Source organism: Triplophysa rosa, linkage group LG11, assembly GCF_024868665.1.
Source record: "Triplophysa rosa linkage group LG11, Trosa_1v2, whole genome shotgun sequence".
Classification (NCBI taxonomy): domain Eukaryota; kingdom Metazoa; phylum Chordata; class Actinopteri; order Cypriniformes; family Nemacheilidae; genus Triplophysa; species Triplophysa rosa.
Window position 1 is genome coordinate 2,075,624 of NC_079900.1, and position 139,448 is coordinate 2,215,071.

Genomic DNA, 139,448 nt, shown 5'->3' on the forward strand with positions numbered 1-139,448 from the left:
AAAAGACATTACAGTAAAGATATGAAAATACAGTAGACAATATTATTACTGTAAAAGTAATTACAGTAAATATATGAAAATACAGTAGACCGTATTATTACTGTGAAAAGACATTACAGTAAACACTGTAAACGGTTTACTGTAAACACTTTTACAGTAACTTACTGGCACCCAGCTGCCAGTAAGTTACTGTAAAAATTACAGTAACCTTTTTACAGTGTATTTTTAGTACGTATGTCCTCTGGGACCGAACCCATGTCTTTGCAATGATCGATCAACTGAGCTACAGGATCTACAGCCAAATAAGATGATGGTTTTATCCACAGCAATATACAAAGACAGAAGCAAGCAATATAAAAGAGCAAATGATTCTTGTACCACAAATCTGAATCTTATCAGATGTTCGGCTTGTGGAGTTCAGGGAAAACAGGTAAATCTGGCTAGTTCAACTTTAACGACCGTTAACATTTGTTACATTTTACTGACTGGGCGATAACATCACAGCAAACTAAAAAAAGAAAAATAATTCTCAATTCTGCTGGACACTGCTCACACCTTTAAACACGGACAAACAGGAAAACTGGTCGACAGACATGACTTTCATTGACACGCCATAGACATCACCATCATCATCGCTCTCTCTTTCTGCACAGTGGGCGAGTTACGATTAATCAGCATCTCGGATCTGAAACTTTCCGCCTGCCATAAACACGTCTGATATTTTGGATACAAGTTCATCACACGATAAAAAAAATACATACCTCATCATTTCTTCATTTTTTTGTCTTCGTTCTCTTCCGTGAAGCACAAAGGGAAAATCGTCGCTGTCCTTCCGAAACCTCGGACGGCCAAATTCGCAGTTTTTCAGGAAATAGAAAAAACTGAAATGACTAAACACTGTGTTGTCAAAGTTGACGAGCACTTTTTATTGGTTTGATATTTGCAAAACCCAGCGACCGACTTAAATGGCGACTAATTCAAATGATTTATGGCGAAACAATTAAATCTCAAAACATGGAGATATGAGGTTTCAAAACGACAGCAGCAGATACATTTGATATTATTATTGATTCTATATGTACAGACATACATTATATATATACATGATCTATATGTTCAATATAGAAGTGAAATTCTCATGATTCTCATTGGTGTTGCCAGTGACACATAATGATGTTTAGCTATATAAAGGAGTATTAAAGGGTTCATGTGACCCGCGCCTTCATATTCCAGCTCTTCAGTGGCCATCAAACAGCTTTTGTAACTCAAATATAAGGCGCTATTCACCGTTTCACCCCCGAGCTCTCAAATCTCATTTGCTTTTGTGCGTAGTTCAAAAAAGGCAACGCTGATTTATGACAAACCTTATCGGTTCTTCAATGTCACATGACAAAGAAATCACATGGTGCGTCATATGGAGACATTAATGGACATTTTGTGTGGTATTACATTTGGCGTATGGGTTCAGACTTTGAACTGAGATCATCATTTTGACACGGACACAAACATGTGGGAAATGTCTTCATCTGTAATCCGACATCAGAGCAAATTTCATCCCGGTGTTTCTTTATCTCTCTGAAACGTCCACAGCGCCTCCAGCAGGGGTCCACGGACCCTCTAACCCACGCAGAGTCTCAGTCTTAAAGGGACAGTTCACCCAAAATAAACAAAGCGTCGGTGGAACACGAAAGGAGATATTTTGAGAAATGTCTCAGTGGTTTTGAGTTCAGACAATGGAAGTCAATGGGGTTCAGTGTTGTTTATCAACATTCTTCAAAATATCTTTTGTGTTTTGCAGAAAAAAGCCCTTCAGTTCTGACATGAAAGCGAATAAATGATGAACTATCCCTTTAAGACTCAACACACCAGTATGACCTCACAAACCCCCTGCATCCAGTAGTAACCAGCGATTTAAAAACAGGTCGAGGTTAGCTCAAGCTTACCCGAACCAAACTTACCTCTCTTTTATAATGTGATTTCTGCCGGCTGGTTTAGTCAGCCTGGACCCTGACCGACCCTCAGACGCCCCGGATTCCACAGAATTACACGCAGAAAACAAAAGAGATTGTTGTTCGGCTCGGCCGTTTCAAAATAAGGATCACGAGGGATCAATCGGGCACAAACTGAACCCTGAAACCGCCACAGAACATCAGAGCGGATCTCAGAGATTCTGTTTGATATGATATTATCATAGATGGATGAAAAAAAGGGGTCTTGCATTTGTTTACCATACAAACTTTAACAAAAAAAGGCATTATCACAGTAGAGTTTTGGTGCTTGACAGATCTATGCACAGTAAATGGAGTGACCCAGAACACTTGTTAGCCGAGAGATAATAGGATTGTAGCTGATCCCGCTGACCTCCAGTGAGGGGTCAGAATCAGGGTTACGGTCTGGCAAAGGATCTAGATTAGTCTCGGCTCTTAAAGCACCAGAGAGCGGGGGAAATAGAAATGTTTCACCATAAATGTGTTTTTATTTGTTTTTTAATGGCCCATGCCGATAGAAGAAAGCAATGGTTAATGTAAAACAAATGTAATTCTTCTTCATTGGAGACATAACACCAAAGCAGACTTCAACACACAAATAGGTATACTCCACTTATGTTATTACATTATCGCGGACAGTTCAATATGACGGATACTGATTTAGAATACATGAATATTCAGATTATTATTACTACTTGCCACAGTTTTTATATCTTCATGTCTCAGAACAAAGACAGTCCTAAAGGCAGCCGAACCCGAAAGCTTTATCACGCGAGCGTAAAGATCGATCTAAGATTAACATCTTATAGACATTATTTATTTATATATTGTTTAATGTTTGCTGAAAAGCTTGTAACTTGGTGTTCAAGGGGGTAGATCACTTCGAAATTTGCCCCCAATCACTTTCCATAGTAATTTTTTTTCCTACTATGGAAAGTCAATGGGGTCAAGTTTTGAAGTGAACTCTGCCTTTAATGCAGTTTCTATTGTGATTGAAGAACTAGTTTTTTTCTGGTATGAAATATTCACGTGAGTAGAGGTGTGACAACTACCACCACGCATCTCATCACCTCGTCCAGTGTGGATGCACCCTCCGAACGGCTGTTAGAAGCGGTGGACCTCAAGGTCTTGCTATATTTAGAGGACTCGCATTTGAAAAGGTGCGAGTGACACAGATGCTAATGTCTGCCACGCACCATCTCAGGTTTCCTCTCATCAGCATCGCTCAGTCTCCATGGCAACGCCTCCCACGTCTGTGTGCCGTTGAAATGTGTTCATCAGAACCTTAATTTACCTCCAACTGGGCCGCTCTCTCCTTTGTTGCTTCGCCTCTAATCTTCAGATGTCTTCCGTGTTTTCCCGCTGTCTGACTGATGATGTGCTGTTGTGTGTCTGTTACCGTAAAGAATAAAAAGCAATTAGGAGTTTCTCACAGCATCCTGCATATACAACTCCAAACATTAGACCTGCTGCAATGTTTGCGGAGTCATTTTTTTGCAGAGACATAATCAACTGGTGTCATATCGACCAACACACAATACTACTAAAATACTAATAAAAACAATCTTTTTTTCAAAAAATATTTCTAGGAAATGTGCTCTACGCCTCCCTCATTTTCATGTTGCATACAGAAATGTAAAAGGAAAATAAAAGTGAGAATATTTCAATATGGATATACACATATATATGGTGAAAATAAATCTAAAAATAAACGAACATATTCGAAACTTAAAAAAAATAAAAGAATAAAAACTATTTAAAATGGACACACAACTAGGGTAGGGAATCGAAAATCAATTCCAATTGAAACCAAAGGAATAGGAATCGGACACTTGAGATTAAAATCTGAATTCCTCTCATCAAATCCTGTGTATATTTTCAGAAAAGTACAGACGTTGTGTGATCTGCTGATATCTCAATAAAAGCCCTATGAAAATTAACAATATTTTTACTATAGTAAGCATAGTATTTGCATTAAAAAGCACAGAAACCACAAATTAACTATAGTTCCATTATAGTTACTACAGTTTAAACATGATGTAGTTCAGCTTTGGTTATACAAATTGTAATAAATCAGAAAAACATGGTTCTGTGTGTGCAGTATATATACACAAAACGGTGCTCATAAATATATACATTTTGCAAACATGTCAATAAGCGGGCTAAATGACCATACAGGTTGATATCTAAATGTTTCACTTCAACTGTGGAATGGATAAGAATCGAAATCGATCGAATTCAAACGATTCCCAACCCTACACACAATATGATCAGTAAAGGAAAAAGGTAATAGAAGAATACATTCAAAATGATACAAAAAATAAAATAAATTTGTCTTTTCCTGTTACTTCATTTGCTTTTTATGGTTTGATTATTCCAGGTTTGGTCCTTCCAGCAGGTGATTTTTATTGGATGTATGACGTTCACAGGTGTCCCGCCAAGTTACCACTGACATGACAACATAACGTCTCCAAATACGATTGTATTGTTTTATTTCAAACCTAGCAGCCTCATTTTTGTAAAACGTGCTTGAAAAAAAGTGTCACAGGGTTAAATATTTGATTGGCTTATGCAATAAATAATTAGACATTGGTAACACTTGAAAATGAAAGGTTTCATTTGTAAACATAAGTTAACTACAGTTCAACATTCATCAGTTAGCCAATGACTTCTTCATGTACACACTTACAAAGATCAATAAACAGTGCACTATATTGTTTACGTTAGCTTAATAATTTACTAATGTTTCCAATTACAACCTTACTGTAAAATGTTACCCTGAATTGTTCAAATACGCTTTAGGACATCATTTCACAACGTGACCCGTCAACCCTCTCACCCCCCGGCACAAGACCTCACAGCGGTTGGACAGCGTCTACATGCCGTGTTTCATGTTCAGACTTCAGTCTCATAGAAGTCACAGGAGAGCCGAGGGCCCTTCAGAAAGAGCCGGGGGATCCCGATCATCTTCTACGATCACACAGCTCATTCAGTGTATAATGAGAGGTTAAAGGTCACGCTATTATTGGCACGCAAAATCTGGAACACAACGGCGTCACATTCCTGACATTAAAGCAGGTGTGTGATGGCCTGTGGGACAACGACGTCAAATGTACCTCTTTCCTACACGAAACCATTTCAGAAGTTGCTTACACAACACCGCCACCTAAAGGATCTGCGAGGAACTACAGCACATGAAAAACGTAAAACAATCACGTTTTACAAATTGAGGAGATGAATCAGATTACACAAAATGCCAAAGCGGCCTGTGATCTTAAAACCATGCTTTTGGAGCATGTGTTTGTATGGGACTATAACCAGATTATTGGAAAATTAGGACATTTTAACTGCTCAAAACTCAATTCTGATTCAAACTTTAAGTGAACTCGATGATAAATCTGTGTTTTTAAACAGTAGCGTGCATCTGAGGTCTAAATGTAAAGCACACATGAGTTGAAATGAAAGCGTCAAGGAAAAGACGAGACAGCCGAGGATGTAAGGTTTAAATTAATTTATAAAAAAACAAAAAAGCATTTACCCACTGAAGCAGAACAAACATCAATCTTGTTTTTATGCTTTTGTTTGAAACACATGGAATCTGTCAACAGACGCGCAGGTCTGAACAGAGTCGGCCTCCACCACAACAACAGCCTCCAAACAAAAGTAAACGAAACCGAGACGAAACGAAACAAATAACAGTTGAATCAAGTGCAGCTCTGGTCTGGTTCAAAGCAGGTTCTCTCTTCGTTTTCTTTTTTTTTTCTCTTTTGGTTGACATGTTTAATCGACGGCTCAGGTACTGTTCATCATGCTCAGCTACACACGAAAACGACACGTCATCTCTTTTATCCGTGAGAGTATGAAAATATGTGCGCGTAAAAAAGACCGACTCGAAAACGAAAAACAAAGGAAATACTCCATTGACACTTGGTTTTCATCTTACAAAAGAAGAAGAGAGACAACGTTTCTGCCTGTATGTCACTTATATATTTATATAGAATTATTGGTATTGTTACTTTTTAAAACGTCTCTATACTGCAAACACGTCCAGATCCTAATGCTTCACGCATGAACGAGGAAATACTGCATATAGATCCACTACGGCGGCTGCAGGAGTTGGTGGCGGTGAGGGGGTCGATGTCGATGGTCTAGCTGCCGAAAGTTTGCGAATATTCGAAAAGAGTTTTGATTTTGTTCCCTTTGGCCGAGACAGGTCTCCACACACAGCCCTAACACGCACTACTACAAAAACACGGCACACACTCACGCCGGGGTGCCAAAGACCTGTTCCTGGTGCGTCGTTGCATAAAACCGCTCCAGTCCGAGATATCTTCCTGGCCGCAGTGTGGAATGTTGGATTTGAGCCCGTGTTCCTCCGCCGGCGCGAGGAAATCCATCTGGTGTAAACAACACGCGGGCCACGAAGCTCCTGGAAACGTCCGAGCTACAATATTCTGGGTGTGGAATTGGCGCAGGGGTGGATCGCTCCTGGAGGGAATCACACATCACAACTCCTCCAGGACCACGCGTGCTTTGCTAATAAAACAAACTTCATGACCCAGAATCCGAGCCAATCGGATGCTTCCGCGAGCTGACGTCTGCAGGGTGTGATAAAACAGCCGATGTTACGACCGGATGGCAGTTGCTCTGTCGTTTTGTTGGATCTGGCTCTCGAGTAACAAAACGGAAAAGCGGGCAGCTGCACGAAGGAGGTCTGCGTGTAAAAGATGATATTCCAGACAGAGTTTTGAAGTGGTTTTGCGATGCGATAGCTTTGAAGGGGTGATGACGGTCGTCCGATGTAAAAGCTTCGGGTTTGGCACTGCGAGCCGCGCGGAATAAAAAGTGTAAGGGCAGAAACACAATAAAAAGTGAGAAACACGTGGCAGGTGGAGACGGCGGCGTTGTTGAACGATGAACTAATCGTGGCCGGAGCGCTGGTGGGCGGAGTCCGTCTCCGCTGCGTTTCCCTTCGGGTCGGAGATCGCTTTCTGTTCTTCCTCCATTTTCAATCGTTTGCTCTCGGGCGGTTCGCTCGCCTTTTCCCCGTTCTGACGCTTGGTTGGCAGGGAGGCGGACGCGGAGGCGTGAGCGGCCAACAGGTGTAATGGACTTGACACTACTGAGAGAGAAAGATGAGAGAGTTACGACGACACGCGTGACATTTAAAACAGTTCAAGTAACCGGGCGTGTGCAGGAATACCTGAGCTGGCCTGACTCTGTATCGCCGTGGCGATGGGCATCACATGAGTGCCGTTTTGGGTGATGGTTTTGATTGGCAGTTGGTGCTGGCCCAGTGGGGCTTGCTGCAATATGGTAACCGTCTGGAGGGGCGTGGCCACGGAGCTGGTCTGAATGATTCTATTGGCCGAGCCGATGGAGGCTCGAGTGATGGTGGGAAGTGGCTCTACCTTCACTAAAAGAGAAAGAAAACGCATCGATTTAAAAAAAATCTAAATGCTTTATACAGAGTGACATTTATAGGAAAATAAGCCATGACAATAAATTTCAATTTTGTAGAAATTAATTTAAAAAATGAAATTAGAACACCCTTATAATTAGATTATATTTAGCACATAAAATGCTTTGTAATTGACTCAGGTTACTAAAAACTCGCTGTTTGATGTCAGAATTTAGTTTACACAAATCTGCGTCCATCTTGAAAAATCTCTGGGTTCATGTGGCGTGCGTGGGACTCAAACCAACAACCTTTCAGTTCCCAGCTCATATCTTTACCCACTAAGCCCCTCCAACCCCGAGTTGCTAGCGTGACCGCTCACCTTTAACCTCCTCTGGTTTTCCGTTCTCTTGCGGCTCTGTTTTGATGGCCGGCTGCAGGTTGCCGCTGATGGTGCTGACCGTCATAGTTGGGATCTGATGTACCACGTGCACCGTCTGCATCAGCGTCTGCGCAGACGTGGCGGATGTGACCGGCGTGGCCAGGGCGTACGTGACGGGTTTCATGGTCTGAGTTAACGGGCGCTGGACGGCGATCAGAACCGGTTGACTGCTGATGGAAGAAGCTGAGACAGAAAAAACAGAGTCAAATACAAAAAAAACACAAATATGCAAATTTAAACGATTGATTGTTGTGTTGTTTGTGTGTACCAGCAGAGTTGGGAGTGAAATGGGCCTCTTGAATCACAGCTAGTTTTGGTTGGATGGCAGCAACAGAGGCCAGGGCGGGCTCCGGCTCTATAGGAACAGGTGAGCCTTCCCGTGATAGGCTGTCGGGGGTCTGAACACCACTGGAGTGGGCGGAGAGGACCCCAGAGTGATTGGGTGATGCAGGAGCGCTCCTGTTGTTAAAAATCAACAAATTATAACCTGAATATAAAATATGACCACAAATGGACTGATATGCATTGCCGTGACTTTGGAAAGGTCAGTGTTAGGATCTCACCTGGATGAGAGGGGTCCCAGCGGGGTCCTGAAGCAGGGCACTCCCCGCGGCCTGCGTTTCCGGAACGCCTGCTCCACCAGTTTGCTCTCGGACGAGGGGTCTATCCTCCAGAATGAACCCTTGCCTGGCTCTTCTTGAGAGCGGGCGACTTTGATGAAGTACCGGTTCAGGGACAGGTTATGACGGATCGAATTCTGAAACAAAACAAATGGACCAGAACACATGGACAGTCAGTCACACAATCCTTCGGTCTTACTGCTGATAACAGCCTCGTGATGAAAATAACCTTCAGCTTAAACCCGAAACATCCCAGACCATGGTGTCGACTGAAAATCAAACGTAGGACGTAAGAGTACAAAAAAAAGTTTCATTTTTAATTACAAATCATTTGGGCACATTTTTATAGTTTTTGAACAAAACAAGTATTAAAAAGGCAGAAAAAAGGTCGTTTATTTACATGCACCAATATAAATAACAACCCAAACTCTCCACAAACATCATTTTAAATTGATATCGATTTGCAGATATGGACAACGAAAATGCAAAACGAATCTTAACATCGGCTTTCTTGCGTCTGAGAAAATATGTCATGTCGCTTATGTTTAAAGGGACAGATCGCCCAAAAACAAAAATTCTGTCATCGTTTACTCGAGTTCTTTCAAATCAGTATAAACATCTTTGTTGTGACGAACACGGAGAAAGATATTTGGAAGAATGCTTGTAACCAAACAGTTCTGGGACCCATAGACTACCACATTAGGAAAAAATACTTGAACACAAAAGAAGATATTTTGAAGAATGTAAACCGCTCTGGGGCACTTTTGAATACCACTGTCATTTTTCCTTGTCAATGGGGTCCAAGAACTGTTTTTTTACAAGCATTCGTCCGAATATCTTTCTCTGTGTTCAACCAAACAAAAAAACGTATACAGGTACGGAACAACTAGAGAGCGAGTCATTCATTGCAGAGCAATGCTGTACATACACACATATATTTGAAGAGCGAGTGTCTGGGAAACGAAAAACCATGAGTGTGGTGTTGGTAACACAAATAGCAGTGTTTCTACGGGAAGTCGTCGTCTCTTCCTCAGTGTGAGAAATGCTTTCTAGCCGCTATAAAGCGTGAGCTAAATTAAGCTCAGAACACCTCACCAGCACAGAAAGAGCCTCTCCAACTAACTCAAAGACATCACTGTAGATCTGTCCACTCAAACATTCAGAGATCAGCCGTGAGGACTGACCTGAGATCAGTGATACTGACCTGCCAGCCCTTATCTGCTGTCCTGTAGTACGGGTAATTCTTGGTGATGTGTGTGTAGATGCCATTTAGTGTTAACTGTTTGTCCTGCGCCAGCGTGATGGCCTGAACGATCAGCTGAGCGTATGAGTACGGAGGTTTGGAGTCGTCCTGCAGAGAGAGAAAAGCAGTTTACTTCAAAATTGCCCCCCATTCACTTTCAATAGTAATTCTTATACCTACTATGGAAAGGTAGAAGGGAACTGCTCCTTTAATACATCACGCATATTTATTCAAACTCCACACAAAGGGGAGTGAAACGTTTTTCGTTTTAGCGTCTGCATCGCTTGACCCTCATCGCCCTCTAGTGGTGGCGTGAGGTAATGCAGCGGCTCGAACGCTTCTCGTGAGATAAACAGAGAGCGTGGCTTCGGTACCTTCGGGCTGTCTCCTTCAGAGGCCTCTTTGTCATTCTCAGAATGAGAGTTTTCATTCATGAGGTGCAGATCGGGCACGATCCGACCCATCCTGTACCCAGAGGAGCCCGCACCCCGCGGACTGGACGGGCACGAGTTAGCAGCGCTGGTGGAGGAACACGAGAGAAAAACATGAGCATCCACGCAGAGAGAGAGACGGAAGTGTCATTTCGCGTGAATGGCCGGAAACTCAATTAAACCTCTCAATAGAGACACAGCTGCAGTGATCATTCACAACTGAACTTGAACACCGGAAAACCTTCCTGTTAAAAAGTTATTTTAAGGCCATAGTTAGGCAACTGTTTTCAATGAAAGGCGGCTAAAAAACCCGCTAGGCGAGCGGCTAAATGTTGATCAATGACGTCATGCACTAATTAGCATATTCGCATATATCACTTATACGGACATGTGATTGACCCTTAGAAATGATTCCTTGTCATTTTTTCAAACTTCTTGAGGTCTCACTCGGAGATACTTTCACATCTGTTTTGGACGTATTGCATCCTAGTCATCCATTTCAAAAACTTGTTTGGTTTGTAAAAAATAAATTAGTATGTTAGTATGTTTTCTTCCATATGGCTTATTTCAGATGCGTTCAGTAGGGCTGGGTAAAAAATACTGAACATTCGATTTTAATCAATCTTCTATTTAAAGAAACAACATTTGGGAAGATTCTTAATGCATGTGCCTCGGGAAATATTCTCTGTATTTCTCCTCTCGTCCAGAGGATGGCGCTATTATTCAAGTTGAATTTTTATTTCTTAAAGCGATAGTTCCCCCAAAAATGAAAATTCTGTCATCATTTGCTCACCCTCGTGTCACTTCATACCTGTATAAATTACTTTGTTCTGGTGAACACAGAGAAAGATATTTGGAAGAATGTTAGCAGTTTTCAATTCTGTGACATCATTGACTCCCATAGTAGGAAAAATTAAATGGTAGTCAAAGGTGCCCCAGAACGGTTTGTGTTTTTAAATTCTTCAAAATATCTCACTTTGTGTTCAACAGAACAACAAAATATACAATGTTTTTTTCCTACTATGGAAGTGGATGATGTCACAGAACTGAAATTGCCAACATTCTTACAAATATCTTTCTGTGTGTTTAACATTATTATTTATATAGGTTTGTAACGACCTGAGGGTGAGTAAATGATGACAGAATTTTCATTTTTGGGAATTTTCATCCCTTTAAACATGTTTCAAGTTGTTCATGATTGCAATGTTGCACAATTACAATGTTTTATTTTATACAGCAATGTTAGGTTACTCAAAGTTAAAGTAAAAAGTAATTTAAAACAAGTGTGTGGGCTATACTATTAATGTGAATGTGTACTTCATTAATTTATCCGAGTAGGGGGGTTTCAGTTACCAGCCTATATATATATATGTAAATATGAATTCCATGTCTGCAAAACTAATATTTTAAAGCAACACTAGAGAGTTTTTCGACCTTAAAATAATCTTTCTAAAATTATTTTAGTGCTAGGACAACTCTTAACTGGACGAATTTTACTGCCGCTGCTACCTAAGCAGCCCTCTATCGGCTGAAATCACACTTGTAACTTTGGTGTGCGGGTAGGTTCACAAGCCCCGCCCATCACCTGCTTTACTGCATACTTCACGTTTTACGATCCCTCAGTTCATGCACGTAGACTAATGTTATCGGTATCTTTAGTTACTATGCTAGGCACTATTCCCACAGCGAGTTGAGTGTAAGTTAGTGATTGCACCTATTACACAAAGCACAATGCCTGGTCTCGAGTGTCTTTCCGAATATATAACTTATTTGCGTTGGTTACTAAACACATTCACGTCCATGCGTTGTGTTTTGGGTGACTGCAAATGTGTTACGTAGCTAACGTTAGCTGCTATGTAGCTAGCACGCTATGTGCTAACGGCTAACAACCAGCTGCTACCTCAGAATCTAGTTTGAGCTATTAGTATAGCCCAGTAGTATAGCCCGCTGGAGCCAAAAGAGTGCTTTAGTACATGCACAGTTTACGAAGTGACATGATGTAACAGCGGTTTCTGCTTAGTCAATAAATTCACGTGCATTGTGCTGCCCACAGGGAAATTTATACAGCGACAGTATTTACGACACTGATATCAGATCGATTGCGCTTATCAGCCACATGGGGGAACCATAAGCAAAAGTTATCTAGAGCTGCTTTAAATGAAATACTGATAACTAATCGAATTGAAACTATATCAAAAAGAATTGAATCGCCAAAATGGTATCAAAACCCAGCCCTAGCGTTCAGATTAAATGTGTTTTTAAAATCATGAAAAACATTTCAGTCAAGTGAGCCTAAACGTTTAAAGGAGTAGATTACCTCAAAATCCCCCCCGTTCACTTTCAATAGTAATTTTTATTCCTACTATGGAAAGTCAATGGGGGCAAATTTTGAAGCGATCTACTCCTTTAAAGAACAGTGCACCTGGATAGTCGTATCTGATCTGAAACGCTTCATAAACGGGTCAGATGTGTGTGTGTGTACCTGATGGTGCCGGTGGGCGAGGGCAGGGGGCTCATGAGATGGGCGATGTTGTCTGGTATGTTGATGGTGAGAGGAGAGATCTGTGGTTGAACGGCTTTCACTGGAGATTCAGGTTCGGTCTTCTCACGCTTGACGCTGGCCAGCGCGGTGAACGTGATCTTTATATTGGTGCTGGGAAAGCGAAACGTGCACCTGTGAGAAAGACACATTGGCATGTCAACACTTACAGATACAATCCAACGTGCACAGACACGAACACCGACATGAAGGCAAGAGTGAGATCTGAGGGTGAACAAAGCAACGCACCTCCGAAACATGAGGGCGGGGGCCTGACATTACCGTTAGCAGGGGATTCACGATCTGCTAATAACCCGTCATTCAAGGTTGTGCGTGTATAGACTGAACATCTGAGCAGATGCAGTTTCACATTCACATGCTAAACTCACACGGATAAAAAAACTTTGACCCAAATTACATTGTGCATTTAAACAGACGTAATGCGTTTCAAACAAGCGTTATATTAAGACAGAGATGAGAGTGGTTGTAAGACTCATGGGACAGCGTGTAGAGACGCAAGGCTCGTGTAAAGCTTCTGTTCTCCAGGCGATGCTAAAATTACTCATCCCTTGATGAACTAATATCCCGTCTAACAAGAACCGTCCCAGGAGTACACGAGACGTCTCTTCCAAAACAACACAACTGAGAAAACCGTGTAACCGTTAGTCAAGACACGAACTCAAAAACATTGATTTCAACATAGGGCCTATTTAATCGTCTTATGGAAACATATTTGTGTCATTGAATCTGCAATATAAAATAACTTCATCTATTAACTTTCAAAAAATTACAATTAGTAGTTTACACTTGTGAATTGAGGTAAGGAGACAAATTTTATTTATTTTGGACCAAAAAAAGTTACAGATTGCAGCTTTAATATTATTGACGGTTTACTGATTTCATCTCAATAATTCATTTCAATATCAGCGAAACCGGCCAATCTATAAAGCATTTCATTTAAACAAACACTGCAAATTCAATTGAATTAAAACGCTTCTCCAGAAGTGCTTTTAACGTCATCATTTGCTGCTATACAATAAAACAGAAATTCAATCGTTTTCCATGATACTTGATAACCACCGGACAACAGGAAAAAGGTTGAAATGGTTTTAGCAGATAAGGTTGCTTGTGGTTTTTGTGTCAGGATTTGTTGTAAACTTTACTCCGGACCCCGCAGACATACACACCACAATTATCCCAGAATGCAGTGGGACACGCGTAGGAAAGTCCCTGCATGTTTATTTTCTAACAAATTCAAAAGAATGACTTCATTCTCTCTTTATTTTCCCACTGTTCAGCAACAAACAACATGTGTAGGGCATCTGGCGATAAACACAAACCCGATTACCTGCCAACATCATGAGCCAATCTCAAAAAGCCATCTCATTCGACCATACAAACTTAGAAGGATGCAAACTCACGTTTTTCAAGTACAGCAAAGATGTTTGGAATAACATGAACTAATGTATGACCTGTAAATGGTAAATGTTGTCTTTTAGTACACTATAACAAAAGTAAAATGTCCACGTGTTTGAGATAAGCTAACGTAAGAAGGGATATTCAGCATTGTGTCTGAACTGAATCTTCGTTCAGCATCGGTTATGAACAGGGATGTAACGATTCACTTAGCTCACGATGCGATTTTATTCCCGATTTTTTAACAGAATGAGTTGAGGCAAAATGAGCAACTGCTCTTTTATTATTTCTCTAATGCTACACAATTCTTTGTAAAATAAAAATATCTTTTATGTCAAATAACAAAACTAAATTGCGTTTTAAAACAAATTCCAAATCAAATAAAAAATGAATGATGCAAAAGTCTCTTTAACATAAACAAACTAAGACTTTGTGCTTTTCCTATCTTTAACTTTTTAAAGTAATATCAGCATGTTTACGTTTATCAAGTTTGCAGAAAAAACAGCGTCCCCTGCTGTTCAAAACATGTACTGCGATGATTCTTTTAACGTCCCAACCGACTTGAATCATCGCGTGTTATAATCGTTTTTTGACTGGCTCACGGTGAATCGATACATCCCTAAATATGAATGAACGCATGTGACTTTTCCTTGAGCTCATATCCTTGAAAACATCATCTCTCTCGCTCTGTGAAAATATAAGATTTGACAGATCTGAGCTTCACTGTAAACGTTTACTGAAACTAAACTTACTGAAATCAACTCGATCATGTTCATCACTGTAAGCTGTACAAGCTGTTTGTTCATCCCACGACACGTTTACATATCACCACATTTATTTAACAGTTTGGCCCTGATAAACAACACTGGTATGTGGAGGTCAGCCAATCACAACACACCTCATTTACATATTAAAGGGGCTGATTAATGGCAAGGTCTCGAGTCTGTTCAATAAACAAAGACTGTTTGTGCGACAAAAAAAACTTCAGTCATTTACTTTCATGATTTATATAAACATGCATCAGACACCATTTTCTACACCTGATATCTATTAATAAACCTTTGTTCATGAACATTTTTGTGTCTTCGTGTTGCTTTTCTCTAACAGACAATGAGCACAAGTCCATCACGGCAACCATGAGAAGGTCTTTAAACAGGAATGTTTGGATCTCAAGCCCTCACATTCCTCTCTGTGGGTGGTGTGTGTGATCTGAGCAGACGTGTTTCTGCACATCTACTTACTCGCACAACACAAGACAACACTATGGTACCTACACGGTACTCCAAGATACAACATGACATTTTCATCATAATAGTGTCCAAAAAACCCACGGTAATACAGAAACACACACAGTTTCTCTCAAACATACTAATAATACTGAGAAAACTTGAGCGTTGTGTGTGTTCAGCCTCCCGTCTGTAAGAACCAATTTAACGTGTCAGCCAGAACCGTGCCAAACCTCACGCTCTTTCAACAGAAAAAAATGAGTTTTCCAACACAGACATACAGCAGCTGTTGAGACGTGATGAAGACAGAAACGAAATTCAGTGTTTTACATGAATCCGACTTTCCTTGAACGTAGGGCGATAAACCGACGATAAATATCAGGTGATTGATGCACAGCTTTTGAGTGAAGTACAGGAAAATGCTGCTGCATCCCAAAGCCAGAGGGCGCTCTCGTGCGGAAACTCCAAATACGCACTGCAGAAGAAGACCATAACGCAGTCTAGAATCTAGGAAATGCCTACGGACATCTTTTTATCACCGTTACTCAAGCCTCATCAGGTATTTTTATGATAATAAAGTATGTTTATAATGATCATGTTTGACGGTTGTTGCTTTTTCAAATGCACATTATAAGCGACTCAAACTCGCACTGCTTTTAGATCGAGCAGCATTTCCTACTGATCCATGGGGGGCATGAGGTAAAAGTTTCCTAGTTCAGATTAAACACAACCTTAAGTGAGTGAATCAGATTTTCATATAAACACAACGCAATTCAGCAAATCATTTGTCTGCGCGTGTTGTGAGAAATCGGTTGTACTTTAGGACCCAGGAGAAAGCGGCATGGCATCTGCGCTCATAACAGAGCTCACAGCAGAATAAACAAGCTGAATGGAGTTTCAAACTCATCATATCAAATAATTTAATGGAAAATGAATAGAAATGATGGGTCTGTATAAAGAAATATGAAGTAAACATATGTCAGTATATCTACATTTCCACAAATGTCAACATTTTTGGATTAAAGTCCTTATTAGTGAACCACTGTCATCACAAACTCACAGGAGCAGACGTGAATAAATACAATTGTGTACCGAATGTCAATACTCCTGACTCCTGATTTCCTCTCCTGACATAAATGAACAAAACCCACGTTTCATGTTGCATCTACGTTCTACTCTTGATAACTATGTTTGATACTGGACGGGTAATCGTTACATCAGTAGCTCCGTGTCCTCTACAGCATAACATCCAGCATGTGGGCACCTACAGATGAGATTCTCTGATACTATTAAACAATGTTTGACAAAATAAATCTGACAAAACTACCTGCAGGTAAAGGCAGGGTAATCGATTTCTGAAAACTATTGTTGTTATTTGAAATCGACAACAAAACACACTACTACGCAACAGGAACACGCCCCTTCTTTATTTTCCTTCTAAAAGTGTTTCACACGCAGCCTCCAGCACTCTTTTACTATTTCCCCATCATTAAAGGGCTTGTTGTGTTTTCCTAACATCCACTGTATTCTTAGTGAACATTCATATGCTCGTTGTTGGGCGGTAAGTGAGTGAGGGAGGACCCGTGTAGATCGCTTCTACTGGGCTTTGAGCTCATATATTTTCCGTGTCCTCACCTCGGACCGCTGCGGGTAAGTTTCTTCAAAGTGTCTACGTCTAGTTTCATAATGACATTTAAGGTTTCCACTTTTGACAACCGCAACAGACTCCGAGCAAATGAGACAAACCGGTTTCGTGCATGTCGATGCAGGAACAACAAATGCAAATCTCTCGACCCATTCATCTCGGAAAACATGGTTTTCAGCATCAACTTTTCTAACTTTTGAAAAGGACATTGTTTTAATTTTCAGTCACTGACAGTTACATCTGTCTGTGCGCTGTGCAGCGAGTCTGTCTCGGCTCTCTTCACTCATCGACGTCTGAATGTAGCAACAGTGCGCATATGTTAACTGTCTGTGGCGCCGTAGTACCCAAACTGCTACTGAGCTGACCTTGATGTGCCTGCTATAAATTTGATTGCATTAGAAAATAATGTTAGGCGTTCATTTATTTATTACGTCAAAAGGCTTTGAGGTCCGGACGGACGCATCTCGCGGTTCGCATTCGGACCAGAGTCCGCTAGTTGGTGACCCCTGGCCTATACCATAAAAATAACCTGCAGTGTTATTTCACATTATTTAAGATAATCTCAGTGTGAAAACCAGCCTACCAAAATTTTATTAACAGAAGTAAACTTTTATTGTAATCTTGCACGTAAGGAAAAAAGCATTTTAAGGGTGGCTTCAATTCACCCCTGATCAATTTACTCAATTTACAAGTATTTAGCGGTTGTATTATTGACAGGTAAAAGCCCACACCTTTAATATATGATGACCCCATTTTTTTCAAATGTATTTCCAAGAAAAACGACACAGTCTTCTATTCGGAACAATATGGTCATTTCAAAGCCAAATCAAAAATGTATGAGAATTAAAATGCCAAAGCTCTAAAACAGACAATCAATCGTCACAATCGCCAAAGCAGACAATTAATCGTCACAATGGCCAAAGCCACAAAACAGACAATAATATTCATAATCGCAATGGTTAATTTGACAATTATTTGTCAGCCAAATTTCATAATCGTGAGAGCCTTACACATATTACCATGTTTAAATCTAATCCACAGAATAAAAGTAAAGATTCCAGAGATGCAACATGGATGTGTTTGTGTAACATCAGCAACAGACGGTCTGTGTGCTGCTGAAAGAACACTGACTAAAGAGATCATTCCCTAATGAAACGCTCTTTAGTCATTTGATCAATATTGTAACTCAGACAGTCTCGCTGCCTATTACGATCTATACAAACCATCTGGACTTCACATCTCACAGGTAGAACAGATTGATTTTACACTCATTCAAGTGTGCGGCTGTGACTCTTCTTCTCTTTATAGAACTACGACTTTTGTAAAACATTATGAATAAAGCTCATTCATGCTGAAATACTTTCTTATAAATTAGTTCATATAATCAGCATTATAAACTGAGTAAACCATGGGTAGGTTAACTAAAGATTCATTCAGATCGGACTACCGGCTATCATTATAAACAAATTATTTTTTGTTTGCCAATACATGACTTTTACTATCAAACATAGCTGTCGAAGACAAATGTGATATGATCATATCGCTGCTCTCCTTCCGAAACCTTGTATCTCCATATTTCGTGATTTTTATTCTTTGCCATAAATCATTATTATTGGTCTCCCTTTTATGTTTGTCACTGGGTTTTGCAAATATCTAAATATTGAAAGTATTAAAAAGTGCTTGTCAATTTTAAAAACAACAGAATTTAAAATTTTTAAAAAGATCATTTAAAAAGTAGTGTTTGTTTTTGAAAAACAGCTAATTTTCACATCCAAGGTTTCGCGATAAGTTTGTACAATCAATTTATTAAAATAATAATAAAAATATTTTTCAAAACAAAACATTATATAATGTGAATAATAGTCGTTCAACATTCTTTGCAAAAAAGAAAGAAAGGCATCACAAACTTATGTCAGTGATCAGCCACGTAAATAAAAACAAACCTCATAATGTTATAGCAAACCACTGGGATGTAACATAAGGAAAGTGGAACACATATGCTACGTTAAATATTGGTTTTAGCTACATTAAATACGGGATACTACAGTTTGATGAATACATTAAGACTTTAAAATGTCTTAAATATATTAGAGGTGACCCCGAATAGTCGAAGATTCGATGCAATGGGGATCATGCCATTTTTGTTATATGGGCAGTGGCGTAGCTGACGGGCACGCACTGCGCCGCTAAAAATATTATTTATGATGTAAAGAAATGGGACATTTTTAGGGCTGGGTACTGAAACCCCCGGCGCATATGAGCGCGAGGTCTGGCTATGACCCAGCGCAGGATCACTTATGTAAATGCACATAGTTCCAGTGTTTCGCATACATTTATTCGTGGTGGCCCACCACACTATCAACACTGGCCGCCACGAAAAGATTTCTCATGATTCTCCTTTACATTTTTATTTTACTATTTAAAACAGTTTAAACATGCTGCAGTTGTGAGCAGCGTGTTGACGCTTGGCGCCTCTCTATCATGTTGCGTGCAGCTCCCCCGGAAGGTTAACGGAAGGTTAGAAGAGTTTCCCACACACCCTTTCTCTATGTGTTCGGTGCGTGTCTGTGTGCCATCTGCAATTAAACCATCACTCGCATTTAAAATAAAAAAGCGCTCATAATACAGCAACACATTTATGAGAGGAGCAACAACAGCAGGGTTTTTCCTGCATAGAGAAATTGGAGGCGGTCGCCTCCGTCAAACTTTGTGCCGCCTCAGACTCTCGCCAAAATTACTTCAGGTGTCTTCACAAAAAACACTGCGTGTATTCAACAGACTGTCATTTGTAACTGCTGCTGCTCCATTACGCCGCAGAGGAGGCGATGCTTCGTTATTAGCACAGTGAGGCGCTGAAGAGTTGCAGTACAATAGCTATATTAGGAGCTGTATTAACTGTGTTTCGCGGCTGTTCAGGTGAATATTGTTTGTTTTGCATCCGAATACATTCAATTTCTTAAACGGTTTTCTTAAATGAACATGGCGTACATCATTGTAATGTTTTGAGCTGTGCAGGTGGTTCGTTGATTCAGCATTTTACTGTGTACACAGCGAGTGCGTCAGAATGAACGAATGCACATTGCGATCAGAATCACTCATTTGAGCCGATTTGTTTAAACTGCTGAAACTTTTCAGTCACTAGCGAATATAAAAGATCAGTGAATCCTTTAAAGCTCAGTGAACCACAAGAGAACGCAGGATGTGAATGAGCTTTGCTCATTTAGTAAGACTGGTTAATTTAAAAAAAAATCTAAAATCTAAAAAAAAAAAAATCTAATTTAGTAGGCTATTGTGGGCTGAAAAGTTAGTTGAAAAGCATAATAAGCTTTATTTGATTTAAAAACATTTCTGTTTGGTTGAATCAAAGTAACATTTTATATAACTTCATAATTGTCATTTTCATCTAATTTTTACAATGTTTTAATATGTAAAGTGTTTGGTTAAGCCACTTAAAGGTACAGTAGGTCTACAAGATCAGGTTGGTACCACCTCTGCCTCATTTTGAGCCAGGACAAACCCTGAACAGCATGAGGCAAATAAGTAATATAGCCAAAATCACCGCATATAGCAGCTCTTTAATGTAGATGTTTGGTGATTTTGTCAGACGATGTCGTGTTTATAAATCAGGATTTTAGCAGCAGTTAAAGTGACAGCTGGTTGTATTAGACACAAGGGTCGTGTTTAGTCACTATTTTATACTCGTTTCATGTCTGACAACAGAACAGATAATATGTGAGAATAGCATTCAGTTGTATTAAAATACAGTGAAATGTGACAGAGTACTAGTGGAAGTGAAACAGATTTCCAGTGCCAACACCAAAACACGACGTGATGTGATGTGACAGGGTGTGACGTCATGAGCGCCTCAAGTCTCTCAAAATCCTGTGGGAAACACTGTAGGTCGTTACTTAGACTGAACTTTGCTTTTTCAAATGCACATTATAAGCGACTCAAACTCGCACTGATTTTAGAAGCATTAATTTCACTATTTGTGGATTTTATTTTGAATATATGTTACCCTGCATTTCAGACATTTTCCATAAACGCATTTATTTTGCACATTGTGACTTGAATCTCGTTTATTTCGTTTTTTAATTTTTATTTATTATTAAGGTAAGCTGTTCTAAACAAATTCTGTAAATTAATGTTTGATGCGCTGTACCCTTGTTAACCACCTGGTGTCGTCCCCACATGCACGCGCTTCGACTTTTATTCGACTATATGCAAGACGTGACTATTCTGATTCGACTATGTAAATCCTTAGTCGAGGACACCCCTAATACATATTAGGGCTTGGCAATATATCGTACGATTCTTATGCTCTCAGTTTCTCAATGACTTACGGTTAAATGCCGCCACATCCTAAAGCCAGAGGGCGCTCTTGCGCAGAAACTCAGAATATGGGAAACCGAAGAAGAGCAATTAGTTCCAGGAAATGCCTGTGGTCATATTCTATCGCTGTTCTTCAAACCTTTTCAGGTATTTTCATGATAATAAAGTCGATTTATAGTAATGATGATAGACGAGTGTTGCTTTTTCAAATACACGTTATAAACGACTCAATCTCGTAGTGATTTTAGATCGAGCAGACGAGCAGTACTTCCTACTGATCAAACAGCCGTAGTTCACGGAAGAGCTGTGCATAAAACATCGAATCGATTTCAGAATCGATTTAGACATGTATAATTAGCCTGAATCGCGATATATATCGCCCAGCCCTAATACATATACATCAAGTTTTGGGGCCGCCTTCTGGGCCATTCTTAGTTTTAGACTAGTCGGTTAAAAAAACTTTCGTTAAAACGACTGTCGAATTAGTCGTAGCGCACATCCCTAATATAAATCGACATATCTTGCATCTACGCAAGTATAATAATTTGCACAAATCTCCAGAATTTATTCACCTCGATGTGTGCATGGAAAATTGTGTATGCCGATTTCAATGCCCAATTTGTTCATCTGCAGTGTTTATACATCATGCCCTTTAATCTCGAGCCTGCTGTCTAAAATATGTACTCCAAACATCATATTTACTTTATCATATCAACTAGAAATCAAAACGATTTCGCTGATATTAAAAAGGGTATTTTAACATTATCTAAAATGGCTGTCAATTAAATCACAGAGCAACGCAGGCAACAGATTTTAACATTATATTGAGGTATGTGGGTCACCTGTTAAAATAAGCACAGTGGTATGTGTGCACTACAGTCGAGAACGGCGCAGCGATTCTATGCTGTGCTAAAAAACTACAGTTTTTAAATTGAAGCTAATTCAGAAAAATTACAAAAATAACAGATTATAACAAAAAAAAACAACCCGACTCTCAACGAAAAACACCCACTAGTGGAACTTTGCTAAGGGTTTTAAAGGAGAAATGGAAAAATCTAAAGGTCAACATGATCACACACATCAACAGAACCAGCTACACATATTAAATAAAAGTGTTCTGTCGATGTGACACGCATGAAATGCTGAAAACACGTATGAACTGTGTGCACCTGCACAAACATGATGCTCACGTGTGAGATGCCCCAAAACAGCTGCATTCACCTGTGATGCCGAGAAATGCTGCAGCGCACACCTGTGAAGCCCAAATCTGCTGCGGCATGCACCTCAAATAACAAAAGATTTGCGGCTGTACAACATGCCTTCATGATGCCCAAAACCACTGCATGCATTTACAACACCCAAAATCATGCTGTACACGCCTATGATGCCCACAAGTGCTGCTGCGTGTAATTATGTCGTCTTAAAATGCCCCATGCTGTCCAAAACTGTTGCAGTACGCGCCTCTGGTTCCTTTAAGATTCGACTTGCACCAGATGCAACACGCACATGTGATGCTCAAAATGATGCTGCCTGCAATTATGACAACATAAAAATGCAACATGCTCCTATGATGCCCAAAACGGCAGTATGCTCTTCAGAGGCCCAATATGCTGCTGCACACGCCTATCATATCTCCACAACTGCTGCAGCATGCACATTTGACCCCCTTAAAATGCTGCAGACCCCTGTACACCCGAGTCTGCAGCTACGGCGCCTGAAAAACTGCTGCGGCACGTGCATTACGTGTACGACGCCTCAAAAGAATGCCTAGATAGGGAGCGTACTACGGTTTGAAACACAGCCCATGGGTTCTGAAAGCGAAACAATAAACTAGTAGAGAAGGGCAGATACACGAGCACGTGCTCTTGTACTGCGCCGCCACCACCACCACAACAACAACAACAACAACAATTGTGATGATGATGGTGGTAAAGATTATGAAAATAAATATGACAAAGATAATTACTCACAACCGGGGCAGCTGCAGGGGTGGCGCCCCCCGCCGCAGGAACACGCCGTCCACGAACACCCCGTTTTTCCCGAGACAGCGCAGGTAAAATTCCCCGCCGCCCGTGTCGTCCGCCGCAGCGGTGAAGATCTCCAGGTGCCGCCGGGAGATGAAGCTCGAGTGGCCCATGCTCACGTCCACGGAGCCCTGCGACGAGTTCCGACCCACCGTCACCGAGCGCTTCTTCATCACGTACTCAAACTCACGACCCTCCAACCGGGCGACCGCCGCCATCTTATCACGGAACCGGCTCGATATGTGAACGGAAAACGCGGAGGGAATGAAGCGATAAACGTGCCCGACCGGAGACACCAGCAGCAGCGGCGGCGACTCGACCCACCGCCGCGATACACCACAGAGAGAAAGGGAAGGGGGAGCAGCCAATCAGAGCGCGCCGTGAACGGTGGCGCTGTGAATGACAGGCAGAATAACCAATTAGAGATGTATACAGGAATGCGGTCATTCGATACTGACCAATGAGGAGAACGATGTGGCGGGACGACGGATTGAAGGTCGGTTGCGCTGTGCCTCAACACGCATGTGTGTGAATTTGTAAACAGTGGACTGGATTTTGCTGGATTGAGTGTATAATGATGTGCAGGTTCGTGGGGTTTTAAAGAATTCCCCACAAATATAGCGAAACACCAAACAATCAGGTGGTTCTTAATAAGCTTGAAAATAAAAGTGCTTATGTATTATAACATTATATAATGTGCTCACGATGGCCAGATTTTGTACACCCTGAACAAGACCAAAAGCTCACCACGTTTCTGGTATTTTCCACATGTATTCGCACTGCTATTCCTCGTCCTTGCTTGGCTTTTGTGTGTGTTGGGATAGTAGAAAATATGTCTCTGAACGAAATAATCCACAATGATGTATATTTGTTTACATCCGTTTCAGCCGTTGTCTGCCCAGCCCTTGAGCAGAATTCCACGAAGAATCCACGTCGTGTTTTGCTCTGCGCCACGTCTGCAGTCGCTGAGATTCACCCACAATCCTCTGCGGCATCAGCGTGTGTTTTGACTATGGAGGTCATGAAAACATTCGCCTTTAATGTCCGTATATGTTAAACTGTTTGTAGATTAGAGTTTATATGTTCAACAGAGACGATCTCCTTGGAAAAGAAGACGCGTGAGCGTCAAACGCAAACATGTGCTCCGCTGGGGTGACGTCACCTCTTCCTGGTGTTTGTAAACAGTGATGCTGGGTGTGACCCGCCCGGGGACATTTACACCCGAAAATGGCGGGGTGGGGTCAGAAACACAACCTGTAGAGCCATGAGAAACTATATTTACACGCGGAAAGTAAAGCCAATTTTAGCACGATGGTAATAAGGTCATTTGAACACATTTAAAGTAACTTTCCTGTCATGCCATCTGAAGTAGCTAATAAGAATTTAAGGGTAAAATGTGTCACAATAAAAAAAATGTATTATGCAAAAAATAAACTTTTATTTTGTCTCCAAAATGTGACCTGGACATGTTTTCTTAGCATTCACCTTAAAAACTTTTTTCCTGCTAATAATGAGAGCAACCACTGGAGGGAGGCATTGAGCTGGAGATTGGTTGTAGGAAAGCGGGTTTGGCGACTTCCATGGAGATTAAATGACAATCAAAGCAAATGTTTGCCTGATCTGGCGGTCAAGTGTCCCTCTTTCATTTAACCAAATAAGGCTGCAAACAGTCTGCTAAATGTGTCGTTTTGCGTTTACTTTGTTGCATAATTGACAAATGATTCTTGTAAAGTTTAAAATAGCATACCTAATACAACCCACCTTAAGCAATGACAACATCATGTGAATTATAAGGTATTGCAAACAATAATACAGTGCTTTATTGACTTGAAGAATGCAATTTATAACCAACAGGCATTGAGTAAGAGCCACAAAACTCCCATTTTGTGTTTTAAGCAAAACAACAGAGTAAACAGAGAATGATAATCATGATATGCTGTTATTTTACTATGCTCATTCATTATGGTCATGACTTGAAGTTGAAATACAAACCTCATCTTATATTATCACTGTCATTAGGGCCTTTATGGCTCTGCCTCTGTCTCTCTCACACGCACACACACAAATGGTTATTTGCGCTTCATTGTCAGTATCCTCCAATGCCCACCAGGATGCACAATCTCATGGGTTATTAAAATATGGATCAGAAAGATCAATATTCAGCACTCCAGAAAGCCTTGCCGATAATTACATTGGAAAGCTCTTACTGAAACCATTTAGCAAACCCATTCAAAACCACTGAAATGACCCTACTGGGAGATTGTGGCTAACTATCTCAGTCCTATGGATTTTAGCAGCTTTCACAAAAATGTATTCCAAATCATGCAGTGTGAAAAATAATTTGGTTGAATTTATGGTAAAAAGCTAAAAACAGACAAAACCTGAACGGGACTCTTTTTTCAGTGGAACACAAAAGAAGAGATTTTGAGAAATGTTCACACAATGGAAGTCAATTGGGTTCAGTGCTGTTTGGTTTTAAGCATTCTTCAAAATATCTTCTTTTGTGTTCTCTCTGATCTGACAGTTAATATAAAATGATCTACAGCACATTGTCATTTCCTGTACATCAGCTCAACAGGAAGTTAAAGTGTTTCAGTATTAAGTTTAGTTCATTCAGAACAAAAATTTGAAACACAGGTTCACGTTGGATGTGGGTAAGAATTCAGATCACGTTCTCTGTGTTCTCACTATTCCTGTCAAACTTTACACGAATGCATTGAAGTCTCTGAATACTGAACACTGCTGACGTCACGTGAAGTAAAAACATCCGGAATCGCACAAACAGGGTGGAATCTCTCACGCAATTCAAGCATCTCAGGCGGAATTTCCTGTTCGTCTGGTTTGTAAAAAGTCATCGGTTTGTAGAAAGAACAGACAGAAACTCCTCGGGCTGTCAGAAACTCAACAGCATTTTTAAATAAAATCTTTCACATGCTTTTCACACAACAAAAAAGTTTGGTAAAGGCAAGATGTAAATCAATTGTAAATCAATTAAAATAATCAGCTCTCGGTAAAGTGCAACAGTTTTCATTTAGGTTTTCATTTACACGGTATACCTTCCAAAGTGTCACGTGCAACACATTTTTTAAACATGACCTAGAAACATTAAATGGCTAGACAGGCAAAAATGAGCAAGAAATTAACAAGTCCATATCAAGGGTCAGATTTTTGTTGTGTTCGTTGAGAGAAACCAAACAGTCCAAATCCACACTCGCAGCTTCATCCTGGACTGATAAGAAACTTCAGGCGTACACATGCCATTTGTCAAGACCAGCTCCAGTGACACGTCACTTCATCAGCCCGTAAAGTCCTTCCTGGTATTCCAATTCCTGGAACCCCCTCACTTTCCATTCGCTCCATGACTGAGTCCCAAAACATCCCTCAGCTCTCACTTGGGCAGAAGCTCTTGGTAGGGCACTGTAAGGTTCCCCAAGTACCAAAAGATCCAAAACACCAAGCTAAGAAAGATGATGAGGGGCCCAGAGAGGACTAACAGATCCCAGTATTCGATCGGTGCCAAGATCCCCACGAGAAAGACGACCAATCCGGCCACGTCGCACAGAATAGCCAGAAAGAGAAAGAGGAAACAGCGTCCGACTTTCTTTGTGCATTTGTCCGCGCAGGCCATCTCTGCGACCTCGGGTGATGAGAGGCGACGGACGTGGCGCTGGGTGACAAAACTGAAGCACGAATGACAGGCACATTCTTCCTCCGGTCTTATAAGAAGCAGCTCACCTGCATTCTTACGTGGAAGATATAAAAGAGAGCGACAGGGCAGGTATGCAACCACCAAAACAAGTTTTCTTGCAAACGCCTACTAGAGAGGTCAAGATGGTTCCTTCTGCCTCATTGTCCACCGACCCTGTTCATTACCATAACAGACGAGTCACCGCAAAGAAAACATTGTGTGGGTGAAACGGAATTTAAATGAGATGTGTCCTCGGGATGATTCTGATGCAGTATGACATGTTGTGTTGTTGTTGTGTTGTTGTTGACTTTGCAGAATTATGCAATAATCTAATGAGATATTAGCACATAGTCATTTTATTATTAGTGAACATAGTCATGCTGCAACACACGCATAGTAATGACGTCACGTTAAATTAAAATCTGGATTGAACGTGAGGTGTGTAGTGTTGATATGCGAATGCTAAAATATTTAGAAACGATTTAACTCATTTCTGCGTATCAGGGATTATTGGTCATTCTTTGATATTCTAGACCAGTGTTGGGTAAATTACTCTGAAAAGTAATTACTTACTAGTTACTAATTACATATTCAATAGTGTAATTAGATTACTGTACAAATTACTCTCTCCAAAAAATATTTAATACTTATTACTAATTACTTTCTATATCCTCTACATCAACCTCGATTAGTTGAGTGATTCAAGGAAAGACGTGAAACAGCTCTTATTCATTCAAAGAAATCATATAAACTACATAAAGTAGTATTATTAACTGACCAAAGTATTACAAATGTGAGAATTACATAAAAGCACGGATTTTAAAGTTAGACTTTGAATTTCGGCGTCAATTGCACTATTGCACACACATATATTACACAAAGTATTTAGTTTAATTACATCAGAAGTAACTGTAATTAAATTACTGATCAAATTAGAGTAATCTCTTACTTTACTTTTGCAAGGGAAAAGTAATTATATTACAGTAACTATTTACTTAGTAACTAGTTACACCCAACACTGATTAGGACCAGTGTTGGGTAAGTTACTCTGAAAAAGTAATTAATTACTAGTTACTAATTACACATTCGATAATGTAATTAGATTACTGTATAAGTTACTCTCTTCAAAAAGTATTTAATTACTTATTACTAATTACTTTCTATATCCTACATCAACCTTGATGAGTTAAGTGATTCAAGGATAGACATGAAACGGCTCTTTAAATTCATTCAAATAAATAATGTAAAACTACATAAAGTATTATTATTAATTACAAATGTGAGAATTATACATTAAAGCACAGATTTTAAAGTTAGACTTTGAATTTTGATGTAAATTCCTCTTCTGCACACACACATATTACACAAAGTATTTACTTTAATTACATCAGAAGTAACTAATTAAATTACAGAAAAAGTAAGAGTAATCCCTTACTTTACTTTTTCAAGGGAAAAGTAATTAAATGACAGTAACTAATTACTTAGTAACTAGTTACACCCAACACTGATTAGGACCATATTAGGGTGACGACTTGGGTCATTTTTTGACAATTTTTTTCAGTGTACCAGCCCAGATTTGTACAAAAAGAGCAAGATGTGTACCCAATCAAGTCATATACCCAATGCTTCAATACCAAGCACATTGAACGTAAACGCTATATTAATAGTGATGGTCTTACTTAGCAAACCGCTGTAATCCTAACTTTATTTCACTGAAAACAAAAACAGACAGTTGGGTGTAATGTGGTTTAATTCAGTGTGAATCACTACAAACACAACATTAAATGTATGGCTGTACTTCTACATGCGCTTCATTGACATCGCCCACAACAACAGCTACAATATTGCAAACTCACACAGCGAATGAGAAACGTTCACTGTCACGACGTGTCAATATTACACTCAGTTCTTCACACACATGCACCTCACTCGCCACCCAAAATATAATCTATAGAAAAATAGATTTACAATAAATATCTTCCCTCATTTGACACCGTATAGCGATAAAAATAAAAATATTTCACCCATTTGATTCCACTTTTCCCAGATAAGTGTGCACATGCATTAGATTTTCTGCACAGTACAATGAAACACATGCCTTCTTTTCTAAAAAATAACAACTTAAAAACAGATTTTATTGCACTGTAAATAATTATTCGCACTGTATTTTATAAAAGTACAATCAACTTATTAAATCTTATGGAAAACTGTTAAATGGGAAGTTAAAACGAGTAGTAATGCAACCATTTTTTACAGTGCGGTCACAACTGTAAACAGCGTAAAACTACAGTGAAAATAAGTTAAGAAATGGCTCAAAATGAAACCTTTGGGCCAAGTCTTTCAGTGGGGCGAGCTGGAATTAAACAGCACTGGTAATTTGTCTAAAATAGTCACACAAATTCCAACCTTTCTCAAAATAAAAGATTTGGGCACCAATAGAACAAAAGATACTCATATTTGTACAGATTGTCTTTCGGCTAAGGTATTGTTTGGTAAAGTACAGTATTATATTTCCATCTTTGTTACAAGTTGGCCCAGAAAAGTCACACCCATATTGAAGCGCACAGCGCACAGAAGCTACTCTGTTTGCTGTTGGACAGGTTGGGCAACTCCTCACCGGCTGTCCATGGCGGCAGGTTGGAAATGAAATGGCTTTGCATGTGTCACTTTGACTGGGAAATGGATTCCTACACTGATGCACGAACTTACAAATGAGACTGTGCAACACTGCAAACCATCTTTTTCAAGCTCTGCATTTCTGTCCGGTTTGCCGGTAAAAACACATTTACTTAGGAGGTACATTTTTGAAACATAGGGTTCTGGTTATTTTTAGGGGTGTAACAATACATCGATATGGATCGATGCATCGTATCGTTAGAAATTTAATCGATGCTTCGATTCACATCAGTGCCACACATGAAATATCGATATGAGGTACCTTTATTTTGACACTCTCCACATCCTCATTCCTCACGTAACGTCCGTCTGCGTGCATTTTGGTTTTTTTTGTTAGTTGTTGTTGCAAATGAAATCAAAGAGTTAAATGAAACGTTTTTAAATATATATATCTTTTTAAATAAAATAAAGTAAAAAATGTAACCGCTTGTGTAAACTAAGCAAGTAATATTAAAATGTCGATAAATGAATCTAATCAAATCGTAATCGCATCGCTGAAATTTCCGAGGTATCGGCAAATATCGTACCGCTGGCAGAGAAAACACGTCGCATCGTATCGTGACAAATGGTCCGATTTACACCCCTAGGTATTTTAACTGAAAACAAGACACAAATGTAAAGCTTTAAAATGATTTTAACAGTGAAAAGCAAGGGCTATACCTGAGTATTAGTTTAAGACACTTTAAATACTAACAAATGTAAACAAAAACTCGTGTGGACTCAACCACACACACATAAAGTGAAAGAGCGATATATTGACCAGATCACATAATCTGACACTATTTGGCCATGTTTGATTATTAATATCCTTATCAACATGAGCCATTAAAAGCCTTAATGATGCGTGTAACTACATGACAGTCTATATTACCGACACAGTGATGGGATTCTGCGCAGCAGATTGCATGTACAGTACATTATGATTGTTTGACCTGGAAGAATTTTCAGCTTCTGAAAGTGTTCGACCTAGAACGACCTGGAAAAAAGAAAAAGCTTTTTTAAACCTTTGTTTCTAAAGCACACTGCCGTGATGATTTACATAAGGTTTTGCTGTCCGAATGATTGACATGTTTGTTCTGCCTGTGTATTCTCGGGCACGGCACATTTTTCGTCATAATGTCTTTTTAAATATAGTCTGAAGGAATCATTTAAAAACCTGAAACTGATACGAACAATAAACAGATTAAAATAACCTGCTGTACACTGAAATATAGTTTAAACACAGAAAGTAATACTATATGATCTTATGTAATCTTGGATGTTTATGTAGGTACTGTAAAACTCATACTTGGGTTTGTTGTTTTGATTAAACTCCATGTTTTAACGTGGATTGAATTCGGCTCACCTGATCTCAAAGTAAAGTGTCGCAGCTCTCTGTCTGATCAGCGCCTTTGGTCACGTCTGATTCTGAGTCTTCATAGCCTTCATTCTGATAACAGGTGAACTCAGAATCAGGCTTTGTCTCTTCAGGCGTTTCATCGGTGTTGCTCACGTCTGATTTCGACTCCTCCGGGGTCTGGTCCTGTTTCTCCTCTTGTGATGAATCATCACCTTTGGTCACGCTGGCCTCCTCATCCTCATAACCTTTATTCTGATAACACGTGAACTCCTCGCCTCCGTTCTCTTTAGACTCTTCATCGCAACTGATCGTATCCGTTTCTGGATCCTTCAGTCCCGGGACATAGGTGGATTTGCCCCACGTCACATTTCGGATAGTGGAGGATTTACCTGCCGCTTTCTCACCTGTGCAAGAAGAAACCGTCAGTATAGATTCATCATAAGTTCTTCAAATCAGTGTGTTGGGTTCCGGCTTACAGTATATAGATGTTTTATAAAGAACAATACTGCTAAACCCTCTCTGGCTCTGAACAAAACCTTCATATTTGAGACACAAAAATGTTAATTTAATTGGCACTTACACTTGAAAAACAATAATCATCTTAATTAAATACATTCTGGAAAATAAGTGGACATTAAGCTTGATTTTTGACCTGTAACCTCAAGTTGAGAGGATACACGCACTATAAATGTAATATAAACATAAAAAGGCTTCTTTTAAACATGCAGGATCCTGTGTACGGTGTACAAATCAAAAATCGATATTTATACATGTCTTAAAAATATAACATTTACTTTTGTTTTTAGATTGTATTCAGATTATGCCACGCATATTGGATATTAAACCTTGATGTGGCTACAAGAATTGCAATTTAGTAGACGTAAGTGTGAACAAAACAGTGAATTTACTATAACAACTGTACAACTAATAATAACTAATGTCTAAAAATGTTTATAAAGAGAGGGTTTTTAAATTATTCAAATAGTTTTTTAGACATATGGGTAGTTGACAAGTAAATCGTACATAATGTATATAGGTAGTTTATGGTGTGACAGCAAAAATGTAGAAAACTGTCAATAATATATTTTATATTATTAAATTTTATATTTATATTATAAAATAGGATTTATCTTCATTAGTTTTTTGTACGGTTTATTTGTCAACTACCACTGTACAAATTGGGCCAAAGTATGGTTTCCTCTGCAAAACTAACATTTTAATTCACAAAAACTTGTATGGATGAGTTGGAGAAGATGAAATAGTTACAGAAAAATAAACATCATGGACAGATTGTGGATTGTCATCAGGTTACGGACGGAGACAGTGTGTGTTTGGAGGTACGTGTTGTGCACCTGTGTTGTTCTTCAGGTGCGTGTTGTGCAAGTGCGCGTCTCACCTGTGTCGTTGTTGTGCGTTTTGGAGAGTCTCTCCGTCAGCTTTCTCGCCAGATTTTTGACGCTGTGCGCAGTGCTGGATCCCCGTTCCAAATCCTCCTCTTTCACTTTGATGTTGCCTACATACCACATCAGCCAGAAGCCCAGACTGGCGAACAACAGCAGCGCGCCGGTGTGGATGAGAAAATCCCCGTAAAACACACCACGCCGCTGCACGCCGCCGCAGATGCCGAACAGCAGCAGGACCAGGCCGGTGATGTCGAACACTATCGCCATGATGAATAACGGCACGCAGCCGCCGATGAACCGGAGCTGAAACATCGCCGGAGGACAGGGATGCTGTGGCTGCCTCGCGGATAGCGGAGGATCTGCCGCGCGCTCAGCTGAGACGCACCTGACGCACGGGGGACACGCCTGCCGTGACGTCACGGGTCTGCGCTCTCGGTGTGCTTACTGTGCACTAGTGTTAAACAGCTGTAGTTTGCTGCAAATTCGTTTCGGGATGTTATATTGAAATGACTTTTTTACTTTCTTATAAATTCCTTTAAGGAAAACGAACAATGGTCAACACACTCCTATTTCAAATATGATATAATAACAGTAATGTTGACGATGAACACATTAATCAAACATAGGTACGTATAGAAGAAAAGCATAGAAATCCTTATGAATCTAATCTTTAAATCTGTAAATTAATGTTTGTCTTGCATGAATAATATTGAAACAACAACTGTTGTTGTTGTTGTTTTCAGGATGACAACTGGGCACCAGAATGAATTTGTAAACACAGATGATGTAGCTTGATATAAAACGTCTCTATAGAGCATGTCCTAGATATTGCTCTGCCTAGATATATCCTAAAGATATATGCCCTTGTCGCATGCTGTCCACGCAATAACTCTGCATTGCAGATACAGTGTCATATTTTACATCCCATTCATTTGCCTGCCAAATATAAGCTCGGGTCATTCAAAACAGAGACTGAGGCATACATGACACGGATCTGTGTATCACGGTGTGTCCTACAGTGTTGGGTAAGTTACTCAGAAAAAGTAATTCATTACTAGTTACTAATTACATATTCAATAGTGTAATTAGATTACTGTACAAATTGCTCTCTCCAAAAAGTATTTAATACTTATTACTAATTACTTTCTATATCCTACATCAACCTTGATTAGTTGAGTGATTCAAGGATAGACACGAAATGACTTAATTCATTTAAATAAGTAATAAATAACTACACAAAGTACTCTTAGTAAGTATTACAAATGTGAGAAAGATACATTAATGCATGCAGTTTAAAGTCAGACTTTGAATTTTAATGTCAATTCTATTATTGTATACATTACACAGTATTTAGTTTAATTACATCAGAAGTAACTGTAATTAAATTACAGAAAAAATAAGAGTAATCCCTTACTTTACTTTTTCAAGGGTAACGTAATTAAATTACAGTAACTAATTACTTAGTAACTAGTAACACCCAACACTGGTGTCCTACTGAAGAAACGGAAAGAATAAAGAGAAAAAATCAATTTCACTTTGTCAAGGATTCTGATTATTAGATTTAAAGGATTCCAAAATAATATTTATTTTAAGACTAGTTCTGAATTTGTAATCTACAATAATGTAACGTTATTAAAGTAATTAATACTGTAAAAGTTTACAGTTTTACTGTAAACATTTTTTTGCTGCCTTAAGTTTTTAAGTACAATCAACTTACTTTTAAGTTGTTTCAACGGACTATTTTTTGAGTTTTTAAATTGTGTTTACTTCAACTCATCAAAATCACAACAAAACTGATCAATAGATTTATATTTATATTTTTATGGGTTTAGTAAAAACAAACAGCAAATACATCTCATCATACGCAGTTCATACACATTTCAGTCCACATCTTTTATAAAACACAGTTCTAATGCATGTTTACAGATTTGGCAGTTTGACATCAGTGCTAATGAAGTTAAAATGAAGGCATGCAGACCGGTCGCCGTGGTGGATGAATAAGGACTTCTTTTATTTGATCTGAATCGCATTGTATTTTTTCAGGGGTGTTGTGTTCAGATTTGCCATCATATTAGTCATAGTTCATTTTCACTTCATGTTCAATCATCACAAAGTCCTTTCTCCCGCATGCCATCTTTAGTAGGTCAAGGTATGGCTGCTTATCTTTAGGAGTTGATGTCATAACTCCAACATTATAATCTCCGCATACTTTCACAAAATATTTAATCATTTGTTAAAAAACACTTTGTTTCCAAAACGGAACTTCAAAATTAGTATTTAAAATCAAGCAACAGCTTTTTTAAGGCATTATAGACCTCATTGGTTTTAATAACATACTGTACTGTATATGTCAAATCACAAATAAAATCGGACTAAAAACATTTCATTTGTGCTTCCATAACCTTTGAATCAGTCTTCTGGTTTATCCAACGCTCATGCACCTTGCACTCAGTCAAGCAGGAGAGGCAATGCCAATTGGTGACAAAGTCAAAAGGCGACAGGTCCTCTCCGACAGCCACCATGTTGAGCACCATGTTTGTTTATGAGAGACTGTATTTATCTCTGATGAGTCTCACGGGTAATGATTACACAGTCGTTTCGTGGCACTCTGATACCTCATTTCCCGCGTTATTGGCACCAAAACCACGCCCACTACCAGCACCATCAAACCGACGGAGAGCAGGGCGGGGCCAAGAATGTTGGTGGCCATCACAGAGATCCCGGCGAAGTAAAGTCCGCTCAACACCATGCCGCAGATCAGCACGCTGCCCCCTGAGGTCATGAGGAGAATGGCATGCCAGTAGTACTCACAGTTGCCCGGCGGTGCCCGAGCGGTCCAGAGGGTCGGGCTGTGGGACAGGCTGAAGACCGTGTTGTCTGAGTGAGGCGTGAGCTGTTCTTGAGAGAATGACAGAGGTGTGAGATCCAGGGCGGATGACATGATCTGTGGAGAGCGCTGATGGGAACTCTGGTTGGGCTGCAGTGATGGATTCTGGGAAAGAAACATTTGAAAGTGATTTGTTTGTCCACACAGAAAGTCAACATTGTCAAACACCCTTTTTACATATTTAAATAGGTCACTTTTCGCTTTTTTCTTTGCCAGGGCATAGCCGTACGGTTGCTAAGGTGTTCTAAACGGTCGCCAGGATATTGACAAGTCGTTGCTAGGGTGATTGTTAAGGTGTTCACTGCGAAAAAGGAATGTCTTACTAAGCATTTCTGTCTTGTTTTACAGGGCAAACATCTAAACGTTCATAAATCAAGATACAAGAAAAGTGACCTAAGACATTTAGTCTTGTTTTATAAAAGAAAATATAAGAATTAGGGAAGTTTATGTTTGAAAAAATGCCAATGGGGTTGGAAAAATAAACTTGAGTTAGATAAAAAATAGAAGAACAAAATTCAAGTTTATTTTTCTTATCCTGTTGGTTCAGTTTTGGTTAATCGCAGTTTAATTTTTTTAATGCAGTGCAATATTGTTGTTTAGGTTACTTTCTATCTAAGGCCTTGCAAATATTTATTTAAGAATTTAGCTTAAAAGAAGAAAACTAGGTGGAGTTGTGCAAGTGACGTGCAATACTAGAGTTTTCGGCTTTATTGAGAAGTCTGAAAAATATTATAATTGTATATGATTCATTTTTAATGAATAAGATTAAGAGTGTTTTTTTTCTCTTTTTACTTTCGTGCAGTGTGTGTGATGTAACATAACGTTTGCTAATGGACTGAGAGTCTGATAATGTAGTTGAACTGAAGTGTTATAAGTAGCACATCTCTGCTTAATAAACCGCAGGATATGTTGTCGGCCGGTTATTAATCTCCGTCTTCACCACAGACGGTCGAGTTACATGTTGAAGTTTAATACTTTTATCGTAAGTTTGTTTTCATCACAAACCCTGAAAGCAACAGTTACGCTTGATGTAATAATGCTCCACATACACAAATATGAATAAACTTTTATGAACATAATGCAGAATTACAACATGACGAAATTAAGAACAAGACTAGAGCACATAAAAGACACTCAATTGAAATGCACTGTCGTTTGTTTTATACCGTAGAGGGTTAAACTAGACAAATAGTGACAGTAAAGTAACTGTCAGAACCACACCCTAACATGAGCGGCTGTACAAATCAACAAACAACCCACGAGTGAAAACTACAACACTAGTGTAAACGCGTCTTTAAGGTGCTTTCTGAGTTGACAAAATATTTGGCATAATAGACATTTAGAAAAAAATGAAGCTACATGTATCACTTCTGCCTAAATAAAGTTTTTTTGAATCATGTACATCAGTACACATTTACTCTTTAATTATAAAGATAAGCTTATAGATTCAAACTGGAGATGTAATATTTAAGGTCTTACCTATGATCCTGATATCTGCCTGTCTGATCTGATAAGCATCAGTCCTGCCAACTGCACTGCTGCTGGATGATGCGATTCTTAAGTGTGTGTGTGTGTTTGTCAAACGCATTAGACACTAAGTGGAAATCTGACAGCCCACCCAACCCGCACACACACTCTCCTTCTCTACTGTTCATCTCTTTCATGTCTCCTTAAAATTCATTCAATCTGTCCTTTCTGATTTCAGATTCTCATCATTAATGTTCAGAGGGTTTTTGGGGTATCACGACTCACCTCTATCTCTCAGAAAGCCATCAATCATGTCACGATGAGGACAGAAATATCCCATCATTCCACACCGGGTCAGTTACCATCAGAGCAGAGCTCATTCTCGCACTGATGTTCACAGGAAGGAAATTATGCTGTTTCCAGTTTCAGGAATGATTCACTCTCAAACCCGATTAGAAAAGGCCATTCAGATGCTCAGCAGATCATTTCACACAACTGACTGACCACACGCACGCACACGCACACACACACACGCACACACACAACATGTTGTTTAGTGTTTACTCTCCTAAGCCTTGTCTGAAACGGTTTAAGATTTTGGCTAATATCACAAAGCCGTCTAATTTTCAGCTCTTGCCCCCCAAAACAACACATTGTGAAAGTTGGTTGTTGTTCTATATTGTTTTATGTAGATATCATCACCAAGACATCCACACATTATTTTGTTTAAAGCGATTGAGAAAAAAACATTTATTTTTATTTTTAACACAGTTTAGGAGAAATAACTAAGATATTAAATGGATACTTCACCCAAAAATGAAAAGTCTGTCATCATTTACTCACCTTCGAGTTGTTCCAAATCTGTATAAATCTGTATAAAACCAAACAGATCTTGACCCCATTGACTACCATAGTAGGAAAAAATACAATGGTAGTCAAAAGTGCCCCAGAACTGTTTGCTGTCCTACATTCTTCAAAATGTCTTCATTTGTGTTCAACAGAACAAAAAAATGTATAAATTAATTGTTCCTATGGGAGTCAATAGGGGTCGAGATCTGTTTGGTTATAAGCATTCTTCCAAATATCTTTCTCTGTGTTCATCAGAACAAAGAAATGTACAGTATACAGATTTATACAGATTTGGAACAACTCGAAGGTGAGTAAATGATGACAGAATTTTCATTTTTGGATGAAGTATCCCTTTAAAGCAGGGGTCACCAACTAGCGAACTCCGGTCCGAATGCGGACCGCGAGATGCGTCCGTCCGGACCTCAAAGCCTTTTGACATAATAAATAAATGAACGCCTAACATTATTTTCTAATGCAATCAAATTTATACCAGGCACATCAAGGTCCGTATCTCTCCACGATTATGATTGGTTGAATGGTAAGGTTGAATCTGATTGGCTAAACAGGATGACAACTCAAGTGGGAGGGACAGCGCTGCCAAGAGAGTCTCAAAACACACACACACAAATCCAAAGCGATTCACACGTGAGTGACGATTTGCACATTCAAATTCAATGATAAACTTGTACATTTTAAACTTTCGAAATATTTGTGCACAGTTGTACGTCTGTGAATTGTATTAAGCGTTTGTGAAACATATTTTATGAGGATATCATTTTATTTTACGCTCGTAAATTGTTTTTTGTGAATGTATATATATATATATATAATTTGTGCACGTGAATTAGGTTTTATGCACGTGGAACTGGCAACGCAAGTGTACATCGTGTTTTATGTGTGAATAATTAATGAGACTAAAATCGCTCCATACTCTGGAACCATCTAGCTTTTTACTAATCAAATGAGTCCTTAACAAAAATAAAACAATAGTTTACTCATGAAAGCTAAGCATTCGAAAACAAAACATATCAACTATTCTCTAAATGTGATGGCGCAAAAATGACATATTATCATGGGCAAACGAAATACAGTGGTGTGCATTATAGCTGAGACTCACATGAACATTGTACAGCTGGTTTTGTGACTAAGTCATTCCCTGTAATGCTATTGAAGTTTGGAGACGGTCCCTAAATTCACGACTATCGAACGTCCACAGTCAAACCAACTGTTTTGTAAATATGTACTTGCATAAATTGACAAAACTAAATAAGACTTTAAAATAGTACAAAAACACATGCCTTCACGTTGTGGCCGTTATTTCCGCTACATACGGATAGCTTCGTTTTGAAGCCATATGTATTATCACATTATGCGCATGTTGTAACGCAACGTAAGGGTGCCTTGCGCAACGAGAGAAGAAAAGTTAACGTTGCCAGGGAAACTAATGAACGAGAAACAAGATTTACTTTCCACGGGTTTAAGAAGTTCTCACGTCGTCAACTCGTCAGCATACATGCGGGCTGAGCATAAAAGCGAAAACTGTCTTCCCAAAATGTTCCAGTACATACCGCCACGCGCACGCGCAGTTTCCTCCCTGCCGTAACTGCTTTAAGTGGCCGTTACAATGTCATCACCTGCGCGCACTGCATGATGTCCGAGTATGTCACAGTAATTAAATAAATTAAGTATTAAAAAGGAAATTTCCAAATGTTTCCTGTAAAGTTTGTAACAGAACGCCCCGAAGGCAGAAAGTTGAATCCGCGTCTTGTTTACATAATGTGTTTTTGATTCGGTACTCAAGGAGGCCCCCTGGTGGTGCAGGGGCCCTACGCAACTTGCGCAGTTTGCCTATAGGAAGAATCGGCTCTGAACAAACAGCCACAAGAAGAGCTGAAATGTTATCAGAGGATGATCAGTCACAACTTGATGCTGCAATTTGTTAATCTCAGTTCAGCAGAAAACAACACTTTAGTTTTCTTTTAAAGTTGTTCATGTTGAAATGAATGAATGTTCAGTGCAGGTTTAGAGATTAGGGCATTTTGCACATTTTCCTTCATTATATTGTTGTCAGACATTGTTATGCCGTCGTATAGATATGAAAAGACATGTTTATTTCTTTGGTCTGCCAAAAACCACCAATTCATGTTTTTAGGTATTTAATTGTCCGGACCTCGGCTGGTAAGGAGGGTTCGTTTACTGGACCTCAAGCAAATTTTTAAAGGGACAGTTCACACAAAAATAAAAATTCTGTCATCAATATTACTTGGTTGTAAACGTGAGTCTTTCTTCTGTGGAACAAGAAGGAAGATATTTAGAGAAATGTCTCGGTGGCTTCGTGTTCATACAAGTCAATGCTGTTCAGTGTTGTTTGATTATCAACATTCTTCAAAATATATATTTTTGATCTTAAAAAGTCATTCAGATTTGTTTTGGAAGAGAAAGGAGGGTCTGTAAAGAAGAAAACATTCATGATCATTCATAACATCCAGCACTAGAGGGCAGTACAGCTTTAATATTGACATCAAACGTACACAACAGTAAGTTCAAGGGAACTACAGTAAATAAACAGGCCTAAACAAAATGTATATGTGTGTATTGCGTGAGGACTTCTCATAGACATACTGACCGCACAACCTGTATTTGGTATCCTCTAACCCCTTAAATCTTATCCTCACACAAACCTTTCTGCATTTTAACATTCTCAAATAGACATAATTTAGTTTGTTTAATAGTTTGTTTAGGTTTTACATTAGAAGTTACACGTGTTCGCACACAGTTGTTATTGGACATCCATACAAATATCAGCTGGCCTCCCACGACAATAACCAAAAGTTTATCTTTCAAACACACACACTAGACTACAGAACCTGTCCCTCACCCTGGGGCATAAGATGATATAATGACGATATTTTGAAAAGAAAATGTACTTATGTGAAAACAAAGCCGTGTCTCTCAGAGGTTCAGAGCAATAAAGTGAAGTTTGGATTGCGGTTACTCTTGTGGACCGGTGCAGTTCTCTGATGATAAAAACATCATGAAACCCTGAGAACTCATAAAACTCTGTCAGTACTGAAGTTTACCTTCATTTTACAGAAGAGCTTCTTCATGAAATGACTCTTTATAAATCTGTGATCACATTCACTTCCGCACTGGGATGAAGTCGCACCAAACAATAGCTTGCAATCTCTTAAGCGTGGAGAAACATCTGAGTTGACTAAATGAACAGAAGAATAAATGAAAGTTTAGCCGAGTAATACACAGACAGACAAATATGTGATGTTTAACACAAGCCGCTGCTGCCGCTGGACAGAAACGTGTCTTTATCTTTAAGGATGTTTATTTATGTGTTTTGTGCATACTGAGTAAGATTTACTGTCTGAAACATTTGCTAATAGGATCATAACCCACGATTCAGCTGTGAAAGAGTCAATCATTTCTCAAAGACAGCAGTAAGATTACTCAGACTTCTCATTTAAGGTCTTGAAGTTAAGTACAGATTTGGGTGTATTGAGTTAAGGATGCTTTAAAGTGGCTTTGACATGCGTCTGTGTGTTTTGCGTAAGTCACATCAAGAGTGCATATCTTTCCCTCCGTCTCACTTGATTCCCATTTCTCGGCACATTAACATCTGTCTGGGGTTTCACAACAATGTCATTTAGAAAAGATTACAAGGGTTTGACATCACACACCTGTGCATCTGTTCGCTTCAGTTCTGAGAATGAATCCACAGGTTTTCAGTGTCACGATAACAGATGTAAAAGAGCGCCGGCACCTGCTCGACATCGTCATCTGCCGCAAAAAACATGTCGATCTGGGTTATCATCTGAGTGTGAAACATGCTTCAAATTCACCTGTCATATCCACATAAGTACACTGTAAAAACTATAAAACTAAAAAATATGTGCGCTCCATGTTTGCATTATGGTTTTTAAGTAAATTCGACTGAAGGAGATTTTAAGTCAGAATAACAGGAAAATCTTTGTTGCGTTTACACAAATATACGAGTTCACTTGACCTTCTTTACTTAAAAAACGAAGTAGCATGAGTTCAATCAACTTACAGTGCTCATGTAGGCTGTACTTGAATATTTCATTCATTTACCTTAATGCTCACATAGCATAGTGAAGTATATTATTATAACAAATAGTATTGAAACAATTGATGACTGATTTGATATCAGTCGTTGAATGATTCTCAACAGGAGCACACAACATACTGCATTTCTGATGTGTGTCTTCCTTATTGAGGTAAGAAATACGATGGGTTGGGAACTTCACAGAAAACGATTATTCACAACAAAACAACATCAATACATCTTAAATTTCGTCTTATTAACAGCTTTATAAATGCCCCAAAAGTGGGCATAAAATCAGACTTTTCAGGCGCAAAGGCTTATGGGTATTCCTCACAGCATTTGTACTGATAATATTAAGTTCATTGCAGTGGAAGTGTAGGTTAGGTTTACTTCATTTTAACCGTAGTTTGCACAACTCAAATTTTCCATTCACTTCATGCATACTCTTGAGCTTTTCTTGTCAATGATATTTTTGTGTTGCATGAACAGAGGTTTTTAAGTTAAGCTAAAAATGTTATAAATTTGTATATTTTTAAGTACTTAACATAATACAATATGGTTGTTGAGACAACGAATCACTTTAATAGAGCACAATTCATGCATTTTATTTCAGCTCTGACATAAGATTCAAGATATTTATTTGTCACACACACGGATATAAATACCTGTAGTAAGATGTAAATCTGCTGTACTGCATGTGCATCTAAAATATATGTCGTATCTATAAACAAAGGCATGAATTAAAATAAAGAGAATTCAGAAATGAAATTAGAGTCTGAAAGATTAAAATAAGAAAAAGAAGCTAAGAAAAAAACAAACTTTTTACTTTGCAGATAATTTCTGCAACAATTCCTTTATTCATTTTTGGTTGTTGAAACTTTAATATTCTTTAAAACGTATTCATTCTTATCTGCTAGTGAGTGTTGAAATATTTGCATTCGGCATTTTGTTCAAGTTACTTCTTGTGGCTTCTTATACATCTCTTTTGCATATTAATATCAACATCTCCGTCTATTTGTATTTCAGTTTTTCTAACTATCATTCGTGGTGTTTGCAAAATAAGCAGACTTGAATTAAGCCTTCTAATAGCTGCACTGTATATTCATCAGTTTTTGGAAGTATTGCTTTTATTTCTTTTTTAAGTCAGTTTTCATCAACACTTGTGATATATTATATATATTTCACACAAGACACAGTTCACCTTTAATCTCTCAAATTGCGATGGTCTTCATATGAAGGTGAAGAGCGGGTGCTCTAGAGATATCTGTTTCTTCTCAGCGTCTGTGGAGATGAACTGCCCTCCGGCCGCTGGATGTGAACTCATTGACTCGTGTAATAAGTGAAGGAGCTTTAAGAGCACAAAAGCTTCTGTTATCGCTTACTGAGGGTGAACTCCGGCACAGCAATAAGGATGAGTTATGAGCCAAAGATCTCCGCCAAGACTCACTTTCTCTGGAGGAGAGAAAGAAATATTACAGTGTAAGGGGCTTTTCTTATGGCACAAAGTGGAATTATGCCAGGGGTGTTCAATTAAAGTTCCAATATAAAGTCTTTATATTCTCTTCCAAACGGAGGTCCGGACAATGTGTTTTTGGAAAATAAATAAATATTGAATCAATTTCGCCCAGCTTTTCCCACTGACAGGACAGTATAGACACGCAGGAAGTGATGGGGAGGAGAGAGGGCAGCAGGATCAGGAATGGACATGAGCCGGGACTCGAACTCGGGTCGCCTGAAGCGCAGTTGCATGTCTGTAACACGGACTGATTTGTTTCATTTGATCAGCTTGTCACGGTTTTACTACAGTAAAGAAGAACATGGATTCTGTTGTTTTTGGCGCTTTTAGCCCAAGTATAAACATGAGCATCAACTGTTTTCTTCTGTGGTCAGTTTTGTCTTTCAGGTCAAATATTGTCATGGCAGAGGAACAGTCAGAAGATAATCACACATCTGAAGGAAAAGGAAATGACTGGCAATCATAAAATAACTTGAAATTAAAGTTTCAGACAGCGAAAAATAAACACGTGCAATAACATTCTGTTCTCTAACTTGAAATAGAAACAACAAAAGAATCATTGGGTAGAAACATCAGACAGGAGGTTTGATTCATATTCTCAGCCTCTCACACACAAACACAAGGATGTGAATTTATAATCAGTCTTCAGATATTTCCTCTGAGTCATGTTTCTGTCATTCTCTGGAAGCCATAACATTTCACATATTACAGTTTATTAAAAAATAACATTTACACTGAGTGACTGACTGAATTATTCATGGTGTTTGTGTTCTGTACACCGCTGCTCTCCGTCTCTCTGATTCAGACCTGTGTTCCTTTCGTTCGTTCGTTCGCACTTTCGTTCATTCCCTTTCTTTTGGTTGGTTGGTTCGTTCTTTCGTTCGTTCTTTTGCACTTTCGTTCGTTCGTTCTCATTCTTTATTTCTTTTGTTCGTTCGTTCTCTCGTTCTTTCTTTCATTCGTTCATTCATCCGCACTTTCTTTCTTTCTTTCTTTCTTTCTTTCTTTCTTTCTTTCTTTCTTTCTTTCTTTCTTTCTTTCTTTCTTTCTTTCTTTCTTTCTTTCGTTCATTCGTTCTCTCGTTCTTTCATTCATTTGTTCTTTCGTTCGTCCGTTCTCTTTATTTCTTTCATTCGTTCATTCTCTCGTTCTTTATTTCTTTCGTTCGTTCTTTCTTTCTTTCTTTCTTTCTTTCTTTCTTTCTTTCTTTCTTTCTTTCTTTCTTTCTTTCTTTCGTTCGTTCATTCGTTCATTCGTTCGTTCTCTATCTTTATTTCGTTCTTTCGTTCGTTTGTTCTTTCTTTCGTTCGTTCGTTCGTTCTCTTTCTTTATTTCTTTCGTTCGTTCGTTCTCTCATTCTTTCTTTCTTTCTTTCGTTCGTTCATTCGTTCTCTCGTTCTTTCATTCATTTGTTCTTTCGTTCGTCCGTTCTCTTTCTTTATTTCTTTCATTCGTTCATTCTCTCGTTCTTTATTTCTTTCGTTCGTTCGTTCTCTCGTTCTTTCTTTCTTTCGTTCATTCGTTCATTCGTTCGTTCTCTTTCTTTATTTCTTTATTTCGTTCTTTCGTTCGTTTGTTCTTTCTCTTTCTTTCGTTCGTTCATTCTCTCGTTCTTTATTTCTTTCGTTCGTTCGTTCTCTCGTTCTTTCTTTCTTTCTTTCTTTCTTTCTTTCTTTCTTTCTTTCTTTCTTTCTTTCTTTCTTTCTTTCATTCGTTCTTTCTTTCGTTCATTCGTTCGTTCTCTTTCTTTATTTCTTTATTTCGTTCTTTCGTTCTTTCGTTCTCTTTCTTTATTTCTTTCGTTCGTTCGTTCTCTCATTCTTTCTTTCTTTCTTTCGTTCATTCGTTCTTTCTTTCGTTCATTCGTTCATTCGTTCGTTCTCTTTCTTTATTTCTTTATTTCGTTCTTTCGTTCTTTCTTTCGTTCGTTCGTTCGTTCTCTTTCTTTATTTCTTTCGTTTGTTCGTTCTCTCATTCTTTCTTTCTTTCTTTCGTTCATTCATTCGTTCTCTTTCTTTATTTCGTTCTTTTGTTCTTTCGTTCGTTCGTTCTCTCGTTCGTTCTTTCTCTTTCTTTCTTTCTTTCTTTCTTTCTTTCTTTCTTTCTTTCTTTCTTTCTTTCTTTCTTTCTTTCTTTCTTTCTTTCTTTCTTTCTTTCTTTCTTTCTTTCTTCCTTCCTTCCTTCCTTCCTTCCTTCCTTCCTTCCTTCCTTCCTTCCTTCTTTCTTTCTTTCTTTCCTTCGTTCCTTCTTTTTCTTCTTCCTGATTGACCGCTTGACGTCTGCTCTGTTTCAATCCGCCTCATCATTTCTAAATGCTTGTTTCTTTTTCCCATCTAAATGCAAATAGTTACAGTCAATAAGTCAGCCATATCTGTGGCCCATTTACAGTGCTGTCGGGGTGAATTAGAGCTTCCAGGCATTGTTCCCGTGTCCAGAAAGATATATCACACACAAAGCATCGCTAAACGGAGAGAGGGATGATGGTGGAACAGGACCAGCGGTCCACACATTAATCCTGAACTGAACCTGTTTCAGTGAAGAATGAGAAAGGCAGAAAGTCTTTGTGTTCTTAAAGTGCTCATGAAAAACGGACTTTGATCTTAAACGTGTGCAACACTAAATATTTCACAGATCTCAGTATATCAACACATTTAAACTGTAAAATCAATCATTAATGTTAATTCAGTACTTACTGTCAGCTCATCTGAAAATCACACACATCATGCAGTTCCAATTCCAAAATAAAACATTTCACTACAATTATTTGTAACTATTTAACTATTTCATCTTTCTCAAAACAAGAAGCGCATCACTTTACCAGCTCTGAGTTGACTGTAGAGCTCCAGGCCTTTGAGAATACATGCATTGATCTCGTATGGATGAAAGAGCCGAGCTCGCAAAGAATCCGATGGCAGGCACGCAAACATCTGTAATACACGACACAACACAAACCCTCTCCACCGTAAATGAGAACCATTAATGATGCAGAGATGAAGAATCTGTTCGTGTTCGGCAGGGAACCATTTCACAGATTGATCGTTTCATTGAAGCGTTTCATTTTTTACCTCTGTGTTAATATGAGGATAATGACCATCTGCTCATTTAACAGCTCGATGTCGAGTTGTTTACGATATTAAAGTTGTTTATAAGAGGTTTGTGCAGACGGCCATTTTAACCAATGCTTACACGTCAGATTTAAAGGGACAGGTCACTTAAAAACGAAAATCTGTCATCAAACCTGTACGAGTTTCTTTCTTCTGCATAACACAAAAAAAAGATGTTTTGAAGAACGTGGATAACCAAACACACTGAACCCCATTGACTTCCATTGTATGAACACAAAACCAAAATATCTTCTTTTTTACAGAAGAAATAGTCATATACAGGTTTTCAACCACATGAGAGCGAAAAAAAAGTTTGCATCGGATCAGAAGTGTTGTTATAGCGTTTGGGACCTAACGTCACTATAACGTCATACAGAAAGCCCTTTAGTGCCGACACCTGGGTCTGACTTCATTCATTTTTATGACTTATTCAATAGTGTAAAAATCTGATTGGTTTCAGTGTGAACAAAGAACTAGATCTGACCGGACAGCTGAATTTACTGTTTTCATTAGGAAAGAAGCGATAACAACGGTTTTTCAAGCTAACATCCAAGCAAAAGAAGATCTTTCCAATCTTTGGGAACCATTGGCTGTCTTCAGTGTTCTGTGCATTGAGAAAGAATCCCGCTGTTGAACATTAAAAGATAAGAGGATGTCACAGCATCTCTCGCCCGCATCGCAGCTCCCATCAAAACACAGCCGGCTCATCTATTAATTACGAGTTCAGCGACATGTAAGAAGAACAGAGAGAAGAGAAAATACAAACACATGTAGTGATATCATTTATCATTTCTCTAAGCGCAAAGAAACTGAGAGAGATCAGCTGGGAGCAAGAGGAAAGTTTAGAAGAATCCAATTTGGGTTGGACAAAAATCCCTAAACGGCTGACGTTAAAATACACAGTTAAAAAATATAGGATAAAAAGTCAATAAATGTTCTTTATAATCTTGTCTGTGCAATTTCTGTCAGAACAATGCCCATGAAAACAAATGTGAAGCTTTTTAAAGAATTTATGTAAACTCTTTTACAAAAATACAAGCTTGTACAGCCTCCGCTTGTTTTTGAAACTAAAACTGAGGGTCGATTGATTTTTCTTCTGTAATAATCAACACTTTGCCCAAAATGCTGTTGAAAGAGTCAGAAACAATAAAGAAAGACTGGTGTCTAGTGTTTATTGTCAAACCTCTTTTAGAAAACTAAAGATATTAATTGTTAAGCAACATTTGTTGTATCGCTGCTGTATGAAACCTCGTATCTCCATATTTCGTAGTCATTATTATTGGTCACACTTTATGTTTGTCACTGAGTCTTGCAAATATCTAACCAATAAAAAGTATTCAAAAAGGCGTCTCAACTTTGACCACGCATTATTTAATCATTAAAAAAAGTTCTGTGTTTTTCTATTTCCTGAAAAAACAGCAAATTTGGACAGACGAGGTTTTGGAAGGACAGCGTTGATATTATAAACAACCCTTAAAATTGGGCATCTGCGGGTCGATTTCATAAAACCGTATTTTATTAAGACCTCGTTAACAAACAGAATTAAAATGGCACTTATCTCAAGAATTCCTTTGAGTCGTCTAGAGCAGAGCATCATGGGAAATCCCTGACAGACTGACAGTAAACATCGTGAAAGAGCTACTTCACATTTATAGAGAGAATGTTCTTCATTAGCATCTTTCAGGAGGGAATATGCTATTTATTTTTGTATAATAGGCTATTAAACGCATATCTTCCATCATCATCATCATCATCATTATTTATTCAGCACCAATTTTCTTCCCGTGATTGCGATATGTTGCCAGTGTTTGTTTCATTAACACTTCGGGGAGTTGGACAATCAAGAAAGGAAAGCGAATGTATCATTCTTATTCAAAACTAGCAGACAATGCATACGAATGGCTAAATCCATTTATTCACCATTAGTCTACAAGTACAGATTAAAAAACACACACACGCACACACACGTTACTGTACACATCTGTGATGTCAAATATACGTCGGGTGAGTTGGTTATGCTAGAAAACTGAACAAAGAGACGTCAAAACGTAACCCAGAGAACCCACGAAGCTAAGCGGCTGTTTAGCTAACTGAGCGTATTTACAATCAGCTACGCGAAACGTCACAGCTCTACTTGAAACGTATCGTAAAAAAAACAGAAGAACAGAGCTTATGTGACAAAGGAAAATCGAATCGAGTTTTATTGTGCTTTTAAACCCTTTCGCCCAATTCGATATCGAAATGGGACGTGTTTTTCGAAGAGGCACTCGATAAGTGCTGACTTCTATTTATATAGAAGAATCTCTATAGCTATGATTAGTTACAAATCATACATCTATATACGGTTTGATTTACTGTGTGAAGTCCGTAGCAGTCCCATCCTCAACCTGGAAAAATCTGTTCGGGTTTGGCGTGCGAAGCCCTTGGGTTTGCTCTACGTGTGTGGAGATCCGGGCCGCTTCGGAATGCTGACCCAGAACCGATGGAGCGAGACGCTGGAAGCGGGAACAGGTCAAGGTTGGATTCTTATAAACGACCCAGTCAAAGTGGGACGGCGTTGTGATTTTAGAGTTTCTTGGATCTCAGGCTAACCCGCAGAGCACTGCGGAGATTGTTTGTTGACATCATAGTCGCTCGATCTTCCGTGCCGTCGTACAGTTAGACAGTTACTTCAGTCTTACTGGCGGTTCTATACTGATGGTGGTGATGTCCCGGGATATACTGTAGATGGTCCACCGTGTGCATGCGGCGGTTGGCGAAGGCTTGCCGCTTGTTGCCCACCTGCGCATCACTAACAGTCAGCGTGTTGGAGAATTCGCTGGTGCTGCTGGGGTGCGAGTGCATCTTCATCATTTTGTAGTGCCGGTCCATGACTGGCGTCGTCGGCATGAACATGTCCGTGTGGGAGAGTGCCCGAGACATGGCCTTTTCTCGGAAGTTGGAGCGGCGCAAGGACAGCATCTTTTCCGGCGACAGCAGGGGATCCTGCGAGTGGAGTCGGTCGGCTGACAACAGCTGCTCTTCGGATAGGATGCGTCCGTGGTACGGAGAGAGACCCCCTGCGCCTCTGCCGTACGACATCAGGTAGTCCCGGCTGGGATTGGAGCGGGCGGGGGACAGCACGTGATCCTGGGACATGGCACGTTGCACTCGCTTGGGCTTCTGCCGTTGCGCCGGAGGTTCCACGTTCAGCTTTACCATGTGCGACTGCAGGTTACCGCCACGGGGAGGCTGGTCGTGCAGGTGATGTTTCCGCATGTAGTACTCATCGTCTTTATCGCCTGAGAAAGAGAAAGATCTCACGGTTAGCTCAAAAACGCATTATAAAACAATGCGTAATTCATGGAAAGAGGGAGAGTCACACATATAATCTTTAATATCTTGTTTCTTTTTAGAAACTTTTGAGATTAAATGGAGAGCAAAGTCATGTCATTAAATATCATGTTTCTCATTATCAGATTTTTTTCACTACACGGTTATCATGACCAACATCATTCCCAGCAACGGTGTTATTGCGGCATTATCGTGGTATTGCTATCGTTTGGGTTCTGTGTCACGGTTATTGCCAATGCCGGTATGTTGTGATACCCCTATTTATCATATTTTTCACAGTGGCGTAACTTTGTTTTGAAAAGTGGTGGGGACAAAGACGACACAAACAATACTTTAATAAATTGTTTCTGTAAGAACTCGTTGGGAATATTCACGGACGTCACAAGCGCGAAACATGTAGGTGACTCCTCCAGAAAACAGTATAAAATTGCGCCGCTTTATCGATGGCTTCAGTGGTGTAGTGGCGTAACATTAGGGCGGCAAACGCATGACAAATAATATTGAATCAGGTTCGAATCCGCTGAACTCACTATTCTAAATTCTCACATCACATATCAGATCTGCTTTCATTTGTTTTTAAATTATATAATATTTTCATCAATAGAAAGCATGTTGTGCTTTATTTTATGTAAGGATGGCTGTTGCCGTACTTAATTAAACGTATTAATTCGTGATGAAACAAAAACTAATGTAACGAATGTTTTCCCCATGTTAAAAATTTGGTGTTTGACACAGATTACCTGTCGGTGGGTCAATGATTGAGAGTTTGGGAACCCCCTGCTAATAAGGACAAACATTCAAGTATACAGGGGAAACAGATGGAAAATAATATCTTTAAAAAATCTTATTTTCACTAATTACTACGGGCATTGCCTGATAGGCTACAAATATACAACAAACTTTCTAAATTTTGTTTTGAACTCATGAAACTACAAAGTTGTGTTTTCTATCAAGTATCAAAATGTAATTAATCTTGCAATAGACGATAGCAACCGCATGTCGAGAACAATAAGGATGAATATATAGCACCAAAGTGCAATTAAGCGCAAAATGTTTGGAACATGTATGACTTGAACAGCCATTTTCAAATATTTTCATCATTTTATTAAAAATAAATACCTTTACAATCTGATACGGATGGGCGGAGTTAGTATAAATAGCCTCTGCTTACAAAGCGGGCTTGCACGTTAAATAGACACTCCGTATTTTTTATTTCTTACAATAAGTGGTGGGGACAAAATTTACTTTGGCAAAAAAGTGGTGGGGACATGACCCACCCATCCACCCGCAAATTACGCCTATGATTTTTCACTTGCAAAAAGACCCAGTAATCTCATATCTCCTCCAAACTTTAAATGTCTCGCGCTGTGCCAAATACAATATGAACTAATAATGTCTCATCAAATTACAAAAGCAATTAAACAAACTGCCAAAACGGATGCAAAATTATTTACTTTTTTTTTCAAATTCTCTGTTTCTGTTTGCATTTTTCTGCTTTGCTCCTATTTTCTTTCTCAGTGTTTTTGTGCTATTTCCAGAACAAATATGTAACAATTCTTGCAATTAATTTTTTTTATTCTTGAGAAGCTAAATTACTCAAGAGTAAGAAAAATAAACTTGAATCATGTTTCACTTTTTCTTAAAGGGATAGTTCACCCAAAAATTAAAATTCTGTCATCATTTACTCACCCTTATGTAATTTCATACCTGTATAAATGACTTTGTTCCGATGTACACACAGAAAGATATTTGGAAGAATGTTAGTCATTTTCAGAACTGAACTGAGAATTGCGAACATTCTTCCAAATATCTTTCTGTGTGTTCATTGAAACAAAGAAATGCATACAGGTTTAAGTAAATGATGACAGATGTTTCCTAAATGATGAACTAATTCAAGTTTATTTTTCTTACCCCAGTAGCTGCTTTTTTGCTGGTTTTAAGCATAAACCTACAACCTAAAACAATACCAAATATCCTACTATAATACATTCCTCATCAAGTATGTATTTTCATTTAAGAATTTTTAGATATTTGTACTGGAAAACAAGACAAAAATGCTTAGTAAGAAGTGTATTTTTTGCAGCGCATGAGCCACAGAGATGTTGAATGCGTTTGTGAGCGTTCGGTGGATAATGTTTACCTCCCTAATGAAGACAGGATCTGATATCTGGCTGCTTCTGAAGTTCACAATTACCATCACTGACACTGCTGGACTTTGGCAGGCGATTGTGAGGCCGTGACATTAGATGTGAAAAGGTCATGTGGACAGGCCTACAGGCCACAGTCTGGTTGACAGACACTCTCGAACCCAAGAGCTCAATTATCTGCTCACGCGTGTAATGTGACACAATGCGTCAGACGCTAAATATGAGCCGACGACCTCTCAGGATAAAATGCCTTTCCATATGCTAATGTTGGGCCGGCCATCACAAGAGACAGGTGAACGGGACAGTTTAACTATAAATATGATATTAACCCTATATAGTGAGACAATGGTCCATTTTTGGTTACTATGGGTTTACTATAAATCACGCAACAAAAAATGAGGTGTTTTGAAACCAAAAATACAGGAATTAGGTGACCTCTGTTTGTCTCACTTTCATCTCTCCTGCTCTTTCGTTTATATATCAAGCCTCATCATTTGTTTCAAGTTCATTATCTAGAGATGATTTCGGAGAGCAGATTGTGTGCTATTCTCTCGTGTCATTAAAGCCCCGTCTCTCATTTATCATGCTTAATATCTCCATCTTTTGTTTCCTCGTTGCCTATGAGAACGTAGCGTAATGTTAGTCATTAACAAAGGACAGAACAAAAGCACGTTTTGGCGATTTTACATCGTAGCCTATGAAAATATTCATTAAAAATGAAGTGTCACTTCTGTGCCAATACTGTCACCTCGTGACATTGCAAAAGACCTTAAAGTTAACCAAGCAATGATTAAAGCGGACAGGGAAAAGGTATTTTAACAATGAGCTCTGCGGCCCAACGGCCTATTAAAGAAGTGAATAATTGTGCTGCATTAGCAGTCAAGAATCTCAGCTCCGTCCCCTGGTAAGAAGGGTACAGCTGACGTCTGGAGATCTACAAATGTAAAAAAATGGCGTGGTTTCCTCCCATTGACACACCTTACCCCTTGGCAAACCTTAACTCCATCCTGTCCACTTTTGGAGTTCACAGCCCCGTTTTAAACATCAAATTTTTCAATTCAAGTGTGCTTTATTGGCATGACAAAAATGTTATATTGTATTGCCAAAGCATTTGCTCTCTATCTCTGTCTCTCTCTGTCTCTCTCTCTCAAAGGAAGCACATGTGTTGCGAGACGGCACAAGTACTCACTTAAGTCTGCTTTCATGGTCATCTCATATGAAGGAGGAAGATGAGTGAGATTCTGAAAGGAGCGTGAGAATGACAGATCGTAGGGTTCAGTCTGTGACGTCAGAATGTTGTTCATCCTCGGCTTCTCTGCAGTGTCAAAGACAGAGAGAGGTAGAGAAAAAGAAAGATAAATACAACCAGTTCAGAGTGTGTGCAGACCAATGTGACATCTGTCAGAGAACACAGCGTTTGTTTGTGTGTGCATGAGTCTTTGAACAGCTTGTTTAATACGTACATGAAACTACTCTTGCAGTTAAAAAAACATCAGTATAATTTTTGCCAGAAAAGTATCTAAACATCATAGAAACAAAATGATTGTACTTCAGAAGCATCTCACAAGATGTTTAGACTTTCAGAGATCACAGGAAATTTGCATTTGCATTTTTTAGGTATAAACCTTAGTAACTTCTGTTAGAATTATGCTTTAAAAAAAAGCTTAATCTTACAGATGCACACTGCATATGCACACACGTGTCAGTGTGTTATTGTGTTCATGTGCTGCTTCAGTGGGTGCTGGAAAAGTCATTGCTTATATTTACACAAACTGAGTTATGGGACACAAAACATCAGCTAACCATACAGACAAAGGGTACAGTGAGGAAGAGTGTGCACGTAGAGTTTACATGTAAGAAAAAAGTTCTTGTTTGAGTGGATTTTAACAACTAAGGTGTCAAAACACAGGAAACACAGGACATACAACCTGCAGAGAGACTGCAGACATGTAGAGACTGTATATAGAGAAAGAGATGAGCAAAGAGAGACAGTACACATATAGACAGTACACATATAGAGACTGCACACATATAGAGACTGGACACATATAGAGACTGTATATAGAGAAAGAGATGAGCAGAGAGAGACAGTACACATATAGAGACTGGACACATATAGGCACTGCACACATATAGAGACTGGAAACATACAGTATATACACTGCACACATATAGAGACTGGACACATATAGTATAGACACCCCACACATATAGAGACTGGACACATATAGAGACTGGACACATATAGGCACTGCGCACATATAGAGACTGGACACATATAGGCACTGCGCACATATAGAGACTGGAAACATACAGTATATACACTGCACACATATAGAGACTGGACACATATAGAGACTGGACACATATAGTATAGACACCCCACACATATAGAGACTGGACACATATAGGCACTGCGCACATATAGAGACTGGAAACACACAGTATATACACTGCACACATATAGAGACTGGACACATATAGAGACTGGACACATATAGTATAGACACCCCACACATATAGAGACTGGACACATATAGAGACTGGACACATACAGTATAGACACCGCACACTTATAGAGACTGTATATAGAGAAAGAGATGAGCAAAGAGAGACAGTACACATATAGACAGTACACATATAGAGACTGCACACATATAGGCACTGCGCACATATAGAGACTGGAAACATACAGTATAGACACCGCACACTTATAGAGACTGTATATAGAGAAAGAGATGAGCAAAGAGAGACAGTACACATATAGACAGTACACATATAGAGACTGCACACATATAGGCACTGCGCACATATAGAGACTGGAAACATACAGTATAGACACCGCACACTTATAGAGACTGTATATAGAGAAAGAGATGAGCAAAGAGAGACAGTACACATATAGACAGTACACATATAGAGACTGCACACATATAGGCACTGCGCACATATAGAGACTGGAAACATACAGTATAGACACCGCACACTTATAGAGACTGTATATAGAGAAAGAGATGAGCAAAGAGAGACAGTACACATATAGACAGTACACATATAGAGACTGCACACATATAGGCACTGCGCACATATAGAGACTGGAAACATACAGTATAGACACCGCACACTTATAGAGACTGTATATAGAGAAAGAGATGAGCAAAGAGAGACAGTACACATATAGACAGTACACATATAGAGACTGCACACATATAGGCACTGCGCACATATAGAGACTGGAAACATACAGTATAGACACCGCACACTTATAGAGACTGTATATAGAGAAAGAGATGAGCAAAGAGAGACAGTACACATATAGACAGTACACATATAGAGACTGCACACATATAGGCACTGCGCACATATAGAGACTGGAAACATACAGTATAGACACCGCACACTTATAGAGACTGTATATAGAGAAAGAGATGAGCAAAGAGAGACAGTACACATATAGACAGTACACATATAGAGACTGCACACATATAGGCACTGCGCACATATAGAGACTGGAAACATACAGTATAGACACCGCACACTTATAGAGACTGTATATAGAGAAAGAGATGAGCAAAGAGAGACAGTACACATATAGACAGTACACATATAGAGACTGCACACATATAGGCACTGCGCACATATAGAGACTGGAAACATACAGTATAGACACCGCACACTTATAGAGACTGTATATAGAGAAAGAGATGAGCAAAGAGAGACAGTACACATATAGACAGTACACATATAGAGACTGCACACATATAGGCACTGCGCACATATAGAGACTGGAAACATACAGTATAGACACCGCACACTTATAGAGACTGTATATAGAGAAAGAGATGAGCAAAGAGAGACAGTACACATATAGACAGTACACATATAGAGACTGCACACATATAGGCACTGCGCACATATAGAGACTGGAAACATACAGTATAGACACCGCACACTTATAGAGACTGTATATAGAGAAAGAGATGAGCAAAGAGAGACAGTACACATATAGACAGTACACATATAGAGACTGCACACATATAGGCACTGCGCACATATAGAGACTGGAAACATACAGTATAGACACCGCACACTTATAGAGACTGTATATAGAGAAAGAGATGAGCAAAGAGAGACAGTACACATATAGACAGTACACATATAGAGACTGCACACATATAGGCACTGCGCACATATAGAGACTGGAAACATACAGTATAGACACCGCACACTTATAGAGACTGTATATAGAGAAAGAGATGAGCAAAGAGAGACAGTACACATATAGAGACTGGACACAAATAGAGACTGCACACATACAGAGACTGGACACATACAGTATAGACACCGCACACATATAGAGACTGGACACATATAGAGACTGGACACATATAGTATAGACACCGCACACATATAGAGACTGGACACATATAGAGACTGGACACATATAGTATAGACACCGCACACTTATAGAGACTGGGCACATATAGACAGTACACATATAGAGACTGCACACATGTAGACACTGCACACATATTGACACTGCGCACATATAGAGACTGTATATAGAGAAAGAGATTAGCAAAGAGAGACTGTGAACATATAGAGACTGGACACATATATATACTGTATATATACACAGAAAGAGATGAGCAGAGAAAGACTGTACACATGTAGACACTGGCTGCACACATATAGAGACTGGACACATATAGATACGGTACTGTATATACACTGAAAGAGATAGCAGAGAGAGACTGTACAGATATAGACACTGACTGCAAACATATAGAGAGCAGCAGATGCAGACTGTTAGATCAAAAAAGAAAATGATTCTACATACAAATACACGAGGGAAAAGATAAATTATACACATGTTTAACATGTGTACTACTTACCATAGTATTCTATTCTGTGTCCTGATAACCCAAGTGAGAAAAACAAAATCAGTAACAAAAAACTTTGATATTTAACATGATGTGTATCCAAGATAATATGTGATGGGTTTCACCATTTTGAGTCAGAGGTCACAGCTGACTGTTTATGTGGAATTTTTATTTTTGTTTTGTTTTGTTTACCTCTCATCTTACAACCAATGCTGATTTATTCTGTAATGTGCTGTGACAATTATCTGTACTGCCAAGTCAAACAAACACACGGGAAGATGAGAAAATTAAATCGAAACATCATTTGCAATCATTAGAGTCTATTTATCTATTAAAAAGGATTTGTAAGGGTCAGTGTTAGGTAAATATGCTTTAGAAAAATGTTTGTTTCTTTGGGTCAAAATGACTCAAAATGACGGAGCTGGCTCATATTTTCACTAAGAGATGTGGGTTGTTGAGAGTCTTGAGGGTCGGAGCGAGATAATGTCTCTTTAATGAACTTCTTCAGCTGGCACAAAAGCCGCTTGATTCAATAGAGTTCAGATGTTAATAGTCACCGTTCCACCGTGAGACTCGTGACCAATGTGCGATTGCAGTCTGAAAAGCTTTTTCACACCAAATCACATTTGGGGAGATATGGTCAGAGTAAATACAATCGCGGCTTTTCAATAATGCGGGCAAACCGTGGAGATCTGATTAGCATAGCGTTCTGTTACGGAAATCCTCCTGCTAGCGAGGCCATTTACAAGCTAAGCTTTTAATTTCCTGTCAAGAGAGTTTCTGTCAAAGCCCTGCTTTTTTTCCACGGGTAAATGTTCGGTAAAGCGTTTCTCTGATGTCGAGGAGTTAAGTATGGCTGATGCCGGAGCTTATCAACACTTATTTGATGAGGTTAATTACGACGATAGAATCTAGTTTTATTAATTACGTGCGCTGATGTTATAAGGCATGTTCTTCACACTGAAACCATCTGGGTGTTGAAGACCGTGATGCTATCGAGATGTCTTCATAAATCAATTAAACTCTGATTTAACGCCGTGCTGCCTAAAGCCGCATTTATACACTTTACAGGCAGCACACGCCAAAGACAAAATGATCTGAAATAACGGGAAATAACTCACCGATTTTGGGCGTGTGTGAGCCGGTGAGATCCAGATGGCTGGTGTATTCGTGCTGATGATTACCTATGAGAGAAAAAAAACGATAAACTGATGTGGTTTAGTGCTTTTAAATGAATAAACCATCAGAATAGAACCAGTGGCTTGTGGTTATCATATTGTTGTTTTTCCAAACTCAGACATTTATATTTATTCAAAATAAACATATTTTTAATTTGTACTTTTTTACAAAAACACCTTTTTCATAAATTTAAGGTAAATTACTTTAAGGGAAAAAATTCTGCCTTTGATGTTACAACACAATCTCGCACGTAAAAAACGTAACTATTGTACGACGTGGCTAATTCGTACGAATTCTTACAATCTCATTCGTACATTTTATTATGATTAGCTTTCGCACCAGTGACGCGATAGATTTAGGGGGGGCTTCAGCATCGCTTTTTTTTACTAGACATTTTGTACGATTCACAACGTACAAATTCATTCGAATAAGGCACCTCGTGAAATACTTACGAATTCATGTGAGCTTAGGTTGGATGTTTGTTTTCAGGAAAACGTAAACATGTAATGTATTTACATTTTTTATGGCTTTTTACATACATGTGTACACACATTTTTACATGTGTCCACTATAGGCTAGCAAACATTGGTAACAAAACAAAAATGAACAAAAACATACAAAAGTAACAAAAACATAAAACCGCTTGAGTACCATGTTTACCACTGTTAACATTCTGTAAAACCAAAAACAAACAGAGCAAATATCCAGCAGACGTTTACAGACAACAATGTGTTTGTGGATGGCAGAAACCGTCCGGACAAAACCCAACAGAAGAGATGAAATCCATGGAGAGGAAGGTTACACAAACAACTGATCCGTGATAGCTGCTTCTTTCATTTAAACAAAGGAACAAAAAGTAATAAAACCAATATTGCACTCTAAAGGTCTATGTGTGCCAGAAAGTTTACTCTTCACACTGAACTTGCACCGTTTGCTGTGAGAGGTCACACACCAACTGCATGAAAACAACCAGTTCGTTTTCAGATTAAAAATGTGATGCAACAATAGTTCCATGTAACGCATACTGAGTGGCACAAAATGCATTGCTATGCAGTTGCTGTAATGGTAATTTATCCAATATACTACATTTCTGAGTGTTTTAATGTCTTGAAGTTTGGAATCTGGTTCATATCTGTGGTCATGTCTAAGAGTCTCTTGTGTTCTGTAAATCAAACACTCAGAGGCGACCCCGAAACTCTTCAACACCATTTATACAATTATAACATTAACCAATGAAACCGCTGGTAACACCCGCTGATATTTAGTTCCAACAATTATTCTGAAGCACGTTATGTGACAAAAGATCGCAAACAACAGTGCAGTTTTACTTTCCTCCATGTTAAGGGGACAGTTGACCCACAAATGAAAAATCGTTTCATAACATTTCAAACCTGTGTGACTTTCTTTCTTCTGCAGAACACAAAAGAAGATATTTTGAAGAATGTAGGTAACCAAACAACGCTGAACCCACATTGACTTCCATTGTATGAACACCAAACCGCTGAGACATTTCTCGAAATATCCTCTGTTGTGTTGCACAGACGAAAGAAATCCATACATGTTTAAAATGACACGAGTATGAGTAAATAATGCATTTTTGGGTGAACTATCATGCATTCACCCTTATTGAGACATGACTTTCCTCCATCAAACACAACCGTGCTGCAAATATTTCTCAGAATGTCTGCGCTGGATTTACAAAAAATAACAGTCGAGAGCCAACAGAGAAGACAAAAAAAGAGAGAAAGAGTTTAAAGCCATTTCTACAAAGCCATGTGCTAGTTTTGTGTGAAGAACAGTCTCCTCTGCTCCTCACATTCAATTCAACGCAGTTCAACATAATGACTTTAATTTAAGCCTCATTAAAAGCTATTGTATGGCTTCAGATGCCTATGATGGTACCGATCATGAACTATTTTTATGCGGCTATTTTACCCTTTTAAAACTTGACATCAACAGTAATAATCCACCATCTCTGCATGGAGAGAGTATTGTGAATATACCACCAAACTCTTGCACTTGTGTAAGCCACCAAATTCTTAATAGTGAACTCACTGAAAACGGCCCTAAAACAAAGATGTACTTTTCTCGAAATGTTGCGAAGCAGCCTAAGAAACTTAAAACACAAAGAGGAAGAAGAGTTTGCGTGGAGCTTCATCAGACAACGAAGAGCTCTTCCATGTGGATTTAATGGTGAATGCAGATGACACAAACACAGATGACGAGGGCAGAAAACAGCCCAATTATACAATGAAACACTGGATGCTAAATGGCTAAAAGTGCGGCGACTGCAGACGGCAGAAACGGCCTTTCATCCGGGGACCAATTATCCCATCTTCACTCCACGGCTGGAAATGAACTTGTGTTCAGACAGGAAACAGATTTCACGCACACACTAAACAACCAAAACTTACAGATCGTCGCTACAAAAGCTTCACACAATGCCTGAAAAACACTCTCTTCACGTTTCCTTAAAGTCTGGAGGAATACTTGGCGTGCATTTCACGTTGCATTGTCGGCTCATGCCGAGATGAGAACAATTAGCTTCAAACGGTGATCCCAAACCATTTCATCCCAGCGATGACAGCAAGACAACAGACGATTGCAAACGCCGGCAATCCCAGCACGTCTTTCAGGAGTTATTGGAGAACACCCATCAATTTGTTTCAGACTTCAGGGTGCCCGTTGTCAAAAAAATCAGCTGAGTAAAACCGAAGCGTAATTGCTGCCTGAAGCTTTTATTTGTGGTGCCAAAGTCAAAAGTTCAATGACCACTTTTGATTTACTTCGGTTATGACATTTCAGCGCTTTCAACAGACATCATAGCGAGAAAGTCAGGATTGTGGAAAGTCAGCCTGAGCACAGTGCATTGTGGGATTTCATGCAGGTGTGCACGTCCTAACAATTATTATGACAAAAATAAAAATCCCCAACACTGTGTACAGTATACATATTCCAGAAATCAGTGGCGATCCGTGACTGGGGAACAGCACAACATTGCATTTATGTCAAAAGAAAACTTGATGTATGTACCGAATAAGAATTTGTGGTAATTTTGACAAAATAGTTTTTTCCTTAATGCATTGTGGGACTTCTGCCCACAAAACCCATTGATGGGTCATGGGTTCAATCCCAGAGAACACACATACTGATAACACATACCTTGAATGCACTTATTCAACAAGTCTGCCAAATGCAAAAATCGTCACCTTGGAATTATAAGGTTCAATCTGCGTTCTAAGCAGTTCTCAGATAACAACCGTCAAGTTTTTGCATTCTATTTGTTTTTTAAGTCGCCAACGTAAAAAAAACCATGACTATGTAAATAAGTTGTCAGTAATTCCAAGATTATAGAAGCAAAGTTTGCAAACTGAATAATGGGAAAAGGTGAGTAGGTTACCATGTAAAACATTGACACATTTAAACCGACTAAATAGATTTTGATCGTTTTTTCTTTTGAAGCAGCTAGAGGACGTTTCACTTTAGAACAGAACTACAGGTCATAATAAGATACTTGCACAAATAACCTATGGGGTGTTTTAAGGAGGAGGACAGACTGAGAAAAAACAAAGAGATTTAAAAGAGACCGACGGTATTCCCAAACGATGGAGCAAACCACTGTCTGTGCGAAGTCGTGCATTTAGAAAACACTTAAAAAGCTGCTTACGGATGGTAATGAAACATTGAGAGACCTCAGAGCGGATGCTGATGACCTGGATAACTACAGCATTGTTTCTGGGGAATTTATTAAACTCAATAAAACACAGAGCGAATAACACGTGCGACCGACATTCTGACAAACCAGCTCTCTGAAGAAAAACAACAGAAAACATTTGCATATAGAAAGCAACAGTGATGCTTGCTAGGAAGTTACAGTTCACCCAAAACTGTGGGGTGACACTATGTGACTCTTCACTGGAAAAAAACCCTGTAGTTTTACAAAATGTTATTGTTATTCTTTATACAGATTTTTTTTTTAATTTAAATTTTCACATAATTTTTAAAATATGGTCAAAAAACGTCAAATTACAGGAAAAGACTGTGGAAATACCTACGAAATATTTCTGGCGCCCCAGCTGCCTGTTTTTTAACAGTCTACTTTTGATTCAAATTCATTACAGGAAAACAATGCAAATTTACAAGAAAAAACAGAGGAAAAACATGTCATTTTACAGGTAAAACTGTTATTTTACGGAATATTATTTATTCCGTAAATGATTTTCTTTACAATGATTCGGTGGAAAACAAAAGAAGATATTTTGAGAAATGTCTCATTGGTTTGTGTCCAAACAATGGAAGTCAACGGTGTTCAGTGTTAGATTATCAACATTCTTCCAAATATCTTCTTTTGCGTCACCTTGTGTACACATGAGGGTGAATAAATGACATCATTTTCACTTTTGGGTGAACTGTTCCTTTAAACATCCGTTAATATAGTTTTACAGTATCTAACAGGTAAAACAAGTGGTTGCCACAGTAGAGGATTTGAGTGATTTGATGAGTTGGTGTTATTTACGGTTCATTTGAATATCACAAGCACATATAAACAGCTGGGGTGCTCTGCTTTGAGAGCTGAGTGTACATCAGGGCCGGTTTCTAAATGTAAGTGCCCTACATTGAGTGATCTACAGGGGGAACGAGGCATTTCACAGCACTCAGCTGGCAGACGGGATCAAACCGTTCTGTGCCTCCTTCCACCCGCAAGCAGCGCTTTTAAAAGCGAGCTCTCATTTCTGTCTGGAACAGATGGAGGAACATTCATTTCCTATTTTAATAAACACACGAAGTAAACAAGTCCCATCTAGACCTTTATACACATTCAGCCACTTGATCAAACACTAAAGTTCTAATCAGAGTCAAACTTTTATGAATCAATATCCGTAAGCAGTACAAGTCATGTGTACATAAAAACACATTTAACATTCATAACATTTCATACAGGCAACGTATTCAGAGCGAGAGCAAATCTTTGAAGGATTTCGGTGGCGGGTCATGGCGGGTTGAAGACGTGTCTCCCATTGGATTGCTTGTAAAGATAAGCACAGATTTAACTGATGTCTTCCTCAAATTAAAAGAAGTAACATCACTCAAAACTGTCATTATCTCTACGCAGTGATTCCTCAACGCGCGTGATGAAGTCACGTGATGTCCTGGAGGAGTCTGGGATACTGTGTCACATTGCAAAGAGAAACTTTTGCACAACAAAAATAACAGTGGACAAAGTAAAACATGTAAAAAAAAGCCAAAAATACATGTTGCATAAAATATCTGACAGCAACATAAACATTTACAGACCGGAACACTTAAAGGGATAAATGAAAAATGTGTCATCTTATACTCACCTTCGAGTTGTGTTTGTTGGGATGAACACAGAGAAAGATATTTGGAAGAATGCTTATAACCAGACAGATTTTGCCCCCCATTGACTCCCATAGTAGGAAAAAATACAATGGTAGTCAAAAGTGCCCCAGAACTGTTTGCTGGCCTACATTCTTCAAAATGTCAGAACAGAACAAAAAAAAAGATAAAGTAATTACTACTATGGGAGTCAATGGGGGGCAAAATCTGTCAGGTTACAAGCGTTCTTCCAAATATCTTTCTCTGTGTTCATCAGAACAAAGACATTTATACAGATTTGGAACAACTCGAAGGTGAGGAAATGATGACAACATTTTCATTTTAGGGTGATGTATCACATTAAGCCAAAACAATACTGTAATACATTTGACTCCCAACAACTTAAAGTATATACAAACAATTCACAAAATATAATTGTTATCTGTAACTATGGGCTGGTTATACTTTACAAAAATATCCAAACCAAGATTTTTGTGATTTCTTAATTTGTGGTCTTCTATGGCATCCTTTAATAGAGAAAACAACATGAAATGTTATTTGTATATTCCAACAGAGTTTTAGTAGAGGTGTCTTAATAATAATGTTTTAATTATGTCTCACATTTGTATTGACATTTGTCAAGATACCAAAATTTGCATTAAATAGAGCTCAAGATGCACTCGAATGTTTCTCATTCACTTCTTCAAAGACTAAATGATCTCAGATACGGTATGCACGTTTATTTCATATTTACTGAACATCAAAATTTGAGTCCGTTTATTCAATTTCTTTCGTTTTTTTTCGAAATACATTTTTTTACCTTTATTTGACAGGACAGTTTTTAGGAAAAGCAGGGTGGAGTGAGGGGCGCGGATCGGCACAGGACCTCGAGCCGGGATTCAAACCATTTCTTATGTTAGATTTCTTTTTATTGTCCGTCATTTTTTATTGGGGTTTTCATGATCAGTTCAGGCATTCTCTGGGATTCAAACCCATTTTGGCGTCAAGATGAATTTGATATTCAAACACATCGAAACACTTCATTAGGCGTCTTGAGCTGTGCGAGAGCAACGTCTGAGCAATAACATGTTTCTCTAAGCACACAATTAATAAAGAACAGTTTGATTCACATTTCTGCGGGGAATACCGTGGCTGTGCTTGTTTTTCAGGTTTGTACTTCCGCTAGTTCTTCTCTCTCTGAAGTGAACTCAAGTGATTTCTCCTGCATGCCTTCCACTTCAAATCTCACACTCTCAGTCAACTTCTTAAAACGTAAACCTCACCCCATCCCTCGACCCTGAGGCACACCGATTCTGAAAACACCAGGAACACATTGCGGGAATGATGAAGTGCTTTGATTCCGCGTGACTTAATCAAACATTTGCACAATGAGAAAACAAGTTTCACGTTTGGTCAGGGAAGCAAAAGTGAATTATTTTCCTGAAATCTCATTGGCCGTGGTTTACGTTTGATTAATCACTTTGCGTTTCTTCACAATACGCCGGCGTGTGTGGCTCACGGGACAACAAACTAATGAGAGGGAAATCTCAGGCTTTGTGAATAAACCGGATCTGTAAATGAGCTGGCAATTATGAATCGCTTTTGACTGTGTGCTGACATTTCACAGACTGGATTTGAATGCATAATTTTCTTGCTTACATACAGCTGCTGTTTATCTGGTGTAAATCTCACAAAACCTGTCAAGAACATGAAAACTAGTTTCTTGATTTAAACACTTAGGGCTGGTTTCCCGGACAGGGATTATCTTAAATTTAAAGTTAAATTAGGACATTTAAGCAGTTTTTACAATCATGCTTTACAAAAAAGCTTTACTGGTGTGCAATGTTGGGCAAGTTACTCTGAAAAAGTAATTAATTACTATTACTACTTACATATTCAACAGTGTAATTAGATTACTGTACAAATTACTCTCTCCAATAAGTATTTAGTTACTTATTACTAATTACTTTCTATATCCTACATCAACCTTGATTAGTTAAGTGATTCAAGGATAGACATGAAACGGCTCTTTAAATTCATTCAAATAAATAATATAAAACTACATAAAGTAGTATTATTTACTGACCAAAGTATTACAAATGTGAGAATTAATGCATGGATTTTAAAGTTAGACTTTGAATTTTGATGTCAATTGCACTATTGCACACACACATATTACACAAAGTATTTAGTTTAATCACATCTGAAGTAACTGTAATTAAATTACAGAATTTTTCAAAGGAAAAGTAATTAAATTACAGTAACTAACTACTTAGCAACGAGTTACAACCAACACTGCTGGTGTGCATTTTGAGACAAAACAAGGGCACTTATGTGTTTTAAAATATGTAATTGCAAGCTATTTTAATTTTAGACAGCTCAAACATTTGTTTTAGTCTAAGATCTCAGGCCCTGTCCGGGAAACCGCCCTTTATTGTATGATTGCCTCCTTTTGACAAATCGCTTGATTTTTTTCTATTTTCTCTGTAAATTGGTTTGGATTAAAGCGTCTGCTAAATGCCCAATATCTTGACTTCTGATTGGTCAATCACAACATTACATGAATGTTTTCACTGCCAGACTTCATAATGCTTTTCATGTTTCACCCCGAAACCAATAAAAAAACAAGCAGCTGTAATTTACCAAAAAAAACCCCGAGAGCTATTCAAAATGTTCGTAATGGCGATTTCTAAAAGTATTTCCCCCCACAGCTGCAATGTTTATGTAATGTAATTGAACAAAAATTATGATCTGAAGAGAAAACATATTCACACAAATGTGACTTTACATAACATGGAGATAAAAATAAAAGAAAAAGTTGTTTTTCTTAACATTAATAAATGCTTTAGCTAACATTAATAATGTACAATATCTTATTAGCATTCACCAATTGTTTTATTTTGAAGGAATTAGAAAATGCTAAAATTAACATAGATGGATCAATTCTGTAGAAACATTGCTCATGTTTGCTAATGCATTAACCAACGTCAATAAATGCAACCTTATTGTAAAGTGTAAAAGAAAAATATAAAACTACATACATTTATCAAATGTTTTCAGAAATCTTTACTACAAAAATGGGTGTGTTGAGTCAAAAAGGAATGAACCCAACCATTGGGTTGTAAATGAACCAATGCTGGGTCAAATATAAACCATTTGCTGGGATTAATTTAACCCAACGGCTGTGTTCATCCTTTTTTTGACCCAACGCTGGATTGAAAAATAACCCAGCATTTGTCAAGTCTTTGAACCAGAGAAAACCTGTCTGAGGGAGACGGTCTTCAAAAAAGGTCATGGCACATTGATCACATGTTCTGTCTCTGTAGATGTATCTGTGTATCGATCACTCACCGTATGTCACGGCGGCTCATGATTCAAACATCACTTGATCACATCTTTTGAGTCTGGCCGCAAGAGACGGACACAGACATCAATCTCCTGTCAGCATCGATTATTAATAAACAACTAATGAAACGACCTCGCAGACACCGAATCACTAAATGACGGATGACATTCTTATCTCATAAAACAGAGCTGAACTCAAACTAACCCGTAAGAAAGAAAAATCACAGATGAGATCTCTTTAACATCTCAATGATTTCTCTCATACATCAATGAGATTAAAAAGAGAGCAAACTGAGAAAAGGAGTCAGAAATGTCACCGTCACAAGAGTTTCAGAAGAGATGTCAACAAACTAAGCTCGGATTTGTCAAGTCTGCAATCAAAAGTCAATATTATTGAAGATCTCAATATGAGCATTTCTCATCACATTGACTCAAATCCAGATTATTTTACACCTCCATACGCTTACCCCGAGTCATCAGAAGACAAAACTAAACTGACACACTCGAGCAAACAGTGTTGTAATCGGCAACATAATTGTAGGACAGTATAAAGTGACAGAAGAGCTTCGCTGTGGAAATTTCCAGCAGAGACGAGTCACCTTAAAAAATGACTGGCGGAAAATTCAAGGTCACCACACGACACTACAGTCCTGTTGAGCGTGACCGATCCATCTGAGACGGATATTCAAGTTTAGCACAGAGGAATTTACTCCCTAAACAATCGACAAACAACACAAATATGACCCAAATATTACATGAGGACAAATAACAACAGATGCACAGTTGAGAAGGTATTAATGCAAAACTTCTGACCGCAGATCTTTGTGTTGCTTCAGTTCAGTTGGTGACACGATAAAAACACAACATAACCAAGAGGAGAATCTTCTCTTGACCCGACAGAGCCGATGACAAATCAAACGGTGTCCGGACAAAACAATCAGCGGATCTCTGGAAGTGGCGAGAATAATCTAATTCAGTTTGAAGAGCGACTGTTCTGGAAAACCTCTGAGGATTTAACCTAGTTTACAAAATTAACACCTTCCACCCTGGAGCTTAATGATGAAGGAGCGCGACATGTCATTACTGTCACCACACCTAATAATTACTCATAAAGTCTCAGCGCCGGCTCCCGTTATTTCAGTGCGAGCGAGAGACACTTTTGACCCCATTCAATCCACCTCCAATTTATCAGTTCTGTTTCACACCTACGCTGTCCATTTCCTGATGGGTCGCTCTCAGAAACCTGAAAGTACTTCAGCGCTCTCGCTCGCTCATAATGTGCTGGAATGCAGGGTTTCCCAAAATGTGGGCGAAAATTGCAAAGGGTTGCCTGAAAATCAATGAAACACATTGATATTTTATTATTTTTGAGGAATCTTATATACACTCTTGAAAAAGTTGGGTTGTTTTCTACGCATGGTTGGGTAAAATATGGACAAACCCAAGCGTTGGGTTTCATGTTTCTAAACATTTCAAAATGTCACAAAGCCAAAGAAGAAGTATTTCTGGCTGAATAACATCCAAAGAAACTTTGTTTCACAAAAATGTTCTTAACAAGAATAAAACGCTTCTATAAGAACCTTGAAGTAGTTCTCCGGAAAACTGTGAAGAACTGTCCATAGCACTTTTTTAAAGAGCGTACTACTGTTCAATAGGGTCACTTGACTGAAATGATGTAAAAAACGCTTCGTTCAGGTCTATCCTTAAAGTCCCAGTGAAATTAAAAATAGCAATATTTTTCTTTTAATATTGCAGCGTTTATTGTAAATAGCTTACCCATGTGGGTCCTTTTCTTTTTAAAATTCATGTGCCATCATAATCTTCACTTCAAATATGAAAATGCACTTCCGTCCTGTAGTGATCATCCATCTTAAATGACTTAAGTTGGACGGCTTGGGCGGAGCATCCGTTAACTCCTCCCCTTCAACTGCCAGTCTACTCCCAGTTCCATTTCAAAATGCAACGGCTGTTTTTATAAATCCAATCAAATCGCAGGGAAAAAACAAGCCACGCCCACATTTTTTTCTCATTCGAAATTCCGTTTCACTTGGAAATGCGTCAGAATACGGAAGTAAACATAAGACAACATATTTAATATTGTGCCAACATGTTCATTCGTTTCATTATAAAAATACTAATAACAATTTCATGGAATTTGTTTTTGTAGCGGATGACTAATAATGAACTTAATAAGCGTTTAGATGTAAAGCATCTTAAGTTAAAAAGGTGATAAATTGAAACCAGACAAATTGATCAATTCTACACGAAGATGGAATTGATAACAGAAGTTCAACACACAAATGATTGGGTATGAGGAAACACAATAGAAACACAATAAAAGTATACTTGAAAACCACATGCTTTTCCAGAAACGGGTTGTCTTCAATAAGCCGGGTTATTGGCCACCCGAGTACAGAGTCTGGTATTTTGTGATTGATTCGGTGAGACCTAATCGAGTGTCTCCACGCTGCCTCGTTGACACGGAGGAATGGAGCCAATTAACTTTGGCTTGGAAACGTTGAGAAATCTGTGAGCGCGTGACTGGCAGAAGCGCTCGGCGATCGTCTCTCTACATTTATTATAAAGCGCTTGATTTATGCGGCACTATGGAGCTCCCCAGAGTTTGCGCAGATAGCCCCGGCCCCTCGCCCGTCCGGCCGGACACGCGGTGATGGAGTGGGGCGGCTAGCCGAGGAGTTATACGCCGCTATTGATTAGCTGTCTGTATTAGTGCAAGCGCACACAGAGATGAGAGACTCTTAGCACCGGTGAAATAAACACAGACACTCCAGAGCAGGTAATAACACACATTCATTAAAGACCGGTGACAGGAGAGAAGGGCTATTGTGACAAACACCGCTAACCCGCTTTTATTAGCATACAGAGGGAAATAATTGGCACCTGGCGCAGCGGGTGATGCTCGCGCTGAGTGAGGGTCGCCACGACTCGACGGGTTTAAGCACCACGGCAACTGCTGTTTTCTAGCATAAACAAAGACACAGCATTATTCTCCTCGTGCTGAAAGTGACAGCTGTCGTACGGTTTGTAGGAAACAGATGTGGGAAGAAAGACTCGGGGCTTATGTGAGAGTTTGTGTGTAAACGGCTACAGCAATCAGATGCTGAAAGCTTAATTACCCACCAACAGCAGCTCACATAAACAAACAAACAAACAAACAAACAAACAAACAAACAAACAAACGTAAACACTTGGATTGGCACTCATGTTTTCACAGCAGAGTTTCACGATGACCAAAGCATGACTGCATGTGATAGCAAAAATGGTTAACAGATCCAGTGCTAATATCATATAATAATATATATAATTATAAATGAAATAATTATTCTATACAGTTTCAACAAGTATAATACAATACAATACATTTAAAATAATATTAAAAAAGCACTACACTTTGCATGTCAACAATTGTCTCACTTGTGTCTACAGTTATTTCACCTGAACAATTGTAGGAGACAAAGTTGATAGTTAAATGAAAAAAACCTCACATTTCTCCTGAGCGACAGTATGAAAGAGCAATAAAACGTCTGGGAAGGTCAAATGAGGATATTGGACATTGAGGCATTTAAAACAGGACTAACCCTTAGTTTAATTGTGATGTTTAAGTAGTTTTTTAATGTTTATGTAAAAAACATTACTGGTGTGCATATAGAGACAAAACATAGGCAATGACATATTTTAAGATGTTTCAGGGCACATTATTTTCAGTTACGACAGCTCAAACTTTCATTTCAGTCTGGGACTAGCCTTAAGCCTTGTTTGTGAAACCTGGCATAAGTCATTTAAAGAACACTATAGGCACAATTCTCATACTGTATGGTCAGACTGAGAAGCGCTGAGGGGAGTCTGTGAGTCGTTGAGCTCAGAGAGTGAGACCTGAAGAGCCACAGTACAGCTCATCCAGAAAGTGTCAAACATCCAGAAAAAGAGAAAACGACGGAGAGTGATGCAGCATCTCATGTGAATCAGCTGACTGCAGGTTCAACAACACAGATAACACTTCATCTCACTAACATAGACGACATTTATTATGTCGACTTGATAAATCCTGCTTACTCTTATTATACAAACATGAGCTGACTGACATTTCCTAACGTGACCAACACAAACAGACTCAACGTGTTCTGATATGAGAGTTCTAACATAGCAGATGATGAAAAATCCAAGAATTCAGATGAAAACTTCAGAATGTAATTCACCGTAGAACTTTTAATCTACAATACATCCAGAAGGTCTGTTTTTCATTTCAGTAAATGCCAAGAAAAGCTCTAGGAACCACACAGAACACCCCAACAACCCACAAGCCATGTTCTAGCACCCATAACATCCATCCAGCATTTGCATTTGTCTAGCAACCCCTTACATCACCTTACGAACTGCCTAGAAACCCTTCAAAACATGTTCCACACTGCCTATAGCAACCCCTCACAACGCCTTATTAACTGCTTATTAACACTTTACAAACTGCCTAGCAACCCCCAGAACATCTAAAAAAATGCTTAGCAACCTCTCAAAATATCTTAACAAACTGCCTAGCAACACTTTACAAACGGCATAGCAACCGCTCAGAACACTTTACAAACTGCCTAGCAACCCCTCAAAACACCTTATTAACTGCTTAGCAGCCTCTCAAAATATCTTAACAAACTGCCTAGCAACCGCTCAGAACACTTAACAAACTGCCTAGCAACCCCTCAAAACACCTAACAAGCTGCTTAGCGACCCCTCAAAACACCTTATTAACTGCTTAACAACACCTCAAAACAACCTATTAACTGCCTAGCAACCCATCAGAACACCTACCAAACTGCATAACAACCCCTCAAAACACCTTACAAACTGCCTAGCAACCCCACAGAACACCTAACAAGCTGCTTAGCGACCCTTCAAAACACCTTATTTACTGCTTAGCAACCCCTCATAACAAATTACAAACAGCCTAGCAACACATCAAAACAACTTATTAACTGCCTAGCAACCCATCAGAACACGTACCAAACTGCATAACAACCCCTCAAAACACCTTACAAACTGCCTAGCAACACCTCAAAACAACTTATTAACTGCCTAGCAACCCCTTGAAATAACTTACAAACCGCCTAGCAAAGTCCTAGCAACCACCCAGAACAAATCAGCAACTGGCATTTATTATACCGTACGAATTTGGAAATCTATACAAAGTTATGAGTCATATAATACAATTTTCAAACTACACAATGCTTATGACAATACTTTAACCTTTAAATGACATTTTAATATATGAATCATGACGATTTGTGAATGAATCATGAAAAGAATCATTTCTGGTCGAGCTCTACTGTTTTGAAAGTTACAGTATAGTCACACAATACAACTCTTTCATTCAAGAAGACCCAAATCCTCTTTTCATGATATGACCTATACACTATAAAAAGAGCAAAAGCCCAAAGCCGCCCGTCTAACATCTGAGATGAATCGATAAATGTGTTTTTCTCTGTGTGTGCGATATCTTTTGTTAGCACTATTCATTTGACTGCAGCCCCCGGAGTCAAACCCCTTTGCCGGCCTCGGCGTGATATAACGCGCCGGTCGCAGCGCGCAGCACAGTCCGGTCTGCTGCACATATCACATCTCACAAGAGCAACGCTCTGAAACGCTTGTCTCTGATAAAACCCACCATTTCAGCCGGGGGTCAGGAGAGACCCTGTACGCCGTATGCTAATATATTTGATCTGTGATCTACGGACATCAGAGGCGTGTCCAGGATTTTTTTTACATGGGGTGGCAAAGGGGGACAAGAGCACAATGAGGTGTGGCAATACCTACACGTATCAATTTTCATTTCCACAGTTGTATTGTAAGGATTAGGAATATTATAGATTCCTAATTATTGAACCCTATTTTAGTCTGGTTCAGATCTTTTTTTTTGAACAGCAAAAAAAGGAAAATCTTTAGCCTACATTAAAAATGCAGAGGGTTTAGGTGATGATTACCATGACGACTTCTTTCTTTGAACAATAGTTAAGGAATAAATAGTGTTCACATAAATTGTTTAAGGAAAAGGGGAGTTCTCCCCTTAGAGGACTTTTACAGTACATGTTGTTTCAAAGCAGTTTTACAAAGGTCACAAAATAGTGCCTTAAAGTTGAGTGTCACGGATTTTCGGACAGAACCCAAGTGCAGGTGGTGGAAAAATACTCAAAACGAAACCAAACACAAACACTTCCCTCCCGGGTAGTACGGGGCAGGGCCAGGGATGGCTGATGGAGGCTGGGGGGAGTGTCCTAAGGGGCGTCAGCTTGGCTGCCGAACGGGGTGCCTGCCGGAAGGCTGGCTGGAGTGTCGGCTGGCCAGGACTGGGCGCCGGCTGGAATGCCGGCTGAACTGGACTGGAGTCTGGCTGTGGTGCCGACTGGATCGCCGGCTGGGACGCCGGCTGAGAGGCCGGTTGGGACCAGCTGGGACAATAGGCTATATGCGATAATGCGCTTTCATACTGAACTCGCCGAGGTAGAGAGAGAAAGAGATCGCATTTAGAACTGTCTTTCACTCTATGGTAGATGAGATTTGCAGTTAATCCGAAGGTCACAAAACACAAGCATCTGAACAGAGGGGAGGGCGCGTTCCATACGGATCAACCACAGTCCACTGGACCACGAGCTTTAATTGTAACAGTAAACAGGTCTTACCACTACTATTGCTTTGGTATAATTGATGCGTGGAGATTTACATTCTCACCTACATGTCTCTGGAGAAGTGCGTTTTTCTTTCAACTCGACTGCAGTTATACTACCGCTCCTGCCTGAGGATACACGCTGTGATCAGGCTGCTCAAATGCCGACAGACACGCGCCTACAGAATATTAGCAATTTCCGATTTTGAGCAAAAATAACGCTCTCCACAAACCTAATCCAAAAACTGTTTGTGCATTACATTAGTACCCAAGTCTGCATGGTCAGCGTTGGGGTGGCAACAGAGGTGGCAAAGCTCATTTTTAGGGTGGCAGCTGCCACCCGGTGCCACCCCTGTGGACACGCCACTGACGGACGCAGGGTCGAGAATCTGAGAGGCATTTTAATGCCGAAAGACTGCAAAGCACTTGAGAACAACACTACTGAAGCAAACAAAACAACACACAGAAAAGACAAATAAAACATCTTCAATGTTTCCTGATGACACAAATCAGGGTGTGGACATTATGGTCAGGTTACAGTAACAGAACTCACAAAAACTTATGAAATAACAGAAAACAAAGAATATTGAGTTCAGTCTTCTGAGGTGAAAGTATTTGGTGAAGTTACTAGAACATCCTGGCAACACCTTGACGACAACCGAGAACATCCTAGCAACCACACGACAACCACAAAGGTAACGTGGAACCATTTGGCCACTTAGACATTCTATAAAAAAACGAAAACTTAAAAATCTATATAAAAAAGAAACAAGAATACCAACTGAAGTGGCTGGAAGGGAATCATTACATTTGATGAATGACTATAGAAATAAACATTTTATTTGTTTTCAATACCATTTACTGATTAATTCTGCAAAACAGTAGCAGGAACATATATTGGAAAAGTAAACAGGGCCAATTTTGATGTGGATTTTAAAAACAAGGAAGTCATGTCAGGACTCACGGTGACACGTGTGCTTCACAGACCGGATAATTCATCACATTTTCCAGACAAACCATAATGTGGAGTGTTAAAATTGAAAAGCTCGTCCCTCTTGAAGTCATATCCACAGTAACAGACGCATGATGAAAGCACGGGCTGCAGAAAACTCAATTACAACTGTAAAAGGGCCTGCAGGGCTGGAATTAGTATTATGGGCTGCCTCGGTCCTGCAGGCAGATTACAGCACGGAGGAGAGTCTAATGCTTCGAATGCACAGAAAAACACGCCACTCGGCAGAAAAAGCATCATTAGTCTGTTTGAAGAATATCTCTATTCACAGAGCCGGTACTCTATGAGTACGCAGTACATACTGTACAGAAAAAAAACATCAACATAGAAACTCAAACTGGATATATCTATACAATAGATTTTTTTGTGCAAACATAGTCAAAGTTGGTCAAAGAAAGCAGAAAACGGTATCTGATGCTGACGTCAGCGTCACGCATCTCAATCTGTGTAACTAACCCACAACTTCAACAGGAAAGCCATTAAAATCGAAAGAGATCTCATTGAAATCCTATTAGCGTGAGAGACGACCTCCTGCTGGAATAATCAGCCCTGTTTGTTCATCTGTTTGTTTGTTTGTTTGGGGTTATTATGCAGATTTATATAGAAAATCATTGCAGGAGAGTTATTTCAGCATATGTTGTTTTCAAAACCCAAGCATTGAAAGACTCGAGTGTACGTGCCTCCACCAGCTAAACGCGTTCTGTGAGTTATTAGCGCATTAGCAATGAACTTTAACAGAGAATCATCAACCTCTGCGTGACACCAAACGGAGAACAACATCCTAACACTTGTTTCGCTTATGGATTGAAGTCCAATACTCTGATATCAAACCTTAAATGCATCTGTATATCTGCCTTGTTGTCTGCCTTTACTAAACTATATTGAAGTGTGCTATTAGTAAGACTAAAGTATACTTAAACGGACACTTAAGTATTCTTGATTTACGAACACAAATATATTTGGCCTACACTTGTACTTCTGATGTAAAAATACTTGAAAGTAAAGAAAGTACATTTAGCTTGTAGTTGTGTTTACTCATTTGATTGAGTAGCCTATTTTTGAGTGTAAAAAACAACTTCTAGCTAACTCCTAACAATAAGAGCTATATTTAGCATATTTAGAGTGTGTTCAAAATAACAGCTATATCAGAATATATTTTACCGCATAATGTTGTCTCTACTTAAATACTTTTAGTAGGATGCATTTAATTGATTCAAGTTATTCGGACATTATTCGGACATGGTTGTTTAAGTTTACTCAATTCAGTTCAGTTCATCGTACATTAGGTATTTGAGTAGAGATAACATATTTCTGTTATGTGGAACCGCTGTCCATAACTGAATTAAGTTAGTTTAAAGTATCATTTTTTGGACCAATTTAGTCCCATGCAAGTAGTACACTTACATGCATATGACTAGTACATTGATATTAGAATACTCAAAAATATAGTATACTTCAACTTTTCTTAACTTGTAGTATACTTTTTTAAGTGGAAGATATCATGAAAAAGTGAAAGCTTCCTGCAGGGGTAAATGAACCCGTCTGGGAGGTCTTAAAATATCCTCCTTAACTGGGACGATTTGAGAAGGTTTGGTTGTGTTAGCTAAAGGTTCCATGCTGAGATTTGAGATATGCACAAACACACTAGTGCTGGTTCATTTCCTTCAACATGATTCATTGATTCCTCAACTTCAACACGAGGTGAAAACTGAGAAGATTTATACTACACAATCTATCCAGACCTGCAGACTGCTGTTTTTTTATCCCTGAAGATGACACCACAGGCACACGATGTCTCAGAAAGCGGTCCATTTCACATGTTAAAGTCCTTCACAAAATAAGACACGTCTGAAAAATATTACATAGGTAAATTTACATGCAACATTTTGTTGCATAAAAAACATTTTAAACTGTAAAGGATGTTAACCTGATCCGTCTCTGCGCTCCATTTCGGTTTATTCTCTGGATAAAAGACCAACCGGTGAGTCGCAACCTCAAAAACCACCGATGAGAGGCTGATTTGATTCACAGGCTGGTTCATCATCACTCACAACCCAGACATTTCAGTTTTTGCGTCTCAAGAGCAGATGAAGGTGATACACACATTCACCTCGTCTCTACGGGGACCACCTGCACACTTCACATCACAGACACGAGAACAACAACTTCAGATTGAGTTTAACACCCCTGTACCTGCTTGAACCCTCATGTTCTGTTGAGGTCCGTTTCACTTCCTCATTGTTGGACACCAAGGCACTGCAAAAAATACATTTTTGTCTTGTTTTGTAGGAGAAATATGTAAAAATTCTTAAATCAAGACACATTTTCTTGACAAGTGACCTATGATATTTAGTCTTGTTTAATGAAAGAAAATATAAGAATTTTGTAAGTTTATGTTTAAGACAAAAAATCTGCGAGTGGGGTAAGAAAAATGAAGTTGAATTATGTACTAAAGAAAGGGGTAAGAAATATATATATTTTTTTCTTTGATTATTCAATTATTTTTCTTACCCCACTGGCAGATTTTTTTGCTTGTTTTAAACAAAAACTGACTTAATTCTTATATATCTTTTATAAAAGTTTTTTTTATAAATGTATCTTGAAAAAAAAAAATATTCTTTTTCTTTAGTACATAATTCAACTTTATTTTTCTTATCCCACTGGCAGACAGATTTTTTCACTTGTCTTAAACATAAATGTACTAAATTCTTATATTTTCCTTCATTAAACAAGACTAAATATCTCGGGCCACTTTCCTTGTCAAGACATTTTACGAATTCTTCGACATTTTTACCAGAAAACAAGACAAAAAATGCTCGTACGAAATTAATTACCTCCAGTGTGATGAAAGTCCTTAATTTATTTTAAGCTTATTAAACAGAAAAAAATGAAATTTGTGCATTTACATTTACTGAATGTGCATTTCAGAAAAGCAACTAGAGAGATAAGTGTTTTGTATTGACCTCAGGTGCCAAACACATTTAAAGCATATGAACGTCTATTGGTTTCAATAACACGGGGTCATCACATCACATGTGCATTGTATTCAAGTCAGCCAGAAATAATGATAATTAAGTAAAAACACATTTAGGAATGGTCTTACAGTATACAAACATAATAAAAAATGACAAACAGTTCACATAGAAGATGTGAAGGGTTATGTGTCTTTTCAAGCTGACCGGCTTAGTTTAAAGTAAAAAATACATAAATGGGTTAAAGATTAATATAAATATTTGGCATTTGTGCGTACAGCGCACATCATTGTGTGCTTAAGAGAACTGAACTGCGTGCTCATATCGTAGCTGTTTGAATCACATTTGTCACCATTACCAAGTCTCTCACACCTATAACAAGACAATCGCTCCACTTTGAGTCAAAGAGAAAGACATTTATTCAAATCAAAAGCTGTATTATGAAATTCTGCCCAGCCGTCAGGAGGTAAAAGCTGTCATTTACTATGATCCATCCGACACGAACATCTAGAGGAGCCCAAAGGGGCTGACAGAAGCTTCTGGCAAATGAAACCTGTATTTATAATGCTGAAGAACGTCACAAGACCTCACCTCTATCTCCACGCTTCGTTTAAATGAGATGAGACCGGATCGCAGATGTCTCGTAGGGCCTGAAGCATTGAGAAATATGAGACGTTTAGTTCTGGAATAAAAAGATGAAGTACGGCAGATTGCGTGACGGCAGGACTTTATAAAGAGAGTGAAATCATTTTCAAGCCTCCTTCGGGGTGAGATAAATGTGTTTGTGAGGTCTGCGAGTCCAGATTTATCTATCAGTCACAGAGAGAATCCAAATATCATCACTGTCACATTCGTGTGCTAAAGAAGTCCAAACATAAACCACCCAATGGCTGTAATACAACACGGTCTCAAGGCAATTCGTGACATAGTCACGAAATATAGAATCTATTCATTTGTGTTCATGGATATGCTGCATTCAGACCGCATGAGGTCGTTAGAAGACGTTCCTAGCTTTGGTTGTTCAAGTAACATTTAGAAACAAACCCCGCAGAAACAGGCGAGAGACGGCTCATGAGCTCCGCTGCTTTACTCCTATTGGTAGTCGCTCCCGAAAGTCTCTCATCATTTGCATACAGTTGAGCAAATCTCAACTTTGTGGAGTCGCTAGACACGCCCACTTCCCTTCGCCAACGGTCACTGTCGCTCATGTCGCTGGATGTTGCTAGGCTACCATTGAGATGAATGACATAGCCTCGCTTTGTCGCTGGGTGTCGCTGGCGGTCTGAACGGGGCGTCACTCGGCACAACTTTTTTTCGTGTTGTATTTTAATACTCAGTATCTTTTACGTGCATAAAAATACATCAACGCAATCTGATGGTAACCCGTACCTATTTTACAAGGCGGTCTCATTCGTAAGTTTAATTATGATTGGACTTCGCCCCTGTGACGTTAGGTTTAGGGGCGGGGTTAAGCTGGACCTTTATCGTTGCTTAGCCACCTCGTAAAATGCGTTTGTTTTAGCGAAATTAGTCTTTGCGCTCGTGAAGGGGTAGCTTATAGCCATCTTGTGAAATATGTACGACTTCCTCTGGTATTAGGCTATAAACATATAAATGTATATGCACACGTGGTGTGTATCGAAAGTCGGGCTGAGTGCACGAAAAAAAAACTGGGAATTCGTGTCCATGAACACGAATTTATAGATTCTAAATTATAGATGTCACAAACTGCCTTGAGACTAGTTTGTATAATAAGAGTAATACATTTATTACTATTAAATTCAATTCATATATAAGGTTTTAAAATGAAAGTTACACAAAAGTAACAACACTTTATTGACATTAGTCCAACATGTCAGCACAACGATAAGATGAATATCTTCAGAAATATTTGCAATAATGCATTTACAGTTTAAATTGTTTCCTGTTCCTTACTTCTTTATTTCTATACTGTTTCTTATGAGGTGCCTACTGTTAAAATTTATTTTATTTAGAGCAACAAAACTAAAAAGCTCTACAGAAATCAAATGAATTGGTTGCTTTTAACAGCGTTCATTTGGGGATTCTGCCATACATCTTTTAGTCCAAAATCCTACCTTATTACTAATGCAAATAACACTGTTTGTTTATTAAATACAGTGTTTCCAAAGTTGACAAACTATTTTTAAGCTCTTTTTTAATCATTTTTATTGGTTATGCATTTGCAATACCCACAGAAAAACAAAACAAAGCGTGACCAATAGCAATAATGAAAGTCATGAAATATGGAAATACAGGGTTTTTGTCTTACATCATCAACACGTACTGTGTTAATGTGGTACATTATGAACCCAAACAAACACAAACATTTTATATTGTCCTGACTATATTTGTCATGGTCCTGCCTTCTTGTTCATGATTTTCTAGTCTTGTGGCAGGATCGTGACAGATCCCTTATGTTTAGTGTGAGAAAGTCATGGGGTGTTTATCTTTTGACATCCCATGTGCTTTCTCGTGTCTTGTCATTGGCCCCGCCCCTCTCGTTTCCCGTATTGCTTCCCTGCCGTGTCTTACGTTTCTCACCTGCCCCTCGTTACCGTCCTTTGTTTGTCACCCTTTAAAATGCCCTCATGTTTCATTGTCCTGTCTCGATCGTTGTACCTGTAACTTGTTCTTGTGCTCCTGTCATTATCCACTGTGTTCCTGGTTCCTCGTTTTTCCTGCCCTGCCTTGTCTTGCCCTGCGTGTCCCTTAAGAGTGAGTTTTGTTTATTTATGATTTTAGTTCTCGTTTCTTTCCCCCTTGAGGGAAGTCTTTGTTTTCCCCTTTTGTAAAGAGTCTTTTGTTAATAGTCTTTGTTCCCCCACGTGGGTTCTTGTTTTGTTTCGTTTGTTAATAAACCATCTTTGTTAACCCCTTCACTGCTGCCTGCATTTGGGTTCTCCTCCACGCAAACCCTGACAATATTAGTCCGAATGCATCTGTCGAACACATCACTACATCTGACAAAACTTTTCATAACCTAAGATTGAGACCGAACTATCATAATTACTCTATAAAGTCCCCCAGTCATGTGAAATAACGCGAGGGCGGACACAGGATGTCCTGTATTCTTTCCACAGATATAACGCTTTTCTCTATTATACGGTTTCTCTTCGGTCTGAGTGGTCAGGCTGGTCTCGGGGGGTAAATAGGGACCCCGTCAGACCAGCATCTGATCTAACCCACCATGTCATAAAGCATTATTTACCACCACAGGTTTCTATGGAAACTCACTGGAAGATAAATCTGAGACGTGGCAGGTGATATTGAGAGCAGCCACGGGATCGAGCTCCCCGTCTCGACTCTCATGTCTGGAGGACTGAAACCTGTTCACTCCACGCTCACGAATACTGTGATCTAGTTTAGAGATTGTGAATGAGTTCGCGACAGAGAAAAATTATAAGAGGGCAACTTTTAGGAACAAAAATGCGAGATAAATGACTGAGATGAAACCTCACTTGTTTCTCTTGGGAGTGGGATTGAATGGAGAGCAAATGGAGGCGAAAGGAAAAACATGCGTCTCAAACTGTGCTCAGATACCAAAGTATGTCATCAAAAGATTTCCTGCAGATTTACACACACAAAACAATGAGATAAGTTTGATACATAAAACCGACTGAATGAATAAATAAATACAAGTAATAATTGACTCTCTAGTGCTATGAAAGAGCAAACCTCTGAGCAATAAAATGTGCTTTTTCTAGAAATACAAAATTATTGCAAAAAAAACCAACCTAAAATCTGTAAACATACATCAATTAGTTTGTGACAGGAAAGAAAAATAAACCAAATAGATAGAAATGATCTATAAGATTTTATGCAATTTTATTCATAAGACTTGACAGTTTTGCTCTGCATTTAATCTCATTGTTGTCTATGAGAAACACCTGAGATTTTGAAGAAATCTCATTTGTTATTTTTCGTTCTTTTGGGATGAAATCAATGCTGGAGGTGAGAAACAACCCAAATAAAGGAATACTTCAGTCTGTAACGGCCCAACTGAGTCTCATTCCATCATGACTCCAGTGAACATCTGGGAGCTCCAAAATAAGTTTGACATTAATCTCACAAGCTTCAATATCTCCCTGATCCTTCAACACGACACACCTCGAATGAGAACAGAACAGAAACCTATTGACTAACTGAAATGAGGACATCTTTTTAGAGAAAATACTCTCTGTAAACGGTGAGGTTGATCTCTCATAGAGAAAGAGAGAGAGAGAGAGAGAGAGAGAGAGAGAGAGAGAGAGTAATGTACTGTAACACAACTCATCTCACTATACAGACTAAATAAATGAGGTCAGGTGCTAAAAAAGAACTCTGGCTGTAAATTTCATTTTCTCTCACTAAGCTTCTGGCTCTGTGTGTCAGAAGAATGAAAATGTTATTGCTCATAGGTTTCTCTTTCATAGCCCATAGAAGGAGTTCTCAGTTGTGTCTCAGTCCACACATTTCCACATGCATACTGTAGCTGTTTTTCACACCTTTAGTGAACTGCACACCTTATGAAGCTCATGAATCACTGCCTAGTGTTTGTCTGGACAAACAGCTTCATTCTCACTGCTGGAATTATCTGCATTTAACATCCAATTTAGCGCGGTTAGCCGTGCAGAGTCAGGCCCCCGGGGTCTTCTGTGCCCTCATTTGTACCATAATAAAACCACGGTTCACTTTTTTAAGGGTTCTGAGTGCATTTATTATGTTGGTTGAGTCTGGGTGGTTGTTAGGGTGTTGTTTGCGGTTGCTAGGGTGTTGAAGATCTCTGTATCGCAGCTACAGGGTCGTGCCCCACCAAACTTTAAAGGGGGGGCCTGAAAATTATTTAAAGGGGTCATATGACAGGGCTTAAACGAATATTATCGTTTGTTTTAGATGTGATGCAATGTGAATACACGATTTAAGGTTCAAAAACGCTGTATTTTCCACATACCGTGCATGTTTGTATCTCCTCTTTGCCCCGCCTCTCTGAAACGTGCAGATTTTTTACAAAGCTCATGGCTCTGAAAAGCGAGGTGTGCTATGATTGGCCAGTTAACCAGTGCGTAGTGATTGGTCGAATACTGCAAGCGTGTGGCGGAAATGTGACGCCTCTTACCATATTTGGAACATGAGATTCCTCTTCAATTGTGCTGACAGGTGCCCACCTTACTTGCGTATACATTTGGGCGGTCTTAGTCAACTCATACCACGAAATGACGTAGATTTGTGGGGGTGTGGTTACACGAGGCGTTTCAGGCAGGTCTGGGTGAGCATTCGCTTTTACATAGAACGCATCTTTTGTTCCAACACTATAATTTTTGCAATTTTACGTGTCTAATACATGCACGGGCAACTTATAACACACCAATGACACAGAAAAACACGTATTCGTGCCATATGACCCCTTAATTATTTAAAAGAATGAATTAAAATAAGCCAAAAGAACTAAAAATGAGTATGTTTCTTATTGTTTATATAAGTTTATACTGAATATAAATCTTTATAGTTAGGCCAAGCACAACAAATAATACAATACAACACTAAAAATTGTAGGTGGGGGCTTAAAATATTGTTTTGGACAAGGGGGGGTCCATGAAGTAAAAAAGGTCAAGATCTACTGTTTTAATAGCATCCGAATTGCACGCAAACTGGGGTATCATTTATGTCTCTATTATAAACGGTGCGAGGTCAATGTCAATGTTTAATACTTAACGACACGGGTTTGTTGAAAGTGTTTACTTTAAGAATACGAGCAGTTATAGAGAAAACACTTCTCATTATAAACTCACATAACCGGCAAATGAGGTCACAGAAAATGGACTCAATTTGTTATGCCGTTTTAACTAGCACCCCTTAACACTTGTAAAAGACTTTTGTGCGTGTAATGGTTTGTCTATTGAAGACACAAAGAGAAAATAGACAACCGCTCCTCTCGCAAGCTTTCACCGAACAATAAAATGTGATTTTATTACTACAAAACATATTACACCCTCAACTGAGAGTTCCTCTGAACTTCTTTCACTTGAATCCAGCATCCAAACAGATCAGTCCAATCTCCCAGCGGCGATATAAACGCCATCAAATCTCTGAATTTTACACAACGCAACGGTCGCTCATGCTGAAATGTGCCACAGCAGCTCATAACCGCTCTCACAGGCGATAAACGCTCGATTTACATTCTCAAGGTCTCATGTAATGAGGTCATTAACATGTTTGTGATATTAGGACGTCTGCAGTCGAACAGCCTGAAGCGTTTAAGTGAAGGAGAAAACAAGCAGCCGATCTGCTCGAGAAGGTCATGACCTCACACTTCTGTGCTCATTGGGACCGGCAGTACACCCAATATAATCACAATGATATATTCTCTGATCTGTAATGAAAGAGGTTCACTAAAGCAATGCGACTGGACATACTGTTGATTTAACTTCAACTGGACGAGCGCGCCGAGCATATCCAAACCATACCATTTAGAGCACAGCCACAAAAAATGTACATCTCCAAAGAAGCTTTAGAAGAAATATCTGAGACAAAGAGCACGAAACAACTGTGTTTTAACATGCACATCGTGCTGAGGTTTATGGTTCGATCAGACAGATGTGTGAATTTGTTCTGCTGTGTGAGATTTTAATGGAACACACAGCCATCTGACGCCACCTGCTCGCACTAATCTGTGTGTAATACGGCAGGTATATTTGCCTGGAAAGACGCCCCAGTATCAGATCTAGTTCAGATCTAGTTCAGAGTCTCTGCATTGCAGAAAACACTGACCCTAATAGAGATGAGTGTGTGTGAATACACACGTGTATGTATGAGGTCTGTCTACAGGGAAATTTTATATCACCTCACACGTGACTCCGTCACCGCTCAACAGACTTGTTCTGCATCCTTTCAAAGTTTGTCTCCGATGTTTCTTTTAAAATAAAATATAGAAACTGTTGACACTATGGCTATAAAACAACGTGGCTAGCAAACGTTATAGTTTAGTTTTAAAGGAACGTGATGAAAATATTTGAGATCTGTTTAAAACATATCGTCTAACCAAAAGTTTGCTCTCTCTTCAATCTCATTGCTGTAAGAGAAACAATTAGATCGAAAAAGAAATTTCGTCTTTTTATGTAAATGCATCACCAGTGTTGGGTAAATTACTCTGAAAAGTAATGAATGACTAGTTACTAATTACATATTCAATAGCGTAATTAGATTACTGTACAAATTACTTTCTCCAAAAAGTATTTAATTACTTATTACTAATTACTTTCTATATCCTACATCAACCTTGGTTAGTTAAGTGATTCAAGGATAGACACGAAACGACTCTTAATTTATTCAAATAACTATATGTACTACTTTGAATATTAATGTCAATTTCACTATTGTATACATTACACAGTATTTAGTTCAATTACATCAGAAGTAACTGTAATTAAATTACAGAAAAAATAAGAGTAATCCCTTACTTTACTTTTTAAAGGGAAAAGTAATTAAATTACAGTAACTGATTACTTAGTAACTAGTTACACCCAACACTGTGCATCACTATGTTGAATGCTCAATATTTGGGTCAGCACAGATGGCATCCGTGGCATTTGGATTTGGGTTCTCTCGGCACTAAAGCTCATCTACGTCTCCGCATGTGCTTATTCTCTCCATTCACACGACTTCTTCGTGACTTTCCAGGTCAGCTCTTTTATTTCCAGCTACATATCCGTTTCAGGCATTCTGTGATTGATCTACTGCAGAAGTGTGAAAGACTGATGCTTGTGATGAAACGATGATGTAAGCGAAGGTTTGCGGTGAGGAGAGGACGAGCTGTATGAACCTGACACCAGTTTTGGCCTTCAATAAACCAACACGTGAGAAACACAATCTCCGAATAATCCTGAAATCGAACAGGAACGATTGTGAAAACAAAAAGTAAAAGGTATAAAATCTATTTCAGATTGTGTAGCACATTGACCTGGTTTCATTGGCCATCACGCACGCGGTGCGAGAGGCGTTTGAGCGGACGCTGAGACGCCTCAGACCATGAGCTCAATTAATTTCACAGTGGGTACAGAACAGCACGCTCGAGCAAAATACCAGCGGGATCCGCTTCATCCTCAAGCCACTTCTGTTCAGATTATAACTAAACACACACCGTACACACATGACATGACAACAGATATGAGAAAGTGGATCAATGGTGCACATGAGGTCTACTGCGGGTGTGACACTGTACTCATCGTAACTTTTGTAGAAATGCAATGCAAGTGACACTTTCTCGTGCGTAAATAGTGCGATGATAGCTCTCGCAAAATATGGTGCTTTTTCATAAATAATGTATGCCGGGAAACCGGTGATGGGAATGCATTCTCCGCAGCCACTACAAATTTTACACATACTTCACTTTTTTTTTTTTTTTTTTTTAGATTTAGATTTTCTAAATCTAGATTTTCTAAATCTAAATCATTTGTGACAGAATTTTCTGTCACAAATGTTTAAAACCAGAGGCTATGTTGTTTAATTTGATATATTGTGCATGTATGTTCATACAAAGAGTTCATTTGCAAAAACGGATGTTTTTTTTTATTGTGCATTCCAATTAATATCAGTCAAATTGCAGTTGGGTAGTTTTGATTAAGTAATAATAATTAATACAGCTAACTAACACAATAAAAACTTTTTTTTGGTATTTAAAAAAAAAACTGAGTTATCTGTTTTTTGCTAATAAACTCTTCATTATTCACAGAAGAAATGAGGGGGCTGTCAAAGTGTTGTGAAAATGCAAAAAAAATTTGCCATCAGCTGGCAAATTTATTTGGAAATGCTGACAAGGAATGAGTTAAACCGGAAAAACAAAATGTTTTTTAAAACGCAAAAACAACCAGTTTGCATTTATCAATACAACAACGGGTGCTGCCCCTTTTTTCAGCGATGTGCAACCTGTTCACATCTGAAAAATGTGTTTCATGACTTTAACCACAGCCAGAGCCGTTGAGAGAAATAGTCGCATCAGCGGAAGTTCACAAAAATGTTTTGCTGTAAAAAAAAACTGTTTCATTGGAGTCAACGGAACTCTTTCTCTCATGGCTGTGACCACAGCTATGCAAGTTACTCTGGGCATCATCCCGATTTGAGACTATTAGAATATACAGTAGACTGTCTACTGGATCAAGAACAAGAAATAATCGGGCCATTATTGTAAATCTGAAATGGACCAAACACTTTGAACAAAGCAAACAGTTGTGCTAAAGGAAGTCTCGCTGACCTCATATTAGTCTCGAGCAAACCTCTGCACGAAAATCTGAACCCATGTATCTCACAAACCTTGTCAAATGCAATAACTACTGTACCTTCACAGTGTTTAAAGTAGGAAACTTCTGTCAGATCACATCACGTCTTTATCTTCCACGTATAAGTGAAAGAGCATTCATCTGGATGTAAACTCTTTTGGTGTTCTCAGTGATGTGTCCGTGCATGTGGATGTTTGACGTCGCATCACAGCAGTGCAATTAGAGTGTGTTTGTGTTGAGAATGAGAGTCGGCTGAAGATCTGTCATTATCATCATCATCATGATCAGAGGAAAAAACAAGACACATCCTGAAAAGCCTCTTGTCTTTCAATCTATAGCGGCGTACTCGGCATTGATTATCTGACTGCTGTCAACTATAACAAAGACAGACGCTGTGTAAGGAAATCACCTTCTGCTTTTATATACAGTACAACAACGCCTCGCCTCATTCTGTTCTTCTACGTCTCTCTCATCTTTTTACTTCCTTATATATTCCATCGCTCCTCATTCTGGTTCTGTTTTCCCCTTCTTCGTATTCTCACTTTTCAATGTGGTTAGTAGACAAAGACATTTCTCAAACACCGCTACTAAAGAATAAATCATTTTAACAGTCATTACAGAATTCCATATTGTTTCATTGGCTCAGGAAAATCTGCTGTATCAATCCTGCTGTCTAAAAACTACATGTAAAATATCAGGTATCTTCTCAAGAAAACCCTAAAAACGGGCTTCAATTGATCACCAAGGGATTTTCACATTTCTAGAAGTGCAGGGCTATGCAAAGCTTTATTAATATCCACAAACCTAACATGGACATTATGAATAGTGATGCTTGCCGTAACATAAACCATGAATTTCATCATCATATTTGAGGTAGGTAACTACACGTTTGATGTCATGTTTGACACGAGCAAGCCGATTACAATTAGTTTTGCAGTCCAAACGACTGCAATTTATGATGTTTTATGATAGGTGAAATTCTGGGGGCTGTTAGACCGCCAACTCTCTCTTTTAAAAACATTTGGTTTAGTGCTCTCCATCACAAAGTTCACCTCGTGAATAATTCATGACATTTATTAATGAGCTTATGGAGCAAAGTAAAGTGATGCAGAGAGAGAGAGAGAGAGAGAGATGCACTTCTCTTTTAGAGAACGCACAGCCAGAATTCATCAAACCATTAGACGGCTGACCTGGATGACTTTGAAACCAAACATCTTCTATTTAACACTCCTTCTCTGAATTATTTATGTTGTTTTAAGTACAGTTTATGCCAAAAAACAACAACTTTTTGTTTATAAAACTGAGATCGTGGCATAAAAATGGTTTGGATTGCTGTGCACCTTTATGATAAATCCTAATCCAAGGCCTCTGCACACGTGTGAATGACACACGGTGTTATAATGTTACATCATGGTGATGACGTCATAGAGGCACGCTGTCTGTCAGCCTATCCTTGACCTGATGTCACCGGTCAGCAGACGGTCTGCAGTTATATTATGAAAGTCAATGTAACCTATAGTCCAAAGAACTGAACTCAAGATCAATCATCACACATAAAAATAATTTCCGTCCACCCATATTATTCAAAATGTGTATCAGGGCATCTTAACTATCCCTAATCTGCAAAAATTCAACCACTCGTATTACCCATGTGTCTCTCTGTGGCATATGTGACCCTGGACCAAAACCAGTCATCAGTAGCACAGGAATTTATATTGGCAAACGTAAAACATTGTATGGGTCAAAATTAAACTTTTATGCCAAAAATCATTAGGATATTACGTAAATATCATATTCCATAGAAATGTTCTGTAAATTTTCTACCGTAAATATATAAAAACAATTTTTGGTGAGTAATGTGCTATGCTAAGGATTTCATTTGGACAAATTTAAAGGCGATTTTCTCAGTATTTTGATTTTTTTGCCCCCTCAGATTCCAGAGTTTTAAATATCGTCCGTTCCTAAAAAAATACATCAATGGAAAGCTTATTTATTCAGCTTTCAGATGATGTAAAAATCTCAATTTTGAAAAATGAACCCATAAGACTGATAAAGGTTTATTTTGTCGTTTAGTTTAGATGCCATTAAAGCTGACAGACTTACTGTACACGTGTCTTCTGCTTTCATATAATAGTGCTGTATTAATTGTGATTAAAAAAAGGTTGTGGATAAATTAGATAAAAGCCTGTACACTACTTTCTTTCAATTTTGGCCACATCGTACAAAAACACTAATATCTAATATTATACAGTAGTAAATGTATACATGAAATGCATTTGTTGTTATGGCAGTAAACAGCATCTGTATTCAGTGGGGAATTGTGCCCCAACACGCTATATGTGTAGGATGCTGATTTCAGAATATGAGAGAGAGAGAGAGAGAGAGAGAGAGATGCGACTGCATGCTGCTTAATGCATCTCTCCCCATACCATAATGCAACATGTCATCAGAAACCTGACAGCATCGGTGGCCGGCGCTACAGAAAAATACACGCATGCATACAAACACGGTGTGACATGACAATGTGAGCAAATAAACCTCACAAATGAATAATGTGATGTCTCCAGAACTCTGCAGTGCCAACGTAACATGAATTAAGCTGAAGGAGCTTTAGATGTCTTCGGTTGGTTGAATAAGTGCTTTTGCTGCGTCCCAGTTCGCCTACTTATACTATGCCCTTAAAGTATGTACTGTTTTTCTTATGGAAAAGTATATACATTTTAGTGCATAGCAAAACTGTATGCACACACTGGGACATACTAGCGTGAAACGGAAGTGGCCGTTGTTGCCTAGACGACACTGTGATCCTTAACTGTCACGAACATCAAAATACATCTCTTCCTTGCATTTACGTATTTATTCATTTATTATTTTGTATGTAATGTTTACTGTATACTTACATTTATTCATTTAGCGAAGCATCTTTCATTCATTTTTATTAATCCAGTGTAGCGTCACTAAACTATATATCAGCAGTTAAGTGTCCATCGATTCACACTTCGAATTTTAACCGGAAACACTAGACCATCCGGGTATTTTAAAGAGTAAATATTTTGTGTTTTTTTAAGGTCCTACTTTGGTTTATGGAGTGTCCAACAACAAGTTTACATACAAAGTACATACACGGTGTAAAAACACTTTCATTTTCTAATAATAGGCGGTTATTGTTACCTTTCTTGACTGATTCGTTCGGCGATTCATCTGTCTAATCCCCTCCTTTCTGTCAGTCTACTCTGATCTGATTGGTCAGATGGTCTAGTCTGCTGTGGTTGGTCTACCGCGCACAGTGTCGCAAATGGAACGTAGGCGGGCATTACACGGAGTGACGCAAATCCGACCCGGAACTGAGATTAGAACGACAGACGACTCGTTCACGTGATTCAGAGTCGACTCCTTTTTTCCCAAGCCAATAATTTTGTTATTCGTTCACTTTCGGCTTTACAACTTGGCAGTCTGCTTACATTCACACACAGCAACATTACACACTGCAGGACATGTCATTTTAAAAACATTGTAATAGTTACTCTTTAAGAATACTTATTTCAGCATACTATGATTTGGGACATACAAATTATTTTTTCGAATACTATTTAGGATAGAAATAGATCAGAATCAGAATACGATCATTTGCATAATATTTTGCCTGCTTGCCTGTATAATACAATACAGGTACATGACCTGACTGTTCAATCATACCTGCAAGAAGGAAACTAGAAAAAAAGGAAGGAAAGAAGGATTAAATGCTTGTGTGTCCTGCAGGGGGCGCTTCATCTAAAGCTCGAAATGCCCCGCTGCAGTGATGAGGTCACAGGGAAGAAAATGCTGTGGTTCTCTGGATGTCATTTCAAAGCCGTCTCCCTCTGTGGTCATTAAACAGGTCAGCCGCCTCAAGAGCCCAAATCACATTTTCCAATATGACCATTTCAATCATGCCATAATGCAATAATGTGAGCCAAACAACCACCATCTTATAGGGTTTCGTTTAATGGGCTCCTGCAATTCATGCATTCAGATACAAACATTTTAAAACATGACTGAGATTCTGGCGTACATATGCGATTGTTTTTGTGGAAATTGAGGATTTATCTTAGACATCCATGTCCAGTTTCAGTCCTATGTGCAAATATATGTGGAAAAATGAACAAAACTAGAATAAAACCAACTGTAACTAAATGTGTTGAATCACATCTGGTTTCATAGCGTGATGTTCCAGACAGACTTCTGCAATTATGAAAACAACATCAGCGCTTCTGCCTGGTTAATGATGAAACCGAGCTTCAGCTCAGCTGTGTTTGGGTCAGTGGGATTTTATTTGTTATTATAATTTTGTAGAACGTTTCGTCTGTTACCGGCCAATTAAAAAGAAAAATCACTGATGAGATCTCTGAAATACCTTAATCATTTCTCTGAAGAACAAAATCAAAAGGAGAGCAAATAGAAACTTGTGCTTAAATCTCATCTGTGTCTCAGATATTTCTCCTGAGAAAGAGTCAGAAATCTCACAAATGTCTCTGTCATTAGAGATTCAAAAGAGATCTCTTAACAATGTGTCAAACTGAGCTCAAGAATGACGTCATTTTACTCTTATTCCTAGACTTAAGAATAGGTGTGATTCATAAAGTTTCCTAAGTGTTAAGACTAGGTCTCAGCTTAGGTCTAAATTATTTAGGAGAGCTGAAGAGGTCTCCTAACCTAGTTAAGAGTAACAAGATGGCAGAACAGAGGCAGAGACCATGGACTTTACAATAAAGAAACAATGTGTTGGAATGATGACAGGGATTTCATGAAATAATATAATAATATACAAAATATTAAATCCATTTTTTTAAGGATTTGCAGCTTTGGTTTTTTCTTTACATACAGCTGTGAGTGTATAGGGTGTGATTCAGCAGCTTAATTCTTTAAATTAACTGTTAAAACTCAATTAAAAGTGTATGAAACCAAGCCAAAATGGATACGTATTTATAATATTTTTGCGCATAATGCAAAATACATTTTTGAAAATGCAATTTTTAACTTTTGCATCTCTGTCGCTATCTCTGTTTGAAAATGAAATTGCAGGTTACTTTATGTACTTATCTTCATACGGGTTGATGCCAACCGATTTTAAATTACCTACAAAATCGTACAGCTCAACATATCAATCACTATTATAAGCTTACCGTTGTTAATCAGGGGAAGGTAGGCAGACAGTTTTTAACACTGATTTTTATGTACTTGCCCAATAACAAAATTATGGTTTATTTTACCCAAATAAGTTATGGATTGCAGCTGTATATTTAAATTAATTAAAAATATACAGTATATATACAGTGGATTGTTTTTGTACTGAATTTTACTTGTAAAGCGCTTTGAGATGCACTTTAAAGGCGCTATAGAAAAATAAAGTTTATTATGATTATTATTATTGTATATGAATGTAATGTCTGAATAAAGTAATGTCTTAGTTCAGTCATGAATAAATGGTGCCATGCTGCTCTGACTTCACCCTTGCAGGCTCCCTATTGGCTGATTCAGAGGCCAAGGGCGGCCATTTTGTGTTTAAATCATAGTCCTTAATTTACAACACTTAAGTCAGAATTTAAGAATCAGTCTCAAACTTTACTGAAAGTTGCTTTTAGGTCCTTTATAAAAGTCTCCTACTCTTAAAAAAGTCCCACTTCTTACTAAGAATGTTTTGACACTTAAGTCAAAGTTTAAGACTACTCTTAAGAGCATTTTTGAGATGTTTTATACAAAGTACATACGGGCCCAGATTTGTTAAGTCTGTAATCAAACGTCAATATTATTGAAGATCTCAATTTTAGACACTCATATGAAACACAAGTGAACTCCATCAAATCTCCTCACAGTATAAATGTGTGCGTTACTAAGCCTCATTAAACACATTTAATATTCAAATCCATAAATCTAATCCATCACTGGAAATCAGACTTCTGTCCCGTCCCCCTGGTGACATATTTGCCATTTAAGCGTCTTCACAACCTCCTTAAGGACCACACAAAAGCTCTGGGACTGCGGTCGAGTACATCACAGGGATCTCTGATAAACAGACGGCCCGTCTGACGGAAGTCTCTTGATCTTACTCGGCCGTGTCATTTAGATGGATGACTGGGATTGGCCCGGGTCATTACCGCCTGACATCTCCCCAGTAACGCTGTCAAATAAATCTGCCGGAGCGGACTGTCTGCCGCGTCCAGCCGCTCAATCACCATGGCGATGATAAGACTGACAGGTACTGTAGAGGTATCTCTGAAGAGACTCTTATCTGGATATCTTTGATGTACAATATTTGATTTGATGCATTGCCACACAAACAAAATGCTCCTCTTAAAGTCTCAAAAGAGATCTCAATAATCTAAATTCTACAATCTAGTAAGAGATCTCAATAATGACCTTACTAATCCACCAATGAGATGACGGGGGATGGTAAATTGTCTTAAGATGTGTAAATAGCAGTAGAACAAATGTATCTGGGGAATCGCTTTCTGTTAGACAGACACATTTATAAATATTAACTATTTATACTCTTCCTACATGTCAACAACCGTCTCGTTTAATTCGTCCTACAGAATTTTTATAGATACATCAGAGACCAAATCAAATGAAACACAAGTGATAAAGTCCTAAATCTCCAGAGTAATAAAGATTTTCTCTCAAAGAGAGTGAGATGTCATATGTGGATTTCAGAAAGACACAAATGTGATCTCTTTGATATCTCACTTGTTTGTCCAATGAGATGAAACAGAAAGCACCATTTTAAATACCATAAATCATCTGCTTCTCCAATAGACTCTCTCCAGAGTTTTAGAAAAGGTCTCAACAATGTCTCAGATGTGCCACGATACAACACCAAGTCAAACATTTTCCTGAAAGCAAATGATCAAAGTTATGCTCTCCACATGAATGTTATACTGTCGCTGTGTAATCTTGTCAATTCTCAAATATTAGTGTAATTAAAATGATTTAGGCTCTGGTGTTAGACATTTGATACGCTTCAAATATCAAACAGCAGCACAGATCATTGATGTGAAAGGCATTACACAGTTAGACAAGGTTACAGGACCTGACAGAAACCCTGTCAATCACACCTGTCTGATGTTCAGAGTGACACACAGATGTTTCTGTCTGATGGTTAAGTGGCTCCGACTGATCCTTGGCATTGGTCTTCAGTATGATACGCTCTGTCTAAATGTATTTCAGGTATGAGACTTCAGCTGGTGTAACTAGGGTCGTTCTGCTTACAGGACTAATGGAAATCTATTGTAATAAGAGCCACATAATGCATTTACTGAAAAACAATAGTATGGCACTTATTCTGTTCTCTGCGATGGAGCCATTGGTACTCATCTGGACAATGAAGCATGTACAGTAACACTATACTACAGTACAGTTATAATCAGTTTAGAATGAGAGACAGGTGAACAGATGGATGGACTGGTGGATGAAGGATAGAGAGAGGGAGAAATGGATAAATGGGATGGATAGAGAAAAAGAAAAATGGCTGGCTGGATGGATGGATGGATTGATAGAAAGAGAGAAATGGATTGGTACCCAGATAGCACAGATACGTCTGTAAGATGTCTGCTAAAGATCTGGAAAACATCTGCTGTGTAAAAACATCTCATACATGTCCTAGAAAAGTCTGACTGGAGACATCTCAAAGATGTATTGCAGATAAGCAAAAAACAAAACAAGCAAAAATCCCAGATGTAAATCCAGACATCAAATAGACGTCTCCCAGATGTATGTGTGGTTTCAGGGAAGGGATGGATAGAGAGAGATGGAAAGATAGAGGATAAATGGGATGGATGGAGAACCAGAAAGATGGCTGGATGGATTGATAGAAAGAGAGAAACGGATGGATAGAGGTATGGATGAATGGATGGTAAGATGTCTGCTAAAGATCTGGAGATCTGTAAAACATCTCCTGTGTGAAAACATCTGATAAAATGTCTATATGACATCTGTCAGGAAAGGTCTCAGAGACTTATTGCAGATGAGCAAACAATGTGTCTTGCAGATGTAAATGACATCAAATAGACGTCTCCCAGATGTATGTGTGGCATCAGGGTAGAGGTTAGGATGAAAGGATGGATAGAGAGAAAGACCCCCAGATAGCACAGGTACGTCAGTAAGATGTCTGCTGGAGATCTGGAAAACAGCCGCTGTATAAAAACATCTGATAAACATATTAGAAAAGGCAGTCTTACATACATTCTTCATCTTAAACATCCTACAGACATCTTCTAGATGTTGAAATGACATCTGGCAGATAATCAAACAATAAAAACATACGTCTTGCCGATGCAAACGCAGACATTAAATAGACGTCTCCCAGATGTATGTGTGCTATCAGGGAAAGGATGGAAAGATAGAGAGATGTGTGAAAAGACAGATGATGGATGGATGGATAGATAGGATACTGTATGAGTTGTTGTAAGATGTGATGCTAAATGAATGTGTGGGTCAACAGAATCATCCCAAAGACATACTTAAGCTAGTTTACCCCAACACAACTCAAGAATGACATGCTACAACGGGTAATAGGATCACTATGGTAACAAAGAGAAGTCATTAATAACTCACAGATACTGTTCTGACAAAACACAACGAGACATGAATGAGCAACAAACTCAATTTCAAGTGTATTAAGACGTCATTTAGCAAGACCTAGATCAACGTCAAACTAAAAACACCGTATATAATGCAATTAAATATACAAAACTACAAGCATGCATGACACGTACTGTATGATAAGGGAACGTCCAGGTCGCCCTGCCACGCCAGATCATCTACTGAATGTTGAGCTGCAAAAAACACGCATTAAGGGAGAAGTTCAGCAAAAAAGTTCATTTCTTTTCTCTGTGGAACACAAATGGAGATGAACTGAGGAATGTCCAGAATGTTGTGAATTGCCTCTGAGCCCCAAAAATGACAGAAAAAAACATTAAAGTTTGTTAAAAAGTTCGTAACTCTTAAATACATGAACACAAACACTGCCTGTCAGAGTCGACGGACGTTGAACGAGAGACACGGACAGAACGGGCATGTGAGGCCTCTGGAGAAAATCGAGAAAGAAATTTAATCAGGAGGAATTAAACAGTCTGGAGCTTAAGGGCAATTTGCACGACCCGTAGGGCTTTGGAGGGAAGCCGAATGAGCGAATCAAATATGATTAAACTCTTTGACCCGGAGGAGGTGAAACACATGCGAACTTCAAACTCTTTACAGTCCCATCTGACATCTGCTAACTGCCCGGAGGAAAATATTCATTGCTCTTTTATGGATTTGACTTGATGGAGTTGTGTCTCATTTAAGTCTCAACTTAGTCTCAGATGTTTCTCCTAAAATTGTTCATGAGAAAAACACACGGAGGTGTTAAATGAACGTAGATTGTAGAAGTAAAATAATCTGGATTTGGGTAAATCTGATGAGAAATATTTGAGTTCATATTGAGATCTTCAATAACATTGACTTTTGAGCTCAGTTTGACACATTGTTTGAGATATTTGTGAGATGTATCTCCTGAGACGCAGATGAGACTCTCATTCGCTCTCCATTGATGTCTATGTGAAATAACTCAGATATTAAAGAGATCTCATATGTGATTTTCCTTCTTGTTGACGTGTCTCACAACGAACCCAATCCACAGATGATTCAACAAGCTGACCTTCTTTATGCCTTCATAGGAAACTAAAGTGGTTATGTGACGTGTGACGGGCGTCACGGACGCGAGCGCTGATGTCAATGACAGTCATTCATCTAAATATCTGTGCTTTTCAAACACTTCACTCGACAAACTGGTGGATTATGTTGTTGTACGTTAACAATAAGCCCGTGGCTGTGATTGTGTGACATTATGTGGGTTGAAATGATTCACTGGTGAGACACAATGAAGAGCAGAGAGGGGTCTGGAGACGCCCGCCAGCTGTTTTCCTTTTGACAAGCTTTATGAAGCATCATTACTGCGCTGTCAACATCTCCATCTCCATCCTCACAGGACACGCGCAAAAAATTTGAGGGTTTTAAGTTCTTGTACATTTGCTCTCAGACATCACTAAGATTAAATTGAGAGGTTTCGCGAAAGTCTCATCTACATCTCAGAAATGTCTCCTGAGAAAAACATCTCAAAAAATGTGTGTGTGTCAGAAGAGATGTCAACAACGTGTCAAACGGAGCTCAGTCTGCGATCAAAAGTCAACATTAATGAAGATCTCAATATGAACTCCAACATTTCTCATCAAATTGACCCAAATCCAGATGATTTGACCTCCACGATATACATTCATATTACACCTCCAGACTCTTCATGCGTTTCAACAATCACACTTTCTCTTTTAATTTCTCCTCAGAGCAATTTCAGGAGAACCATCGGAGACTATTTGAGAACTGAATGAGCCACCATAAAAGAGCAACGTCTGAGCAATGCCGTTTTCCTCAGGGTAACATTAAGAGATATGAACGACAATTCAGCACGTTTTGAGGTTCTGAACCATTAAATGTCCTCAAATGAAAGATGAGGTTACGACACGGGCGATTACCTTTTAGATGGCCCCGGCCCAGCGTCACAAATCCAGAGGAGATGAAGTTGTGCATGTCCTGACCGCTGCGGAAGTTTTCTTTCCCATAATGCCCTGCAAAGACATCGAGTTTCATCAAATGACCATCACAAGAAAAACCAAACAGTTTATACACAATAAAAGTCTACTTTGCTCTGCTTCAGTTTGGATCCTGTCAAATGTTTTGTGCGTTGTGGAACGGTCGCGTTGTTTAAAACCTTGTTGCGTTTCAACCCAAGTCCATCACGCTGGACGTCGCAGGCTTTTGGAACAGCATTCTTTACGGGTTAACACCCTGTACATCACTCACGGGACAGGCGGTTATTGAGAAGTCTCGTCAGCCCGCGGCTGGTAAACGCTGTTTTGAGAGAGAGGACAGGACGAGGCTCTGCATTAAGTATTAATGTCAGAGGGGGCAGAGGTTCGACAACACGAGAGGTTTTAGAGGTCAAACACAAACACACACAAAAGAAAACATTTTGAAAAATGTCCCAAAAAAAGTGGTTTTGTGTTCATACAATGGAAGTCAACGTGGGTCAATGTTGTTTGGTTATCAACGTTCTTCAAAATATCTTCTTTTGTCTTCGAAGAAGAAAGAAAGTCAAACAGCTTCGGAATGACACGAAGGGGACTAAATGTTTGTATCTATCATGTAATTCACACTTTCAGTCAGTTTTGCATTCTTGTTTTCTTAAGCACTCTCTGAAAAAAAGAATCAATGTCAATTGTAGTTGTTTTCGTCCTTTGCGACGCTGAAATGCTGCATGTTAAATCACAGCAATGAAAGTTGCTTCATCTTTAAGGAAACGAATGGACGTAGAACTCCCAGCGTCTCTTTCTGCATTAAATCAAAGACACGGTGTCAAGATGACCCATGAACAGCTGTCGCAGATCAAACTGCATTGAAAACTCGTAACAAGAACAACACGGGGGACTGTTTGCTGACTGTTTTGCTGTCATCTCTCTCTCTGTTTTCTGTCCATCTCTGTGATTCTGGTTCATTGCACCGCAATGAAAGTTAATATTTCATGATTGTCCTTTATTAAAATAAGTCGTCATTCGAGCGTATCTTCTCATCAGAGTAAACGCTCTGCTTCATCTTAAAGCGATAGTTCAACTGCAAATTAAAATTATTTTTTCATCTATTCACCCTCAGGTCATGTCAAACCTGTATGACTTTCTCTCATCTGCAGAACACAAATGAAGATATTCTGAAGCATGTGGATAACCGAACAACGTTCAACCCCATTGACTTTTATCATATGAACACAAAACCGCTGAGACACTTCTTCAAAATATCTTCTTTTGTGTTACACAGGAAAAAAAGAGTCACATAAAGGTTTGGAATGGCATGAGGGTGAATAGCTGACGACAGTATTTTCATTTTTGGTTACGAAGACGATATGAACAGACTTATACTGTCATTAGTCTATGTATGTCTACTGTAAGGAAAACAACAACAAAAACAGTAAAACAGTAAGAGGTTACATGAAAAGATGAACTTGTGCCTAATTGTCATGAAATTATGTCACAATGTTTCAAAGTCACTTAAGCATACGTTGAAATGACATGGTGGGTGGGGGTGTCCGAGGACGGAAGAGGTTACGGCGATCAATCACGTGAAAGAATATCCCTGTATTGAGAATCAATGAAATGGTCAGAAAACATTGGATTTCTTTCAACCAATTGATAGGATGTAACAACATTTAGATTTTTCAGCCTGAAAGCTTTTTTTAAACTTCATCAATCAAAAAACGGGATGTTTTATAGATTGAAGGAGCAATTCATCACTTGCTTTCGGGAGACTGGAGAGATCAAACAAAACACACAAACAAACACGCGCGCACACACACGCACGCCTAAATAAAATTCTGCCATCATTCATTCACCCTCATGTCGTTCAAAACCTGTATGTGACTCTTTCTTCAGTGGAACACAAAAGAAGACGCTTTGAGAAATGTCTCGGTGGTTTTGTGTTCATATAATGGAAGTCAATGGGGTTCAGTGTTGTTCAGTTGCCGACGTTCTTCAAAATATCTTCTTTTGTGTTCTGCGGAAAACTCATACGGGTTTGAAACGACATGAGGATGATTAAATAATAAAAGAATTTTCATTTTTTGCTGAACTGTCCCTTAAATTCTAAAAAGATGTGACTGTTTGAAGTACTGCAGCAGAGTAAGTAAAAGCACGAGGGCAGTGAAGTGCATGAAGAGGACCGTGTTCGGAGGCTGTTTGACTGCCGCACTCGGCGTGAATGAAGAATTCATTCAGATGGGATTTCTGATACGCGCGGAGAGGCGAACAGCGCGTGCTGAGTCTTTCCATTTCCAATAGAAAACACGCGAGGCATTTCTTCTCAGTCTGCTGGACGCATGCACAAGCCCACTGCGATTTCATTCATTTACTCTTAAACATTTTTGATTCCCACAGCACTACCTGGATACAAATCCAACAGAAGAACACACGGACGCAGAAGACCGGTGACCTACCGTGGTTGCTTTTGTTGTGGACGGGTGTGTAGTGGTTCTTGGACGTGCGTACAGGTGTGTTCTCTTTGGGCGAGGTTTCTATCGCTGCCATGTTTTCATGCTCGTACTGAGATATGGGAACAGGCCCCTGCTGTCTCAAAATGTCCGCCAACGCTCTGAAAAATACACCGAAGAATTGTTTTAGACGCAGAAACAACAGTCTGAATGTTGGAATAAACGTTTGTTAAATGTTTCATATTTATGCCCCAAGAGGTTTAAACAATTTGCAAATAAGAGCTCAGCGTTTCTTTTGTTTTCCCATGTGCGAGGTTCTCGGCTCTCGCTCACACACAGTGAACTTTAATTGCGCTTTGTGTTCTAATGCTCAGTGGAGGTTCGGCCTCTCAGGTCTTCTCAGCTCAGGCCGCTGGGCTCTACAGCTACAAACAAATGCCATTAATCAACGTTTCTCTGCAGTACGGTGTTTTAGAAACACACCCACACACGTCTAATGGGATTCAAAATCTATTAACGTCTCTGCTCTTTGCCCCCCGAGGACTCGGCCTCAGAATCAACACCCAACCGCTTCATGGATTTTGCGATATGAGATTCTGGAGAGATGCACGGACAATAAAATGTGTTAACCATCTGCACTCATGCAGCTCGATGGAACGGAGAGCTTGTATTATTGTGTGGGCTTTAAAGAGACAAGTTTTGCTGTGGGAATAGATGTATGTATATGTCACATGAGCAAATGTGTATATATGTAAGTTGTCCGCCATATTGGAACAGTCAAAACCACTCGAGAGCAAGTTGACTGTAAATCTGCAACCATAGTTGATATACACATATGAATATGTTACGTGCTTCAACTATGTTTATTTAAGGTACAAACATTTTAATAATATACAAAATTAAAATAAATGAATCTTATATAGCAACATAAAAATAAACAAATAAATAATAAAATGACAAACGCATCTAACAAAATTGCTAAAAATGTAACAAAATTGAACAAAAACTTAAAAATAAAATCCAGTTTAAAATAGAGAACAAAACTATAATTACTCTGGTTAATTCATATAAAGCACACGGCCACGTCTTCAGAATTTAATTCTCAGCTCCAGCTCAGGCAATTCCATCCCCAACCAAGAGCAAAGATGGACTACTTGTCACATTAATGCTAAATTTACAATACTTAGTATTTAACGCTAAACTGACATATCACATTACAGCAGTTTGATGTTATACCTGCACTCAGTTACATTATGCCATTATTATTTTCCCTGCTTATAACATTCCTCTGTTGTCTGATATCGGTCACAAAATAAGACCTAAATCACAACTACTAATTAGCTCTCTATATTTTTCATAAACATTTACTCAGTAACTTTTAATCAAAGTGACTGAGTGCAGCTGTGACACGTCAGAGGAGACCTGGCCCTCCCGGCTGAGACTGGTTTCTCCCGAGGCTTCTTTTCTCCATTTATTTCTCATTGGAGTTTGGGTTCCTCGTCAACAGGGCCGTGTTGGCTTGCTCACCGGGAGACTGCTTTTATTAGATATTATTTATCATGCGCTGTGTTTATACCTTTCTGTGTTTTTCTGTGTTTTTATTTTCTCCTGTAAAGCTGCTTTGGAACAATGCACATTGTGAAAAGCGCTGTGTTAATAATAATAATATTTCATTGAATTGAAGCTTTTACTACAAGAATCTGCACTGCAATGTTGTGGCATCTTAAAAAACTAAAAATGATCAACCATTGCAAGATGGTGGACGAGTCAACATTTTTCAAGTGATCAATGTGGCATCTGTACTATGGTCGTGGGCAATGCTTTACTCTCAGACATGGCCAACTATCTCAAACCAGCGCACGACAAGGCGGCCGGTTCCACCCCAACCCGAGGCCATCTCTCCTCACACGAGGAGCCTGAAATGGCGTCTTAACTGTGTCAATGTCAGCGCATTTGCTCGGCCTCGCGGTCTACATCTCGCTTTGCATGAGAGAGACAGGAAAGAAAGAGGAAGAGAGAGAGAGAGTGACTTTGGAAGGATGTATAATTAGTCTTTCCCTTCCAGGAGAAGGCCGTTTTTAACAGAAGTTCTTCTCACGTGGTGGCGACCTGGTTTCAGTGCTCCAGTTGGCTGTGAGGATCTCGGCAGAACTCCACAGGACTGAGACACCTTCAGGACCCTGTACAACCTGGATGCATTCAAGTACCCGAGTGGACTTTTTAACTCCAGTTTTTGTGGGATTAAAACCAACACGTGTCTTCACTCTTACAAATAAGGGTGCTTCACGATGCCATAGATAAACCTTTTTTGGTTCCACAAAGAACCATTCAGTCAAAGGTTCTTTAAAGAACCCTCTCTTTCTTACTTTTTATAATCTGAAGAATGTTAAAGGTTCTTTATGGAACCAAAAGGTTCTTCGATGAAGCACCTTTTTTGAAGAGTGTAAATGGTTCCATAAAGAACCTTTAACATTTGAAGAACCTTTCTGTTTCACAAAAGGTCCTTTCTTCAGATTTAAAAAAAAGGTAAGAAAGAGATGTTTTTTAAGAACCTTTGGCTGAATGGTTCTTTGTGGAACCAAACATGGTTCTTCTATGGCATCGCTGTGGAGATCCTTTTAAGCACCTTTATTTTTAAGAGTGTTAACAATTAGCATCCCAAAGAAAAGTTACACAATTAAGTTAAGCTTTGTCAAATACAGATTTGTGGCAGATTAATCTAGCACAAAAAGTGGTAACAGTAAGACACAATGAAAGAAAAACAATTATAGACATTGATATGAGTCTACGTAGTGTAAATAATATTATATACATACAGTGTAATAATATAATATAGTGTAATAGTATCCTACAGTAGTGGCCAAAATTGATGTCTGGAGCACATATTGTACAATATCGGCTTATAATGGCTGCTCAAGAAAGAGGAAACCATCAAAATATGAGCATCAGACTTAAGAAAAACGTATTATTTTGCAAAAAAGCAAACAAATTTGTAAAATTTAGAAAGAATAAACGAATACAAAATAAATTGAGTAATTGATTAGTTATTAATATTCTGTTTATTAATTATTGGTTCTTGACTCAATAAGCTTTACCCATGTGTTTTTATTCCTTTTAAAATTACTCAACACGCACAGAACGTCTCTATTATATTTAATAACATATGTAAATAAAGAGCGGAAAACATAAAGTCATTTCAACTTAAATTTTGAAGTACAAGTCATTTCCTTTTACATTCTTATCAAAAGGCACTAAAATGAATAAGTAATTTCAACGTAGTGAAGTTTAGCATCTCAAAACTGGTCAAAAAGTAAAATATTAAGCTGAAATGACTTTGAATGACCAATTACCTGGTCAAGTTTCTGAGATGTATAGGCAGCTTACAGAATGCGCCGCTGTCCAGATGATTTATACTTTAATAGGCGACATACATCTGGCAACTAGGGCTCATTCTTCTTCTCACGTGTTCAATCAATTTTACACATTCCACCATCGTATATGTAGTTTTGATGGATTCGGGGTCTTTGTTTACATGACAGAATGTGGTTCATATAGTACATAAACATCACAGGGATGCAAAAAGGAAATATTTCATATAAGTGTTGAGAACACATGTTGAAGAAATGTAATATATGCAGGATCATATTAATTCAGGTCTAAGTGCCAGCGTGTTTACTCTAAAGACACATCACACAACAACAGTGTGAGGTATTTACATCCTCACCAAACACCCTGACGCCTCCAGGGACACATCGTTTCTAAACAAATCAAGGCCAATTTACTTTATTTTATTACCTAACGGGATTGTGTAACACATGGCTGCTTTAACAACCCATCACCACTGAAGCACTTTAAATAAACCTTCACCTCAACAGAGCTTAAAATGACCGATTCGAGGTGCATTCAATGCATAACATAACCATTATTTCTCATAGACATCAATGAGACACAATAGAGAGTAAATCTAGACTTTTGCTTTAATCTCAGATTTATAAAAGATGTCTCCGTCAATAGAGTTTCAGAAGAGATGTCAACAATGTGTCAAACTGAGCTCAGATTTGCCAAGTCTGCGATCAAAAATCAACATTATTGAAGATCTCGATATGAACTCAAACATTTCTCATCAAATTTTCTCAAATCCAGAGTATCCGCTATTATAACCTCTACAATCGACTTTCATTTTACACCTCCTTGCTCTTCATTTTAACAGCTACCCTCTCGTTTGTTGGCTTTTATTGTTCATATGCAATTTTAGGAGAAACATCTGAGACCAAGCTGATCAAGTAAACCCAACTGAGAACTCCATCAAATCTCTTAGAAGACTCATTTGTATCCGAGCACTGAAATCTGTCCGAGTCTTCTCTTACGTCAGAGCATGCTCAGATTGCATCGGACCGTGTTACAAAGGAGTCTGATCAATAAGGAGCGCTCAGATCGCCCGTGGAGGTTTTCAGAGCACTCTCTCTCTCTCTCCGACACACACACTGAAGGTCACCAGCCAATCTGCATTTGCGGAAAACAGCGGAAACCTCTCTTAACCTCCGACTCACCTCAGCTGCTCCCGTGAGAAATGCAGCGCTGCCTTTCGGTTTTGTCTTTCATCTCGTGTTCTGCTAAAAGCACTCATGCACGCCTGTCAGGGTAAAAGTTTGAGCTGTCAACTGCCTCACTGTCGTAGAGTCTCCAGGACTTCTGATTGGCTAGAAGAAAAACTCCCAGAATGCCTTTCACCGGACACAATGAGCGTCCTGTCCTCTTGCGTGTGTGTTTTGCTCGCTAGTTGAGCTGTGACAGTGATGTGGAGGGTTTAAAACGCCCCAGGCTCTGAATGGAGCTCAAGAAACTTTATGCTGAGGTTTAAAAGTTCTCAACTGCTCAAGCGGATGAAGAGGATTCGGTCTGGCCCTTCGGCACTTTTGCATTTGCCATAATGGCAACAGTTCACATAAAAATGAAAACTCCTAAAAAAGTCCTGATTTCACCTCATCATGGAGAGATCAAAACTGTCCTAATTTCACTTTTAATGCTCATTATGAATCATTATTTGTCATATAGCTCATATTTACTGACTGCCGGCTTCAGAGCATTGTTTGGATGTCTTCTCATACAGTCGGATGCTTCTCCACCATCAATATTTAAACAAAGGCAGACAACACACTGAGACACAGCAGGGGATTCTGGGTAACAGAGAGATGGCGAGTCTCTGACGGTCTGATCAGACAAGATCACCGCTGCTCATAAACACATGTGTCTGATTATGTCATCAGCACCAGAGAATGATAATCAAATTACGTTGCGATACGTCCAGCACTGTAATAGAGAAAGAAGACAGGCTTTGCGATCGATCACCCGAATCTGTTAATTAAGTTTTGAGTGTTTAGGACAAACTGTCGAAAAAGTCAAGAAATGAAGAGTTTAAGTGAGCGAATCTCAAAGAATTTTAATATTTCACACTAAAAGCAACAGAAATAAAAAATGTATTATGCATAAAGAAAACAAAGTCAATTTGATGAAGATCTAAGACTTAGATTTATATTTTCCATTATAACACATAATTGTAGTAAAAAGTAAGACATACTGTACATCTATATAAACTTTTCACTGTAATTCAGTAGTAAAAATAGTAAGTTTTATGTTTAAGATACAAATATGTTGATGATGAATACTGAACATTTTTGCTTCAAAATAAATATACACATTTGAGTTTTAAATGACATCTTAAATTCGACATGCATTTTTGCATTACTGTAAAGAGAATAAGCAGTGTTTTTTTGTTGTTAGTTCAATAATATTTGCAATTGTCATTAAAAATGTTGGTAAGTATGAAACCTTCATTGTAAAAATAACTTTTCTTTATGCGCAATTACTTTAGAATATTTTGATTTTGGTGTAAAATGTGATATTATCTCAAGGAAGTCCTTAAACATTCGCACAAAAACCTAGATAATAGTACAGATGTGCCAAAGTTAATTTACACGACGACTGCCTGCCTCAATACATTATGAGTTAGAATAATCAAGTTAATCTATCACCCAAGATGAGAGAATGAATATAACATGTTTTAGTTGGTCTTCATCATTAATCTCTGGCTGAACCTCGGATGAAGATGAACTACATTCAGATATGAGGTCAAACCACAACTAAACAACTGCACTTGCGTGAAAAACTGCTCTGTAGTCTCAGAAATCAATTCATAATGAATCAGAGAAGAGCTAGATCTGGTCTCTCATTGGTTAAAATCTCATTTTACTTTATTTCTTCCCAAACCAGAAAATCAAAAATGATGCAAATATCTCATGGCAATGCTCTTTAAACACACACACAGTGAGTCTTTCCGAAACACACATCTCAGCTCATGGGTAACACACTCAAAATATATTTAACTGTGGTTTTTTGCAGATCTAAATGATCCTTTCAAGGGCTTCATGGAAATGTTGAAACACATGCTCTGGAACATTCTGTACCCAGAATCAAACTCAGCTGGCTTCTCTGAGCTGCAGGACGGCTTGTCAAAAGTGGTCCGAGTTATGACGGAGATGACAGATGTGAGCATGAACACAAGACCCACAACCTTCTGAGAAATGTGCAGTATTGATTTGGAGATCTTTAATAAATACAAACGTGTTTCCTTAAACATTCTGCTGTATTTTGGATCTTTATAACCCTTCACAGGATCAGCTTCCCCGGACTGGCTGAAAGAGCTATGATGTCAGAATGATGTCACTGTTAACACGAGAAGAACTCATGTGGCTATTTATCATGTGAAATCAACACGGTTGACCTCCAAAACCAAGACTCTCTTTCCTCTGACACTGACAAACCAGCGCACTGCAAGTCTTATTGACAAACCGCACCAGTAAGACCCAGTAAGACTTCTCTGATGTGACAGGTTTCACCTGACCTCTATCTGAGCACCACACTAATGAAAACCAGACTCAATCCCTCCTAGACACAGATGAGTCCTAGATGTAATACAGTACGCAATTTACTATTAATAATCCATCTCAGCCCAGAAATCAGAGCTTCGTTTGTGATCAAGAGGCCAGTTTACATCAAGCTCTGATTTACACGACTGTATACCGTTTTAATTGAGGTTTTTATGCCATTAACACTAAGTGTTACAACACTACTCATTCTAGTCTCCATTTTTTAAAGAAGGATATTATGGAGTTTAAATAGACCCAATACTCACGCGCATGGAATCCGCGCGCGCACGCGCGATGCAAACGCATGTAGTGATAACCAAGCGCGGAAAGCTGCTCCGCGAGGGCGCTTTTAAACTCCGCAAGCGAACAGAACAAGCGGAAAAGAATCCTCGCGCGGGCGCGAGCAGAGGCTTTGACGAGCGCGCGCGCGATTCTCTCTATGCTCTCGCAACTGCTCAACACTTGCTCGCTCGTTGAGTTGACTTCTGAGACTTTGGAGGCGGGACAATGGCAGACTTCTCCGATCCTTTGATTGGTCACTTTTAACATGCACTCACCTACAGTCTCCGACATGTATCTTACCCGTTGTACAGACGTCTTAATTTGGCATAACACGATACTTTTTTCCGTTTTTAAACTTGGGTTACAGTGTTATGTATGCCCTTGGCTTTGGATCTACATATGTGGCATCTTGACAGGAAGTTAGAAATAAATAGTTTGGTATATGTATTCATAATTGCTTTTGTATTAATAATTTTCATGAAATTGTTATAAAATGAGAATTAATAAATGGCTACAACAGTATAACTCAAAGCACAAGTTATTATAAATTACAATATGATGTACTCTCTAAAATTTAATTTAAATAATTTATTTGTTTTTCTTTATTTGTTTTGAAAATATTAAAACGGGCTATGTCAGTAAACAGATATTAGATAACTCAAATTTAATGACTACAGGAGACATTTAATTATATTATTATAGTATGTTTTAAATAGGTCATACATGACATGTAAGTTTAACTGCTATATTATATAGCATAATTTTTGTTGACAGATGTAAGAAATCAAAATGTGACTTGTACTCTGTACTCAGACATGTAATCTGTAGGTGACTGCATGTAGGTGAGTGCATGTTAAAAGTTACCAATCAAATGAGCGGAGATGTCTCCGCTCATTTGATTGGTAACTTTTAACATGCATTGTCCCGCCTCCAAAGTCTCAGAAGTCAACTCAACGAGCGAGCAAGTGTTGAGCAGTTGCGAGAGCATAGAGAGAATCGCGCGCACGCGCGCTCGTCAAAGCCTCTGCTCGCGGACTGAGTTTTTGCTCGCGGAGCAGAAATGCGCCCGCGCGAGGATTATTTTCTGCTTGCGGATACTGTTCTGCTCGCTCGTGGAGTTTAAATGCGCCCTCGCGGAGCAGCTTTCCGCGCGTGGTTATCATTATGCGCGGATTCCATGCGCGTGAGTTTTGGGTCTATTTAAACTCCATCAAGGATCCTCAATTTAATTGAATCAAATGAACCTTTTTAACAGTATTTAACAGCTGAAGCCTCGTAATTGCCAAATTATGAAAGAAGAGACAATTGGGAGTTGAACTAATTAGTAATTTAGCTAAGGCGCTAATCCAAAGAGTTTTATAGTCCCATTCATTGGGTAAATCTCACAAAACTGCAAAGAAAATGTCCCTTTCAGGATTCATACCAAACGAAAAAGAAACAGCATTCTTCAGTTGATGAAAAATCATTCTAAAAATGCTTGTTTTAACCCATGGTTGGCTAAAATATGGGCAAGCCAAACCGTTGGGTTAAATTACCTAGAAAACGTCCATATTTTCAAACATACCTGCATTTTAACATTTTTCTTTATACAGTGTATAATTTCATATTTTTCCTGTTGGTGTAAAGCTTTTTTGAGTATTGTAGTTTAAACAGTAAATCAGCTCTAGGGCTCTCAACCCACAATCTTAGTTAACCACTAAAACACAATTAGGGCGCAACAGAGCATCCACATCTGCACGTAATATACAGCCTAAAACCCTGTCTGTCCCATCAAATGGGGTCATAAATATAATTCGAGTTTGCAAGATTGGTACATTAGGTTGCAGCAACATAGACCCGCGTAAAACACCCCTTTACGCGTAAAACAAACACACCAAATATAGCAATCCCGCCCCTCATAGCTTTTAAAGAATGTGTTTCTCCTGTTGGGCTTACCTATGAACATTCATCTCTTGAGGCGGTCTGGTGGCTTTATCATAAGCCACTTTTGCAGAAATCCCCAGCATGATGATGAAGGTGATGACCCCGCAGGTGATGTACACGGTGGTGTTAGTCTTGTCAAGCGCGGGGTCGTACGTGTCCCCGGTGGGTGCCGGCGAGGGCGGTTGGGTTTTGATCCAGTCGGGCGTGTTGTAGTTGGTACAGACTCTCTGATCCAGTCTCTTGGCTTTGATGGGACAGCAGAAGCGCAGGAAACAACTCCCGCAGCAGAACCGGTGGTCGGTGTTGTTGCAGGCGAACTCTTTGTCGTACTGACCGCTCACGTCGTAGTAGCCGAGGCAGGTGTCGTGATCCCCGACGATGGGCGCTTGGACTTGCGTGATGCGTCGAGCTACCACCGTCGGAGCCGCCGTGCTGTTGACCTCCTTCACTTTTGGAGGTCTCTTTGGAGCGGGTTTGCTCCTTTTGGCCGTGGACGCGCTCAGGACGCACAGAGGGTCCAGATAGACCAAAAGAAGCAAGAGATGTCGGATCCCCATGGCTTCTGATGAGTGTTTCTTTTCTGCTTTTATGATCACTTCAGACCGACGCCTTTACGCGTCCATCTCCGCGGAGCCTCATTTCCACAGTCGTGCGCTCTGAGGGTCTCACTCATGAAGACACAAGCGCGGGCAAAAACGCCATGCCCATTTTACGCGTCGCGCTTCCACGAGTGGATGAAGTGACTTTTCACGAGTGATTGCGTTCACTGCGTGAATGAGTTCAGCTAACACTTCTCACACGCGGATGTGTGAAGTCTGAAAGAAGGAAAGTGAAGAGATATAAAATAATTGCGTATGGAGAGACATTTCAGCACCACGGACAGCGCGGTTCAGAAAACCCATTTTAATCATACAGTATCAAGCTATTTAAAGTGCTATTTTCTAATTATACTACATAGAACAGTTGTAATTTATAAACACGTTTGTTACTGACACTCTTGGGAAGATATGCAGCATCACTTTAGCATGTACATTCACATAAACATTCACATCATTTCCCAAAACGTTTACGTTGAAAAGTTCTGTCAATCTATATTATTTGTCAGCTATATACACAAAAACACCAATAACAACGAATACTACTTTGTTATTCATTGCATGTCTCAATAAAAACATTTTGCGCATTTTGATTTTTCCAAGTAGTGGATCGTATTAAATGTAGTTTCATCACACATAAAAATAAAATCTACCATGTTTCCTCTCACAATGCACATTCATACATAAAGAAGTAAAAAAAAATGGACTTAACCATGTAGAAATTAACAGCACTTACGAGTCCAGCGCGCTCGACTCCGGTATGTCAGTCACTGTGCCTCCGAAGAACAAGAGCGAGAGAACGAGAGAGGGATGCACTGCTCCGTTCTGACCCGCCTCTCTCTCCCTCTCTCCCTCTCTCCCTCTCTCCCTCTCTCCCTCTCTCCCTCTCTCTCTCTCTCTCTCTCTCTCAGTGGGTCGTTTTACTTCAACACATCACTGGTAAGTCAGGTAATTACAAACCGGTCTGGGGTAAACGCACGCCTGCTCATACCTGCAGGCTTCACTTAACAACCTACAAGATTCTCAACAACTGCATTAGTGTCATGAACAACCACACACACACACACACACACACACACACACACACACACACGCACACACACACACACACACACTATGAAAGGACCTATGGCAAGAGCTACTAATCTCAAAACCAGAACTGTCCTCTAACATACACAAACTGTAAAACACTTTGTACGCATATTGTAATCAGATGCTGGAATGAGACAACACTTGGGGTAGTATGAGGGCAAATTCATGCAGTGTGAATGTAATCTTGCGAATTGGGACAAACATGTCTGTTTCTAAAATCCACACTGCAGCTCTGTAATGCGTTCAATATGGAGAGACTAAAGTTAATTATTCCAAAATAACCAATGACCCAGATGACCAACAAATAACTAATCCACTAAAATCTGGTTGTTAGGAAAGTTTATGAGTGTGTCCCACCTGGTGTTGTCACCAGTTTGGTGCATTATGAAATCTGACAATTGGGATGTTGAACATTCTGTACAGATCATTGGGTTCAGTGAAGATTTAAAACTCTACTGACAATAAAATGATAAAAAGCCAGATTTAAGACAGGCCACCGGCCAAAGTGTAGGAAGAGATTATAAAACCCAGACTCATCATTACTGAAAACTTTGAAGTTCAAGATTTTTCAAAATTTTAGTTGAAACAGTTTAAAATGCCAGTTAAATTTATTCCACACAAAGATTTCTTAAAAATGTAAAGGTAACATCAACTTTTCCAATTCACACTAAATCACATTAGAGTAGAAGCAGTGACCATTTTTGTCTGAAACCTTTCATCTTTTTCACAATATTCAATCCTTAAATAAATGCTAAACTCCAAAAAAGAAAACTAAAAGATAATTTAAGGAACAAAATTGTAGAGAAAAATAATTATTTAAGATCATGAAACTGACAGGAAACAGAACCCAAGTGCAGACAGCTCTCAACAACAACAACAAAAAACGTTTAATTTGAAAAAACATAACTCAAAATCCCTCGAGGGGGAAAACAAGAACAATAAACTTTAACAAAATAAAACTTAACTTAAAGACAGACCAGGGGTACAAGAGCTACAGCTGCTAGGAAGGCGGGATCATGACAAAGCAACTTTCCAAAATCTGAAAGTGAAAAAGTGCTTGTGTGATTTGCACACTGTTATAAAGGATGAGTTTCAGTCCGTCTCTGGTCCGCTGGTTTGCAAATGAGGGCTGTCGCCCTGTCAATCACAGATGTGCGAGCCGAGCGCACGCGTTCAGGACGGATGGGCCTTTAGGTTTGAACTGAAGTGCGACCTCAGCAGAAAGAGCTGACAGGTGTCGTCAGAGCTGACACCGGCTCGCGAATTATGAGGCAGAAATTCCAGCTCTCTGAAAAGACATAATTAATCACAGAGGAATATTCAGCCGAGCGCACCCACACAAGCTGTTCCACCACGAGACCACCGCTGGACTGAAACCTTCATCTCAACATGGGGAACTGTGCTCGTGCTTTCATTAATAAACGGAGAAACATTTGCTTACTAATGTAAAAGTTTGATCAACTTCGTGCACGTGCTGCGCTCGACATCTTATCCGGCCTCCATCATTCCTTTCAGCCGTTCGTCTTTCTTCACTTCATCATTTACAATGCTGCGTGTCCTGCTGTGACCTAAAACAAACAAACAAGTAAAGGCCAAACCGTAAAAATGACACTGAAAAGTGTTCCTGACTTATTGAAGAACAATATTTGCTGGGTTCTTTAATGGATATCCAAGTCAAACAGTAAAGGAGATTTTTGGACAAAATCGTGCTCCTTGGTGATTCATAAAATGCCGGCCCATAAAAACACAAACGCAGGCAACACATGATGATATATTGACTTAAGAAGCAAATTGATTGATCTGTGTAAGAAACTGCACATTATTTACCAGATTATAATCCATAACCTTGACAAACGGTCTTCAGACACTCACTGTTCCAAGTTGTAATGTTTTCCTTCAATTTGTTTTAGCCAGAAAAACACAATCAAGCGTAAATAAGTGATGGTTAGAGGTGTGTGTAGAGCAGTGGTTCTCAAACTGGGGGCCCCAAGATGGATCCGGGGGGCCACAGATTTATATGGCATTTTACGAAATAAAGACATTTTTCATAGATTTTATGCTGTCAAACATAAGACAAATTACACCACCAACCAAAAGAATTGATGTTCCAGCATTGTATAACGGAATATGTTCTAAATTTAAGATTATAAATCTTTATTTTGGGGGCCAGAAAGCGACGCACTCCACACAAAGGGGGTCTTCTAACGAAATAGCTTGAGAACCACCGGAGGAACTGAACAGTATAATAGAGTCGCTGTAGATAAAAGCATCAGTCACATGTCAGGAAACTAATTAAGCATCAAACTAAAACTCTATCAGAGCAGCAAACAGCAAACGCTCCCACGGAATACAAAAGAGGCTTCTCATCGATCTACCGAGGGATCAAACATGGACCCGTGTTGATATCTTGTAACAGCAATGATGCAAATCCACACAGGGTTTTTATGAGATAAGCCGAGAGAGAATTAACGGTGTTATCGTCATAAACACTCACTCAACAGTCAACACAAACAATGTGTGAATCAACTTTCATTCATTATAACAACAACTTCAAAAGCCCTTCACATCTTTTACATGACATTCTGTGTTCAGTATATGTGTAGTACTGTATACTGTGTGCTGTATCCCAATTTAAAGGAAGAATTCACCCAGATGTGATTTTACTCACCCTTATGTCATCACAGATGTATATACTCCTTTCTTAGTTTTATATATATCTTTTTAAATAGGGTTTAAGTCTTTTTAAAAGCTCCTAAAACACCCATCATTAATATAAATGACTTCAGATGGTTAAAAGATGTTTTCAGAAAGATCTGTTTGTGGGGGAAAAAACAGCAAACTTGTCTTTTGACAAAAGAAAAAGTGTTCAAGTAAAGAAAGGATGTCGTGTACATCTGCGACAGCACACGGGTGTGTAAATTATGAATTTTAACATGACATTTAATGGGCGAACTATTCACAAAATATACCAAATGAAGTAAATAATACATTTGAAAAAGTATGTGCTATACTGTCACACGACTTTGTGATGTTGCGTCTTGCATCTTTTATCAAATCGCTTCCAGACATAAAGACTGAAATATTCAGGAATCATATTAAAATAAATGGCTGTTTGTTTTTAACATTCATTATAAAAAAAGATCCTTTTTAACTCATGGTTGGGTAATATATACTGTATATATGAAGAGTTCATCTGCAAAAACTCAATTTTTAAAATCATGTTTTTTGATTTTGTGATATCAGTCAAACTGCGGTCGAGTTGTTTTGATTAAGTATAACACAAAACAACACAGCTAACTAACGCAGTAAAACAATTCGTTTTTTGCACAAACTCTTCATATGTAAACCAAACTGTTGGGTTTATAGAAACATAAAATATACAGTATACGACCCAGCCATTACAGAGATGTCTCTCTGTTTCTATTCAAGATTGGAGGTATCATTTAGATAAGTGCCGCTTTCATATTTACAGTAAGGAGTTGGTTTAACAGCACATTACAGTAAGTATAAAACCGCTGCGTGCTGTCACAGAAGTGAAAGAATCTCCAGCCTGTTAAAGCAGAAGAACATTCCAGCGTGTTCTCCGTCTGCATCAATTAGCCTTTCTGTCTAAATGTCATTGATCTGGACACCGGAGGCGACGGCGGCTACAGGGACAGATGGAGCAAAACAGAGATCAAGAGAGTCTGATCCAGCGAGAAAACAGATGAAGCTGCGAGTACACGAGGCAGAGACACAATTCTGGAAACATCGACGTGTATCTGAATCACAAAAAACATGTCCAGCTCACATCACGCCTCAAAATCAAAGCTCAAAGAATTTTTTACACGGTGACATTTTCACAGTTATATGGTTCAGCATTCTAAACAGTTGCTTCCAATCCAAGTGCTCACATATTTAAAAAAAAAAAATGTGCCAAAATGTACACAAGGTAAAAAAAAGTGTGAATTACTCAATTTTGACAAAAAAAGGTCAGACAGAACCTTATAATTCCAAGGCGATGATTTCTCATTAATACAACGCAGAACGTTTTTAAGGGGTTTTGTGTCATTTCGAGAGCTCCGAAGGACGAGTTCGAGTGATTCTCATTAAATTCACATTACTGTAAAACAGAGATTTGTAATATATTTAGGACCATTACGATATAATTGTAATGGCACTAAAAATAGTCTTTAATTTCCTGATGCAGAATATAATTTCTTCATTTTTCTCTTTTGATTTTGGTGTGAAATGAGATGATGTTTCCGAGTGTACCATATGTTAAGGACAGTCCAGATAAATGATGTTCATCTGAAAATGAAAAAGAAGTGTTTGTGTGATGGTTAGGTTTGGACTACACGGTTTGTATGGTGTAAAATCATTATGTGTGTGGTACTTGCACAGAGCTGTTTTCGTGTATTTAGAGTTCATATCTGTCATATTCTGAATAGACTCAATATTGACACTGGTGCTCAGCATCTCTTGACCATTTAAGACTTATGATTTAAGTTGCTTGTGGGGTGTTGTAGGTCAATAATGACATCACACCCTGCTAAAGTCTCCAGCTCTCTCTCTCTCTCTCTCTCTCTCTCTCTCTCTCTCTCTCTCTCTCTCTCTCTCTTTAATAGCTCCTCTGATGCTCATTTGGTATCTCTCTCATCAAAGCAATTGATCAAAAGTGCAAGCGCAGTCCTTCCTCTAATCAGCCCAATCAGGCATTAAGACCCCATCACTCTCTCTCTCTCACATACACCCTTGCTCGCCCCGACGCCCATCTCTGCATCTGTCAGACTGAAGATTTTACAGCAAGCTTTGAATTCCTTTGAAATGAACGCACGTGAGCAATTCCATGAAAATGTCAACCTTACCTTGAAAAAATTAAAGTTTCTACTAAAAGAACAAAATCATTTTTAATTTGTCCATTTAGGCCTGCTTTATATTGTATTAATGTACTTCAATAAAAATTTTAAGAAAATTGCTTTGATTTCCCATCCACATTTGTTATACAACTATGCCAAAATTACATTTTCCACCAACCATTTTTCATGCTTTCTGAAGAGGGATCAAAGGCTCCCTTTTTTGTACTTTTTGTTTAAAAAAGGCATTTTGCAGAAAGACAAAGGCATGTCTGAAAAATTAATACACTCTACTCTGTCTTACTATTACTGCCTTGTGAATTTATAATGGCTATAATTAGGGTGTCACAACGCCTCACTGCTGTGTCACGTCCATAACGTTTTAAAATTTAAGTTTGTCATATAATAATTACAAATACAAATAACTTGAAACTTAATATACAAAGCCAAATATGTATGTTGATGATTTTAAACAACAATTCATCTCACTTATTTGCTCTGAACAACCATAATAATTCATTACGGGCGTGACAGTTTTAAGCACGTAATATTGAACATGCATCACAGACGCAGATGACATGTTGTGCTCTGTTTTAAATATCATAATATTTGTACACATTATTTTGTCCTATAACATTTTATAAATTACTAACACTATTAATTAATAACAAATTATGAGAACGTCGATATCATAGGGATATACAGATCGCCACACTGTTATTGTGCTTGCAGCATTCGAATAGCGTTCATCTGATTGTTTACGTCCTACCCTAAAAGGCAAGCCTCTTTAGTTGATGCATTTTCCCTCACAAAATTATGTCAATTTCAATATAAACACCCTGTGCAAAAAGGAGAAGGCCTGGAGTTTGACTGCTGGAGTGGAAAGTGAGTAGGCCTACTATAACATCCCGTTACCAGTGAGTTTTTGTGCATCTTGAAAACCCATTAAAATGCTCAGTGACCTTGCATTTACACAGGGCCTGTGGTATATTATCTGCTATAGTAAGATATAACTACATAAGGTGTACATTAGGTGTAGTTTATGTAATGTAAATAAAGGATTTCATAGAAATTCATAGAAGATAACTTAACTTCACTTTATTATTACCCAGTTGCCCAGTGTAAATGCTGTTCAAATACAGTGTACTGTTGGGAAGGTGGTTGGACTTGCAGTCTCTAGATTTTATTATGCATATGTGAATGGCTGGCAGTGACATGACCTCTTTTCCAAGGAATTGATAGCTAAGAATCACACCAAAGTTCCCAAACGAAAGCTTTTTTTATTTATCATTTTTCCCCAAAACACCTTTTCACCAATCAACAAGTACTTGTCTTTCAGACCATAATCACTTATCAGCGATATAAAATAAATAAAAAACTTGCTTACAAATGCTGATGTACAATCGCTTTCACTCTGCAATAAGCTTTGTAGTTATGCTTTTGGATCACACCATCTTATCCTGCCAAGGGCACAGTGCCTTCAGGAGAGTTAAAGAAGGTGCAGAAGACCTCCCGTACATTACAGGCCTCTGTTGATGCCCTGTTTACTCCCATGTGTCTCACTGGTGCCATGCGTCTCCCCAGCTGCTCTGCCTCGTCTAGCAACCTCTGGTTTTCTCTAGGGGCAAGTAGGGAATTGTGAAAGTTTATTTTTTACTTATTTAAAGTGCCTTCTATTTGTTAATTTGTGCCAAAATGGTGATTTTATGTTTATTATTAAAAATAAAGACAAAAATGAAGGTGTTTGTCCAACCATTTTGTATTTCTTCAGTTTATGGTCAGCGTTTTTTTTATCAATGACATTATGCTTTTACCTCAATCCAACTGCCAGTCTCTGCTTGGGTTCTATAGCAGCTCTGTAATTTGTCGACTGTGTGGTCAGTTCAGGGCCAATGAGGGACAGAAGTTCATCCATTTGCTCTGCGTTCATTCTGAAATACTGATGATGGCGTTGGCTGTCCTTAGTTCAGCTACAAGATGATAAAAATGTCCTTGTTCTTTCCTACGCTGGTTGAGAGGATGCACCCAATACCTTCTCCTTCTGCCCCTTTGTAGTCTTTCCTGTAGGAGAACAAACGCCAATGCTCTCCTCCTGCTCATAGGCACAGTATGTGATATGTAGATAAAGATAATTGAGGATGTATTTTAAATGACTAAAACAACTACAAAAATATTATTCTTAAAGTCCGATTCCCACGTGAGTGACGATTTGCACATTCACATAACACGATAAACGTGTACATTTTAAACTTTCGAAATATTTGTGCACAGTCGTATGTTTGCGAAACGTACTTTATGAGAAAATATTCTTGTTTTACACACGTGAATTGCTTTTTGTAAATGTATATTGATACTTTGTGCACTTAAATTAGGTTTTGTTCATGTGAAACTGTTTACGCATGTGTGTATCTTGTTTTACGCGTGAATAATTAATGAGACTAAAATCGCTCCATAATGACCTGCTCAGATGAATTTTGCAGCCGAATCTACTGATATCTCGGAGGACAATATCCGATTAAAGTCTCTGATTGTGGTTGTAAAGCATTTGTTCATGATTTTCCATAGTCGGGTAAGTGCCGGTTTCAGAGCTGTCACGGCCGTAACGGAGATAATGTCACGGGCGTAACAATGTTTTTTCCTTATGAATGCAAACACATTTATTAAAACAAAACCAATATTTCATGTTATATAAAGAGCCATCACTTCTCCATTTGTTGCGTGTTATTGCTTTTGGTTTGTGCATTTTAATTCACAGAATTTCAACAAAGCTTCCTGTCTCCCAAAAACGTGTGTCTTTTTTTTGTCACGTCCATAACGCATTATTTTTTTCCTTTTTTTAAACAGAAAACTCGTGCATATACTGATTTTTTTTCTGATGTCTGCACTCTATTGTTAGGGCTGTAGAAAAATATAAACATATGGTTCAATATATTGGTAACAAATTAATTTTCTGGGAATTTAAACTTCAAGTTTTGACTGCAATTGTCACATCCATAACGCTGGAATTACCCACATGATGTTCCTGTTCTCGCTAGCAAACGCGAGTATTTTATGAGATAGGTCATTCACAATTTGTACAATGAGACTCATACAAAAATCTACAAAAAAGCAATAACCTTAATCCTGCCGCTTGACCTGCCATCAACCTCAAATCAAGGCGCCTTTCAATGTCTAAAATGGTATTAAAATGATCTTTGAACTTTTCTCATCTCCGAAGTAATGGTAAAGACATTTCTCAGATCATTTGGCCTTGAAAAAAATGTGTTGAAAGTTCAAAGTCTTTAAGGTTTCTTGTTGCTACAGTTGCACATTTTAAGTTAATATTCACAGGGACTGAGATGCATCGGTCAAGCTTTTGTATACTGGTGTGTAGTGTAACCTTTCTTTCTGCTTATCTCTTGATGATGAAGAGAGAGAGAGAGAGAGAGGGATGGAGACAGAAGAGCTGGCAGCGAACAGCAGCTTTGGATTTGTTCCCGAGCTCTGCGATGGCTTCTCCCAAAGAGTAAATTATGAAACACTCAGAGCGTTTTAAACAGAAGAGGAGGAGAGGTGAAGTCAGTACAGACACCAGAGAATTACCCACAATGCTCAGCTCTGGCCCAATTAACAAAGACAAATGGGCCACGTGTATTCGCCTGACACATCAAAATGGAGGCCACGGCGTTACGTGAACCCGGATCCCAAATCGAGCCCACAGCCGGTGAAAGTCAAGCAGGAACGTGGAGTCATTAGACTGCAGTCTGTGTGTTTCTAGAAGACATAGTACGGTTCAGCGGCTCCACAGCTGAAGAAACCCAGAGAGCCTTCAAAGGCTTGGAGAGAAACTCCTTCATCAGCGGAGGATGAAAGCGGACACAACCTGACGGCATGAAGCAGAGGAGAATTAATAACCAACACAGACAGAGCGAGAGAAAGCTGGGTATCTTTAAAAATGAATTGACTTGTTTTTAATGACTCTGGGGTGCGTGGAAGGCCAAATCTGACTTCACTCGTTTTCAGTGGATGAGAAGAACGATGGCTGACCTCCAGAGAGGAGGATAATGAACAGAAAAACAGACAGAAATCTCTCTCTCTCGCTCTGTTCTTCTGTCAGAAGTCACGTCTGCAGGGAAGCATGATGGTTGGCAGTCAGGGTGGACGCTATGTTTTATTTGACACGAATGAAAACAAGGCTGCAGGGATGAGTTCAATCGTTTAGTCAAGGAAATATTGACAATACGGGTAACGCAGGAGACAATGTACTTAAACCAGACAGATGGAGCACAGAAGCCAGAAGTCTAACAAAGAATATGAACAAAAATCAGCGAGCAGAATATCAGGACAGTGTTTACGTGACGGTAACCGTTCAAAACTCACGTGTCTTTGAATGAAGTTTGCGGGAGAGATGAACAGAATAATAATGGACAGTTTTAACAGGTTTTAGTTTTTCCCCCCTCAATCATTCTTTTCAGTGCTTTAAATCCTTCCACGGGTCTTTCTTACAAACATAGCAGAAAAATATGATATATACGGCAAAAGTCAAAAGTTGGAAAAAGCTTGACTGAAATGTTTCTAATGATCTTAAAAATCGTGTAATCTCAAGGTGTAAGCTTAAAGGCTGAAACTCCTTCTGTAGACAAAAATGTAACTGTGTTGACATGCCAATTTATTTCTTTAGAAAACAAAAATTGTATATTGAATGAATATTTTAAAATGGATGACTAAGAACAAAATCTAGTCAAAGGGTCAAATTCTAGTCAAAAGGTCAATTTCTATTCAAAAGGTACAATTTTAGTCAAAGGGTCAAATTCTATAAGAGTGGCAACTTGGAAGACGCTGAAATATGACAGCTTTGATTGATTTAAGATGCTTTTAGATTTTTAGAGATGGATGAAAACAGGTGTCATAACAACCCACACATACAAAGAGCTGTTAGTAACGCATTCTCATCTAAAATGAACATCACTGCTCTTATTGCACATAATAAAGTTTCTCAAAATCCATTAAGAAACTTCAGAAACGTCTGCGAGCACATACAAACACTCCCATCCTCCCTAATATTATGATAGGAGTTTCTATAGCAAATGTAATTCTGCTTTTTGTTGCAAGTCAGAGTAACGCAATATTTAAAATGTGTTGTCACACCATAGAAAAAATGTGAATATGAAATATGAATGATCAAAAAACCCGCCAAGTAACTTAAATAAGTTATCAAAAATGGGCAGTGCTCTGCTCTCAAATGCTGGGGGCGTGTCTGCAATCGGCGCTGAAGCCACGCCCACTCTGCAATTCAGTACTAGTTCAGTCTTTTTAGAGTCTTAGTTTTTCAGCAATACGTTTCAAACATTTAGAAACAATTTTCTCCTAGGCCAAGTATAGCGAGTCGCTGGAGTTTGTTTCAGACATTCTCTCTCTCTCTCTCTCTCTCTCTCTCTCTCTCAGCATCATTCTGAATTGGGTCACATCTACATGAGACTAAAGCTCTAAAGTTACCAAACCTGGCTGTCCAGACAGACTGCATTATAACATCCTACTGTCAGCGAGCTCTTCACAAAACTAGACTTCTGTGATACTTGATTTTGTCCAAAGTGCAATTAAAATATCTCTTGATTCATTTTGTTGAGCTTTACTGCTATGAATTCTGGTATTGTCTTTTACAGGATACAGCTTCTGTTGCTTTACAATCTGTTTTGTTTTCTCCAGTCTCTAATGAGTAGTGAACCAATTTTAAGGTTGATTTCACCTGATATTTGTGTCTATAAAGAGCAGTCGAGATCACTAAAAGAATGCATTCTAGGCATCCGTTTGACTTAAGAGACCTGAAGCTCTGAGGAACGGCAGAAGGACGATGTTTACCCCCCCCCCCGCGGAGCCCACCAGAGCTGAGCGTTTCCTCTGTTGCAGGAAAGCAGGCGAGTGAGACGCAGGGGAGGGAGATGGGTCAAAGGTCGTATTCTCTGATTGGGCCATCCATTTATCACACATGTCAGAATTGGCCGGAACAGACCGGCCAATCTTTAGAGGACACATCACCGTTTTCTTTAGCATTACACGGAGGAGCTGCATTTATAAAGAGGGAGGCAATGACGCGTCCTAAAAATGTTCAGAGGTTATCCTCTGGAGATAGCTGCCACAGGCTCACAGACAGACCGATCGATACGGCCATTTAAGGAGAGAGTCAGTATCTCTCTCAACACATACAGACACTGACAAATGATGCCTTACCATCCGTTTACACACACATGAAACTTGATAAATACTGGGTTATTATTTAGACATGAGGATTTGCTTTTTCCACATTTAAATACTTGGTTCAGAAATAGTTCATTTGTAGGTTTACCTTATGAGAAATCACTTCTCACAATCACCCGTCTGAGAATAGAAATGCCTCTCATGCAAGTGCCTACAAAAAAAGAAGACACATTAGCAAAATAAAAGGTAAGTACCAACAAAACTTCTGAATAATAAATAATACAATATTCTAAATATTAAAAATATATTTTGTATAATAAATATACTATTATAATAGTTTAAACACACAGAAGCAAAATATTTAAAAAATTGTAAAGAAAATTAGAACTTGACTGATTTTTATACAAAACTGTAATACAACAAATACTAAAAAATAAAATAAAAAACTATTAATAAATATTAATATTTTGTTAACAGTATTTCACAATGTTTTTAAAAAAATATTTTACAAATATTTAAAATTAACATTAGTAAAAATAAAAAGGTAAGTACCAGCAAAACTTCAGAATAATAAATAATATAATATTCTAAATAATAATAAAAATATTTTTTATAAAAAATATACTATTGTGATAGTTTAAAACACCCAGAAGCAAAAGATTAAAAAATGTAAAGAAAATTAGAACTTGATAGATTTTTATACAACAAATATTAAAAAACTATTCATAAATATTAATATTTTGTTAATAACTATATTTGAAGATATATTTTTTTAATATCTTAAAAGTATTTAAAAATAATATTATTAAAAATAAAAAGGTAAGTAGCAGCAAAAGTTCAAAATAATAAATAATATTATGAATAATACAATATTCTAAATATCAAACTATTTCATATTTTACATTATATTTTTATTTTATATCATATATATTTTTTTAATTCTTAAATTACTACTATTATAATAATGTAAAAAACATTCAGAAGCAAAATATATATGTAAAAAATGATTAAAAGTGTAAAACGTGTAAAAGATTTACACTAATTATTTGAAAAATATTATTAAAAATATCGTCCAAAAACCACAAACCACACGAAATTAATAAAAAATATATATAATAAAATATTTTCCTAAATTTTCCTCTTCTTCCAACAGATGTATTCTCAAGCAATTGTTGAAACTTTCTAACTTTGTATAGCACGTCTCATATTAATTCCTCCTAAAGATGAATAACTTCATTGTCTTCCTCATTTCCCAAAGATGTTTTGGATAATAACACCTGCTAAGTGTTTTAAATTAAGTGTAAATCAATGCAAAAAGCTGTCAAACACATCATAAGATCTGAAGTCTTTTCGCTACAAGGTTAAAATGGCCACAGATTGGCGGTAAAAGATGTTTCAAGAAAGACGGATTGAGAACAGAGTCTGAGGTTAAAATGAACAGATTATTTATACTTCTAATGTAATTTTCTCAGGCTTTGAACTCTCACCTGTGATGTCTTTTGGCTATCACCACTGCACAAACAGCCGTCCTACAGAAAAATACAGATAACATCAACACAATATCACAGCAATTTATACATTGGTAGTTGAAATTGTAAGTCTCATTTGTATGTTTTAGTAATAACTGCTGTGTTGTAGTAACGGTAAGGTTCAGCATTGGAGCATCATTATTGCTTTTTTCCCACAATCCACATCGCACAAATTCATCAAATATTTACGAATTCCCTTGAGATCAAGCTGGATATTACACTGTAGTAGTTTTCCATCGCTTGTTCTGCTCAAATGATTGTGTGACATACATCAACCACTGCAGAAGAATCTAGAGGAAGTTCAGTGCAGTACAAATCCAAAAAGAACTGCGGTCAGGTCTGAACTTTCATCTTTCTGGAGCAAGAGCTTCAGCAGCTTGCATCAGACGTCCTGACGCAGGACGGGCTCATGACAGCCGCTTCACTGATAGCATCTCCACATCCTCGCTTCAGCTCTCCTGCACTCTCACCACTGTGAAATCACTTTCACTTCTGAAAAACCCCACACATCAGAGGGAGGAAACACACAGCAAACAAGAGTCAGAAATGCGGTTTCTAATGTTTTGAATTACACCAAACATCCATAAAATATTTCAGGTTTGACGTGGTCCTGTGCGTGTTCAGAAAAACCTGTAAGGGCTGGTCATGTTCTGTGTTAAGAACGAGAGGAATATTGAATGGAAAAAATCAGAATTGTGTTTGTAAATAAATGAAAAAGCCTTTGCATGTGCCTGCGTTTCAGACATTCAACTTCTGCTCTATTTGCTTCTTACAAGTACGGTCAAAACCTGCGCAAAGTCAAAAACCAAATTGCATGCAAAAATAGCAAGACATTTCTTTAGGTCAAACGCTCACAAAATCATTTTTCCAATGACTGCTGTAATGAACGCTTAAGAGAAAAAACTCGTCGCTGCAGTTCAAGGCATCAAGACTTGAGACTCTTGGAGAGAAAGGCTCAACATTATTTCCAATTTTTGATTTGCAGACCATCACAACACACAGACATCTGATAAAGCCGTGTCGCGGCCCAGGTCTCGTCCGGTCTTGATGGACAGTTTTTCTCTGTGGACGAGACTTTATGCATATGTTTATGAAGCTGTTGTGAAATGACAAATCACTGAAACGTGCATGTGATGTGGTTTATGTGTCTGAGGCCGGATCTGTCTGAAGAAACATCATCGGTGTGTTTTGACAGCTGGACTTTACAGCGTTCATCGGGATTTGGTCGTCTGAGACACAATGGCTAGAGCGTGAGAAGCTCAAACGCTTAAAGGAGATCTGTTTGCAATTCATCATTAAAGCGCGAGGGCTTCTGGAGACACCGTCGACATACTTTGACATTGGAAACAAAGTTGAGCGGTCCTCTTACACACAGTTGTACTGAATCTTTCCAATCTATCGTTATTTCATTCTTGCATGCTGTTTACAGGTAGATCGGAATGTTAATACTGTATATAATATATTTGTAGGGATTTAAAACCCCTAATCTGGAAAAATGTCAAATTCAGCATCCAGATCAAAACAATTGTTTCATTCTGGTAGCTTGTAAACATGACATCATACCGACTATGGCTGAATGATGTTGAGATTAGCAGGGTTCAGATTGGCGATTTGAGTGAACGGTTGTTTGTATCAAAAATCATTGGGACATAAAGTAAAGATCATGTTCCATGAAGATATTTTGTAAATTTCCTACCGTAAATATCTCAAAACGTTATTTTTTTGAGTAATATGATATGCTAATGACTTCGTTTGGACAACTTTAAAGGCGATTTTATCAATACTTTAATTGTTTTGCACCTTCAGATTCCAAATTTTAAAAATAGTTGCATCTCGGCCAAATATTATCCTATCCTAACAAACCACACATCAATGGAAAACTTATTTGTTCAGCTTCCGGATGATGTAAAAATCTCAATTTCGATTTTGTCGTCCAGGGTCACTTATATAATTAAAAGCGATAGTTGTTGCTCTGCTAAACTACAAAGCATTATTTATTACCTTTGTTTTACGTTACTATTCAATTAACTTTCAAAAGCTATGCATGATTTGAAAGCTGAAACACTCAACATTTTGCAATCAATACAACGCTCAAAAATAGGGCCGCTTGTGAGAGGTATGTGAGCAGAATGGGTTGAACTGTTTAAATACTTGATCAACCTTTTCTGTAATGTCTGTATAGTTTTTCAACATTATCATCAATGCTTAATATTCATATTTATCTCGCAACCTTCAACGTTCTGCATCACCTGAGAACCGAAATCCGGCCATTACATCCAATCTACAGAACGTGTCTTTGATTTCCAGCATACAGGACCTTACCACATTCATTCTGTCTCCTCCTGTCTTTCACACTTAGTGTGTAATTGCCCCGGTTAAGAGCTCCCAACCGCCCCTGACCTGCAGTCAGCATCATTGTCCCGACACTAGAGCCCTGCTCTCATTAATACACAATCCACAGAGAGGTGTACACACTTCCACTCGCCAAAAAAACAACAACAACAACTTAATGGGTTTTAACTGAGCATCCGGCAGGAGCATTTATAACGCTTATGTCCGCGTTCCCCGGCCGCCATTGTGCAGCGCTTGCGTTGTTAGAGATAACATCCTCACTAATTTACTGCAAAAGAGGAGAGATCATTCATCTAGCCTTACACCCGCGCAAAAATGAATCAGTTCATCTGAAGATCCGTCTCCGGTGCCGGCTAATGTATGCACAGCAGAATAAACTTTACATTAGTTATGAACTATTAGTTCGAGTCAGACGCTTTGACTCTGCTTTTGTGCGCTTTCTAAAGTGTTGTTCTGGCAATTTCAAAAAGTGCTCGTGTGCGGGATGTGAATTATGTTTTGTTACAGTGGAAATAATAGGGATAATATCTAATATAACTCGGCACAACTTTTTTGGTTTCAAAGTTTAATTAGTTGCCATGCAGTGCACTCACGTCCTTTATAATGTGTACCAGAAGATCAGCCAAAGTAAATTATTCATAACACAAAACTAGCTGTCCTGTCCCTAAAAATGCTTGTCAAACACAAAAGAAGATATTTTGAGAAATGTCTCCGAGGTTTTGTTCATACAATTGAAGTCAATGGGGTTCAGTGTTGTTCAGTTAAAATATCTTCTTTTGTGTTCTGCAAAAGAAAGAAACTCACAGGTTTGGAATGAAGTGATGATGAATGAATGATGTACAAATATTTATTTTTGTGTGAATTAGACAGACGGATAGAGATGATCCCTTTCTTGTTTACTCTTTCTCATCTCTCTTTTCTTTCCTCCAGCATCCTCTTTAGCAGCATTTTCCATTCTGCTTCCCCGTCTCTTTTCTCTCTCTGTGTATCTCTAGCTGAAAGTGAAGTCACAGTTGTGATGCATGTCGTCTGGATCGATATGGAATCGATGCTGTCAGCTTCTTTGTGCGGGAACAGCATGTGCCACAGAATATTATCAGCATGAGCGCAATCACTCCATTCAGACGCCATTCATACACTTATGAATATAAGACAGAGATATAGAATAAGATACAACGTTTGTTTATGACATAAAACATCTATTATAAAAAAAGCTTTGTATTGTACCAGTTTATAGCTATATAAGCTATATGAGACTGATGTTTGGATGTTTCATTTTTTCCAGTTTGACCAATATATTCTACTGGGTCCAGCTGAAAATTTTACTCGCCACAGGAAAATGCTGTATAGCTTTCATCCAAGCATTAACTACGTCTCAGGTGTTTTGTGAAAACCATTTCTGAGGAAACAAAAAAATTGACACAAATGAGTTCATTTTTGATATACAGTAAGATTATAAAGCTAAAAATAACGCTGCATTGTTTCAAGCCATGGTTGGGTCAAATAATATAGACATTAAAATAATCATGAAATAATCGTTTTAATAATAATTTTGTACACACAGGCAAGGCTCAGATATAGCCTTGAAATGAAAAATACATCTTTGTCCATATTTTACCAAACCAAGGATGAAAAAACCCAGCATTTTTAGCTTGCACAGACAGCATTTTACAGCATTACTATGCATGATCTAAACACAAAGTCTTAAGAAGTATTGACAAAGAAGTCTTTTAAGTTTGGATCTAAGAAGTCTAAGTCCTTACAAGAACCTACACTATAAAAAAACGTAATTTTACAGAATTTAAAATTCCCCCCAATTACTACGTTTTTTAAACTATTTTTTTATTTATTTTTGAAATAAGCATACAGAAAAAGACGGATCATTTACAAGAAAAACAGGAAAACCATTTTACAGTTGCAGCCCACATTTTTTTTAAATACGGTCAAAAACTGTAAAATTGCAGAAAAAGACAGCAAATTAACAAGAAAAACAGGGATTTTTTAATATATCCTTGTATCCTGTAATTTTACAGTAAAAAATATTATTTTACGGTATATTTCTGTCAATCCATTTTTTTACGGAATAATTTTTACAGTGTAGACATTAGACAACAGGACAGCTCTCTTAAAGTCAACTACCTGGCTGGATGTTTCATCAGAAAAAGAACAGAGACGCTAACTGGAGCAAGCGAAACGCTTCATTAAAAGAAAATGAAAATGCAGAAATTCTGAGGGAGAGAATATGGGTTCATTATAGTGACCTGAGAGAGGTTGAAGGGAGGAAAGTGGATCAGGGTATTCCTGTCCAGAGCGGCAGGGCTAATTTTGGCCAGTTGAGGCTTCTCTCGCATCTGTTGGACAGACCTGATTAATGCTGCGCTTCATCACGAAAACTCCAGACAGATCCAGGACAGACACACACCATTCTCTGTCGTCTACTCTGTTTATTTCTTTTCTTTATGATGTCTTTAATTATGGTGCTGGAGGGTGAGGGGCCTTCAGTTTTTTGTATAAAAGTTGAACTGCACGTGTGAGACTTTGCATGGCTCTGTTATGATGTGTGTGTGTGTGTGTTTTAGGATTATTAACCTGTGCCATTAAATATTGAATCTGCCCTTGTAGCACGTAACACTCATACTAGTGATAATGATGTTGAAATAACCCATAGTCCCTAATTAACAGCATTCTCTCTTCCTCTCGCTCTCGCTCATCTAACAATCATTGTGTTGGTGTGCCGTGTTCAGTAATCCCTCAATGGAAATGACATATTTTATGGGAACATAATGAAAATGAATTAGTGTTTCATTGCTGATCATTAGTGTCGTTTGATGAAGCATATTTAGGGTTAGTGATGTTAACGTATCCCAACCCCTAGTATGAAACTGTAGTGCACGACTAGAGCTGCAGACATGAATGATACTTTAAATCATGCAGTCTGTTCAATGAAAGCGTTCTTACTTTTTCAAGCAAATCACACTTGTATTACTCAGTTCTTGTAAGCTCAGCAGACAATGAAACAATCACTTTACAGGTTGTATGTGTTAATATCAGTAAATGCATTAGCTAGCACAAACAATATGTTTTCTAGATATCTCTGGTTATGTTAGATAATGGCAATACAATCATTCATGTTAGTTCATTGTGCATTGCTTCATCAAACACAACCTTATTGTAAAGTGTAATCAAAAAATCCTAAAACTTTTTTAAAGAGAAGACAACATCGCAAGTATATCATGTCTATCATGTATATATTTTTTAAGAAAGTTTATTTATTTAATCTTTCCTTACATTATTTTTGTCTCCATGCGGTTTACTCCACAATACATTTTCTGTACAACTGCTTGGCTGAAACAATGCTACACTGAGGACAAGCACTATAGAAATAAACTATTTTACATAGAACAGGCTATCAGGGCAGGGTTGCCAGATCTGTCGTTTTCCTCAGACTGCTTTTACATTATTGACACATTTTGTTCATCAGCTGTCAATCTTAAGGAAAGATGATGTTATTTATGAAAACTACTATAAACGGTTTCAAAGCAACAACATAAACAAATGTTACTGCGCATGCGCGCATATGTGGACTGCACTTAACTTCCAGGACACAATCACAAACAATAGAGTGCCTGTAGATTATTCTTGATAACAAGCAAAAGAAACCGAGAACAACCGCTACTTGGCTAAACTTGTCTCTCCAATAATTTGAATTTAGAATGCGATACCAAGCTCAAATTTTGTGACATGCAGTTAGCTAGAAGAGGGACATATTTTGAGTTTGGGTATTTGTGAGTGGGTTGTGTGATGCAGATCTGGCAACCCTGTATCAGGCAGACTCTTCTAATTTGAGCAGTAAGCAACCATCCAGAACACTTTAGCAACACCCTATCAACCACCTAGATCTCCCTAGCAACCCCATAGCAACACACTAGAAACCCATCAGAACTGTCTGGAATAAAGCTGGACGAACATTATTTAGAAACACAACACATATCCATTCTGACTGCCCGGTGCGTGAGACAGACAAAAACATTGACCATCTGCTTCTCCACTGATGAAAGTTCTGTGTGCTTCATAAGACAGGCAATAATATTTGTCATTATTTTCAACAGTACTCAAACGTAAATGTCCACATAACAGAAAAAGAGTACGACCTTTCCTCTCCATTGAGAAACCTCTGGCCTTTAAACTGACACGGTGGCTACTCAACTTCATATCATGAGGATTCATTTAGTTGAGACCCAGATGAGTTAGAGACCTTTCAGAAATTTCATTATGTGATTTGATGACCTCCACTGACCTCAGTTTGGAGAGCTCATCCCCAGATTTATTAAAATAGATGAAGGTCAAGGAATAAATCCGTCTAAAACAACACCTGAAGAGTTAAGTGGAATACAGTGAATAAAGTACAGATTTGCATACTGCACACTTACTAGAGTATGAATACATAGAAACTAATTACAAACTCAGATGGCAAGATCAAGTTTTCTGGTTTAGATCACTCTCTATTAAACTTTTACCTTTATAATCACTTATTAAAGCGGCAGTCCGGAAGTTTGGCCTCTTTGTTGCCATCTCAGTTTGAAACATAAAATTGCAGTTATATGCAGAATCTTTTATTTTTACGTGGGTTGTGCTTTGGCACTGCGCGGATGAATCCGAGCTCTGTGCTCACTGACTGCTGCTCACCGCATCAAAGCAGCGCATCTGTATATCAACGTGACAGTAACAGATGACCGTGTCTATACCAGATACAACGCGAAACATTTAAAACATTACTAATATAGTATCAATTATACCGTTGATTTTCACGTCGCGCCTGATGTAGACAAAACTCTCGATAACATGGAAAATACCGCCTACCTTACGTCCTAAAAGTATCTGAACATCATCTAAACACATGATACCATATCAGCCGCATTTTTCTGACTAAATGAAACAAAGAATTCACAAAATAAATCACGATAGTGACGTCTTGCCCATTAATGCAATCGTTTCGTTTAGGGACGTGATATAACGACGCAAATAGGTACCCCCCAAATACAAATTTTCTGCAAGGGGCGACCTGACAGCGCAAATTTTAAATAATTTTTACAAGCTTACCGTTGTGAATCTGGGTAACATAAGAAAATATTTTGAACACTGATCTGTCTATGCATTTACTCAATAAATGATTTCTGATTATTTTTTACCCAAAATTATTGCAGATTGTAGCTTTAAAAACATTTTAAAACGCAGTTGTTTATTGATTTACTTACTTGTTAACACAGCTTCTACTGTATTTCAAGATGGCCAAAACACACAAGGAACGGCGTCACGGAAAATGTATGATCAGCAATGACAGACATTCGCTTTCGGCCGGGATTAGTTTTCTCAGAGAGCCACAGAGTTTGCTGAAAAAACAGAATTTAAATTGCTATCAGATGAAACTTGATGTGACTTATCTGAATGTGTGAGGATTCTTCACTTCAGACTTTCATGAGTCTTCAGTGCCGTTAAACCACGCACAACATTTACCGAAAGCCTGTACATTTATAATTCTTTAAGATGAATATAACTTAATCTCAGGTTATGAACAGTGTTGCTTTAACCTGCAGTCTGAAAGTTTATCAGTTAAATAATTATTAATTTAACTTAAAAGGCTGTTTACGTTTACGCTTTAAATCGAACCGATTTGTATTCAAGTTATAAATTGTATTAAGTTGTTTGGTTTGGCTATGAACTCAACCGTGAATATCAAAACTTCATTTCACATTTCAGAAACAGCTTTAAACAACTGAACTGAATTCAGATTCAGACCGACTCCAATGTGCACACGGAGTTTCAGAGCGAATGAACTTCAAACACGGACTGAGTCATTTGAGCTCATCGATTACAGCAGAATGAAAATTCGTCTGCAATAGTTTAATGAGCCGTGTATAAAATCTTCAGTTTTTACATCTGATTAGCATCAAATTAAGGTTGACTCGTCTCCCCGTGTCTCTTCTCTAGGGCCGCCGAAGAAATTAAAAGCGAGAACGTAACTTGATCAGCGAGCTCATTTTCTCATTTACTCCGGCTTGTGCCGCTGCATATATCTTGTTAAATATTAACCGACGGCCTCCGCTCTCGTGCATTTCAATGAGGTGTGAGTACACCAGCTTATCCACGGCGACGCGGTCACACAGGCATGCGACGATACTAACATGAATCCATTACAATGATGTGATCCATACAATGAATTTTTTGGAGGCTGATCATACCTGAGCCGTGGATACGACTGAGTTTTCTTCATTTGCACTCTAATGAGTAAAGCTGGGCCGCATGAATGACTGCAAAGGATTATGGGAAGGGACTTGAGTTGAGGAGGGTTGTTCGGTGGGCAATTGGGGATCTCAGCTGGAAACCTTAAAAATGCTGAAGAGGTAAAGAAACTTTCAATAAAATGCATGCGTGCATGTGTAAAGATCATCACTACTTCTAAGGCACACCAAAAATGTGTGGTTTCATAAAAAACAAGGAATTTAGATGAGAAATGACATCACTGATGTGTAGCTAAATAGCTCAGTATTATTAGTAAAACATGACTGGGCTTAACTTTAAAAGGCTCGGATGATTTACAACTTGTTTACATGCAGTCTGATTTCCACGAGGAGGATGCTTAAAAATCGCTTGACCGAGACCATGCTGGGAATTCTCTTCCCTTTTAAATCCTTCCTGTATCTCTACATAACATTCGGCCGTCTGTTAGTTTGTGCCTGTTGTCTGTAATTAGAGCTGAAATATCACAGTCAGATGTTTGCCTGCAGATCCAATGGAGCCGGTGAATTCTGAAAATCATTGAAGGATGAAATATGAACATCAATCTCAATTTCGTTCCTGTCCGCTACACAAACGACTCTCTGAGAAAGTTTTGCATGGTGTTGTCAGATGGCGTCTGTGCATGAAACTCAAGGTGATGACGGGTGGATCGGACTCAAACAGCACTGCAGTGCAGATCAGACTCTTTTTCAGATTCTTTTTCTCTGACGTCACCATGTGTTTGAAAATGTTCAGTGGTCTTAAAGACAAAACAATGAGTTGATCACAAGCACGTTAATAATGCTGATTTGTTTTTTATTGTCTATGCTTGTCAGTTTTGAAACTCTTAACGTTTGAAGTCATTTGTGTTTTTAATTCCTCTATATGAGAATGTTTTCTAGCATTTTAAACATTTCTAATGGTTATGTGCTGTTGTTCAAAAGAGACCTCCCTGTTGTTGTTGAGCTACTCTTAACACATGAGCATGTAATATTAACATGTTGTACTACTCATCTGGCTGAGCAGAGATGATAAATTATAAAAGATAAAGAGTAGTCCAAACCTTTCTTCTGGGTCTAATTGTGAGATAGGTGCTGATGTCATGCTGGTCAGATTGTTCATGATGACACAAAGACATCAGTGATGATGTCATAGCTCTGGTTATCTTCTTTATGATGACACAAAGACATCAGTGATGATAGCTCTGGTTATCTTCTTTATGATGACACAAAGATGTCAGTGATGATGTCATAGCTCTGTTTGTCTTCTTCATGATGACACAAAGACGTCAGTGATGATGTCATAGCTCTGGTTGTCTTCTTCATGATGACACAAAGACGTCAGTGATGATGTCATAGCTCTGGTTGTCCTCTTCATGATGACACAAAGACGTCAGTGATGATGTCATAGCTCTGGTTATCCTCTTCATTATGAGACAAAGATGTCAGTGATGATGTCATAGCACTGGTTATCCTCTTCATTATGAGACAAAGATGTCAGTGATGATGTCATAGCGCTGGTGATACTCTTCATTATGAGACAAAGATGTCAGTGATGATGTCATAGCACTGGTTATCCTCTTCATTATGAGACAAAGATGTCAGTGATGATGTCATAGCGCTGGTGATACTCTTCATTATGAGACAAAGACGTTAGTGATGATGATGTCATAGCGCTGGTTGTCTTCTTCATGATGACACAAAGACGTCAGTGATGATGTCATAGCGCTGGTTGTCTTCATGATGACAAAAAAGTCAGTGATGATGTCATAGCTCTGGTTGTCTTCATGATGACAAAAAAAATGTCAGTGATGATGTCATTGCGCTGGTTGTCTTCATGATGACACAAAGACGTCAGTGATGATAGTGATGATGTCATAGCGCTGGTTGTCTTCTTCATGATGACAAATAAAATGTCAGTGATGATGTCATAGTGCTGGTTGTCTTCATGATGACAAAAAAAAGTCAGTGATGATGTCATTGCGCTGGTTGTCTTCATGATGACACAAAGACGTCAGTGATGATAGTGATGATGTCATAGCGCTGGTTGTCTTTTTCATGATGACACAAAGAGAATTAACATTGAATAACTTACATTTATGAATAATGCATGACAAGACCAGTAATGTGTATTAAGAAAATGTATATTGTCCTGTTGTCTCTTTCTAACAAGCATTTTTTTTCCCCTTTTCATACATGCTTTGATTTATTTGCACATCAGTCTGTGTTGTGTTTCACTGTAGAGTGAATTCTTTTCTTTCTAAGACGTCTTTTGTCACAGCTATAATTGGGTCAGGCAATTAGCTGTAGCTTTAAGCGCTACAGACACACACGCACACACACGATCGGAAGCATGATTTGTGTGCGTGTAAGAAGGTAAATGAGAAGTGTGGTCCACCTCAAGGTGATTCAAGTTCTAGGGTATCTGTATCTTCTGTAAATCAAGTGAAGTTGTCACAGACGACTTCCAAGAGCCAACACTCTTACAATCAACAGGAGCGCTAGAAAATATTTGCTTGCTTGCTAAAGTAACGTCAACTATTATTAACACCGTTAGACAGTTAAGTTTGATCTTCACTGTCAGCATTAAAGTAAAAAAAAATTAAGGTGAAACAATAAATTATAGTCTTACAATAGAGGAGGAAGCGACAGCATTAACATTTACATTTATTCATTTGGCAGACGCTTTTATCCAAAGCGACTTACAAGTAGGAGAGCATATAACATTTTGTATATGAACCAGACTAAGGGACAAGAATCTCATAACAACCACCCCGGACACCTAACAATGTCTAAGCAAAATCTAATACCTCAGTATTAAAGTTAAAACAATAAATCATGTGAGAAAATAAATCACAGACTAACAATAAAGAAGAGACCCTGACATAGAGACTAGAACGTCATAGCAACCAACCAGAACGCCATAGTTACCACCTAGCAACCACCTGGAACACCTACAACACCTTTGCGATGAGATAACCACTTAGCAACCACATCTTTGGACAAGGTTTCAGAAACAGAAGTATATAAAGAATTCAAACGAAATCACGTTTCAAAAGTTTACATTTGTGATGTTGATATCATTTTGAAAATACAAAATATAAACTGCATTTAAAAGAAACACTTGCCAATTACTAAAAGGATCATTTATATGTTTTACTTCTCAATGCAAACCTATAAAACATTTGACAGTACCAATAATGCAAATGGTCCTGATCTGATCCAGGAACAGTACAGTAACATCTCAAGCATTGTATGTCTTCATGTTTGTGTGTGTTTCATTAATCCAGGTACAGTGAAATGATCTATATTGTGTCAGTGTTCATGACCTTCTTCACCGTGTCCCTGATAAAAATTAAAGATAGATTTCTCTAGAGCGACAGAGTACAGCGTGACCTTGCCTTTGAGCGACTGTTTGAGACACTTTATACACGTTCACAGATTTAACTATACACCACGATAAAAGATTTTTGGGAGAATTTTAAGAGAAATAGTTGTCAGCCACATTAGCACATTTAATAGGTTTACACGAATACTTACAGTACGTATACACACTGTTGAATCTGGGCTAGTGTGCGCGCCTCTGAGGAGCAAACCTACATATCAACTCTTAAAGCGCTGCGCTCTAAACACACACACACACACACACGGCTCTTTATCACGCGCCACACATGGCAGAGAAATGAAGCAGAGAAAGAAAGACACCGAGACAGAAAAGGACGAGAGAGAGAGAGAGTTAAAGTGTCAGTTTTAAACAGGAGAGAGAGAGTTTTTTGTGCATCTTTCTGAACTTCCAGAAAGGAGAATCAGAGCTTTAGTAAAGTGGGGCACGTTACTAAACCAAGACGGAAAAATGCAAAAAACAAACTCACCATCCTCCGTCATTCTAAAACACTTAAAGTCTTTTTGTGCACATGCCAACACATGCATCATGACATCATCAGCATGCATTTTTACATGTAATTGTTGTCTTTTCATTATCCAACTAAGTCGTCTAATTTTCTGTCCTGTGGGGTTTTACTGCGTTTCATTATGATCCGTCTGTATTTATTTTAAGCGTGTGTGTGCGTGTGTGTGTGTGATATAAATCGAATGACTACCGTTCTTGCTCTTTTCTTTCATTTCATTCTAATAAAGTTCAGAAAGACTGTAACTTCTCTCCGCTCCACGGCCTCTGTGAACTCTTCGCGTAATTAGAGAATCAAGCCATGCCCGTCGCTCGCCGCCTCGAGGGTCCGCATGTAAGACTGTGAACACTTTGCTCTTATTAATGCAGCGCTGCCCAAGTGCTGCACATTCTTTTAAGAGAGACAGAAAAGTTCCTGTAGAGCAACTTCAGAAAGATCTGAAGAAGAAAAAAAAGTGAAACATTAAACCGCACGCGTGTACGGTGGGGTCTTAAAGTCTGAAATCACATCAAAAATCTGATCTAAATTCAGATTGAAACAGAAATAAACAAAGATTTAGGACAGAAAATGTCAAGTAAAAACTATAAAAGTAAATATTGAATATCTAACATGCAGCGCTGTTTCTAGGCCACGAATAAAATATTTGTGATATCAACAACATACAGATTTACAAACGTTTGATACACTTTTGATATTAAGTCTGGGAGGAAAAGGCCAGATTTTTCAAATAAACACTTCTTTTAATAAAATATTTCACTCAAAGTGTTATGCTGTAATATTTGTAAAAAAAATGAAATACCGTTTTACTGGTAGTTTCAGATTTCAGATGCGTGTAAAAAAGTGCTACACACTCCATTTTCCTCATTTTTGCTATACTTTTGCGCAGCAGAAAGGTTATTCGGATGTAAAGCGTTCTTTATAGAACCGTTCAGACAAAAGTGGTTCTTGTGTAGAATCGTACGTGAATGCGAAAAGCGTTTAAGAGTCCTTTATTAAACTAAGTTTACCTTTCGGGGCCCATTTATAACTTCTTTGAAGGAAAATGAAAACATCATTTACTCACCTTCATGCCGAAGACTTTTTTCTATTGAGCAACGCAGACAGTCCAAGAGTCGTGTGCGCTTCAGTCATCTGAAAACACAAAACTAAACTTTGTGCGAAGAGTAGGCTAAAATGTATTCACATACATTGAATTTATTCACATAAAATACGCTTGCATTTCATGGTAATTAAAGAATGAAACATGACTAAAACACACATTAAACTTCCTCCACGTGTCTTCATTCAAATGCTTTAAGTGTGAGGTCCAGAACATTGTCAGCAGGTATAAATCGGGATGTAGAACATCTGTTGGACTGATTTCAGACGGGTTCTGCTGCAGTGTTCAGCACACTCGCCGCTCCCAGCCATTTACAGTGACCCTCAATCCAAAATAGGACGCTGTGCCTGTTTCATGAGCTCGACTCTGACTGCTGTACATTTTCAGTTTTGGGTTCTAGTGTAGAAACGGGAGGGTGTGAGAGACACGGTCATGAATCAAACCCTTGAGATTGCCCTTTACCTTCACAGCTGGTGGAGAGCGTACAGAGTCATGTGTGTCCAGCAGAAAACATCTACAGAGACCGTTTTTCTCAAACATAGTCTGCTTAGTAAATACTGTATTAGTACGGCATCTTGCATGCGTTATAACGTTAAAGACAAAGTGTTTCAAACGGTAGTGTGCATGCAGCTACACTCTTAAAGGGTTAGTTCACTCGAAAATCTAAATTCTGTCATCATTTCTCCCTTGACATTTCTTTCTTACTCTTGACATTTCAAGCCTGTATGACTTTCTTTCTTCTGCAAAACACAAAAGAATATATTTTGAAGTATGTTGGTAAGAGAAAACCATTGGTGCCCATTGACTTGCATTGGTTTTGCGTCCATACAATAGAAGTCAATGGGGAACGGTTTATGGTTACCAACATTCTTCAAAATAGGGCTGCATAGCGATTAATCGTTTGCAGAATAATGTTTACATAATGTATGTTGGTGTACTGCATGTATAATTTAAAGAAAAAAATATACTTCTATATTAAATATTTATGCATAATATAAATTATACATTACATGTACAAATATCAAAATGAGGTACACACACATACATATTTCTTAAATATATACTGTACATGCATGTGTGTGTATTTATATATACATAATTATTATACCCGGTACACCAACATTTATAATGTAAACAAAAACGTCTATTCCGCATCGATTAGTTGCGATTAATCGTTATGCAGCCCTACTTCAAAATATCTTCTTTTGTGATTTCAAAAAGAAAGTCATACAGATTTAAAATGACAAGAGGGCGAGTATATGTCGGAATTTACATTTTTGGGTGAGCTATCCCTTTAATGATGAAGAAATCTGAGTATTTTCAGATAAACACATGAAATCATTGGAATGAATGTTAAATGCTTCGCCAAGCAAAAATGTCATTAACAATCGCAATGACACATTTCAAATTCTGAACTAAAGTGACAACTACACAAATGCAAGTAAACAGGACTTGTTTGCGTTTAACGGTTTCCAGTTCACCGGTCCATTAACTTTCAGGATGAAATATGTTTGTTAATTATTGTGCTCAGAAACATAACAATTCTGACAAAACAAAGAAACAATGAGATAAATGTGAAGGCAGACGGAGCGCTTCATGAATTCTTCATTCGCTTCATTCGTGTGACTAATGTATTAATAGATGCATTAAAACAAACAGACACGTTCAGAATATAATGCACTGAAAATAAAAACACAACACGGTGGAAGAAAACACACACGTGTGAAGTAAGGGTCACGGGAAACCGCAATGACACACGCACACACAGAAAACTAGTGTTTTGTGAAAGAGCTGCCGGAGTAACGGCACAGGTAATTACTGAAGAGTAAGAAAACACACTGCTCATCTGACTGTGTATTGGTTTGTGTGTGCACGTGTGTGTGTAATAGCCTCCGGGAGGTCTGCTTTCCATTCACACGGATCAAGGGCAGGTAAGTGTGTGTTGACATGTTTAAATGTTGTGTTTACAACAAACCGGTGATGTACATGGAGAACTGATGTTGATGAAATCTAGAAGTGCGTCCAAATGAATGAATAATTCTCTTTGTGTGAACTTGTGGCTTTCCTGTTAAAATAGTGTGTGGTGTGTTTTTCCTGGCAGTAAAAAAACGGGTGATGAATCAGTCTTGGCTTTAGAGCTTTGTAATCCACTCTCCTCTTACATGACCTTGACCTCAGATGCCTGCCAACAAATCAGAGACCGCCTGATGATTAATACACACGAAAATAGAAAAAATTCATCTTTAAGAGAAGTTCTAATCTGATTGATGTCTGTTTCAGGCCAACGGCACAAAAGGATCAAAAGAATGAGCACTTCTGAAGAAAACTGAATGGGGTTTCATGACATAAGAACTTGAAAGACATTCAATGATTAGACACTCAGTATCACATACTAGGGGTGTAACAATATGGATTAAATCAATATTCCGATTTAAAACATGTAAGATCGATAACAACTATGGTGGTTGTGACCTGCGTCAACATATACTGTATATATACTGTATATACTACAGTTTAATATCTGGTTTGTTCGTTTAAAATTTCTCTTTTAGTGCTTTAAGTAAAGTAAATAATATGGAAAAGATACCTTTTCTTCTTTTCTTATATCTTGTTACACACTAAAGCTTCAGACCTTGAATGAAGTCAGTGAGTTCAACAAGAAAATAACTAAATCATTAAATATTGTTAATAAATCATTTTTTACATTTCATTTCAAATACAAGTGAAATACAAATATGAAAACCACAATATATTCCTCTCTTTGCCTTCAATTAGATTTACCCGTTCTTAAACTAAGGCAAAATAAATAAACAACACTGTTTGTCGGTTAGACATCAGTCTGCACCTGTGTTGGTTGTTGCCCAGAAGCTAAATCAAATAACACACAACACCAAAAGATGATCGAAAGTCTTGCCTGCAGAGAGAGAGAGAGAGAGAGAGAGAGAGAGAGAGAG

General features: G+C 38.5%; 4 protein-coding genes across 7 annotated transcripts; all 4 read right to left on the bottom strand.

The window, feature by feature from the left end:
• Positions 1-5,484: 5,484 nt before the first annotated feature.
• Positions 5,485-23,640, bottom strand: foxk2b (forkhead box K2b). Its single transcript, XM_057345662.1, has 9 exons — positions 23,251-23,640; positions 12,605-12,796; positions 10,066-10,210; positions 9,653-9,799; positions 8,392-8,585; positions 8,097-8,287; positions 7,769-8,011; positions 7,192-7,404; positions 5,485-7,107 (listed from the first exon to the last, which is right to left on the bottom strand). The coding sequence occupies exons 1-9, from the start codon at positions 23,520-23,522 to the stop codon at positions 6,908-6,910; spliced, it is 1,797 nt and encodes a 598-aa protein (XP_057201645.1). The 5' UTR covers positions 23,523-23,640; the 3' UTR covers positions 5,485-6,907.
• A 4,687-nt stretch (positions 23,641-28,327) lies between these two features.
• On the bottom strand, positions 28,328-32,793 carry LOC130561384 (uncharacterized). The gene is made up of 3 exons (XM_057345663.1): positions 32,404-32,793; positions 31,014-31,411; positions 28,328-30,644 (listed from the first exon to the last, which is right to left on the bottom strand). The coding sequence occupies exons 1-2, from the start codon at positions 32,720-32,722 to the stop codon at positions 31,020-31,022; spliced, it is 711 nt and encodes a 236-aa protein (XP_057201646.1). The 5' UTR covers positions 32,723-32,793; the 3' UTR covers positions 28,328-30,644; positions 31,014-31,019.
• Positions 32,794-34,240: 1,447 nt separating this feature from the next.
• On the bottom strand, positions 34,241-39,365 carry LOC130561385 (phosphoinositide-interacting protein-like). 3 transcript variants are annotated; one of them, XM_057345665.1, is made up of 2 exons: positions 39,182-39,365; positions 34,241-35,402 (listed from the first exon to the last, which is right to left on the bottom strand). In XM_057345665.1, exon 2 carries the CDS (start codon positions 35,349-35,351, stop codon positions 34,983-34,985), a length of 369 nt encoding a protein of 122 aa, XP_057201648.1. In that variant the 5' UTR covers positions 35,352-35,402; positions 39,182-39,365; the 3' UTR covers positions 34,241-34,982. The 3 variants fall into 3 exon arrangements, with proteins under 3 accessions (XP_057201648.1, XP_057201649.1, XP_057201647.1); XM_057345666.1 differs by lacking the exon at positions 39,182-39,365 and adding an exon at positions 38,731-38,891; XM_057345664.1 differs by lacking the exon at positions 39,182-39,365 and having other exon boundaries at positions 34,241-35,637.
• A 7,996-nt stretch (positions 39,366-47,361) lies between these two features.
• LOC130562187 (protein shisa-6) lies at positions 47,362-110,092 on the bottom strand. Of its 2 annotated transcripts, XM_057347062.1 has the most exons (9): positions 109,967-110,092; positions 108,647-109,449; positions 99,510-99,664; positions 97,003-97,095; positions 95,209-95,268; positions 57,793-57,855; positions 56,684-56,704; positions 52,978-53,103; positions 47,364-49,589 (listed from the first exon to the last, which is right to left on the bottom strand). In XM_057347062.1, the coding sequence occupies exons 2-9, from the start codon at positions 109,189-109,191 to the stop codon at positions 48,967-48,969; spliced, it is 1,686 nt and encodes a 561-aa protein (XP_057203045.1). In that variant the 5' UTR covers positions 109,192-109,449; positions 109,967-110,092; the 3' UTR covers positions 47,364-48,966. The 2 variants fall into 2 exon arrangements, with proteins under 2 accessions (XP_057203046.1, XP_057203045.1); XM_057347063.1 differs by lacking the exon at positions 56,684-56,704 and having other exon boundaries at positions 47,362-49,589.
• Positions 110,093-139,448: the final 29,356 nt, after the last annotated feature.

Bases quoted from the DNA above. Each gene is read 5' to 3' on its own strand.
- foxk2b (XM_057345662.1), bottom strand. From the start codon at position 23,522: ATGGCGGCGGTCGCCCGGTTGGAGGGTCGTGAGTTTGAGTACGTGATG. The intron at 8,586-9,652 runs GTCAGTATCACT...GTTTTGTTTCAG, and splicing joins CAGCAGATAAGGGCTGGCAG to AATTCGATCCGTCATAACCT. The intron at 8,012-8,096 runs GTACACACAAAC...TTTCTGTCTCAG, and splicing joins TTTCACTCCCAACTCTGCTG to CTTCTTCCATCAGCAGTCAA.
- LOC130561384 (XM_057345663.1), bottom strand. From the start codon at position 32,722: ATGTTTCAGCTCCGGTTCATCGGCGGCTGCGTGCCGTTATTCATCATG. The intron at 31,412-32,403 runs GTGAGACGCGCA...CTTCTTGCACAG, and splicing joins AACGCACAACAACGACACAG to GTGAGAAAGCGGCAGGTAAA.
- LOC130561385 (XM_057345664.1), bottom strand. From the start codon at position 35,417: ATGTTTCTTTCCCAGAATCCATCACTGCAGCCCAACCAGAGTTCCCAT.
- LOC130562187 (XM_057347062.1), bottom strand. From the start codon at position 109,191: ATGGGGATCCGACATCTCTTGCTTCTTTTGGTCTATCTGGACCCTCTG. The intron at 99,665-108,646 runs GTAAGCCCAACA...TGTATTTTTCAG, and splicing joins CAAGAGATGAATGTTCATAG to AGCGTTGGCGGACATTTTGA. The intron at 53,104-56,683 runs GTAAGTAGTACA...TTGACACTGCAG, and splicing joins ACACAGAATAGAATACTATG to AGAAGCCGAGGATGAACAAC.